A 144,179-nucleotide genomic window follows, 5' to 3' on the forward strand; every position below is an offset into this window, starting at 1 on the left:
ATTTGACGATCTATGTAAAAACTCAGGAATAGATCATAATTTCTCTGCTCCTAGAACACCTCAACAAAACGGAGTGGTAGAAAGAAAGAACCGAATTCTTGAAGACATGACAAGGACGATGCTGATTGCTAGTGGACTCCCCAAAAGTTTATGGGCTGAAGCTCTAAATACCGCATGCTACATACTTAATCGAGTACTAATTAGAGCCATCAAAAATAAAACCCCATATGAACTGTACAAAGGAAGAAAACCCTCAATAACACATCTAAGAACCTTTGGATGTAAATGTTTTGTCCACAACAATGGAAAGGATCAATTGGGAAAATTTGATGCACGAAGTGATGAAGCCATATTCCTAGGATATGCCACAAACAGCAAAGCATATCGAGTATTCAACAAGAGGACCATGTGCATGGAAGAAAGCATTCATATTATATTTCATGAAACTGACTCCCAAAACTTTGCTGCAGGTACAGCCACTGATGGAAACTTTGAACTAGGACTTACAAGAGAAACAGAAGACGAAGAAATAAGAAAAACTTCTCAAATAGAAGAACAAGCTCAGAATGATGAAACACCTAAAGGTGGCACAACTGAAGTGGAACAGATACAAGCTGATGATCATACAGAGCAAAATGGACAAGTGGAGCAGCCTACTGAAGAAGTCACTACACCATTCCAACCAAGACCTTGGAAACATCAAAGCTCACATCCACTTAACCAAATAATTAGTGATCTTGGACGAGGAACAACAACGAGATCACAACTTAAAAACTTTTGTGCTTTCTATGCCTACTTATCCATGATTGAACCTAAAAATTATAAAGAGGCACTAACTGACTCTGATTGGATCATTGCCATGCAGGAGGAACTCAATGAATTCGAAAGGAATAAGGTATGGCACCTTGAGCCCACACCTCTGAACAATCGAGTAATAGGATTAAAGTGGGTATTCCGAAACAAACAAGACGAACATGCAACTATAACCAAGAACAAAGCCAGATTGGTTGTCAAAGGGTACAATCAACAAGAAGGGATAGACTTCGAAGAAAATTTTGCTCCAGTAGCTAGAATGGAAGCAATACGCATACTCATAGCATTTGCCTCATACATGGGTTTCAAACTCTATCAAATGGATGTAAAGTGTGCGTTCCTAAACGGATATCTTAAAGAAGAAGTTTACGTGGAACAACCACTTGGATTTGAAGATCCAGAATATCCCTCACATGTGTATAAGTTAGACAAGGCATTGTATGGATTAAAACAAGCCCCAAGAGCCTGGTATGAACGTCTCTCTCATTTTCTATTAGACAATAAATTCAATCGAGGTAAGGTTGACAGAACCCTGTTTCTTAAATCAAGAGACACTGACATATTAATTGTACAAATGTATGTTGATGATATTATATTTGGTGCTACTAATGAGGATCTTTGCAAAGAATTTTCTGACTTAATGCAGCAAGAATTTCAAATGAGCATGATGGGAGAACTAAACTTCTTCCTAGGTCTTCAAATCAAGCAAACGGAACAAGGAATCATGATTCACCAACAGAAATATATCAAGGATCTCATAAAGAAATATGGAATGGAGTCAGCAAAAAGCAATCATACACCCATGGGAACAACCACAAGGCTAGATGAGGATCAAGAAGGTAAAAGCGTAGATCAAACGAGGTACAAAGGTATGATTGGTTCACTACTTTATCTTACAGCAAGCAGGCCAGATATTGCCTTCAGTGTAGGTGTTTGTGCTCGCTTTCAATCTAACCCTAAAGAATCTCATCTTACAGCAGTCAAAAGGATTCTAAGATACTTAAAAGGCACTGACGATTTATGTTTATGGTATCCTAATTATGATCATTTTGACCTCAAAGGGTACACAGATGCTGATTATGCAGGTGATCTAGTTAACAGGAAGAGCACATCAGGAATGGTCCAGTTCCTTGGAGCATGTGCAGTCTCATGGGCATCTAAGAAACAGAACACTGTTGCTCTATCTACAACAGAAGCCGAATATGTTGCAACTGCATCATGTTGTTCCCAAATGTTATGGATCAAGCAACAACTAAGGGACTTTGGCATGACACTAAAGTGTGTTCCCATATTATGTGACAACACAAGTGCCATCTGCATATCCAAAGATCCAGTCCATCAATCAAGAGTGAAACACATACACATCAGACATCATTTTCTCAAAGATTATGTTGAAAAGGAACTGGTAAAACTCGAATTCTGTCCTATTGAGGATCAAGTAGCTGATATCTTGACAAAACCCTTGAATAGGGGCAGACACGACAAACTAAGGTTAGAACTTGGTATGATTAAAATTAAGTGATACTCGAGCCAATTTCTTTTCTCTAAACTCACTTGGATGATCTTTTTGTTTACAACAACAAAAAAAAAAAAAAAAAAACATGTTTTATTCTCTTTACTATTTTAGTTTCTTATTTTTGAATGGACTAACAAATACAATCTTGTTGCAAAACCCAGCTGTGTATTACCACAGTCACGTCTGTGCATCACCAAGGTAATTTGCACTACTTACTAGACTTGTACTTATTTTGCATTTGTGTGGGAAAATCAAAAATGAATGGAAAGCATTTCTGATTCAATGAATCATATGAACCCGGTGCATGCATGACCCTTCACTTTGTTCACTTACACACGCATACCACACTCCAATTCCCAACTCAAAAACCCTTCATATTCCAAATCCTCACCTATAAAATCAATGGGCATCTGATCAAACTTCTCACACTTCCCGGAATTTTGAATTTCAAACCTCTCAGCCTTATCAAATCCCTATTTATTCGTCAACTACCTCCTATTTAATCATGACACTCTATCGTCTCACTTTTCCAAATCCCCAAAACCCTCATTCTCCCTCAATTCCGATTATCACCGCCGTCCCTCTTCAAACTTTACCACCACCACCCACCGACACCATGGCTCCCAAACCTCCAAACAAACAACCAGTTCCGAAATCTGCTACAAAGTTAACAACAAAAAGAAAGTTTCTGGTGAAGAAGGAGCAGCCAGCACCAGTTCAGGGGGAACTCCAATCGCCCATGGAAAAGAAAGTCAAACCTGACGAACCTAGGTATCATTTCTTTCCTAATGATCGCATGCTTCAGGGTTTAAGTGTCGATTTTGCTTGGTGTAAGGAGGTAGGGTTTGTCGAACTTTTGGAATGTCTAGAGTCACAGGGGTGGACTTTCTTGTTTGAGGTCTGTTCAAATACATGCATGTTTCCGGAAGCTATGGGGGAATTTTGTTCGAATTTTACTTATTCAAAGGGTGTCTGTCATTCTATGGTCAATGGGACAAAAATTAGGTTTACAGCTGAAAATTTGGGTTCTTGGTTTAAAGTTCCTGTTTTAGGAGAAGAAGTCTACTATAAGGGGAAGGGTCAAATTGAACTTGCTAATACCACAATGAAGGATGTCTATTCGTACTTTGGGGGACCAGGGAAAATACCAAAGGCGCTCAATCAATCCTCTCTCACTCCTTTTCAAAAGGTCCTGGTCAATGTGGTCCGTCGGGGTCTGGTTCCTCGCGCTGACAAAAGGGCCTTAGCTAGCAGACTTGACCTAATCTACATCTACCTCCTTAAAAATCAACATCAAATTAACTTTCCTGCCATTTTATCGCTCATCTCACCCACTGCATCTCTCAAAACAATTTCATTGGCTATGGGTCTTTATTGACCTTTATAATGCGAAAAGTGGGTGTTGATCTCACCTCTTACACCTCCGAGCCACTTAGCCAAGCCCATATTCTGTCTCGAGCCTATCTCAATGGGATTAGTCTCAAAGTCGTTGATGGTGTTGTGTGTGTGGGAAAGATGGGACCAGGTGACCAAGGTCCGCTAGATGATGATGAAGGTGATGAGATAGAGGACGAAGATGGTGTGTCTGAAGAGGGTGAGACTGCATTTCCCTGTATGGTCAAGGGAGGGACCTCTGAGGGTGGGGCTGTTGATTTGGGACCAAGAGAAAAATCCCCCCCTCTGGTTCCTGCAAAATCAAATTCACTTCAGCATTCTCCTGTTTCTCAACCACAAATCAGGCGCAGTCGCCGTATTGCTAGCTCCTCCAAGACTGTGCCTCCATCCGTCTGCATGGTTGATGAGTCGGAATCAGACCACGATGCGGAAACTCAGTCAGCTCCTTCCCAAGATGGTATCCTCACTAAGGTAATGGACAGGTTGGATCAGTTGCAGAAGGACAATATCGCCATACATGCCTCACTCCAGCCCCTGCAGGAGCTTATGGTTCAAGTGCAAATGGAAGAACGTCAATTCTTCAATGATCTGACTGAGCGTCTTGCTGACATGATTCAGGAGGTGGAGGTCCATACTGATGCGGATGCTGCAACCGGTCCTGTCTCCCCTCAAGCCTGATCCTGCCCAACCCTTGCTACAAATTATGAACCCCCCCCCCCTTCCTGTTCCTATAAACAATTTTCTGTTGGTTTTTGGTGTGTAAACATTGGTAACTTTGTGTTTTGACCTGCTGTGCTGGGTTTATCATGGCTAATCCTAATTAGCGCGCTTTTCCTACGTTCTGATGATTTGTTCCCACTAACTTGCAGGGTTGGTATTTGTCTTGTTTTTATGCTGCTATTGCCTAGTTTTGCTTGCAGGGGTGCGGTCAAACTCGTTGACCGACTTGAGCTGCGATGAGGTTCCCTGTTTGAGAGGGCAACATGAACCATACATTCCCTTTTGCATAATCGTTTTTCAAATTCCCTTTTTGATCATTCCAAAGGGGGAAGAGCTTATAGATTGGCAACTTGTTTCATTCTGTTTTACTCATACATGGTTCTATCTATGTTTTAATTATCTGACTCTATGATTGGAACTAACCATGTTTTTGCTTTTAAAAAGAATGCTGGATGTCATACAAGTTGAAAGGTTGTCATCATCAAAAAGGGGGAAATTGTTGGTCCATGAGTTTTGATGATGACAAGCTTATATGGTGCTTACGTTTTACATTCTAGAATTGGCAGATCAGAATAAGCTGATTGCCTTAAGCTAGTACAAATGCAAGTGAGGAAGCTTCGAAGGAAGGAATTCAAGTCAAACATCTCCTGGACGCAGCATCAAATAAATATAACAAGACAAGAAGATTCAAGTATGGAAGAAAGGTCCAAGCTTCTATGAAGGCTTAAGAAGTAGTTGATTAAATACGCAAAGGTATAAGACTATTATCTCGATCATACTGCTAAGTCTGGGAACAGTGGTTTTAAAGAGTCATCACCTAAGTTCTTAGAGTTAGCATAATACACTAGGTTTAAGACCAAATGATTATCCGTATTAAAAGGAGTTTTAATATGCTTAAATTAATTCGGTAATAATTAAAGATAATCTTTGGAAGAGTTCAAGGAGAAGTTAAAATCTTTAGGTATATGGTAAGTAGAATCCAAATAGGTGTAAAACTTTTTTAAAGATTAAATAGTTTCCTAACAGAAATCTATCTTTAAGAGAGTCCTAATTTGATTAGAATTGGAAGTCTAGGATTCTAGGGTAAATCACAGAATCACTATAAATATACCAAAAGATCTTCTCGTATTTTTTTATCAGACTCATAAGCATCAACCGGAGCTTTCAGGTATCACCTTTAAAGTCTTTATTTTTAAGAGTCTGTTCCTGTTCCCAGTTAGAGCAGTATTGGTTGGTAGGTCTTGTATCTTCGTATTTGCTTTAGTGTTATTTATTCTGTATTTTATTAAAGTTGAATTGATGTATGTTAAGCCTGAGTCAGGCTTACTAGAGCAAGAGTGAAGGATCTCAAGAGAGATCTGTGAGTTGGAACAATTGAGGGATTGTTTCATAGGGAGAAGGGAACAACGTGGGGTTGTTCCTAGTCATATGTAATCTGAGGTGATTTACAGATTGTGGCCCGAGTAGATTAGGCTTGTAAAGAAACTGAGTTGTTTTGCCTATTTAGTAGAAGTGTTTAAGTCCCCAAAGGGGCCGTGGTTTTTTCCTCTCTATTGGGCCTAGAGAGTTTTCCACGCTAAATTGTGCTTGCTCTATTTTGCTGTTTTTGTTCCTTATTGCGTATAATTTATAAAACTGCAAAAAATCAATTCACCCCCCCCCCCCCCTCTTGTGGAACTCCACGAAACTAACAATAGTATAAGGATTTTTAGCTATTGTCAAAAAAAAAAAAAAAACATAATTTTTACGTTTTTATTGTATTCCCGATTATTAAGTTTTTACGATAATTTTATTGAATACGTAGTAAGTAAGTCCTATATGTTTAGTTCCGACTTCCCTTAAAGTTTTTACGTTAATTTTATTGAATATACGTAGTATGTCCTACTCCTTATATGTTTATTTCTGACTGCCCTTAATACTATACGTTACACTTCTTATGGTACTTGGTATTTGACTAGCTACTGATCCACAATATTAAGGCTTTTCCTTACCTTTAACTTGCTATAATAACTTTGAATTTGAACTTCTTATCTCGATCCCAGTATTATTTGTCAAGATTTTGGGGCTCCGCCCTCAACTTTACCCGGACAAATTTGTTCTCGAAACTTATTTTCATGTTGAACATTTCTAAACGTAAAATTTGTCAAAATTTATTTAATGTTTAGTTTTATGCATGGAAGAGAAGACAAGTGAAAATGAATAATAAAACTAGTCAAAGTTGGTGAACAGTTTAGTAGATGTTACAAATATAGACAAAGTCCTTATTTAAGTACTGTAGATGTTACGAACATTCAGTTTGATGAAGTACATATACATTATATAAGGAAGACCTCTTGCCTCATTTTAATTACAACATTCGTTCAATTCCATACATTCTAAGATACAACACACAAGCTTTAATTTGTTCCCTAGCTTTCCGATACCTAGCTAGCTTTGTATATTTTAACGAAAACATGGCACCAACAGCAGCTAATTCTCTAAAACCAGTACAAGAATTAGTAGAAGATGGTGTTGTACCTGAAAAATACATCCAACAATTTGAAGATGACAGTCAAGTAGGCGACAGTCCCCTTCCTTTCATGGACGGTCCAACCATCGACTTTTCACTCCTTTTATCATCCAACCAGGAAGAGCTTGCCAAACTTCGTAACGCTCTGAGCTCTTGGGGTTGTTTCCAGGTATGTATATATGTTTTATTTATTACAAAATCATATATTGGCTTAATTTATACTCATGCAGAATATTTAATATAATTTCATTACTACGTACGTACGTCTAAGTGTCTAACTCTAACCTAATGCTATGGAATATATATACTCAGCTTGTGAATCATGGTATGACAATTGAATTGCTTGATGAGGTACGTGAAATGAGCAAGCAATTCTTCAAATTGCCACTTGATGAAAAGGAAAAATACTCTTCTGTAGGCGATAGCCTTGAAGGTTATGGCAATGACAATGTGATTCGACAAGGGAATTTCAATTGGAATGACAAACTCCATCTTCAGGTTTATCCAGAGCATAAGCGTCAGCTTCAATATTGGCCACACATACCTCAACATTTCAGGTACGTAATTAAACATCCATAACTTACGTAATTAACAATATGCATGCATGGATATATGATGCTAATCGAACAACGTAACGTAACTACATGATCGACACGAATATTGATTAATGATTATTGATTAATGATTATTGATTAATGATTATTGATTATTGATTATTGATTATTGATTATTGTGCGCAGTACAACTTTAGACGAATATTCAGTTAAGACTAAGGAAGTATCTGAGACACTCTTAAAGGCCATGTCCCGTTCACTGAATTTGGAAGAGAATCGGTTCTTTGAACTATGGGGAGATGACAAAGAAGACATAATACATGCAAGGTTTAACTTTTATCCTCGATGTCCAAGTGCAAAACAAGTTGTTGGTCTGAAAGCACATACAGATGGATCTGCCATCACCGTTCTTTTGCAAGACAAGGAGGTGGAAGGCCTTCAAGTCTTAAAAGATGCTCAATGGTTTAGGGTTCCTATCATCCCTCAAGCCCTTGTCATCCATGTTGCTGATCAATTGGAGGTAACCTACCTAGCTACTCTTTACAAGATATTTTACTACGTACATATATTTTTTTTTATATCCTAATAATTTGGTATGTTATAATTAATGTGATTTTAATTTGTATGGCAGATAGCAAGTAATGGAATATTCAAGAGTCCAGTTCACAAGGTGGTTATAAATCCACAATGTGACCGTATCTCAATAGCCATGCTTCCTATTCCAAACTCAGAGAAAGAGATAGGGCCACTTAAGGAGCTCATAACTAAGGAGAGGCCCCAACTCTTCAAGAGGCTCAACAATTATGGCCATGTTTACTTCAAATACATGGCTACTATGGAAAGGCAAATTGATGCTGTCAGAATTAATTACTAGTTATATTTAGAAATTATTTGTTCCATCTACTTGTGTTTAATTTGTATCCAATAAGTTATTACTCCCACTTATGGTTTCGTAAGCTATTGCTCGGCATCACCTGACGACTTACATGCATGCATGTATTCAAAATAAATTTTATGTTATGTGTGTTAAAAAAAGACCAAAGTTACCCATTTTAATCGATGGCTAAACATTATTTTGTTTTTATCATGTTATTGAATAATGTATCTCTGGCTCTATCCGCTTTGTAGTAAGTCTTTCAATGCAATACAACTCATCTCATTCTCACAATAAGGGGAACAGAATTGATGTTAATTTTCGAAAATGATAAAGGTCGCAACATGCAACATTTAAGCCGTGTCACAATGATAACATGTCATGTTTATGTGTCATGATTTAAATTGAAAACTAAAATATTTAACTTATACAACCTGTTATACATGTTACAAGAAAAATGTAGGAAAAACTTAATTTTCTAATTTATTTCCTTCTTTATATCGACTATCGATCTTATTTACATATTTTCATAGTAAAAATATTGCATTAAAAGTAAAAATATTCTGATGACGTATATCCTACGTGGTGCCTATATGTATCAATTAAACTCCGACACGTAAGATTGCGACAATTCGCAACTTGTGATCTTTATCATCACCCGTTAATTTTAACATCAGAACCAAATCCTTTTTACTGTGACATGATGCATATCGATCAATCACATACGTTTTCTTACAGATTTACTTACTTTCTTCACTCTGTCAAAAACTTACCTTTAGAGTTGATGTTCTGAAAAATCATCGGGTAAGTAGACATCAAACTAAATAATGGTATATCAATCAGAATAAAACTTGAAAGTTATGAAGAAAAAAAGACAGGTGTTAATATGTTATTAGCTAGCTAGCTAGTCGATCCGATGACGAATAGAATTATTATGGCAAGGACCAATCGAGTAACGAACCCAAGCGAAAAGGCCTTAATAAGGAGAGCAAGTCAGTCCAACTTGGCCAACTCAAGTTGACAACATTCTCTAAATGAAGATCATAATCATCATCATCATTATCATCAGCATTACGACCATAATTAGCACTTTGGAAATTATTTGTGGAATGTTGGTGTATTGGGAGGCGGTAACGACATACTGGACAAGTATTATTAATTTGAAGCCAAGACATGATGCAATGAGAATGGTAAAAATGATTGCATTCCAATTTCTGTATTTCTTGGTTAAGAAGAAAGTCTTGTTTGCAAATTGGACATGCTGAATCACTGGACATGCGCAATGTATCAGCTGTTACTCTGACTAGTTCCTGATTCGTGACATTCTCCTGTGAAGGAGATTCAGGGCTAGGTAGTGGTCGCGAAAGAGAATTATTGAATGCAAACTGTGGCCTGAGACTGGAACGATGATCATGAGGAGATAGATTGATGATCTGAGCCATTGTGTCTAATAACAGAGCAGCAGACGAAGAAGAAGTAGTAGTAGTAGTAGTAGTAGTAGTAGTAGTAGTAGTAGAGGAACTTGAAGGCCTTGAAATATATGTTAATTTCATGGCATACAAGATTATAACAAAGGGGGCATAAGAAATTGTGTGGGGGGTTAAGAGAAGCTGATGCAAGTCTAACAGTTCGATCACAATGACGACACCAGAAGAAACGATAGGTTCGTGTTCTTCGAACTCCATCAATCACAACCCGAGGCCTGTTTATTAAAGGCATATATATATATATATATATATAGTTGATTGATCTGGGTTGGATGATGAATTCAAACGGTTGAGATATATTGGTGGAAAAAGGCTATATATGGTGTTGAGGCAGGGGTAATGACTATATATTTATAGGTAATGTGAAAGGAATAAAGTTATGAAGAAGAAGAATACAAAGTTAGTTTTTGTATGCCTTGCATGTCAATCTTAGTGGTTTAAGCAAAGGATGAGTATTCTACAATAACACGTAACTATACCACATATATAAAAAATACGGAGTACTTCCATTTCATTTTCTACCTTTTTCTTTTTTATCAAATTATTCCTCTTGCTATTAATTAATGGGACTAGCTATGACTGGTAAGACTCCTCTAATCACAAAGTAAATCCATGCCAGTTGAAGGGTAACATATGATAGTATCAAGCTGGGTGGCCAAATTCAGAAACTCAAGTACGAAATCAACACTAGTACTAGTTTTACTTCCCTGAAACCATCATAGTCGATCAAACACCCTCAAACTTAGAAATGCCTTGCATTCTAACAATCTAACTCTAATACCAAGTACTCCGTATGTTTTAGTATTTTTACATAAACACCAAGTCTTCCCTTTTTCTTCCCTCAAATAAAATAAAATAATAATAATAATTCTTCATTTTTCCCTTGTAGAATAAAGATACTCCGTACTAGGAAACGATTGAGTAGCAGTAGTGCTCGAATATGCTAAAATTACTTGTTTCCAAAAAAACTTATAAATGATGCTCTTATGAATAACAACAATTTACTACCCGATTAGTTATATTCTTTAATAAAATAGTTACACATTATGATCAAATAGTTATAATCAATTATTATAATCAATCAAACAGTTGCACTTTTCCATTGTAATAGTGGAGTATATTTTTTCAAAAACTTTTGTGTGCCCCCGATCTACGGTATTTTACTGTACATCCAAATATAAAAGTGAACCAGACCAAAGATATAAGTGACCTTATTTGAGAACTAAAGTTACCTTACTCAAGTATAAATGTGACCCTAACCATTGAAAAGATGTGACTTCCTAACTAACTTTAAGATTGTTTTAAAAAGGTTTTTTTGCCAAAAAGGACCTTTTATAAACGTTTTTTTGCGAGAAAGGACCTTTTATGACGAAATTGGTGAAATGGGACCTAATACATAATTTTTTTTGTTGATTTGGACTTTTTACCGGTTTCTTGGAGTTGACCCAAGATTCCGGCAACGACTTTGACACGTGGCAACCGGAGAAGGCCACGTGTCCATTTAATGATTAAAAAAAAAAAAATCCCCCCCAAAAAAAAAATTATCGATTTTTTTTTTTTTTGCCCCAAATCGATTTTTTTTTTGCCCCAAATCGAAATTAATTTTTTTGCCCCAAATCGATTTTTTTTTTTGCCCCAAATCGATTTTTTTTGCTCCAATTCTCCCTCCAAAATCCCAATTGCCTTAAAGTTCGTCACTGAAATTGTCTACCACGAATTGTTATTCATAGCCACACGAATGAGGTTTGCTAGTTTTCCCCCTCAATTGTTCTAATTTTGCGTCGAAAAAATTAGGGTTCTTCGCAAAATTGGGGCATAAAAAAAGAAATTCGATTTGGGGCCACACAAAAAAAAAAAATCGATTTTTTTTTTTTAGGCTTTTTTTTTTGGGCAAATTTTTTTTTAATCATTAAATGGACACGTGGCACTCTCCGGTTGCCACGTGTCAAAGTCGTTGCCTGAATCTTGGGTCAACTCCAAAAAACCGGTAAAAGGTCCCAATCAACAAAAAAAATTATGTTTTAGGTCCCATTTCACCAATTTCGTCATAAAAGGTCCTTTCTCGCAAAAAACCGTTTATAAAAGGTCCTGTACGGGATCATATCCAGAGAGGACAGAACATCAATAACAGAGCAAACCCTGACACCCAGGGCACACCCAAGTCAAAGAAAGACTCTAAACCCCAAGCCAAGTATATGCAGCCCAGGCAGATCAAACCTCCCCAGATCACGTGTAAAGACACAGAGCAGAGCCAGGCAAAACTGCATCAGTCCAAGAAGGGACCTGCAGGCTAAACGACAACGACAAGGAATAAAGTACATCGCCGTCATACACGTGGCGGCATCTAAGTAGGCCAAAGTACAGAATAGTACGCCTATAAATAGCACCCACATCATTCATGATGGGATATATTCTTACACACGGTACTTGCTCCACCTTCTCTCTATATTCCCTCTCTAAAGACTTCTTATCTATTTGCTGACTTAGGCATCGGAGGGGGTTTCCTCGGTTAAACCCCCGAGGTTAGCTCACGTTTGCTCTGCTTGACAGGGCCAAGGCACTCCGGAACGTCCTCCCAGTTCCACACTCGGAACAAGTGGCGCTAGAAGGAGGGGACTTCCCAGACCTTGCCTCTAAAAGACCTACCCTCCCACAAAATGACTGAGTCAAGCGAACCGATAATCCAGCAGATAGAACCACCCACCTCTAGAAACAACCAGAGAATCACAAACGTACCTTTGTTCGGCATGCCTCAGAGTCTTGGTCCGCCAAGAGAGACACCACAACCCAGAGCTATGGCAACCCCCAGCCAGGGCCAGAGCATCCCAGTTCCAACCAGTGCCTCACTAGCACGGTTGGGGGCACAGTTCTCACCCGACCAGATGCGCACAGCCATAGAAGTCCTGACCTTCCTTACCCAGACAACACCGCAAGCCCAGGTCATGAGGACAGCCCCAGAGGTTGAGGTTGAGCAGAGGAGGAAACGTCCCAGACCCCAAAACAGTCCGAACGTCTGGAGGAGGAATCTGCAGCAGGAGATGGAAGGGGCTGACAGCCAAGAATATGAGGCAGAAAGTATCACGCCTAGCAGAGCTCAACCCAGAGCGAGAACCGAACAAGCACCCAGCCAGAGGCACCACTCCGGGTCAGGTATGCCAAATCCCACCCGAGCAATAGTTAAACCTGATAATTCCCCTTTCTGTGATGAGATACTCTCGGAAAAAATGGAAAAGATAAAAATGCCCACCTGCAAATATTCCGGAAAGTCAGACCCAACGAATCACCTCTCTGCCTTTGGAGGACACATGATGCTATATACCAACACAGACTCTATGTGGTGTAAGGTTTTCCCTTCCACTCTGGAGGGGATAGCACAGAGCTGGTTCGGTAAAATACCCAAGGGCACCATAACTTCTTTCCGGCAGTTAGCCATCTTGTTTCGCACCCAATATGTGGCAAACATTGCCAGAGAAAGGATGACAGGGGAGCTGATGTCAGTCATCCAAGGACCTCAGGAATCTCTGAGGGAGTACATATCCAGATTCAATATGGAGGCATCGAATATACCCAAGTTACAGCAAGAGGTAGTAGTCCTGGCTATGATGACTGGTCTGCGGGATGGAGAATTCAAGAGTTATCTGGGCAGAAAGTCATTCACAACCCTGGCAGAGGTACTGGGGAAGGCAAATGAATTCATAAAAAGTGAAGAGATTGGCAGAGCAACCTCACGACGATATGTAGCAAGTGAGAACAATTACGGTAGTCAGAGCAGAAAAGAGCCGTACAAAAAAGAATACCCAGACAAAAGGGAAAATCAGCAGCCCAGAAAAGATTGGCACGGGCAGGTCAGAGGAAGGGGTAGTGAGTTCAAAACTGAAAAGCGAGGCAAATTCAACGAATACACTCCTCTGGTTGCATCCAGAACCCAGATTTTTGCTATCAGCAAGGAGGATGAGAAATGGCAGAGACCACCGAAAATGTACAACAAATACAGGGACACGAAGAAGTACTGTGATTTTCACAAGGATCATGGTCATCTCACAGAGGAATGCACTCACCTGAAAGATAACATTGAGGACCTGATCCGAAGGGGGTACCTAACACAATTTAAGGCAAAGAGCTCATACAGCAGGACCTACGAAAACAGGGATGATGAGGGTCGATTTGATAACAGGAAGACAGAGCAAAAACAGAACCACCCAGCAGAGCAGAAGAGGTCGAATGATATACTGGTCATAACAGGAGGACCAGTCTACGCTGGTACTACAGCCAGCGGTGCTAAGGCCAGTGTGAACGAATTTAAACACCAGGTTAATTACCACAACTCAGGAAAATGGCCTGCCCCTCCAAAAATCCCACAGTGCACTTTTACAGAAGATGATTGTAAGGGCATAATTTATCCCCATGATGACCCAATGGTGTTAGCTCTGGATGTGGCTAACAGAAAAATCCATCGAATCCTGATAGACGGAGGAAGCTCTGCAAACATTCTATTCTGGCCAGCTTTCCAAGAGCTGCAGATCGAAGAGAAGCACGTAAAGCCAGTTAGCTACCCAGTAATTGGTTTCACAGGAGCAACGGTGATACCAGAAGGAATAGTTAGCTTACCTGTCCAAATTGGGCAGGGGAAAGATATCAAGGATGTCATGGTTGATTTCATGATAGTCAAGGTACCCGCAGCATACAATGCCATTCTGGGCAGACCATTTATTCATGATGCAGGAGCAGTGGTGTCTACTTATCACCTCACCATGATGTACACAACGAATGATAACAGATCAGCTAAGGTCAGGGGAAACCAAGAGCAGGCTAAGAGATGCTACCACACAGCCCTGAAACAGCCACCCAGACCCCCGCCCCTGGCAGAGGCAGACATTCCCTTGTCCAGAAAGAGAAAGAGAGCAGAGCGTAAAAAAGACGCACTACTGGACATGGAGAATTTTGAGCATCGTGAAGAAGTACTGTTAAAACCAGCCCCAGCAGAAGAAACAGAAGAGATAGAGTTGGAGGAAGGAGTAGAGGACAGAACAGTCCGAATTGGCACAGATATAGACCTTTCCCTGAGGGTAAATATCATCGATCTGTTGCGAGAGCACGCGGACATATTTGCCTTCTCTGCCGACGAAATGCCAGGGATTGATCCCAACGTCATGGTCCACAGGTTGAATGTTAACAGAGAAGTCAGACCGGTGAAACAGAAGAAGAGAGCTTTTTCGACAGAGAAGAATGTAGCCATCCAGGAAGAGATCAGCAAACTATTAGCAGCCAAATTCATAGAAGAGTGTGACTACCCGGAATGGTTGGCTAATGTTGTGATGGTAAAGAAAGCAAATGGTCAATGGAGGATGTGCGTAGACTTTACAGACCTAAACAGGGCTTGTCCGAAGGATTGCTACCCGCTACCCAGAATAGATCAACTGGTGGATTCCACCAGCGGGCATGCCCTGCTGAGTTTCATGGATGCCTTTTCGGGCTATCACCAGATCAGTTTGTTAGAATCAGACCGGAAAAAAGCCGCCTTCATCACAGACGCTGGAGTTTACAACTACAGGGCTATGCCATTTGGTCTAAAGAACGCAGGGGCCACATACCAGAAACTGGTAGACAAAATATTCGCAGAACAAAAAGGCCGAAACGTGGAGGTGTATGTAGATGATTCCATAGTCAAGAGCAAAAAGGAGGGTGATCACATTAAGGATCTGAAGGAAACTTTTGCAACATTGAGGCAATTTGGTATGAAATTAAACCCAAAAAAATGCGTGTTCGGTGTTAAGTCTGGAAAATTTTTGGGATTCCTGGTCAGTGAAAGAGGAATTGATGCCAACCCAGAAAAAGTAGAGGCCATACTCAACCTACCAGAACCAAGAAACATACGAGACATCCAGAGGTTGACTGGGAAAATGGCAGCACTCACCAGGTTCATCAGCAAGCCCGCGGACAAGTCTCTCCCCTTTTTCCAGGTGCTAAAGGGAAACAAAACATTTAAGTGGGGAGAGGAGCAAGAGAAAGCATTCAAGGAGGTGAAGAACCATTTGAAAAGCCTCCCAACCATAGCCAGACCAGAAGTGGGGGACATATTACAGCTATACATCTCTGCCTCCAAGAAAACTGTAGCAGCAGCTCTGGTAGTCGAGAAGGATAAAATCCAGCAGCCAGTCTACTTTGTCAGCCACATCCTCAACCCAGCAGAACAGAGGTACCCCCTGATTGAAAAAATGGCCTTCGCCATCATGATAGCTGCCAGGAAATTGAAACCATACTTTGACGCGCATAAAGTGCAAGTGTTGACTAATCAGCCTTTAGAGAAGTCATTGCAGAGGCTAGATACCTCTGGTAGACTCCTGAAATGGGCAGTGGAACTCTCAGAATATGACATCGAGTACAAACCCAGAACCGCCATAAAAGCACAGGCACTGGCAGATTTCATTGCAGAGGCATCATACGAGGAGGAGGAAGAACCATTGGGGACTTGGCAGATCTCAGTAGACGGCTCCGCCGCAGTCACAGGGTCGGGCGCAGGTATCATAATGGTGTCACCAGAAGGCAACATTTTCGAATATGCTATAAAATTTAAATTCAAAGCTTCAAATAACGAAGCAGAGTATGAGGCGGCAATCGCAGGAATCCAGATGTGCAAAGCAGCAGATGCTAAGAAAATAGTGCTCAAAACCGATTCACAGCTGGTGGCCAGCCAATATAGAGGTGAATATGAAGCCAGAGAACCGTCTATGCAGAGGTACTTGGCCTTGATGAAAGAAGCAGTAGCCCAGCTAGAAAGCTTTGAGATTCAACTGGTTCCCAGGGCAGAGAACAGTCAAGCAGACGCCCTATCCAAGTTAGCAAGTTCGACGCTACAGGACTTGGAAAGAACAGTGATGGTAGAGGTCCAGGAAGAAAAGAGCATTGACAAAAAGCCTGCAGTCAACTTCATTGACACTGAGCCACAGTGGTATGACAGTATAGTCTCATACAAGCTGGGAAGGGGCCTTCCCACAGCAGAGCAAGAGCAGAAAAAAGTAAAACGAAACGAGCATTGGTTCGTCATTTACCAGGGTAAACTGTACAAGAAATCATTTTCGTTGCCTCTGCTGAGATGCATATCAGCAGAGGAGTCACAACGAGTCATTGAGGAAATACACGAGGGAATATGTGGAAACCACATAGGCGGCAGGACATTAGCCTTGAAAGCTCTCAGAGCAGGATATTATTGGCCAACCATGGTAAGTGATTCTCAAGCATATGTTAAAAAGTGCGACAAGTGCCAGAAATTCGCCCTAGTGATCAACCAACCCTCTAATGACTTACAGCCAATCATCAACCCCATACCATTCGCCCAGTGGGGAATGGATATTCTGGGACCATTCACAGCAGCAAGCGGGGGAAGAAAATTTCTGATCGTGGCAGTTGACTATTTTACTAAGTGGATCGAGGCAGAGCCCACTAAAAGCATAACAGCCAAGCGGATGAAGGATTTCATCTGGAAGAACATTGTGACAAGGTTCGGCATCCCAGAAAGTTTGGTCTTCGATCATGGAACACAGTTCGACTGCACTCCTATAAAGGATTATTGCGCTGAACTAAGAATAAAATTCGCATACGCATCTGTGTGCCATCCCCAGAGCAATGGTCAGGCAGAGGCAGCAAATAAACAAATCCTGGGAGCACTGCGAAAGAAGGTAGAAGATTTTAAGGGTGCATGGGCCGACCTTATTCCAGAGATCTTATGGTCCAACAGGACCACTGAAAAAGAAGCAACAGGAGAAAGTCCTTACAAACTAGCTTTTGGGGCTGAGGCGGTCCTGCCTGTCGAAGTGGGTCTACCTAGCTTTAGAGTGCAGTACTATGAGGAAGGCACTAATGAGCAGCGTATGAGGGAAGCATTAGATCTCTTACCAGAAGTCAGGCTGCAAGCAGAACTCAAGTTGGCAGCAAACAAAGAAAAAATGAGCAGGGCATACAACAAGAGGGTAAAGCACAGACCTATGCAAGTGGGGGATCTGGTCCTCAGAAGAACAGCTGCCACTGGAAAGGGAAAGGCAGAAGGAAAATTCTCTGCCAATTGGGAAGGACCTTACCAGATCACAAAAGAGGTAGCCCCAGGCTCATACCATCTAATGACGATGGAAGGAAGAGAATTGAAGAATAGCTGGAATGCCAACATGCTAAAGAAATACTATGTATAGACACAAGAAGTTAATACTATAACAAGGCAATAGAAGCCAGAGTAGTTCTTCACTTTTGTAATTTTCCACGCTTACAAGCATAATAAAAATTGGCCCAGCTACCTTCGATAAGAAGAAAGTGCGTCAGGTCTCTTGGAAAAGTAAAAGGTGAACGGCTAAAACTCGTAAAAAAAAAAAAGGGGAAACGCTACCCACGAATAACTTGGTCTGATCAACCAAGTTATTGGGTAAGTTTTTTTCTCAACGAGATTTAAGCAAAAACGTTTCTCGAGCTTTGTCCCGGCCAAAGCCAGGACAATTCAATAATACGCAGCCAAAGTAGGCTGGAATAAATATGAAGATACTTTTTGAGCTTTGTCCTGGCCAAAGCCAGGACAATTCAATAATACGCAGCCAAAATAGGCTGGAATAAATATGAAGATACCTTTTGAGCTTTGTCCTGGCCAAAGCCAGGACAATTCAATCATACTCAGCCCAAAGTAGGCTGAAGTAAATACAAAAACACTTCTCGAGTTTTGTCCTGGCCAAAGCCAGGTCAATTCAATAAGGCACAGCCAAAATAGGCTGAAGCAAATGCGAAAACACTTCTCGGTTTTTGTCCTGGCCAAAGCCAGGATAACTCAACAATACACAGTCCAAAACAGGTCGAGGCGAATATAGAAATACTTTTTGAATTTTGCCCTGGCCAAAGCCAGGACAATCAAGCATGCAAAGTGGGTCAAATGGAAATATGGGGGAAACAAAACAATAAAAAAAAAAATAGCAAGCAAAAAGCAACAAGGTAAAAGACAGCATAAGCACGACGAGTTAACAAACAACGGGACCGGCGGCTATACCTCAAAAACTTATGCAATGTACAGCCCTACAAAAATGGCCACTGTTGATCAAAACTAAAAACGATAAATATTATCCCCAGAAACAAATTCTTACTCTCCACGCAGGGAGGACAAAAACAACCAGAAAAAATAAACTACGCATTGGCTGAGGTAGTGCAAGATGAACATGGGGACAGCCGCCTGTGCCATTATTGCCCAACATCATCTTCAGCATCAGACAGAGGCAATTCCCCAGGGTGAACATTTTCAACACAATGATCAGGCACCCCATCATCTTCTGGCACCGCACCGCCCGCAGCTAGAGACGCTTGCTCGGCCTCCCTCTTCTTTCTCAAAAGCTCAACATGGAGCCCAGCCAACCAAGCAGCTTCGATTGGAGACCAGTCAAGATCAGGATGCTTTTCTTGCACTATTAGCGAAGCAGCCTTCCACCCGCCATCATAGCTCTGAGTGCGCAGAGCATACTGCTCATCTAACCGACGGAAGTCGCGAACGGCAGCCGCAAGCTGATCTTCGATGGAGTTCTGCAGTTGGGCCATCTCATTGTCATGAGACTGCTCAACAGAGAGAAAGTCTTGCTGGAGAGCCTCAATTTTCTGCTGTCCGGTGACCAGATCAATTTGGGCCTGAGAAAAGCTAGCCTGCAGCTGATCACGCTCTTCAGTAACAAGCTTCAATTGATCATTAGCCGAAGTAAGACAGGTCAAAGATAACTCCAGATCAGCAGTGAGCTCCTCAATTCTCTTCTTTTGGGCCTCTATGTGAGCAACGTTGGCAGCAAGTCGTTTCTGGTAAACTATGAAGACTTCTGTCAACTCACGAACAGCGTTGCCACACTAAGAACATAGAAAAAGAGACAAGCATTATAAGTTGGTGCATAACAAAAGAAACGAACCAATGTACCAAAGGAGAAGAGAAGTAAACCAAGTATACCTCCATGACCTTCTGGCAGGCATTCGCCCCAGGAGTATACAAACGCTCTTTGGGCAGGTCGCTGGGCAACTGCAGACCTCTTAACATCCTCAGGACAAGCGTCCCGCCTTTCTCAGGGTAGTTCCCATATAAGCTTTCTGATTCGGACACATCCCAGCGCGGGACAAAAGTACGATCCGAAGCAGAAGGACCAGAGAAGATAGCAGCCAGCTCAGGGTCGGCCTGGGGACGAATGTCGAGAAATTCTTTCTCAACAAACTCCTTATGCCGACCCGTGATATGCAGGTCAAGATCATCAGCAGCCAGATCACTTCCTTGAAGCTCTTGCTCCAGAAACTGTCGAAGAGAGCTACCAGAAGTGTTGCTACGATGGGGATCAGCCGCAGAAGGGGAGGCTCGAAGTTGCTCAGCTCCACTATCAAGCCTAGGTTGTTTCCCAGGACTCTGAACAAAAGGCGGCTCCTCAGCTTCGATATCCACAGGTTCCGACGCAGAGCCCGAACAACCTGGCTGGTCACATACCTCACCAGCCACTTCCCCAAAATCATGGCCTGCATCCTCTGTCGGAGCTTCGAGCCCAGCCTCGAAATCGGCTCGGTCACGACGAGAGCCTGACAGAGCACCACGATGGGAAGCTCCGCGAGAGGTCTGCCCTCGACGAATAGGAGTGCTCGCAGAACCAGTGTTTGTAGAGGAGACCACTCGAGACACTCTGGGAACGATCCCAGAACCGCCACCCCGACCAGAACGGCGTGTAGAACTTCTCCTGCTGCCCTCTATTTGGTCAGCCAAAATTTGATACCCATTCGCAGCAGGATCGGGGGGAGCAGCGCAGATGAAAGAACCATCAGCCCGAACACCCAATTCCTCAAGATTCAAGAATCGACGACCTAAAAAAAAAAAACAAAACAAAAAAAAAAACAAAAAAAAAAACAAAAAAAAAAAAAAAAAAAAAACAACTCGCACAAAGAGAAAAGAAAACGTGAAGTGAGAAAGTAACACAGAACTAACCTTGAGGGTGAGTAGAACAAAGAAACATAGCGGACAGCACGTCATTCCGCAGAACATAACTTGAATGCGGAAGCCAAACACGAGGCAACCGCCCAACCTCTTTACCAGCAGCATTAAACTTGGGCTCAGATGAAAAATGCTCAAAAGCCCTCTCCTCCAAGACAGCACCATCCAAAATCTCGACTCCCTCTAGCCGAGTCCGAGGTCTAACAAAGCCCCGAGCAACAGGAAAGTCAGCAGGGACAGCGAGCCAGTAAAACCTATCCTTCCACTCCTTTTGGCCGGTAGGCATCCCATGGCAGGTCAATCTTCCACGATTGCAATAGATGGAAAACCAGCCAATCTTGTTCCCAGTACCGCTGTTGCGCAGATGATGGACTCGCTTACAGAGAGAAAGGGTCTCAGGAAACTCCAAAAACCGACAGACCCAAATTGTAACACCCCGACAATTCTCTCTTTTCTAAAATAACCTTTTTATAAAACGTAGAGAATTATCAAGGCATTATCGCCCGTGTGAAAACGTAACGGCTTATTCAGAATTTTGCAGCGGAAAACATAAAACTAACTTTAGGTTTATAAATAATCGATTACAGGTTTAATCCCAAAAACCAATAAAAGAAAATAAGGAAATATAAATAGTACGACAAGTTTAAAGTCCGATTAAACAAACCCAAGTCAACTTATCAAAACAAAACTAAATACAAGCTCTCTATTCCCGATCCCAATGATGCAACATCTTCAAACCTGCAGATGGACAATGCTTATTGATCCTTAGAGACTGCTCACCAAAGATTGGGTCATCACAGGATCAATAAGGCATAGCCATGATCAACATGCACAAGCAAAAGCACGTAATCAGCAAAGCTGAGTACTACATACTAAATCAATAATAGTCCTAACATGATTCTATATTAAATGAACAATCCTAACATGATACTAAATAAAACATAAGCAAGGATAATCAAAATATATTGACTTGAAAACTATATTTGACTGAACTAGACCTTTGTATCATTAACATTATTTTAATTGAATTAGTCAATGGACTGAGTTGTCTACTAGAAACTTCTTCTTCTTCACTAAGGAAGACGAGGTACGGGCGCGACTCCGTAAACCCCAATGACCTGCGATATCGAGGGACTTTTAAATAAAAATAGAACCGGTGATCAATCCGGCCCCAGAAAAAGCCATAGGCTACCCATGACCCCAACTCCTGATTGTCCGACACTTTAGACGTGCACAGTCTAAAGCTATTGCTACTCATGTTCACTTTACATGACTTAACTTTTAATACTTGGTTATGACTCATCAAACATAAATATTATATTCAACAAGTAAACACAACTTCTTTTATCTTTGAATTAAGCAAGTGATCACAGAGATGTCACACAAGACTTATTCCAATTAATTCAACCTTTCCTTTAATACTGATCAACCCCTCTATATGGGTATAAGGTTTCAACTTACTAAACAAGGTCCTCGGCCCTTATAAAGTAGTGAAAAGCTAAAAGGGAACAATAAACAATCGATCTGAATCAATATATATAAATAATAATCTAATGTTCCCAACCAACATGTTCGCATCAATCATCCATACCAACATGCTATAATTCTCATAACGAAATATATATGCTTAACATGTCCATCCAACAATATTAAACATGCACTTTCAACATAACCTAGTTCATCAACAATTTCAACATAACCAAGTTCCTTAATCATTTCGACATAACGAAGTTCATGAATCATTTCAATATGGTTTCAACAAATCACACTCATTCCAAGCACACAGGTATGTACGTACCTTGTGTAAACAAACTGATAGGCCACTTTAACACTTTCAAAAGTCGCCTAGAGAGAATTCTCCGCCTAAAACAACCAACAAATAATCCCAATCAATTTCTAATCATTGGCAACCATCATAAAGCATTCTAATTGCATCCTAAACATATTTAGAACCTTCCCCAATATCGAAACCTAAACATTTGATTTCCTAGCATCATAATTATTGAACTAGTGATTGAAATTCGTTGAAAACTTTTTGCAAGCATCGTACTTTAAATTTTCAGCAATATAATTCATTTAAAAACTTCACCAAGGCCAATCTATGTTCCTAGTACCTCGAAACAATAAATTTAATAATCCATACCCGTCCTACCATGATTTACAATCATAAAAACTTTGAATTTCATACTTTAAACAATCACAAATCAATATTTCAATGTAATTAGATAATCTGAAAATTAATAACTCAATTATGCAAACCTATAATTCTGAAATTCATAATTAAATCATAAAGCTTATTATTTAAATTCAAGAAACGTAATTTAAATTATTAAAACGTTATTAAATTCATCATTTAAACATATATGCAAATCTGAAAATTCTAATTAGATCATAAAAACATATAAATTAAATTCAAGAACATAATTTAAATTATTAAAAGTTAATTAAAACATAATTTAAATTATTTAATTCACGTAGGGGTTTCCAGGGATTAACCAAGAAGGAGAAGGGAAGAGGCTGGCCGGAGCACAGGCGCGGCAGCAGATCGGCGGCGAGTTGAGGCACGGCGGTGCACAGGCGGTTGTGTGTGGCTGCCGCATCCAACAAAAACGAGTGAGAGAGAAGCAAGAGGACAACGAATAAGGGAGGACGAAACACATCAAGAAGGGAAAGAGAACAAAGGAGAGAGGACTACCGTGCAAGGTCGGCGGTCCAGCGACGGTGAGGTTCGCGGCGGTTGCTGGCGGCGAGGAAACTCGCGGTGGTTGTGTGGCTGGGCAAACAACAACGATTAAAAGGAAAGAAAAGCAATACCGCAATGAAGGAGGAGGAAAGGACGAAGAAGAAGGGTGGGAGTTACCGGCGTCGACAAGATTCCGGTGACGTGCAGGAGTGTCTGGCGGTGTGAGCGGCGGCAGCAAGGAGAACGGCGTGAAGGAGAGCAAGGTCTTGAGAGTTCACGTGAAGGGGAAGCAAAGTTTGAGGGTTTAGGTGTTTTTGGTTTCACGTGAAATTGAAGCAAGGAGGGGAGAGTTGTTTATGTGAGATTAGAACATGGATTGGGGTATGGGTTTACTTATTTGGGCTTTGTCAACTTGGGCTAGGACTAGAATTGAGGTTAATCGAATCCAAAAAATAGTTAGGATTGTTTATCCAAATTCAATCGAACGCGTTTTTGTAATTCGAATTCTTTTCACGTAAAATTCTAAAATCATTTTTGATTGCACAAACCGTTAAAATATTTCGAACATATTTAAATAAAATTAAATATACATTAAATATATAAATATAATAAAGTTCAAAAATCGTTAAATATTTAGAACGTACTTAAAATAAAATGAATATACGTTAATTATATATTTATTACTAAAATTCATAAGTTCTATTTAAATATAAATAATATACGTTAAAAATATATTAATAAAATTTATAAATTTACGGGGGATTACAATCTACCCCTCTTAAAAGAAGTTTCGTCCCGAAACTTGACACGAAATTTCCCACATTTTCCCAAAAGCTTTTAACTTATTCTTACTAGAGAAATACTTGTGCCACCTATGTGCACTCTTTTGCCAACTCAAAGCTGTTTGTGTTACTAATGAACACATTTTCTTATGCGGAGAGTCTATTTGCTTTGCATCAACTTGTAAAATTTGCTAAAATAAGCACAGAAAATGCCACAAAATAGGTAAAAAGCGCGAATTTCTATCGCATTCTACCCCCTTAAAGAAAACGAGTTACGCCCTCGTAACTCACCTCAGGGAATAACTAACTAAAATTCTCTTTTGACGAATTCTATCCTCAAAATTCCTATATCATTAAAACTACTAACTTTAGACTTTTCACAACAGATGACGAAACAAAAGAACAAGTCACCACGAATTAAATAATGCTTAACTTGCGCGGAGTTAATAGAAAAGTACCAGAATCCATATCGGCAGATCGTTCATCCTCATTCTGATTCATCATGTACAACTTTCCTGGAGCCTTATTCGGGTTGTTGTTATCATTTGCAGGCTTATTATAGTTCTCTTGATTGTTTTGTGCCCCTCCAGGCTTTGAATTTTGACCTCCAGACTGGTTAAACCTCACTTGGTTTCCACCTCCATTACTATTTTGTTCCTTTCTGTGCTTAGTGAAGCACTCATACTCCCTATGTCCCCTTTTCTGACAATAGTTGCAGGTCACTAATTCTCCTTTGCAGTTCTTACCAGGGTGATTGTTACTGCACATCTTGCAATAATGCACTCTCTCAGATGGGTTCGAGTTGTTGTGGTGCCCCTGATTGTTTCCTCCTTGGAAATTTCCATTTCCATTCCCATTTCCGTTTCTATTCTTTTTAAAGTTTTCTTGGTTACCCCCAGCATTAAAATCTTTCCTCTTTTCCCCAATTACCACAGTTTTCTTTTCCCTTCTAGACTGCAGACCATAAATATGAGCAGCTCTTCCGTACACTATGTCTAAGGATGTAAAGGTTTCTCCACCTAATCCCAATTGAATTTCATCAGTCAGCCCTTGCTCAAACCTTTGAGCCTTTAGCTCCTCAGTAGCTACCACCTCAGGTGCAAACCTCGATAAAGTTATAAACTTGCTATAGTATTCAGCAATAGTCATATTCCCCATCCTAAGGTTGATAAACTCCTGCGCTTTCTGCTTTCTCATAAAAGGAGGATAAAACTTCCCCCTCAAGGCAACTATGAATGAATCCCAATTGAATCCCTCAGCAACACTTAGTCTAGTTCCATTTTCCTTCCACCAAAGGTCAGCCTCATCTTTCAGGTAAAGGACAGCTTGACTTACTCTCATACTCCCAGGGCAACTTACAGCCTCAAATAGTTTCTCAAACTCCCTAATCCAGTTTTCCAGGAAGGTTGGGTCGGCTTGCCCCTTGTAATACGGTGGCTTAACCTTAGAAAGTCTTTCAAACATTTCCCCTGCAGAGTCGGGGCGCTCAGTTCTCTCCTGGTTTAGCTTTTCCGCCAAGAGGCGAATTGCAGCAGCTAGATCATTGTTGTTGGCCATTCTAGAACGCGACCTGCAATTAGTATATTCTACTTTAGGTTTGAAACGTCACTTACGTTATCCCATACAATTTAATACTTGAATTGACCATAAAGATCGCCTCAACCAACAATGTTCACATAAATACACATCATTTATGAAGGCACGACAATCGTTTACAAAGGTGCAACAATCATCTACAAGATGCAATCATCATTGAGAAATAATCATACTCAATAATTCACGAAAGACGTTCTCATACTGCACATAAGGCATAACATTTTGAATCATATTGGTCATGAGGGTCTAGATTGGACCCCACTTCCTTTATGTACTCAAATCATTTAACATTATTGTGGCAATTAAATTGATCCACAATTCACATTGAGTATGCAAACAATTAATCCATGTCGTACTATCTAGAGGTTGGAGTATTATGGAATCCTCAAAATAGAATAAAGAAAAATTCCTTGGAAACTTTAACTTTTATTGCTAACTCCATAGAGGTTTATTACATCCTTGAAAATAATAAAGAACATTTCAAACTTCAATAAACTTAAACCTTAAATAGTTGTACCTTTGCTACTTATTCTTTAAAACATAAAAGAGCTAATTAACTATTTATGACTTCAAAATATTTGTGGCCTCTTGCCTATCCATTGCTCCTGAAACTTGCGGAGTGAAATTTAGATCTCAAGATCATCGAACTCTTCTTCAGGGTCTTCATCGGGGTCTTCCTCAGGGTTTGCATCTTCACCCATGTCTTCATCTTGATTAGGCTCACTTGCCATCTCCTGTTCACTTTCGAACTCTGCATCCGAATCACTAGAGATCTCAATGGTTGGCTCATGAGCCGCTGGGTTAGGATTCTCTGCCTCAACACCTACATTCTCATTTTCCACAGCTACATCATTTTCCTCTAGGTCATTATTTACACTAATTCCCATAGGTTCTTCTGTAACTGAATCCCCAACATGACTCCCTACGATTTTACCGTCTCTAAACCCACTTTCTGCCGCTTCAATAACGGTGGTCAGAATTTCTGAATCATATTTCCATCTACCATCCCAAGTTCCATACTTAGCCAAGTTTGGAGTTCCATTATCAGAATGCATGTCTTTAAACTTTTCCTTGAGTTCTAGGTATGGAAATTTGTTAGGTAAGCAATTAATGATAGTGGCTGCTATGATATCCTTTCTCATTAAGATAGGTTGCCCTTGAACCTTAGCATAATATTCACATCCAAACACAATTTTCTTCACATAAATATCTGGGGTTTCTATATCAAGTTTCTCGAAGGATCCTATATTGGTATACTTGGAAAGAAACATTTTATTCCTGAAATAAACAATTCAAGGTCTCACTAACGATTTTCCAGCCAAAACATAAACAAGGTTCAGTAATCGATAAGTTTGGTGGAATCAAACAATTCTTTATGCACTTGTAAATGTAACACTTAAACAATTAGCACACGCACGTACATAACAATCAATTTCTAATGCTAGCGTTGACTAGCCACTAATGCACATATAATTCTATCTTATATGCCCTTCTTATACTACCCATCTCTCATAAGCTAAAGCATTGAAATAATTTAAATAACAAGGTAAAAGGACGCTAATATAAGAAAATTATAACATAGAATAATAACATAAATAAAAATATAAAATAAATAAAGTAAAATAAATTAAGGAAATGCGTAGCGAATAAATTAGAAAATAAAGTTATTAATTCGAAAAAGATTTATATTTCCTAATTAACGAATTCTAAATCTTGAAACAACTTTAAAAATAAAATAAAAATTGAACTCCTTTTTAAAAAAAATGTATTCATATTATTTTTATTTATTTGTTTGAATAATAAATAATAAAAAAAATAAAAATGTCCAAAGTATCACTTTAACTTGGAAAAATAATTTGATTTCGAACGTAAATAAGGAATATCGTATACTTTCAAACAAGGTAAAATGAAATCGGCCCCCCAAAAAAAAAGTACCAATTTTTTTAACACTATAATACATAGAATCTCGATTTTTAAGAAATTTATTTTAAATAACTAGATAGTTAGGCGCCTAAAATTTTTTTTTTAAAGTAAAACCTTAGCTTCTAGATACCACTTTGTAACACCCCGACAATTCTCTCTTTTCTAAAATAACCTTTTTATAAAACGTAGAGAATTATCAAGGCATTATCGCCCGTGTGAAAACGTAACGGCTTATTCAGAATTTTGCAGCGGAAAACATAAAACTAACTTTAGGTTTATAAATAATCGATTACAGGTTTAATCCCAAAAACCAATAAAAGAAAATAAGGAAATATAAATAGTACGACAAGTTTAAAGTCCGATTAAACAAACCCAAGTCAACTTATCAAAACAAAACTAAATACAAGCTCTCTATTCCCGATCCCAATGATGCAACATCTTCAAACCTGCAGATGGACAATGCTTATTGATCCTTAGAGACTGCTCACCAAAGATTGGGTCATCACAGGATCAATAAGGCATAGCCATGATCAACATGCACAAGCAAAAGCACGTAATCAGCAAAGCTGAGTACTACATACTAAATCAATAATAGTCCTAACATGATTCTATATTAAATGAACAATCCTAACATGATACTAAATAAAACATAAGCAAGGATAATCAAAATATATTGACTTGAAAACTATATTTGACTGAACTAGACCTTTGTATCATTAACATTATTTTAATTGAATTAGTCAATGGACTGAGTTGTCTACTAGAAACTTCTTCTTCTTCACTAAGGAAGACGAGGTACGGGCGCGACTCCGTAAACCCCAATGACCTGCGATATCGAGGGACTTTTAAATAAAAATAGAACCGGTGATCAATCCGGCCCCAGAAAAAGCCATAGGCTACCCATGACCCCAACTCCTGATTGTCCGACACTTTAGACGTGCACAGTCTAAAGCTATTGCTACTCATGTTCACTTTACATGACTTAACTTTTAATACTTGGTTATGACTCATCAAACATAAATATTATATTCAACAAGTAAACACAACTTCTTTTATCTTTGAATTAAGCAAGTGATCACAGAGATGTCACACAAGACTTATTCCAATTAATTCAACCTTTCCTTTAATACTGATCAACCCCTCTATATGGGTATAAGGTTTCAACTTACTAAACAAGGTCCTCGGCCCTTATAAAGTAGTGAAAAGCTAAAAGGGAACAATAAACAATCGATCTGAATCAATATATATAAATAATAATCTAATGTTCCCAACCAACATGTTCGCATCAATCATCCATACCAACATGCTATAATTCTCATAACGAAATATATATGCTTAACATGTCCATCCAACAATATTAAACATGCACTTTCAACATAACCTAGTTCATCAACAATTTCAACATAACCAAGTTCCTTAATCATTTCGACATAACGAAGTTCATGAATCATTTCAATATGGTTTCAACAAATCACACTCATTCCAAGCACACAGGTATGTACGTACCTTGTGTAAACAAACTGATAGGCCACTTTAACACTTTCAAAAGTCGCCTAGAGAGAATTCTCCGCCTAAAACAACCAACAAATAATCCCAATCAATTTCTAATCATTGGCAACCATCATAAAGCATTCTAATTGCATCCTAAACATATTTAGAACCTTCCCCAATATCGAAACCTAAACATTTGATTTCCTAGCATCATAATTATTGAACTAGTGATTGAAATTCGTTGAAAACTTTTTGCAAGCATCGTACTTTAAATTTTCAGCAATATAATTCATTTAAAAACTTCACCAAGGCCAATCTATGTTCCTAGTACCTCGAAACAATAAATTTAATAATCCATACCCGTCCTACCATGATTTACAATCATAAAAACTTTGAATTTCATACTTTAAACAATCACAAATCAATATTTCAATGTAATTAGATAATCTGAAAATTAATAACTCAATTATGCAAACCTATAATTCTGAAATTCATAATTAAATCATAAAGCTTATTATTTAAATTCAAGAAACGTAATTTAAATTATTAAAACGTTATTAAATTCATCATTTAAACATATATGCAAATCTGAAAATTCTAATTAGATCATAAAAACATATAAATTAAATTCAAGAACATAATTTAAATTATTAAAAGTTAATTAAAACATAATTTAAATTATTTAATTCACGTAGGGGTTTCCAGGGATTAACCAAGAAGGAGAAGGGAAGAGGCTGGCCGGAGCACAGGCGCGGCAGCAGATCGGCGGCGAGTTGAGGCACGGCGGTGCACAGGCGGTTGTGTGTGGCTGCCGCATCCAACAAAAACGAGTGAGAGAGAAGCAAGAGGACAACGAATAAGGGAGGACGAAACACATCAAGAAGGGAAAGAGAACAAAGGAGAGAGGACTACCGTGCAAGGTCGGCGGTCCAGCGACGGTGAGGTTCGCGGCGGTTGCTGGCGGCGAGGAAACTCGCGGTGGTTGTGTGGCTGGGCAAACAACAACGATTAAAAGGAAAGAAAAGCAATACCGCAATGAAGGAGGAGGAAAGGACGAAGAAGAAGGGTGGGAGTTACCGGCGTCGACAAGATTCCGGTGACGTGCAGGAGTGTCTGGCGGTGTGAGCGGCGGCAGCAAGGAGAACGGCGTGAAGGAGAGCAAGGTCTTGAGAGTTCACGTGAAGGGGAAGCAAAGTTTGAGGGTTTAGGTGTTTTTGGTTTCACGTGAAATTGAAGCAAGGAGGGGAGAGTTGTTTATGTGAGATTAGAACATGGATTGGGGTATGGGTTTACTTATTTGGGCTTTGTCAACTTGGGCTAGGACTAGAATTGAGGTTAATCGAATCCAAAAAATAGTTAGGATTGTTTATCCAAATTCAATCGAACGCGTTTTTGTAATTCGAATTCTTTTCACGTAAAATTCTAAAATCATTTTTGATTGCACAAACCGTTAAAATATTTCGAACATATTTAAATAAAATTAAATATACATTAAATATATAAATATAATAAAGTTCAAAAATCGTTAAATATTTAGAACGTACTTAAAATAAAATGAATATACGTTAATTATATATTTATTACTAAAATTCATAAGTTCTATTTAAATATAAATAATATACGTTAAAAATATATTAATAAAATTTATAAATTTACGGGGGATTACACAAATATAGCTGATCAAAGTACGAACAGCGAAGGGATGGAGCTGAGCTAAGCAAACGTTGAAGGCACGAAGAATCTTCACCAGGGTAGGATCCAGAGGAAAGCGCAGACCAAAATCCAGACTATAGGCATAAACGCCTATGCACCCCTCTGGTGGATGAGTAATCCGAGCATCATCGTCTGGCACGATGAGTCGATAACCATCAGGCAGACCATAAAACTCTTTACCAACAACAGCGTGATTCTCTTTTCGCGCATCATCAGTCCACTTAGTGTTCAGCTTCGCCTGTAAGGGACCAAAAGCAGAGGCCTCAGAAAGGAAGGGCGTCGAATCCCCAGGAACGACATTCTCTTCCACGTAGTTTGGAAAAGGCCTCATCTCATTCACCTGGGCCAAAATATCCTCCCCACCAGCTTGCCCACCCACAGAAATAGTGACATGGTTGGCCATCATAGAACGAAAAATAGATTCCCGGCGTCTGTAAACACGCAAAGACAGTTCAGACTCATTAGCTCCAGCAAGCTGCTCAAAATCATCTAACCAGGCCTGTTCAGACAGAGGCTGAACATCAAGCCCTGGGGGGACATTGGACGGCGGATTTATCCTAACTATCCGCGACAGATAGTCATGGCGCATCTCCCTAAGAGTTTGACGTAAAGATGGGGACAGGTCGGCCGTAGAGTCAGGACTTCCAGAATCACCCGCATCTGGGGGGGGCGGCTCCTCCCCAGAGGATTCATCGTCAGAGGACAAAGGAATCACAGCAGGCACAGAGCGAGACAAAACATCATGCATTGATTTGGTTCTGTGCTCAGCAGAAGCCCGAGTCTCCTCATCAGAAGATAAAGAGACAGAGGAGGGAGAAGAGGTAACATAGGAAGCAGAGGAAACGCTTTTAGCGCCTGAGCTACTAAGGTTTTGGCTATCAGATGCATCAGACATTATGAACTGAAAGTCACAGGACAAGGGAAAAGGGCACAAAGGTAAATAACAAAAAAAAAAAAAAAGGGGAAAAGCTACTCAACAATGGCGGAAGTTCAAAAACGACTTAACAATGGCGAAAAATACCAGAAATTGAAACCCCAAAGACACTAAAATCAAGCGAACAACAAACAAAAGTCGTGCAAAAGAATCGAAAAAACAGCAAAAAATAGAAACTTACCGGAAAAAGAAGATAGAGTTATAATCAAAAGGAACACAGCAACGAAAACCTCCCTTCGCGAAATGGTAAACGAAAACACGAGGGGCAAATGACCACCACAAGCAACAAGAACACTAGCAATCGACCGGAAAAGTGACGGCAAACACAAAAATGTGCAAAAGATCGAATTTTGAGAAGAGTTTTGCAAATAACAAGCAACGGAAAATGAGAGCACTCGAGTGTTTTTTTCTCAGAAACGCCAAGGAGAGAGAAGGTAAGAAATGAAGATGAAGAAGGAAGGAAGTTACCTTTTCTTTTTAAAAGCCAAAGAAGAACGGCTAGGATGCGAGCAACGATACAGTTGCACAAGCAGGATGAAGGACACGTGTAGACCTCAATACAACCAAACTTAATCATGATAAAAGACGGTCCAGATTGAGCGACGATTCCGATTGACTCTTCGGATGGGCAACGCGTGGCACGAGGAAAAGCCGGTTAAAATCCCCAAAGATTTCTTACCATTCACCTCAAAGAAAGCCCGCCTAAAAAAAAAAAAAAAAAAAAAAAAAAAAAAAAAAAAAAAAAAAAATCTACTCTGGAGGGACTGGTAGCAAGAAAATACACAGCCAGAACAAAAGCAAGAAACCAACAAAACAAGCATTGCAACCCCAAAGAGTCCAGATCAAGGACAGAAGAGCAGACCTGACTTAAAAGGTCAGCTCTACTCTTGAGGGACTAGTTGTACGGGGTCATATCCAGATCAAGGACAGAAGAGCAGACCTGACTTAAAAGGTCAGCTCTACTCTTGAGGGACTAGTTGTACGGGGTCATATCCAGATCAAGGACAAAAGAGCAGACCTGACTTAAAAGGTCAGCTCTACTCTTGAGGGACTAGTTGTACGGGATCATATCCAGAGAGGACAGAACATCAATAACAGAGCAAACCCTGACACCCAGGGCACGCCCAAGTCAAAGAAAGACTCTAAACCCCAAGCCAAGTATATGCAGCCCAGGCAGATCAAACCTCCCCAGATCACGTGTAAAGACACAGAGCAGAGCCAGGCAAAACTGCATCAGTCCAAGAAGGGACCTGCAGGCTAAACGACAACGACAAGGAATAAAGTACATCGCCGTCATACACGTGGCGGCATCTAAGTAGGCCAAAGTACAGAATAGTACGCCTATAAATAGCACCCACATCATTCATGATGGGATATATTCTTACACACGGTACTTGCTCCACCTTCTCTCTATATTCCCTCTCTAAAGACTTCTTATCTATTTGCTGACTTAGGCATCGGAGGGGGTTTCCTCGGTTAAACCCCCGAGGTTAGCTCACGTTTGCTCTGCTTGACAGGGCCAAGGCAGTCCGGAACGTCCTCCCAGTTCCACACTCGGAACAGGTCCTTTTTGGCAAAAAATCCTTTTAAAAATAGTGGGATCATGCCAATTTTCTAAAATGATCTTCATACATATTAGTCAAAATGCTAACTCAAAATCCATATTAAGTCTAATTAATACTCGTAATTGTTTATTTTGCAAATACAGTAAGTCAAAAGTATTTTTTCTAACAAATAAACTAAGCCATAAAAGCCAACCAACCAACCCAAAACTGTCATTTAATGATTTTTGAAAATAAGGTAACTTATAACTACAATAAAGAGAACTTATAACATCAATAAGGGTAACTAAAAGAACAGAATAGGTGCGGATAACCTTCATCTTTTAAGCCGCCACACAATATATTATCGTAGATCGGCCTTTCTGAAAAGTTTGTGATATTTTTTTTAGTGATTGATGACATTGGCGGTTTTATTATGCGCATTGCAATCTCGTAGGAGTATTTTTGTTAATGATATTTCTTCTCCAAACACAAAAATAATGAGGAAGAAAAAATTATACTTAGCAAAACAATCACAGAGTATCCATTGCTATAAGAAAAGTAGAAATGATACAAGAGTTGATCATATCATGCATAAAACTTAACCTGCTGCAAATCCCCAATTAATGTACAAACTTTTCCCAAACACAAATAACTCACTCATTAACAAGTCTAAGCACCAATACATAAAAACAAAATTACCAATTACATGTAACATATACATTCCAAATTCGAAATTCCAAGTTCGAAATGAATTAGTGGCTCTTGAGAGCGACAGTAGAGAGAATAACCAGCAATATGAAGAAGACAGCGGTGACAAACGACGCAACCACAGCTCCACTAGACCTTTGACAAAAATTGTCAAATTGTTGGCAAATTGCTATCCAGTTTGTGTTTGTGTTTCCTTTGTGAGCCAAGGATACTATTGCAGCAGCCGCGGCAGCAGCAGATATGGTCAAAGTCAACGCAATCTACATATATATATATATATATAACTCTTTTAATTATATACTAATATAGAGAAGAAATAATATATAGAAGAAATAAAAAGGAGTTGAAGCTCACGGTATCAAAGATGACTAGGATAAGCCTTGGTGCCTTGGCAAGGGGTCTAACAATTGTGACAATAGAGAAAGGCATCGACAGCACCAAATATGCTGCTACGATAGCGTTAGCAACCACGAAATACCTGCAAATTAAACAAAAATGTTAAATGTATATGAAGGGAAAGTTAAGTAGTGATGGAGTTAAGAAATAGAAAAACTAACGTACGTGAAAGTAGGGAGATCATAATATCTAGCACGAAATTGGAAGAATTGGGTGAAGAATGGCAGAGTTTGATCAGTAGTTCCCATAATAATAGTAGCAGCAAGAGAAGCCGCAAGAGCCAACAACCTAACCACAAAATCAATAACACCAACCCCTCTCTTAACCCCGGCCCCACCTTCGCTTGAATGCCCAACACCTTTTCCTATCAACGGAGCTTCCATTATAGGAGACTTCCCCTTTGCTTCGCGTGCTCCACTGCTCTCACCTTCCACTTCCAAGGTCGAGTAATGCTCTCCGCTTTTCGTCATCTTAATTCTAGCTTCCAAGAAACTATTAAAAAAAACAATAATGGGAGAGGAAATTGCAAGAGAGAGATGGAATGATGATGATTAAGAGAGTTGTGAATAATGCTGGATGTTGGATCACACTTATATACCTTAGAATTGCATGGTGGAGTTGTTACGTATGCTAGCTAAAACAATTAATTGGTAATTCTTTTTAATCATTATTTGTAAGTATATATGGTTTTTAAGTGTTGGATTAGATGATTAATTGGTACTTTATAGTATAAAAGTTTAGGTGAATAATCAATTATCAATGGATTGGGTAATCTGATTTTATGCGCTTTGACAACCAATTATAAGTCATAGAGTCGGTTGACCTTTTATACTAGTTTATGTTTAGCACTGGTTTTCAAGTTGACCAATTTATAACAAAGAAATGGATGATGTAAAATAATGCTACTTCTTTCCTAATCCATCTAAGAACAATACTATATTTTGAGAAAAGTAATACATTCTCTGTCCCTTTTTTTTCTTTACATATTTTATTTTGGGTAAGTGTCTCATTTTGTTCCTTATAAACTCTCCGTCCCAGATTAGTTGTTACACTTTCCTTTTTCGTCCGTCCCAGATTAATTGTTACACTTCTAAATTAGGAATGACCCCACAATTATTATATTGTCTCTCTCTTCCACCTAAATTTTCTTTTGTCCCCACACTCTCTCATTCAATTAAAAAAAATACCCCACTAACTCCTATCACATCAATTTTTTCAATAAAATAACAATTGATAACCAAACAACAACTTATCACCTAAAACTTTGTGTAAAGGTAAGTGTAACAACTAATCTGGGACGGAGGAAGTAATTTTTTTTTTAATTATCACATAAATGTCTTAATATTCTATCAAAATTCGTAACCAAGGATTATTTTAACCAGTTATATTCATTGGGCATTTAATCTCTAACACTTCTCCAATGGGGCATTAAATCTTTCACATTTTCCCAATGTCAGATTTTTGATAAAGTAAAAATATTATAAATAAACGTATTTTAATTGCCTTGTTTAAATAAAAAAAATAGAGGAATCTCAATGCAAATTAATTAGTCATTAAATCGCGTGTATAATACCAAATGTAAAGGAAAAAAGGGGACGGTGGGAGTACTTCATTTAGAATTTTTTATTTTTATTTTTATTTTTATTTTTAACATAAGCTTGTGGAAGGAACAAACTAAAACAAACTAAGGAAAATATAAAATACAAAAGTAAAGTCGAAGCTGCAGTTGCCAGATCACGAGCCAGCTGCACTTGTTGGCGATCAACCTTGTTGACACAATACCAACTAAAAGTTTTCCAACTTCCTTGATATCCGCAATCGTCCTCATGACCTGCATATCTGACAAAACATCTCCTCTTAAAAGTTCTAGTAAACGGTGCTAGTCAGTTAAAATTATAACCCTTGTTATTGAAGATTGAGACGCCCGACATAAACCTAGAAGACAAGCTTTAGTCTTTGTTTGCAAAGCGGAATGGGAAGTTCTCGGCTGTTCCCCTCCCAAAATCCTCCATTTTGCAGTTGTTGACCTTCTAGTACTCAACCCACACATGCATTCCTAGTTATCTTATGCCATGAACCATCAACCAAAATTATAGTTGGAGTACCCGGAATTCAATACCCGAAATGATGGCCTTGAAAAAACCGGGGGAAAACCTAGTGTATCCTCCGGAGGCTGAAGAAACCTTAGATAAGGTTGGTCATGTCGGTGAAAAATTCCACAGGCATTCAATCCCTTGTGTGATAATTGCTTGAATAGTTGCTACAGTCGCAATCTCTCCTCTAAAAACACAGTTATTCCCAGTTGACGTACCATAGCCCCCAAAGTGTACTACTCCCTCCGTCCCGGAATACTCGCAACGGTTTGACTTTTTGCACTATTGACATAATTCACTTTGACCCTATTTTATTTATAGTATATGAAAATAAGTGTTAGCATATAATATATTGTTGGCTTCATCTTAATAAATATTTTCAAAATATTAATATTTTATAAGTTTTTATAATATGTAATTGAAGATATTGATGGTCAAAGTTGTGCATTGGCAATCGTGTCCAGTCAAACCGTTGCGAGTATTCCGGGGTGGAGGGAGTAATAAATTACACTATTCTCATACTGCTTCCCATTTTGGCGATGATATTGCCAGATATAAAACAGAAACCATTCTGAGAAGGATATGATTTCATTGAATTCTGAGTGGATAGCTAGATATCTACCCCTCCAAACCTATTTTGCAAGGTTACAAAAGCGAAAAGGTGTTGTGTATCTTCCTTGTCACAACCACATAAATCACAGGAGATTGAAACATAAATACCTTTCCTCCCAAGATTGACCTTAATTACAAAGCCATTATGCAAAAGTTTCCACAAAAATAATTTCCACTTAGGACGGATACCCAGAGACCAAAGCATCTTATAAATATTATTGACTGGAACATCTATAGTTTCAAACACTTCCTCAACTACCAGCATAGCATATGCAGTCTTAACTGTAAGTTTTCTCGACTTGTGAAAGTTCCAGGAAAGGAAATCTTCTGAATTCGTGGTTGGAAATTCAATGCCAACTATTCTACGAGCATCTATTTATAGAATTCAAAGGATGCACTGATCATGTAATGGTTCCAACCCGCACCTCATGTATTAATGAAATAATGATCTTTCCAATCTTTAGCTTGTTGTAACGTATAACGTTTGAACTAAAAACAAGCATCTCACCCCCTGAAACCATTTAGTACCCCCTGCTAATATTTTCTTTCCATTGCCAATTTTCCAACTACAACCTCTAAAAATATTATCGAAAGCTCTTCCCATACCATGCATACCCCAAAAAAGACCTCAGCCTACCAACGACGCTTGTACTCTAGTTTGCAAAGGCTTCAAGAACTTGTAGTCAACTGATATATGCATACTTTATAGTGTTTTTACCCTCGTCCCTTAGTACTTTTCTATCTTTAATGAGCTCTCCTGAGCCTTTTTTAAAACTAATACAGTATGTGTTATGTAGTGTGCCTTGAGTTTTCAGGTAGTTTAAAGTGAAATCAGTCTTTTAGGCTTATTTAATGATTTCACGGGCCACTACACGATCCCGAGCTAGTTCGGGATGATCTTTGTCAACTTTAAGGAGCCTAAGATGCTCATATTCGAGCCCTAAGAGTTACACTCGGTGATTAGAAGACGGAAAGGCGTCCCAAGGCCTATGTTGAAGGTCACCCGGCAATCTACGGCCGAAGGGAGACCAATTCGGTATTATGTCATTCAACATAGGCGTCCCAAGGCCTATGTTGAAGGTCCCTACGTTTTATTTCACTCCCAAACTTTTTTTAAACACATTTACCATTCAATTCAAGTTGCAAACTTTTCAGTTCCGATCCACGCTTTGTTCTTCAATTCGTTATTATCTCATTCCTTGATATTTTATTATTGAATTTTAAGTATGTTTTCATTAATGATGTTTGCTTGGTATAATTTAAATATGTTTGAGTAACCTATTTTCTATAGTTTAGGGGATCCATGAATGTGTGACTGGGATTGGATTGGATTTAATGCTTGATTATTGATTGTAATTTCTATAGCTTGTTTTAATTGTTCGTCAATTCTGTTCGGCATGACTATGTTGATTGAGTTTGATTAATCTTAGATTATGCGCCGAGAGGTATAAATCTGATGTTTATGATCTGTGGATATAGATATTTCTAGTAAATTGCGAGAGCCTGTTAGTTGTATTTCTTAAGGAATTCATAATACCCGAGAGATGCATGTTTTCCTAGTTATATTTGTGAATTGTTTATTATTGTCCATCGTTCAATCCTAGTCTGCGTTTGTGGTGAACTGTTACCCTAGATTCTTTTAATATTGTTATTATCGTATTTGATTATTGTCGTAGTTTTAATACTCGAACCAAACCAATTTTCTTGTTACCAATAGTCTAGACCTGTTAATTAGTAGTAGGAAGAACAATGTTTCCCTGTGGATTCGATCCTGACTTTCCTTGCTATTCGGTTAGTGAATTTAGGTTTATTTTTTATTAGGTGATACGACTTTAGTCTGTCATCAACCGTAGCACATAGTATAGAATGATAACTATTACATAAACGCCATAGATGCTTCACGAGAAACGATTTATTCAAGCATGATGAACCTCGAATGCCCATATCACCTAGGCCTTTAGGAAGTTGACGTTTTCTATTAACCCATTGAATTCCCTTATTTGAATTACCTGCCCAAAAGAAACAAGTTCTAATTGAATCAAGCTTGGTCAATATGGAGAGAGGAACTTGATGGGCATCATACTTCACCGAACATTGGTGTGATTAACACTTCATTGATCTCTTCTTGCTATTGAAAGTCTTACATAATTGGCTTTTTTTGGTGTAAAATTGTAATGTCTTGAAGACATAGGTATGATCGATTTTGTTTAATTTTGTAAACATGTGATATATAGTTGGTGGTATTTTGTATAAATCAAAGTTCTTGAAAGTTTATGTTGATTGATGATACTTTTGGTCACTGTATAAATGTGGTGTGAGTACAGGTTCCCACATATACGTGGCTCAATCGTTGTTTAATATACAAAATAAATTATTATTTTTTAAAAAATACACATTATTTGCGGAGTTTTAATTTGATTCATTTTACATTAATTTGAGGCGTTTTAGAGTTTGGTTTGAGGCGTTTTTGTGTATTCATATGAGGCGTATGTCACAATGATGCAACAAAACATTTATTAGCAGTGTTTTAAAACGTCACAAATGAATACCTATTCATTTGTGGCCCCTCTGTTAGCAGCTACGCCAAAAACGCAACAAATGAATGTAAAAGTGACGCATAAAATAAATAATTTTCTACTTGTGTCAAAACATGGGAACCCATGGTAATAAGAACAGAGTTGTTAAGGATCAACTTTTGAGGCTGCGTCTTTATTAGGTCAAAACTCAAAATATTATTTGTTACCTCAAACGCTACCCCGAACAGTCCTGTGTACGATATGTCTCTAGTTAGTCCAAAACGTTTTTTTAAAACCGGGCCTTCTAGTGCAACGTGCGTAGGGATGTTAGTGGGGCGGGTTTCGCAGGAGACCCGCCCCGCATCCGCCCCAAGTAGGCGGGGATGGAGGTAGGTTTGGCGGGTGATGGGGCGGGGATGGGTAAAAAAATCGTACCCGCCATGGGTGATGGGGCGGGTGTGGATTTTGTGTCGAACCCGCCCCATCCCCGCCCGCCCCGCCCCATCCCCACTCGCCCCGCTTCATACCCGCCGTGGGTGATGGGTTGAGTTTGGATTTATTTGCATGTTTAAGTGATAATATGAATTTAGGTGAGATTTTTTTTGTTATGACAGATTTCTTTTCAATTATATATGTTACTTTAGTCATACAGTATTTTTTTCGAAGGTTAACTTTCATTACTCCGTATATATGGAAAATGTTTGATAAATAAGAAAATTTTGGCGGGTATTGGCGCGGGTATGAGGCGGGGATAAGACGGGGATGGATACCCAATTGGGTGGTGGGGCGGGGATGGATTTTAGTTTATACCCGTTGGGGCGGGGATGGATGTTAGTTTATACCCGTTGGGGCGGGGATGGGGATGAATTTTGTACCCGCCATGGGTGATGGGGCGGGGATGGGGATGAAAATTTTAGGTGGGTATGGGGATGGAGGGACCTACATCCGCATCCGCCCCGCCCCATTGACATCCCTAAACGTGCGGATGGTGTAGGGGCCTGCACGTAGATCTACGTGCACCTGCACCAAAACGCAAAAAACAAAAAAAATACAAAAAGAACATAAGAAACTAAACAGAAAGAACATAATAGAGTAAACGAAAAGAACATTAACCAGAAGCTGAAAAGAACACTAATGTTAAAAAACTAAAGAAAATGTACAAAATTGAAAATACCATATTCTCTCTCCTGATAATAAAAAGAACAACTATTTTACAAAAAGAACATCATGTGCAAAATGCAACAGAAAAAGAAAAAAAAACATATTCTCGATAATATTATAAAAATTAAAAAAACAGTAAAAAGTTAAAAAGAACACAAAATAATTAAAAAAAGAACAACAACTTTTTTAGAAAACACAAAGAACAAAATCAAAAGAAAAATAAAATAACAAAAACTCAAAAAAATTTAAGAAAAAGACAAAAAAAAAAGAGCAAGAGAACAAAACACATGAAAAAGAACAACATTTTCATTTTCCTTATCGAACAAAAGAACAGAATGAAAGAGACGAAAAGAACAACAAATCTATGTTCTTTTATTAGTTGTATTTGTTCTTTTCAAACCACTTAGTGTTCTAATTAAAAAGACAAAAACGACGATATTTTGATGTACTTAAAACTAGATCTATATTTTTATTTAAATGTATTTTTGTTCTTATCCAACGCATCAGATCTATGTTCTTTTATTAAGTGTTATTATATTTGTTCTATTCAAACGATTTTATGTTCTAATTAAAAAAAGACGAAACGACGATTTTTTGATGCACTTAAAACTAAATCTATATTTTTTTTTAAAGTATTTTTGTTCTTTTACCACGAATCAGACTATGTTCTTTTTTAAGTGTCATTAGAGAAAAAATCCTTATAAGTGGCTAATCAAAAGTTGCCCTTATACAATAAGAGCAACCTTTGAGAAAAAAAAAGTTAATTTTTTTATTTTAAAAAGGCAAATTTGTCAAAAAGTACCTTGTTTTTGCCTCAATTTGTGAGCTAGTACCTTATATTTTTTATTTTGTCAAATAGTACCTTGAATTAAAAAATTATTTAAAAAATAGGACCTTACTCCAACATTCCGGGCAAAATTAACCTTTTCCGGCCAATTTTTCAATTTTCCCTCCAAACTATTGTGCGTGTGCAACAAACAAGCCACAAACTCACGCGCCTTTGCTTTCCTCTTATAAGAACAGCAACAACAACACCTAGACAACACTTTAAGATATACAACATTTTATTTTGGAGGGAAGCAGCAGGTTTATTGGGGGGAAACCAACTGAATTGAGCCAACAAACGAAATGGATGTCAGTTTTTGGACCACATTAAAGGACGAAGATGACAGCAGCAATTGGAATCAATGACAGCAACCAGAAAGATAAAAGTGATAAATGGTGTGGTTGAGTTTTTAATGTTGACTGAAAATGGTGGTTGAGGATTCAGTGTTGGAGCAGAGAATGGAGTAAATGAGAAGATGAAATGGCGTTGGATGTTTAAATGTGGTTTGATGTTAAAAGCGTGTGTGCACGCGTTAATTTCCCTCCCAAAATGAGCCAACAAACGGAATGGATGGCCGGAAAAGGTTAATTTTGCTCGGAATGTTGGAGTAAAGTCCCATTTTTAAAACAATTTTTTAATTCAAGGTACTATTTGACAAAATTAAAAATATAAGGTACTAGCTCACAAACTGAGTAAAAAGCAAGGTACTTTTTGACAATTTTGCCTTTTAAAAAACGAAAATTTGGAACTAAGTTTAACAAGAGCAGCCTTTAACATTAAACACAAACTCACGTAATCTTAACAAAAACTTCACCATTTTCTCTCTCCTAATTTTGATTTTTCTCACTCCATCTGTAGTTCTCTGCAACTCCGTCGTTTCCATTGTTCTCGAGAGCTTGAATTTCGGCGGTGAGTTGAAGTTTAGTACCCTAATTGGGCTAAAAATGCTCCAAAAACTGAATTTAAGGGGGAATAACTTCACTGTTAGATTAGTTCCACCCCATTGTCATCTCCCTGCTCTTTCTCGTACCGGCGAGCTCTCATCTCCCTCCTCATTCTCCACCGGCGAGCACGCCCACTTTCTTTACAACCTTGAATCAAACGATTTTTTATTCTTGAGTTTTTTCCCTAAATTTTAGGGTTCTTGAAGATTGTTCTTCGATTTCTTGCACCTGGTAATGGTAGAAAATCGATCTTTGGCTCATATTCTTGGAGTCAATGGAGGTTTTGGCCAAGCAACTGGACATTGTTCTTGAGATTTCCATAATTAAATTTCTACCGAATTCTGGTATAGTTCTCTTGTTCTTAATCCTTGTTTGGTGTGGATTGTTCTTCGGATGTTGCAATCTGGTATTTGTAGAAATTTGCATATGTAGAAATTCTGATATTGTTGCCATTTTTGTTGGTATTTGTTGGAGTTTGTTTTTGAATGGTTTAGTTCCAGTTTTTGGATCCAGTTGCTAGTGCTCATTTAAGTAAAAGGGATTACCTCTTTAGATCCAGTTTTTGGCGCAACAAAGAGGTTGGACTGGCTCTTAACGCTAGGGTTCATGCTTCCTCCTATAGCGTAAATTTCCCATCCTAGGTATAAGTTGTTAGCTACATGAGCATAACCATGACGAACTCTGCAGAAGCATAAAATGACATTATATTAAAAATTGCATCCCAAGATATTAATAGAAGAAAAGAAAAGAAAATGCAAGACCTCGGCATGCGTTGGTTGCAGTTGGGACCAAAACGGTAGTAGACAACAATGACCTTCATGTTCTTGTCGTCATTGTAATCATCATCGTGGCCCAGGAGCATGACCTTGTCATGGTCGCGGAACCAGTTGTTGGAGATGGTAATGTTGGTGGAGCCAAGGGTTACATCAATTAGACCATCCTCACTCCTGTAAAGGGTGTTGTGGTCTATCCACACCTTTGTTGAGCCTAACAACCTAATGGCATCCCCGTCCATTTGACTAATTGGCATCAACTTTGCGCCAGGTCTCATAACTGGGCCTGCTGGTTGGGTTCGACAATGGTGAATTAGCAACCCGTGGATTATCACATTAGTAACCTAACAATGCCATGGACATTTAAAATATGCGTCAAATTTGAATCATTAGATAGATTCCAAATGGAAAAAGAGTAGTATAAGTAGAAATAGAATACCTGGTAGAGCAAGAGGCATCCATTGGTAATATGAACAACAACACCTCGGCCATCAATAGTTGTATAGTTTCCAACAAGAAGAGTCCTTTCAAGTTTAATGTACATGTCTTTCTGGAAAGAGATCCATACTTTCCCAGGTATCATGGTCACTCCATATCTAAGAGTTCCCAGCTTAGGACTTGTGGGGTTATCAGTAGGATCAGTGACCACATATTTCTTTACGTCTTCCCAAATGTTGTTGATCTTCTTACCTGCAAAGCCTGCTGAGCATTTTGCAATCTCTTCCCTGTTGTTCAACCAATTAGGGTTCCTTCGCCAACAACCGTCTATGGAATTAATGCTGCCCGTCCTGGTCTCTTACCCAAACAAGACTCTGGTCCCATGGCTAGTAAAATTGACAAAATGGCTATATAAACCATTTTACTAGCCATGTTTTGTTTGGGTAAGATCCAGTATCAGAGGCTGTTTTGTTTATTATGTTGGGCGTTAAAGAATTATTATGAGATATCAGGTATTTATTAGATCAGGTAACCGGTGCTTAATAAAGTTTGTTAGTTTATTAGTTCTAAATAAGCTATTTTAAGTAAATAAACAGTTGAATACTAAACTATATTATAGGATAAACTGATTGCTATACTACGTAATCATTTTATTTTTGTGGTTGTATTGACAACTACCCAAAACTTACTAGCTACATTCTAGCACCTGTCTCGTCTAGGTATTATTATGTTAGGACCTAAAAGAAATTTATCAGTTAAATTTAGGTCGGATCTGACCGTGTTTAAAGAATTAGAGAAGACTTATCCATGTTTGCTTTCCGTGTATGAACCTTTTTACCTCAATTTATTAATTTTTATAATCAGACATTTATAAGTAGACTTCATGAACTAAAGTTATATTATGTCTTGAGCATTTTATGGTTCATCTAGCTTAGGATTCTCTTTGAATAATCTGGAAAGTTGCTTAGTTGGGCTTGAACTATAAGTTTGTTTAACATGTTCATTGTTTCTTTTAGAATCAGATTATGTAGTAGATTATGGCTGATATGTGTAGCCGGCTAAAATGGCTGATATGTGTAGATTATGACTGGTACTATTATTCTGACTAGGTTAGAGAATTTGTTTGACTGCCTGTGTTATTTAATTTTTTGTTAGGGTTTTGTTTTGTTTTTTTGACAGTTGATACAAACAGAGTAAAAATATTACAACCCATTCCTTATAGCCCCACAGGCCAGATCATGAGCTCTAGCTATCCTATTTGTATCACACTTGACATCACAACATTATTCATACAACTTGTTGTCTTAAATATGTCACTACATATAGAAGCTACTTCAAAGGAGCAATTAGGATATTAGCGTAGTTCTGTAACTAGATTAACACTATCAGTACACATAGTCACATCCATAAAGCCTCTTCGTTTAGCTTCTATAATTCCTTGCAGCATTGCTAGAGCTTCAGTAGCTAGAACATTACAGCTAAAAACTCGCGCAGCTCCTTCTTCAACTACTCTCCCATCAGCAACTATATTCCAGCCTATTGCCGCTTCAATACTTGCTTTCTTCTTAATCTTCTTCCATGCGCCATCTACTGTGACTATTACTGGGCAATTACTTGCCCTACCCTTGATGCACATGATGTTTTGCCCATTTGCTCTTGTTTTAGCCATATTATTGTTCTCTCCAATGTTTGCTAATCTTTTCCTGTCCTCCTTAGCTTTAAAAGCCACACATTTCAGCTCAACTATATTTTTCATAATATTGTCTAGATGTAGTGGAATGTGTTCCAAGTCTGGGTATATCTGGTGATTTCTGACTTTTGTGAATCCTCATAAAAAAGAGGAGCTATTGATAGTATTGTTGGGTTAGATTTTGCAAGAACTATATCTTGATGATTATGATACTTTAGATGCAATGATTGTTCTCCCTAAACATTAGTTTTCTTGTGATTGCACAGTAGTTTAGCAACAATGCCAGTCACAGCTTTGTCTCCTCCAGAAGGGAACACGACATTGTTGTGAGTATAATAAATCGGTGTAAGAATACCCTTGTTATCATCCATTTCCAGTTTTTTTACACCAGTTTATATTAACATATATGTAGGTTTTTATCAGAGATAGTATGCAACTTTTGTATTGTTATTCTGACTAAAATAGTTATATGTCATATTTGTATGAACAATCATTGACTAGTTTACTTTCTTGATGTTAGAACGATAGACCGGAGGAACAATCATTGACTGGTTTAATTTCTTGATGTCAGAATTTTCTTTCTCTTTCCTTCTATCATATTTTCTCTTCTCCCCTAAAATACTAAGCCTGCCTCTTCCAAAAGCCCTATAATTCAACTTCTGGTATCTGAATTCTAATGGTATTCTACCTTTATCAGAAGGAATTCTCTTACGTGTGCCACCTTAGTTACACAATAACATTACTCCATACATTATATTCCATATTAATAGAATCATTATAACAAATCAACTGAAAATATTTTCATACTTAACAAAGCTAAAAATGAGTAAGTTGATAAATTTCTTCCTAGGGTTTAGTATTTCCATAATTTAACCATTTACTATACGCGCTAGGAATATCAGTGTTCAATTTCTTTTGTAGATTTTTGGGGGAGGTATAGCTGCAAAGGGATTCAAGGCTTCAGGTAGTTATGGTGGATTGAGGGCCCAAGGACAGAAACCAGACCTTGCTCAGGTCACTTGTAATGTAAATGCTATATCAACATGTTTCTTTTCTTTCTTATGAGTCTGACATACCTATTTTTATTTTCTGATTAGTTTTGATTATATTTCAAAACACATGCTTCTTCTTATCCAGAATGTCTCGTCTCTCTTATGATTAATGTTGGGTTTTTTTTTGTTTCTTGTTTCTATGGTCTATTTTGACTTGGGATTTTTTTTGGGTGTGTCTTGTGTATTCTGATCTAGTTTTTTTTTTTTGGTGCCCTATGCTTTTCTGTTTCAGTTTCAGCTAGTTAACACTTGCAATCATTTGAGATATCAAATAATGAAAAGCTTTATGAATCGAATCTGATTTCGAAGAATGTGGTAAAGTCTGATTCTTTAAAGGGATCTAAGACCAAATATCTTTGTCTTTTGTTTGTGTATCAGTCAGCAAAATCTGTTTCAAAGACTGCAAATGTTAATGGTCATGTCTCTGAATCCTCTATGTATGTTGTAGCTACCTTATACCTTTGCTTGTTAAAATATGTCAACTGAAATATTTTTTATTGTTGTTCTTGCACTTACACAACCTAGGTTCTAATTAGCTTCTAAATAACTTCAGAGTTGTTGATGTATGTCCAAAGCCTGAAAAAGAAGTGTTTCCTGAGGTTGAGGACATGGCTGATTCCAAGGATTCAAATCAGTATTGTTCTTACCATGAAGAAAGCGATGATTCCACTGTTATTACAAGTGGTGTACTGTTTAACGTCTTCAGTTCAATATGAAAATTGAAGAGAAGATCCATGCCAAAGAGGAAGAAAAAAATAACTTGTAGCCCATGTCTAAGGTATTGATACTCAGCTTTCTGGACACATAGTTCATCTATATGGTTATAGGTTTCTTGGTTTTGTTTCTATATAAGTCAGTCCTGCTAATGGCTCACTGTTCTATCTTTTTTCGGTGCCAAACAGGAAGACTGTCAATGTTTTGGCGTTCTAGCAGGTGTAGCAAGTCAAGCACTTGACAGGACTGGATTTTACTTCAGTGGAAAAGCACCTACTGTGAAAAAGGGAGCTACTCAGTTACACAGAACTAGCACTCAAAGGTACAGATTCTATCTGTTCAACATCTGTTAAGGAACTTTTGCCAAAAAAAAAAAACATCTGTTAAGGAATTTGGCTAATGTGAGAACTTGGTTGTTTTTCTGTTACCTATGTGCATTATCGTTAATGGCGTCCTATATTTAAATTAGGTAGTTAATTTTCTACAGATATTATTAAGGTGTGGAATTACATTATTCGATTACAAATCATAGCTAGTTTTAGTTAAAGGTTTTGGTATGGAATCTTGTGTTTTGTATTAAGACATAAATTTTTAAACGATTGTTGTTTCTTCACCATTAAGGTGGCTATAATGAGTTGTGCCAACTCTTTTATCAACGGTGAATATTGTTGTTAAGGCCATTAGCCTGAAACAAATAATTTCTTTCATGGTTTGATAATATTTGTTAGGTTTCGAAAATGCCATTTTTGGCCATAAATGACCTATATCGACCCAAATGACCCATAGGGGTGCATAACGAACTCGAAATGAGTTTCATAAATATATAACTAATCATATGAATCATGAAAAAAGTTTAGAATGTGGATATAGGTTCGTTTGTTGGTAGTTGGGATCGAAAATTTCATTTTTGGCCATAAATGACCTATATCGACCCAAATGACCCATAGGCGTGCATAAAGAACTTAAAATGAGTCTTATAAACATATAACTAATCATATGAATCATGAAAAAGATTTAGAAAGTGGAAATCGGTTCGTTTGTTGGTAGTTGGGATCGAAAATGTCATATTTGACCATAAATGACCAATATCGACCCAAATGACCCTTAGGCATGCATAATGAACTTGAAATGAGTCTTATAAACATATAAATAATCATATTAATCATGAAAAAGGGTTATAATATGGAAAGAGGTTCGTTTGTTGGTAGTTGGGATCGAAAATTTCATTTTTGGCCATAAATGACCTATATCGACCCAAATGACCCATAGGCGTGCAATACGAACTTGAAATGAATCTTAGTACACTCAGAAAGTTGTTTTCGCGACCTATATAATTTCTGTTTTTGCATATAAAACTTAATTTAATTTATTGGTTTGCATGTACGTTGTTCTTTTAAAGGTTTTCAAAACTCCAAGGGAGGGGCCCTTCACCAAAGAGGAGTTGGTTGAAGTTCAAGACAAGTGGGCTACTTACTTCAACGATTGTGAATTACCCTCAGTGTAATAATTAGAGCAGGCTTGTAGTTATCCGTGACTCTTACATTATTTTGTTATTTATCGATTTAATTAATTACATTTGAATTAATTTGGAAATATTATTGGAAATTTGAAATTTATATCATTATTGAGGAATGTCAAGATGATGTTTGGTGAAACAGTATTCTATAAATTATAATGCAGAATTTTATATTGCAAAATATTAGGGATTATATTGCAGATTTTTTTTATTTTTTAAAAAAAAAAAACTCAAAAGTTGTCCTTGTTTGCAACAAGAGCAAATTATGTGAAACTTATAAGTTGCCCTTGTTTCAAACAAGAGCAACTTATGTGAAGCTTATAAGTTGCCCTTGTATGCAACAAGGGCAACTTATAAGTTTCACATAAGTTGCCCTTGTAGCAAACAAGGGCAACTTATAAGATTATAAGTTGCCCTTGTTAAGGGCAACCTTTGATAATTTCACAAAAGTGACCCCCCCATATGTTGCCCTTACAATTGGCAACTTATAAGCCTATTTTAAGGGCAACTTATGGTGTTTTTTCCTCTAGTGTGTTATGTGTTCTTTTCAAACCATTATATGTTCTTTTTTTAACAATCTATGTACGTTGATATAAAGAACAAACTATGTTGATTTAAAAGAACAAACTATCTTGATGTCACAGTAAAAGTAAAGTTGTGAAAAGAACATTACAATTTGAAAAGAACATTAGAGGAAAGAACAAGGAAACGTACCTTAAACACTTGATCAACATTTATCAGGAGCATTAATATCTTTTAATAAATCTTCAAAAACTGATCTCAATCCTCGGAAAATATCACGCTCTCCAGATATTCTCTTGCTTCAAAAACTAGCCAAATTGAACTAGTGTTTTTCTTAATTCACTCATTTTTCAACAAAGGAGAAACATTCAGAAGGAATTTTAGAGAGAGAATAAGGAGAAAATACATTTTTACTCCTTCACTCACCATCTCACTCCTTCTCTCTCAAAAAATCTCTCTTATGTTGAGAGAAAATAAATCCTCTCCTCTTTCTCTCTTTGAAATGTATTTATAAAATGACTAATGGTTATGATTCATAAGTACAATTATTATATATATAGTTGCTGAAAAATAGAAAATGAAAAAATAGGAAGTAGAATCAAAGAATAACAGAGAAGGAGAAAGGAAAAATTCTTAAAGAGTGCATAATGAGAACTATGCACGTGTTTTTATTTTGTTCTTTTAGCAGAATATTATAAAAAGAACAAATAAAAAGACTAAAAGAACAAATAGAGAGACTAAAAGAACAGGTCAAGTAGCTTGTCCAACAATAATATATGATTCGGAATCATCATTTTCATCATTTTCTTATGAATTATCAAGCACATTATTCAAAATATCTGAAAAAATAATAGGTTAACATGTATAAAACCAAGAAAAAGAACGCAACCAAAAGAACAAAGGATAAATAAAAAGTAAGAAGAAAAATAACACAATAAAATAAAAAGAACAAGTTATGAAACGCAAATGAAATTGAAAATAATAAAAAAGAAGAACACAATAGAATGAAAGAACAAATTATGAAACGCAAATGGTCTATTTTTCTACAATAATGAAACTGTTCTTTTAATACGAGCATAAAGAAACTGTTCTTTTAATACGAGCATATGTTCTTTTAATACGTAAAACTGTTCTTTTCTGGAAAAAAAAAATCGTAATTACATAATCCAAATCTTCAAAATTAGCGATTTCAACGAAATCAGCGTGTTGTTACATAATTTGATTCATTAAAATCATCAAAACCATCAAAACTCGATTATTACAAAAACAAAATCATCAAAATAATCAAAATCATCAAACACACGATTATTACAAAATCAAAATCATCAAAACCTAGAATTTATTATTTCAAAATTGAAAAATTACCTCCCAAAATCTGATTATCAGCTGCAGAATTCAGATTTGAAGAAGAAGAATCGATTTAATTTGATGTTCAAGCAGAAAAATCAACGAATTTTTGGGAATTTTCACTACTTTCTCTCTCTAAGAACCATTTTAGAAAACATAGTTCATACTTTCTCTCTCCTCTTCACAATTTGAGTTCAAAATATAAAATCTAGAAGAATATATATCGCAAGAAGAAAGCAAATCGAATAAAAAACGCGAATTACAGAGCTGAAAAGAACATAGCCTTTAATGTTCTTTTGTTCTAGGGTATTGTTCTTTTGTTCAAGGAAAATAATATTCTTTTGTCCCTGTGATTTAATGAAACATGTGCGTTTTATGTGTTTTTTATGTCGTTTTGTTTCCGGTGCACCTAGAGCACGGTGCACACGCCTGCACCATCAAATTTGCGCTTTTAGTGTAGCACTTCAATTCAAGAACACTACGAAGTACGGAGTACTAGGTTCAAAGCTGACGTCGTCAAAAGACTCAGAACTCAAAAGATTCCAACTCCTGTTTCCTTCTCTTTCATTTCCTTTGTAAGCTGAACAAACAAACCGCCGATGGGGGCAAGCGCCGATGGAGGGCCGCCGGAAGTGACGTTGCAGACCTCCATGGGTCCCTTCACTATTGAGGTCCTTCTCTCTCTCCTACTACTTAGCTTGCTACAATTTCATGTTAATTTTACTGGGTTTTGTTACAATTTTTTGGCAAATTGTTTTCTAAATCGAAATATTTTATGTTAATTAGCTGTACGACAAGCATGCCCCAAGAACATCCCGGAATTTTCTGGAGCTTTCTCGTCGAGGTTACTACGACAACGTCAAATTCCATCGCATCATCAAAGTACATAATTACCCTTTTTCTTTTTAGCAATGTTGTTAATTTGGGGGATTATTTAGTGGGTGAATTTGTAATTGCGATAATTTATGGTGCAGGAATTTATAGTTCAAGGAGGGGATCCTACTGGAACTGGAAGGGGTGGCGAATCCATTTATGGGTATTGCCTTTCGATTCCTGTAGTTGTGTTGTTTAATTCTTGAATTTATGGGTTTGAATTGGAAATTTGTTTGATGTTCTTCATAATGCAGCTTGTCTAGGGTATGTATTATTTATAAGAGTGGGCAGGATGAGGCAGTCACGGGGCAATTATATACTTATATGTGGGTTTCTTTTGGTGATTATGCTTTAAGATTTCTCTTGAGTTTTAGCCCTTTAGGTTGTAGCCCTTATTTAGGGTATGTAGTTTTAGCAAGAGTAGACTGAGATTTTTTTCGAAGTTGATACGACACCATATGCCACTGATGCTGCCCAGTAGTGAAATTGTAGGATGATTGATACACTTTTAGGAGCCTGTCATATGGGAGCTCACCAGTTACTATCTCTTTTGAGATTGTGATTTGGTGCCACTGGAGATTGAAATTGTGATTCAAGCAGAATGTCTTGCTAATACGATGATGCTCAAGTGTTTCTAGTTACAGTTGTATATAGGAAAATTGGGTAAGAAACCCTGTTAGATGAGATCAAAGAACATGGAAGTTATAATTACTAGTACAAGTAGGAATGTCATTAGTTATCTAACCTTGATTTAACTGCAAACTTGTATACAGTTATGTGGTAGTCATAATACCTCGTGTGTTATATGTAGTTTAGCCTTACAATCTGGTGTGTATCTTTTATTTGATCCTGATCTTATTGTCCTGCTTTAAGTTGGGTGCTTTTGCAATCTTGACCATTTTCTTGTACATCTATGTTACTCATAATCATTTTCTTGACCATTTTCTTGTACATCTATGTTATTCATAATCAGTTACACATGCACAACTACATGTGTTGGAGTGGCCCATTTCATGAAAAAATTCGATGGTTTTGGTCCAACGTGAAGTGTCAAATATCTATACGACATATTGGACCCAGATTTTTAGCTGGATACCTATGCACGTAGAGCTAGCTGCATTACTGCATATGAGCTAAAACAGCGACATGAATCAGTTAAAATTGAACATGATGACAAAACAAATTAACATGATGTACTGAGAGAATGAACAACGGAAATAAATATTCCTTTTCAAACTTATCTTCTGTGAAATAATAATTTGCACTTAAATAATATTAATTAATATATCAGAAACTCTAGTCCATACAAATTTCATCGCTGCGCTACATTTTGGGAGAAAATTTTCATTCCAAAAATAAACAAGTATAAAAATATGAACATTAATGAATCTTTTTCTTCTCAGTTTATTTATCTTTCTTCTCTGTTTATTCATATTTCCTCTCTGTTTGTTTCTTTCTCTCTCCTCTACAACTTCTTTCCATCTTAATAGTTCTAATGTGCTCATCCTCCTCTTCGGCAATTTTCTACCACACAATGCAAACAAATTGAATTCACCAACTTATCCTTTGCTTCTTCGACTTCATCTTTCTCTCCTCCTCGTTGAATTCTGAAAATTTTAAAATGAAAATTGAACTTTTTAAAATGAAAATTGAACTTTTGAATAGGATATCAAATAAGATATGAACATTGAACTTCTAAAACTGAACATTGAGTTTTTTAAATTGAACATAACCAAGAATGGTCAGTGATTTTTTTAGAAACTAGTTCTGTAAATATATTCAGAAAATAAACATGTATAAACACATTTTTATCACAATTGATTTAGAACAAATAAGTTTTAAGTATCTTTACAATAATTTTAAATTTACAAAACCAGAATCGATCATATATATCCTTATTTATTATTATGAACATTATGACTATTATCAATTTTCAAATTATGAAAATCAATTTATTATTCAATATCATATAATGAACATTTGTTTTTGAATTATGAACATAAACTATTTTATAGGGAACATATATCAAAACAACAGATTTCAATTTTGTTCAAGTTCTTTGGTAATTTCTTGTAAAAGTTTGAGGTCCACGACAATACTCTTACATTTCATTATTGCTGCCAAAAATTGATTCTAGTGATTTAAATTTAAAATTTAAATAACAAAAGTAGTGTTATTTTTGCCAAAAAATCAATTCTAGTGATTTATTACCTAATTCACTCTACAATTCTGAACATCAGACTTTGTAAACTAACATGGCGATAAATGTCAAATTGCGTTATAAAATTGATGTTCACAAAATGAAAAATTACATATATTAATCTGAATAATTCCTGCAAATCCATTTTCTAGGGTTTATGAAACTTGCAAATCACTTTTTTTTCCGTAGTATTTCGTTTTATAGTGCTTTAACAATGTTATCTTCAACCATCATCGCATACCTCTTCGATTGTACGCCTAATCCAACAAACTTGTCGTTCAAATCAAGCTCTGCGCTAATCGCCCGAGTGAAGTCTCCATTATCGTCGCTTAACAACAGAACTTCATCATTGATGTTTAGATTCTCTTTCCGGGCTTTCAACGAAAGCGTCGTCGACCGAAATGCAGGCTATGGTATCGACGTGATGGTAATGTATACCTAAGTAAAAATAGTCGTACTTGTGTGCAGGCTGCATTACCATTTCATACTACATCTCCACCAATGCAACAGTTGGGTAGTCATAAATTGAGACATGGATTATCACTTCTATGACCTTGGATGTGGTTGATATGAAAAAATGGAGAATATAGTCAGTTGGGATGTGGTCGTAGACTCGTAGTCCCCCAGAAAGGGGTGGGGTAGGAAGAGTTGAGTTGGAATACGAATTGTTTTGCAACTCCTTTTATATGAACTTAGGAAGTGGTGTGTGGGTGGGCAGCGCGTGGGTTTGAGGGGGGGGGGGGATGGTGCACATCAGACATTATAAAACTAAGGAATTTTTCTGGGTGGTCATTTCTGCAAGTTAAATTGGTATCTGGTAGTCACTTTTATGACTTTGGAATTGTTTTAAGTAACATGTTGGAGTAATATATGATGCCAACAGAGTTTTATCATAGTCTGTAGTTCTGTACTAGCTTTGGTTTTTTTGTTACCATCCAATTTCAGGTTCTGATTCTCATTGTGATGTTCTGCAGTAAATCCTTTGAAGATGAGATACATCCAGAACTGAAGCATACTGGTGCTGGCATTTTATCCATGGCAAATGCAGGTCCTAACACAAATGGAAGCCAGTTTTTTATTACCTTAGCTCCTACTCCCTCTCTCGATGGTAATGTAACATCCTATTTCTTTTCCAAAATACTTATCTTATGTGCTAGATGTCTTTGGCTAAATCCTGATATGAATTGAATTACGAGATAAGAACTCTTTTTAGTTTCTGTGATCTAAACTCGGTTTTTGGATGAAAGATCAAAACTTTAAACTAGTTTAATGCTCAAAATCACGAACTGATATTGAGGGTGGACGAAATGTTAATGGAGGACGGATAAATCGATGGATAGATCTCAATTATCTCAGTTAAGAGGTCTCTACCTTGTCGCAACTAGAAGATGTTCACATATTGCAAAAGGAAAGTTTAGGCAAACAACCAAATAAGCAATGCTCAATATAACTCAATTCAAATCTGATTTATTCATTACTAGACTGGGAGTCCTAACTAGCTTAGAAAACCTTAAAATACACGAAAACAAAACATCAAAGTAAGTCCTAATCATAATACAAGTAGGGAAACCAATCCTAGTACAAGTAGGAAACTAATCCTAGTACGGTTGGAAAACTAATCCTAGTGCAAGCAGAAAAACTTGTCCAACTTAAAATAGAAAAGCTAAAATCGAGTTCTATTAGGTTTAGGAAAACAACTCCTGTTCCTACTTGAATTAGGTAAGCTAACACACATCAAACTGAAAATTAGACTACGCCCAAAATGAGAAAGTCGTCCCCAAGTGACACCAAAAACTCATGAACAAAATCTAACTAACCAATAATGACAAGAAGAGTCTTGAAACATCATGTGCATACACATCAAATCCCTTCTTGTACTTAAAATTGAGGTTTGATATGATCATATTTCTTTCTCGATACTTTAAGATTGACCTTGATACTCTTTGGTGATTAAAGTCCCGCAACATCATACTTGGCAAGCTTTATTTTCAAGCTCATTTGAAAGAAGCTTCTAGATGTAAACTGTATATTTGAATAATCCCCCCTTGCATCTAAATTGAGTTTTGGGATGATCATATTTCTTCCTCCATACCATGGTTATCTAATTCGTGGTTCGCTTCGGTTCGTTTCCGGGTTCGCGATTCGCCGGTTGGCTGGGTTTAGGTTTGCAAGAGGGGTTTGATTTTTGAAATTTTCCCATTTTTCAAAAAAAATTGTTGAAAATATCATACTTCTATATCATTAAGATTTTATTTCGATACTCATAGTCAAATGACATGTATTTCCTTCTCAAATAAAAGCCCCAACATATTTATTTCTTCGCTCACTTCCCTGGCCTTCAATAACTAAAACTAGGGTTTTGGAATCGGCACGAAAACACCAGCGATTTTGTTTGCGAACCACATGAATTGGGTTGCTGGAGAACCCTATTCGGTACGGGCAAACCGATTTGAGCGGGGCATAACCCCGAATCTGGGAACGCTGCTCGATACTTTCTGTTTAACTTTTGATATGCTTTTGTGGGTGATTTTCCTCCACATCATACTTAGATAGGTTATATTTTCAAGCTCATTCAAAGTAAGTTTCTAGCGGTAAACTGTAGATTTCAATAAACCCTTCTTGTATCTAAATTAGATTTGAGATGATTATAATTCTATCTCAATACTCAGTTTGGCCTTTTGATATGCTTTACTGGATAATTTTCAGCCACATCATATTGTGATAGGTTTTATTTTCAATCCCAAACGAAATAAGTTCATAGCTTAAACTGTAGATTTCAATAACCCTCAGGCATAACTTATACGAGTAATTATTTTCATGTGTTGCATTGTCCTCATATGTATTTTCGTTACTTTACGTGGAGCAATTAGGACTTATATGTCTACCTTTTGCTTTTGCTTTAACAAAATTCTCGCTGGGTGTACATTTTGGAGAGAGTTTATTTTCTGTCTCCTGTAACTACATATGGAAAATTGTGCAGCTCCTTTGCTGTAAACACCTCGCACTCGTTTAAGAATTATAGTTCCATCTTATTTTTGATAGTGTTTTTGTAATGGTTTTTCCAGGAAAGCACACAATATTTGGAAGGGTTTGTAAGGGAATGGAGATCATTAAGAGGCTTGGCAGTGTCCAGACCGACAATACTGATAGGTAATGTCCTTTTTTATATGCTGTGTTTTTTTTGCTCTCTAGTTTCCTATTAGCTAAATTATGTTAAGTAATGAATCTTTGAAACTAATTACATGCATTGACTCAATAACATGACTTGGACTTGGTTGATTATCATGGTCAAAGACTTTACTATATGATTTAAAGTTGTGGAAGCATCAGTTTATGAGGAAGTCTGCACGTGAAACATGTTAGATCAAACAAATGGTTTTGAAAGAGATTGTGAGGAAAGACAAGAAGGCAGAGTAAGGGTGAAGAAGTGGAGGAGGGGTATATTGTAAGTGTTTAACCTTATAAGCTCCATGACCATCCTGTTATGTGAAATTTATAAAGGCTTCATGATCGTTGCTCTTTGTCCATCCGTCTGCCAACCTTGTATTACTCCTTGACGAACCGCATGTGATTGATTGAATTGCTTTGATGTGAATGATGTTGTCTATTTGTGAACTTCATGGTGCAACTTCAGTCACTAATGTTTGTTACTTTGCGCACCTATACTAGTTTTAATCCATATTATTTTCATAAGCGGCCACTTCTGCTTTGTTATGATGGCTCATCATGTATTGTTGCCATTGCAGACCTATTCATGATGTTAAGATACTGAAGACAGCCGTTAAAGATTGATCATAGAAGCTGTCAACAAGATGTGTCTCTGCTCGTTGTCTAAGATGCTGATGGCAACATATTCATAATGTCTAGCTACCTGTTGTAAGTCTATTGTACAAGCTGTCTTGGCAACATACTATCGTATTAGTCATCTGCAGGAAATAGCTTGGATAATGAAAAAACGCCTTCATCCTCCCAACCCTCTTATGCACGTGTTGTTAGTTTCCCATAGATGGCAAAATGATATAACAGGACATGGATAATTAGTGATGATCTGCCGATCTTTGATTAAAATATGAATATGATACAATAGTGCATTTTTGAGCAAACAATCTGAAAATGACAATCATCTGAACACATACACAAAAACACACGTTTACATGAATTTGATTAATTTCTTAGGAATACACGGAGTATGGTATATTCTGTGCATGATTCTATAACTTTTGCAAGATGATGGGAACACCGTATTGAGGTTGAAGGCTGGTAAGAAGGAATGGTGCATGAGAATAAGACGGTGACAGCTGAAACGAGTAACGTTGTAAGATGATTGCAAAGGCCATCTTCACTTCAAGCAGGGCAAAGTTCTGGCCAACGCAAACCCGTGGACCCCCACTGAAGGGGATGTAAATTACTTGGCCATTGGTTACCTTAGCTATACCTTGGGAAAATCTTTGTGGGTTGAACTTAGTGGCATCCTCACCCCATAATTCAGGATCTGTATGTAGTAGCATTGTCGGTACACATATTTGTACTCCTGGTGGCAGCAAAATATCCCCAACTTTGGTTGGTTTGTGGGTCATACGGTACATCAGAATCACAGGTGGGTATAACCTCAGCACTTCATACATTATCATTGTCATCTGTATACAAAATTGATCACTCAGTTAGAACTTAGAAGCAGCATATAGGAGTTGCTTAAGATATGTGTACAAAATTTATGCACAAATCTGAGAGATTAGTACTGAGAGATTACTACTTACAACTTTTAAGTTGTTCAAGCCATTAAAATCTGGTTTGTTATTGCCAAAAACGCGTAGAACCTCATCCCTAGCGCGAGCTTGCCAGTCCAAATGGTTGCCTAGCATAACCATCATCCACACAAGCAAGCAAGAGGTTGTATCGCGCCCTGCAAGATAAAAATCTTTACACTCTTCAACTACCTCATCAATGCTTAGTCCACCATTCATCTTGTTCCCATCTTCTTCAACTGCCTTCATACTAGATTCCAGCAAAATTCCCAGCAAGTCATCGTTGCAAGTTTCTCCCATCTTCATTTGATTTTCCCTTTTACTGATAACATTGTTCATTAAAACTCGCATTTCATTGTTGATTTCCTTCATCCTCTTATTTGTCTTTGTTGGCAAAAACCTACAAATTAAAAGCCCATGAATATGAGTATAAACATTTCCATGTTTTCGATCAGAAAAACCAAACAGTGTCATTTTGGTTTCTGTACACACTGCATATACCTCAGTCCAGGAATGTAAACTTGGTGCAGTACTTTCATGGCGATTGTAATTTGCTCTTTTTGCAGCTGGAATATCTTCTTCCCCTGTTTGTAGCTGCTACCAAATGCTGCCCTTGAGATGACATCACCAGACAAATTATCAAGATGGTGCCAAACATCTAGCTCACACGATCCACTGGATGACATCATTTCTTCCCATTTCCTGACCATTTCGTTACAGCTTATGTAGAATTCTCCTTGAAGGGCCTGCACCAATTATTTTATATATGTTGATCTGTTTATAACCGAAAAATAAGGTTGGAGATGTTTCAGTAAAAAGAAAAAACCTTGAGTTTCTCCAAATGAAAAGCAGGGTTGACAATTTTTCGGTGTTTAGCCCATCTCTGACCCTCTAAAGCAACAAGCCCTTTGACAATCATTTTAGCAAGAGGGTTTACATTTGGCTTCTGAAACTCCTCATATTTGATCATTACTTCCTTTATCAAATGAGGTTCCATGATATTGATGCATGGTACAGGTCCAAACCATACAAAAGATTTCTTTCCTGCAAAACCAGGCAGAACTCAACAGTCAGAAACAATGTAAATTTGTTTAAGTACAACTGTAGAGTTTTTAAAAGAAGAAATACCAAATTTGTTAACAGTTCGATGAGTATAGGGCTGAACACGAGGCACAATGTCATCAGAGATTTCAATTGGACTTGAAAATGCCTCCTTTGACATCTTTGAACTCTCTTTCATGTCTCCAAACAAGAGGCGGTAACGATTACCAGAAAAGCCTTGCTTCCTTAATTCCTTTTCCAGCTGCTTTGGCTTCAACCAAACCCAATTCAGTATCCTCCATGATGTTGAAACAACCAGCAAACCCAAACAAGTAGCCAGTAAAGCTAGTATACTACCCATCTATCTATCTTCAACTTGAACAAATTAACTTAGCTTATTGTTGTTTTGTGAGTTGCTTGAATTAAGAGTTCCTTTTTATACTACGCTATGTGCAAATCTTCCATCAGCGTATCTAGGCAAACAATGTAAGAACCGCGAAATTAAGAAATAATTACAAGAAAGATTCAGTACATAATATCATATCAATCATTTGAATATATGAGAGCACAAGATTTTATTTGTTGACATCACTTTGTGAATTATCAGATATTATTGTATCACCAAATCATCAAGAAATTTATGCATGAGCTCTTTATATTATTCCTAAAACACATACGGAGTATGCGAACTGACTTATCTAGATTTATATTATTCGTACAGGATTCAGGACATAAGCTCACAATCTGATCGCAAAAATGATATAGATCCGTCACTTTTGTACGAGGATATACAATACACATTCTCTTCTCGGTCCCGGGTTACTAGTTTAGCATCTACTTTTTCTAAATCAGTACAATTACTCCATATTAGTTTAGGCGGAATACAGATAAGTACTTCGTAAAACTAACTGTTATAAAACTTACTTTTTAAAGGAATATTATCAAAGGTTGGAACAAAGCGATAACGATTTTTCACATGAGAGTGGTAGGACGTACAGTATCTGCATAAAAATCATGTAAACGAAAGAATATTGTATACAAATAAAATATTCCTACTTTTTCTTAACTTGGTCAATTACCAAGTGATACATAATGATTTAAGCTAACCAACACAAGTTAGTGGGGGAACTTATCTATTAAATATTTGGGAGTTGCTCAAGCATAAACTTGTATGCATAGCTGAGTTGACTAATCTGTAATGGGTGAAGTTTCAGTAGGGTTTCATTTTCTTAACAATTAATTAATATAAAAAAAATTGATGATTTAAGCAACAAATGTATTGTATCTGTATACTATGTGTTGGTCAAGCTGGCGGGTAATAAGCCGATAATCTAATATTATGTGAATGCTCTGCGTATAATTTGACATTAATATAAAAGAAAACGTTGATGATTTAAGCAACAAATGTATTGTCAAATTATACGCAGAGCTTTCACATAATATTAGATTGATTCAAATTTGTGTAATTAATAAACGGCTTTGAACAAGTCTAAATATAACTAGTTGGTTCCAAAATATATACTGGTTGTATTACTGAATAAACTACGTATTGGATATTAGAGTAACTTCAGTGGTTGCAGGTAGGAACTTGTCAGCAATTTGTAAAGTTCTAAGCTACCAGCTTAATTTTTAGAGTGCTTTTGATGAATTATGTTGGCCAAGCAAATTTGCTTGGAAAAAAACTATACAATTGGGAGGTGAGTTGTAAATAAAATAAAAGTAAAGTTTATGTAAAAGTGGAACCAAATTATAAAAAAAATATGTATAAGTGGATCAATTAAATAGCAAGCAAATTTGGTAAATTTACTATTGGATTACAAATTAGCTAGAAAGTAAATTAGTTTAAAATTTTAGATTGACATGATAAGCTGAATTAACCATTAGTTCGCCATTAAAGTTACCCTTAGACTATAATTATAAAACCATGAATAACAAGTAGATTTAAATTCAACAATTTAAAGATTTATCGAAAACTAGAAATTTGTCGAAAACTAACTTACACTAATACGAATAATGTATTTAATGGAATTTTATACACTTGTGTAAACAATTATTAGAAAAATCTATAAATAACCTTGAAAACCATAAACTTGAGTTTTTGCTGCCTCGAGAAGTACACGTGGCACATGACAAAGCCTTTGAAAATTTTCATCAATGTTTTTATTTTCGTTGGGAGCAAGGTAAATTGCACCAAAAACTAATTACTCCCTCCCATTCATTTAACTTGTCGTCCCTTCTTAGCAAAAAAAATTGAGAATGGAGCAAGTAAAATGACTTGGAGTCGGTTTATTGTAAAGTTTAACTGCTGTTCATGCAGAAATGCAGGCCGAATATAATTACTACTTTAAAACTGGTAAAGATGTAGTTGGCAACCCTATTCGGGTCTCCGTTGAGGAAGCATTATGCAGATGAATCACCATTCCATGTTGAAACATTCATGTCAAGAATGTATCATAAAAATCAATATCAAACCAAGAGGTATCCAACGTTCAAGTGGATATCCCACAAGTAGCATCTCAATGAGAAAGCACTAAACTGATCTATGCCTATACATTCTGTTTTACATATAACCAACCACTCTCTTTCTCACTAGTCACTCACTATCCTCTAAAAACCTAATCACCACTTCACCAATCAATAATATCCTGCTTAAACAGGCACCCCCAAGACACACAATAAAGCCGGAAAGGCCAGAAGAGGGAAACGGGGAAGATAACAAATCATCAAAACACTCCTATTTACTTACTATCTGTCAACTACCAAACGAGTGATGCACCTAAATCACACCCTTGCCGCCAAAAGACCCTGATGCACAGTGCAGCCCCTTGTCTCCACCAATCCGTGATGCTACGATCCTTTTTGTTGTTGCATAACTCCCAAAATATCATTGCCCCATCCAAGGGGAGAGAAGACATTGAAAAATCCCCAATTTACGTGATTGTTCAACTAACAGCCCCACTTTCTTCGGAGGTGGCAAGACTCAATACTGGTGGTGGGACTGGGTTGAAACCATTTGTCTTGTCTTTTGAGGTAATGATTTTCAATGGCACAGCATTAGCTTCTGAAGAAACAGTTTCCTGCTGCTGCTGCTGTAACATTTCCAGGCGTTTTGAAGATGGAACATCACCTTTGCAGTACCTGCGCCAAATGTTTCGATATACTTGTTCCAAACCAAGAGTGAAATTTGCTCCATTACATACTGGTGACTTCACCATAAGATCCCGCAGAGTCATCCTTAGATTCGAGAGTGCTGTCACATCTGAAGCCAACTGAATTGCCAGCTCAACATACTGATCCTCAGTCTTGGCCACCAGATTATCTAACCCTGCATAAAAAATAAAGGAAACAATTCAGATTTCAATTACTAAGAGACAAATTTCCCTATTACCAATAGATTTATTCTTTGTTCCACAATAAGAATTAAATTCTTGTAGGAAGTGCAACAACTTTCGAATATTATTGAATTCCCTTGTACGCCCCAAGGTTAATGGCGTTAACATGTTTCACTGACACTACAGAACTTTTACTTCCTAGGAATACATGTTGGAAGTGTGACGTCAGGGAACAGAGGGGGGAGGGGGTCATTTTCAATTTGTTTGTTGTGGGAACTTCCTATGGTCAACACAACAACTCAAATAAGCACTTCCATGGAAGTTTGTTTAATGTTCGTTCTTATATGGGAAAGGTATCTATTACAACTTCGGCATCAGAATAGGATATTGACATTGGTACACTAAGTATGGACAGTTATGTTTTTCTCGTGGGGAAGGGGGGGTATGGCACCTGGAACAAACACATATAGTATAATTGTAGCCAATGATAAGATGCAGATTGCAAAAAGAACAAACATAAGGGTGCAAGATGGAATTGCTTACCAACTTTGCTAAGCAGACTAACACCAACATTATGAGCATGCACACTGCCAGCCATAGTAACACATGGAACTCCCATGTAGAGTGACTCACATGTTGTGGTTGTTCCGGCATATGGAAAAGTGTCCAGGCTACATAAACACCAGAGTAGCAAGTATTAAGAGACCAAAAAGTATTACAAAGGAATGAGGAAAAAACTCACATATTAAAAGAGAAAGACATTGAACACTTAGAAGAACAATTCTAGAACGCTTATGATCGGCACAGTATGGGAGGGGGTGAATGGTGAACAAAGGCAGTTCAACTGAGAATGTTTTGTTAGCAAACTTGACAAGTAAGAAACACGTTCAACAAAAAGAAAATCAGATAAGATTTGATGATGCTTTCAATGCTTCAAAAACGCACAAGTACAAGAGATCTAAAAGTGAACACAATGAGAAAATGGAGCAACGAGATCACTCTATTTCCTAGGATAGCTACCTCTTATAATATGAGTATCAGGTTGTTTAGAGTACAAAATATGTTCTAGAAATGATTTTAAAGGTTTATTGGCACTTAAGGTGTGCCTCGCCTACGAAAGGCGTGCACTTTCGCCTTGCGCTTAGACTCCAGGACCCTTGTTCTCTTCGGTGCGCTTCACGCTTTTAAAACTAAGGCGTAATGCGAATACATACTCGTTCCGTGCACCAAATCGTACAATGCATTAGGTAACCCATCTCCGTGGCTGATCCTCCAATTCATCTTTTTTCCAAGGGAAAGCTATGAGTGATGTGCAGGAGGCAGGACCTTGGGTGGAAATTGGATCAGGTTATGTCTCTCATTTGCACTTTGAGAAGATCTGGGTGAATCTAAACATGCTCTTGCTACTCTTCAGATGTTTATGTTTGTTATTCTGAGGCTTAAGACTAACTTCTACTATGTTTTTTGTAACTTTTAACATGTTTTGATAAACTTTCATATTATGAAAAAAAATTGATGCATAAACATTTTAAAGGTTTAAATGGTTACCTTTATACAGTATCTGTGATTTACTATGAATAATTTTTATTAAAATGAAAACTTTTATCACTAAAAAATAGATGGTCATTCAAAGTGCATAAAAGTATTTACTTAAGTTAAACATAACATTAAAAAAATATAGTCATTTGTGAAGGATATTAGTAATAACTTTTAACAATAAGATACTCCCTCCGTATTTAAATAGGAGATACACTTACCATTTCCGGCCGTATTTAAATAGGAGATACACTTGCCATTTTTAGTAACTTTTCAACCCCACCATCTAATTAAATAATACTCCAACCCCACTACCATATTAAACAATTAATTTCATAAACCCCACAGTCCCACACCCCTCCAAAATTTAATGGTCCCCACTTATTTTACTTGATTAAAATATTTACCCCAACCCCACTTGTTTTATTATTTTATTTCATTCAACTATTTTTCCTTAATACCCGTACCCGACCAAGTGTATCTCCTATTTAAATACGGAGTGAGTATTAACCATTGGGTTTAGAAATATAAACAGTGGGCTGTTGCTAACAAACCAAGGAATTGCATAAGGCTTTTTCATCTTCTCTCCTCTTCTCTCCTCTCCTTCCTCTCAACTACTTTAATTTTCCTTTGCTCTGTTCTGATCTTCCAAGAATTACAATTCAACTTACTAAAAGAAGCAAACAATATGAAAAAAATTGGCTGAAGAGATTTAATTAACGAGGTTAATTGAGATTTGGCAAGCCACCTTGAAGCAAGGTTAAGGAATTGTTGCATGTCTCCAGAAAATCTACGATGGTGTCCAGACCAGCCATGATGTATCTCCGACAAGAGTATTTTTCCGAAATTTTCTTGAGTTGCTTTCTCTCTCTCCTTTGTCTTGGTTGATTAAAAAAACCCACCCAAAGGCTTGCCCAGTCTTGCCGTCCATCTTAAGTTCTTAACCCACCCGAGATTGGTCGCTGAATGGGGGTGAGAGATTCATGGTACAGCTTTTGATTTTGGTTCTCAATTGTGCATCTCTAAAATGAACCAGAGATGAAGGACATGAAAGAATATAATATATTGTGTGCTTAGTTTTAAAAAAATGCGTCTTGGGTGCACCTAGGCACAAGGCACAGGTCTTGGCGCCTAGCCGCCTAGCCGTGACAAGCTCAAGCACCCTCCAAAAGGCGTGCGCTTTGCGCCTTTTTCCCAGGCTCAACGCGCAACGCCTTACCCGCCTTATGGTATAAAGCTCCGGTTGTTGACAAGTAATATTTTTTTAATAAAAAAGGCCAAAAACGCTTTTAGTGGTTCCCTAACTATTAGAATACTATATTGAAAAGAGGAGAGGAAACCCTAAGTTTTTCCATCTTTTCCTTGTCTCTTTCAACGACAGGTCATGCAAAATCCTCCATCTTCTATTTTAAACTGTTTTATGTAAGGTGTAGAGCACTTCTTTTGAGAATCTAAACGAATAGCGAGTGACTAAAAAGTTACTTGAACCTTCCTTAGTCCCTTTTTGTTTGGTTTTTTTCCTGAAAAAGGCTTTTGATTTTATTGTAATCCTACTTTACCCCTTGTGACAACAAGTATCACGGAGTACTATTTTGATTTTTTTTCAGAAAATAATTACCACAAAAAGTTTAAAAATTGTGCGCCTTGAGTGCGAAAGGCGCGCAACGTCGCCTTGCGCCTAGGCTCCAGGGGCGCCTCGCGCCTTTTAAAACTAAGATTGTGTGAGGGTATTTTTGACAAACAAAAAGCCCCATCAAGTATGAACCCCTGTTTGGCCTTATTTCTGTTTCTCATGCTCAGAAACAGTTCAAGAAACCTGGCCAAACATTATCTAAAGAAGAAACAAGAAAGAGCATTTCTCACATTTTAAGGCCCAAAATACCACTTAGACATGACCACTCTTAAGAAGTTGTAGCGAAAAGAAACAACACAATTTCCCAGAATAGAACTTAAGGTTGAGAGTTTTTGTGGGATAAAGTTTTTTTTCCGCTTCTTTATGATGTATTCTATGGATTTGTTCTTGGGCTTCAGAATTGACAAATATGTACAGCGATTGGCGTACTATTGTCCTCGTTAATACTTTTAGAGGATTTGTGGCCCTCCGTTGACATGTGTACCTTAATTTTCTATTATTCACTATAAAAAAAATTTGCTTACATTTTGAGAAACCACACCAACCAGGAAAGTAGGAAAAGTATCAATAAGGGTAGAGGATGGAATTATATATACATGAATAGGCATTCATATACCTATGGACATGAATACATGATAAATATAATCCTTACGGAACTTGTAATCCATCTCCAAGACCCTATTTTAATTTTAATATCAAAGCCATTTTGTGCAGATGCAGTCTCCAGAAGCAGCAGCATCGCTCAAAGCAAATGTTTAACCAATGGTCCATAAGAACATCCAACGATCCCACTTTCAAATCCCCCACAAGCTGAATAACCTCAGTATTACGAGCAAAAACAAAGGGGAGCAAGATAATAATAGCATAACTACCAAGAACACATAAACAACAGATGGCTAACTCCCTAATCAGTACCAGCAGACTGCATACAACATGTAGAGATAGGAGTAATTTGAATAGTAAAAAAGATGTTTCTCACTAATGGAGGATTAAATATTTAAATGTACACTTTGCACAGTTGCTGATTTGCACCCCAATGACAGAGAATATATTATGAAGAGGTTAGAAGGCGAGGGAAACACGCCAACATGCTCCATCATGTAAAAAATATGCAGGACAGAGTGAGGCCTTACCTGATGTCCATGAGAGCATATGCTTGCAAATGATCGTGATTCAGAAGAATTAAAGGCAATAGATCAACACGTACAGGATCCACTCCCAGCTGCTCTAATGTGGAAAGAAATTTATGCCTTATACTGTCGCAGCAAAAAGGTTTGCATTTCACCACTAGGCGTGAGTTTGCTACAGCACATAATATTCTTGCCCAAACTTGCAAAACTTTAGGTGTTATCTGAAAAAGACATAGGAAGACACATGATTCATAAATCAAAATTCACTTCAAGATAGATGGTAGACAAGTTCAGATAGCGAATGATGCACTCTTATTCTCCACAAATAAAAAAAGGCATACCTTTGCTAAATTGTTAAAGCTACCAAAAGTGACAAAGCCATTATTAAGAGCTGGAGCTGCAGAAACAGGGCCAGCTTCTGGAGAAGGTGTGTAACAAAGAAAAGAATCTGGTAACCGAACTAACTCCTCGACATGCCTGTCATCAACAGGTTGGTAAGTTACAATAACTTAATATCAGGGTTTGCCACTACAAAAGGGAAAGGTAACATGTACAAATGTACAATACAGCAAAAATACATCCAGACATACTTCTGTTTCGTATCTGGGGGATCAGCCAGTGTATCAGTAATTCTGTAGTCGATGGTTGGTAAGCCAGTGGTATTTGGGTAGCCAATCCAAGTCACCTGTAATCCAAAAGAAAAATGGGAATCTCTATCAAAACTCAAGCATTTTGTTTTATTGTAAAGTTTTCGCTTAAAGAATATCACAAAACATGTAGCAGCTAACTACTACCATAAAAGGATCCTATATGAACATGTAAACTAAGGTTTTTCTTTTGGAATTCAAGGCATAGTGGCATACCACAAAACTACATCAGTTCATCATCCAGTCTATTACATTCGTCCTGATACATGTTTGCATAAAATAAAGACAGTTCGGGTACAAATCTATTGAAGTTCACAAAGCTAAGTGATTAACTTCATATTTTGTCTCGAGGATTAACAAAAGAGTGGCCAAGTGATTTGAAAGATACTTCAACAGTGCAGGTATCGTGGATCTCATATAACATAAGAACATAAAAATAAAAACCATAACTGGGGGCAATTAGAGCATCTCTCTCTCAAACTTACCTGCAATGGAGCAGGTCGACAAGCCATTGTTCCCAATTTATTATTCGCTGTATGCCCAGTAAGTTCTACAAAAATATCAACCTTGTCTTCTCTGACCATTTGAGCAACCTTCTTCTCATCTATGCCATATATATCTCTCCAGATCCCACCCTTTTTAACAACTTTGTCCCGAAATCTCAAAGTTTTGGCGTCCGCCTGCAGAAACAGCATAAGCAAATATCTTAGGTAAAACAGCAAAATATGCAATTACCAGAATCATTGTCCTGAAATGCTTCACCGTTAATTCAAGAAAAAGAAAAACAGAACGTCAAACTACAAGCCAAAGACATACATAAATTCCAATCAAGCAACAGGAACATGAAAAACACTAAAAGAAAAGGATGACCACAATACAATCAGACACTACTAACCCAACAGAATGCAACTTTCTCTAAACTTTCATCACACTCAGAAGATTGTAATGAATTAACTTCAACTAGTGTCACGAAGTCAACAGTTTGGCATTGAAACAAGAAAATATATCGAGTGTTTGGAAACAAAACTAGATTTGCAACAGTTAAAGTAAGGCATACCTTCACTACTGCTGAATATATGATCACTTTGTAGCTCGTGTAGTCATGCTGTGCTAATGGTGCTTCTACGAAGTACGATACAGAGTGGGTGAAAAAATCAGGGGAAACATATCCAACAACAAGAGGTCTTTCAGGTTCCTTTGGGTTGTCCCATGATGTAAACTGTGGATACAGCCTCGTGAACCGCCTACCCCAGTCTCTGCAGAAGCATAGCTCAATTGAGAAGAAGCAGAACTGAAAGCTAAATCCTACTTATGATAATTCACTACCCTGTTAGGGTGTTGCCTTTCACTTTTAATTCCCTAACCTGTTTGGCTGTTGCCTTCCACTTTAAGAGAAAGTTTCATTTCAAAAATGGATAATCATAAGGGGCCTAGAAGTCAACAAAAGAAGAAATACAAAGGGTTTCCCCCCCCCCCCCCCCCCTTCACACACACATACACAAAGCTCCAACATTTTGTTTGATTAAGAGGCAAAGAGTTGAATTTGGTCTTTCAAATCATGATTTGTCCATATTGTAAAAATGTTGCGGCACTGTTGCTTGAGTATCATAAACAAAAAATTCGATCATCATAAAAAGAACGTTAAGTACAACAGATCAGCTCAAACCTGTGAGCTTCATATAGCTTGTCATCATCTCCTTCGTTGATGTAGTTCATAGCAAGTAAACGATTCTGGAAAAAAAAATCAGATAATATTTGAGATGTTGGGTACTTGAATCAAGAAACAGAGGACATATATCCCCGATAAATTTTCCAAGAACCTCCCTCCCCTATTTCATCTGCCTGTAATTTGGAAAATAGCAAACAAGTGGAAACTATGTGGCAGATAAGTTGAATGAGTTGCAGGAATCACACTCTTTCAAGAATCAATCTAGCAAACAAATCGAAACTACATGGCAGACGAGGTAGCAGAGACATGAAAAAAACACCCTGGATTTTCATACATTGACAAGCTCGTAGTTCATCACTAACTGAGAAACCCTCACCCCAAACAAAACATGAGGTTTCTAGTTAACAACCAACAAAAGTTAAGCTTTCAATAGATAACATGTCCGCAAAACATTAAAATAAACCTCTTAATACTCCCAGAATAAAACTTAAATACTTATTGACATACTTTTCTAGACAAAAGTGTTACATTTCCACGTTATACTCCATGTTTAGCCGTTCGGATATGAAACACATAGAAATGGAAGTCCCATCCCATTTTCTTGACCTCCTCTATAAATACATATGAGCAGGCTGCAGATCAATGATTGCATTTAGGGATGCTAATGAGCCGAGTCGAGCTCGAGTTTGGCTAAGCTCGACTCGAACTCGAAAACTCATAGTCAAACTCGACTCGACTCGAAAACTCGCGAGCTTAAAATTTTCAAACTCGACTCGAACTCGAAAATTAAACCCGAGCTCGAAGTCGACTCGAAATCGGCTCGAAATCAGCTCGAAAACCCAAGCTCGAGCTCAAAAACTAAACTCAAGCTCGAACTCGACTCGAAATGGGCTCGAAAACACAAGCACTCGAGCTAAAACTCGACTCGAGATCGCCTTGAAAACCCAAAATTGAGCTTAAATTCGACTTGAATCAAATACAAATCTTATAAAAAGTAAGTTTATACCCCAAATCAATATATCCATTAGCCCAAATGAAAGCCCAATGGAAGTGATCTGTACACTTTCACACTCAAAGAGTAATACTTATAACCCTTTCCCCCTTTCCTCCCTCACTTATTTACCAATGTGGGACAAAGTTAATATAACATTTTCTTCTTTCCTCCCTCACTTATTTAACCATGTGGGACAAAATGAATATACTTATTTCCTTCTTTCCTCCTTCATATATGTACCAACGTTGGAGTAATGGTAGAAGACATTTTGACTGCCAAATAGTGTAATCTAGATGGACGATTTAGATTTTCTTTTTTTGTCCTTAATAATTTATTCATCCATTTTAGGAAGAAAAAGAAATTATATTTTTTTTAAGGAATATAAAAACATAAAATGATGAATAAAAATGATAAAATAAAACATTTATATTTTTATAAAAGTTTATATTATGTATATATAATTCGAGCTTCTCGAGCTTTTCGAGTCGAGTATCAAGTTGCTCGACTCGACTCATTAAATTTTCGAGTCGATCTCGAGCTCGAGTCGAGCTGATTCGAGTCGAGTTTTGACCGAGCTTTGACCGAGTCGGGTTCGAGTAGCTCGCGAGTTCGGGGAGCTCATAAGCACCCTATTTGCATTAAACAGCATACTCAAGTTTCAACTGTAACTGGAGTAGTAAGACTTGAACTGCTAAGAATCAGCTTAGCTTCAGACAGACGTAACTGATAAAATGTGAGAATAAAAGGAAGAAGATGAAGTTTGATAGGTTAGTAACTGGAAAAGAGCAATAACAGTGGACAGTTACAAGCAAGCGAGAGAGTTTGCTCCCTCCAAAATGTAAAACAGCTAACACTAAACTCTAGTCTAAATGATTTTCAGCATGCCTTCTATCTCTCTGATTTGTCCCATTTATAGAGCGTCTGCCCTCCTTAACTAACTTCTTCAAGCTACGAACAACTTCAATATAATGCTACTCCCTAAAGTGCCCCTCCCCCTAAATATCGATGCTTAGCATGAACCTACTTCTTTCCCCCCATGCCCAACATTTAGCTCCCGGCCCAGACATTTAACAGTAGAGTTACATTGTCAACAACTGAAATTTGTACAAAGAAGTACCTGGCCTGCATTGCGTGAATCAGGATCTATCTTGAGACATTGCTCATAAGCTTCAATAGCACGAGAAATCTCGCCAGCATCTCTGTATAGAACTCCTACCAAATAGCAATGCAGAAGAATAAGTTATGTTCCAACAAAAGAACCAAGTACCAACATGCTACTGACAAAAAAACATAATGCTAGAACTGCCAATGTTAACACAATACCCCACCCCCCTATATCATTATCTGCCCACTCAAGCAACTTCTCTAGTCCATATTATCTGTCGTTCTACAATAGCAATATTAATTGCTAATAGCTACTTTCAAGTGCTGATAAAAATAGCTAATCAGTTTTTTTTTTTATTACCAATACTGTAACTAAAACTTTCCAAGTCGAGCTGCATAACCTTAAAAAGTTCTAACGAACTAACGGAGTACAGAGGAATGGAGAATTTGAGGTAGTAAAAAGCGCCCAGTTTTCTTTATCTACTTTACTATCAAGGTCAAACCAAAGCAACCACCAACATATGCAGTGAATTTTCCACGCAAAAACACTTATCCTCTCTTTTCCAACCTTGCCCCTAAGCCCAAGTTAATGCATTCCGAACTTAAGTTGCTAGAATATTATATGGTAGTTGGACTGCACACATGTTTTCCCACAACATCACCAATCTACTAACCTCGTCACACAACCCAGGAGAACTAGGGACTCATTAGCTGACTAGCTTCAAAAATCACAGACTACTCACAGAGTATTCAGTTGAACACTTGAACATTCATCATTGCATCACTTGTTGAAACCAAGTTCAATGGATAAGTCAGCAAAAGTATTGAAGTTCAACCGAAAGACCATATTAAACACCTAATACATTCAACATCCCCATTAAAACAAAAACCTCTGCAAGGTGCACGCACACTAAAGAACCACAAAGCTACCAATCTATCACAAGGGAATGGACCACCAAGAAAACTACAAGATATATTAACCTTTTCCTATAAGCTGCAATAATTAACAAGTTTATTCTTTGGAGCATCAAGCTTAGCCATAGCGGCAATACCATTAATAAGATCATAATGAAGACAAAATTCATCACTTTTTCAGGAAACAGGTGAAATATTGTCCTCTACCCAACCCCAACCTAAAGAAAGATAAAAGGATTGAGGATCTTGAACAATTGAATCATCATATAGATCACTGTTATAAATTTATGATTCACCAACAACTTAGTTACAAAAGTTTCTGGACTAAACTATGAACATAGAGGACTCCTTCAACCGCCTGTTTTCCTAAAATAATAGAGCCAGCAAAAGCGGTATCATACCAGGTGAGTTGATATCACTTGCTTTCAAGAAAAATATAAAAAGATAAATTTGAGAAAAGATTTTTAAAGATATCAAAGTCCCGGTTTTAGCATTCTCTAATGCAGTATTTTAAATGTACCATCAAAATCCAATCCGACAAAAACGAAATTAAAAATAATTTGTACTCAACATTTTCCTCAAGTTTAGAAGGTAAAACAGCATCCCAGCAAACTGTATCAAACCTCTTTTGGTTGTATTACTAAAAGAACACCATAACTCCTAGAGCAGCCAAACTTGATTTAAATTAAGCAATTTTCAGTAACATTTCAGCAGGGTCCAATGTCTGATTATCAGAACGACTTATATCAATAAAACAAACATAGGTACAGCTAAATGGGATACAAATTTGAGAGACCGTGAAAGGTACGCATGACTACTGATGACAGCATATACCTAAATTATTGTACGCTTCAGCATAAGTAGGATTTGCTATAATGGCTTTCTCGATCATGGTAGCAGCAGCATCCATTTTTCCCTGCATTACGAAAGAAGACTAAATACCAATTCTAAAGAGAAAAGTCTTCTATAGGAATAAAAGAAAAGAAAATATGAAAATATACCTGAACTGTATAAACAACACCAAGATTATTCAGAGACTGGGAGAAGTTCGGTTTAATTGACAGAGCCATCTGCAACGCCATAGAAATCAATCATATTTCATTTTAATGATATTGGTATTGAATTATTGATCAGTGGCATTACAGCAGTAATGAATTAAAAAAGAATTTTAAGTGATGCATAATATATTGGAATCACCTGGTAACACTCGACTGCCTTATCAAGATTTTCACGATCTTTGTAGATAACTCCTAAGTTATTGCATGCTTCTGCACATTGAGGATTGAAATGGAAAGCAAGTTCATAGAAGACGATTGCCTGCATGAAAGAAATAAAATATCATCTTCAATCAGGAGATCACAAAATCTCTACAGAAGGGAACTGGCCCTCCCAAGTCCCAATATTGCTAGCCGTCTTGGCATGCAGTTAATTGTCCCACAGCAATATCACTTCTTTTTTTATTACGATAAGGTACAAGCCATACAACTACATTAAAAAGATGGAAACAATTACGAATATTTTCGCAAAATAAATAATGATGAAAATATGAAATGAATAATCAATCACAGATGAACAGGAGAAAAGAACGATAACTGCAAAAATAGACATAGTATAAATGGAAATAATATATGCTTTGCGCATAGAAAATGACCCTTCTGAGAGAACTTACCATGTCAAACTTCAGCATTTCACCATATGCAACACCAAGGTTGTACATAGCATCAGCATAATGCCAATTGTAGTATAGAGCTTTTTTATAGTATGCTACACCTTGTTCAATGTCACCCTCTAGCTTAACCTGAATAAAGTATTAGTGTTTGTTAACAAGAGAGTAAAATAGAACAATAGAAGTGTTAAATATTGAATCTTTGAGAAAATAACCAGATAATAATAAAATTAACGAAATAAAATAAAACTCATAGAGGGGGAAACATTTCAAAATCTAATGGAATGAAAAATACAAGCAGCGGATCAATAGCCACAAAACAAATTAGCGAAGGCGCATCAATATCTTAGTAGACTAAAGATCACTACAGCTGAACAATAGAACTGAAAGGAATAGGTAAACAGGAGGTAGCAATATGATACAAAGGGGGTGCCACTCACAATCGAAAGAAGGGATACGGACAAAAAAAGGTCACACCCACAAGGCCACAAGCTATTGTGAAGCATATCAACCAAAAAATCAAGAACAGTCAATAATCCCAAAACTTGGCACTAGCGTAAGCCTCAAAAGTTGGAAGTTGAAACCTTGACAACGGAAGCTACTGTACAGGGAGGCAAATTTTTTCTTCTAAAAATAAAACTGCCTCTAAAGTTCACCATCTCCCTTTCACAAGTATACAAAAACAACCCCAACCACATATTATTACAGAAAAGGCCAAGTTTTCCTTCTTGTTGCAAGATATGTACCAGGGAAATTCAAGTAAATTATTTCGAAACCTTTCCCGAAAGTTCAAATCTAAGGAAAGCTTTGAAAGTGGCATTAAGTAGGGATGATGGCATACTATCCTACTAGCACATGATGCGTGCTTAACTGCTTACATTTTCAAAATTCTAGTTTTATATTCAAGAAATGTTCCAACACTTTATAAATGTTCTTAACAATTTAAATCTCAAGTAAGGGTATTATGGATATTTTACGTGGACATCAAAGTGATCAAGAGTTGGCTCATAGCCTTATACAATACAGATCAAGAAAAGTGACATTTCCTTTGGGACACAAGAAGTAGAATGTCAACATAAAATCCAAGACCAGGAATACAATAAGATCACTTTCCTTAGATGTTTAGAGCACCTTATGAACAACAACTGTTAAATGTAAGATAATGCCGAAGAAGTCAAATGTCATTTCTTACAAGAAATAAAAGCGGCGAAACTACTCCCTCCGTCCCTTGAAGATTGCCCCATCCCCAACTTTCACTTTGTTAAGAGTTGTATTGAGAAAGTTGATAGATTTATCATTTGGCATGTGGGGTAGTTAATAAAGTAGAGAGAAACTGTGGAGACCATGTTAACTAAAGTGGAAATGAGGCAATCTTTTAGGGGCGGCCCAGAGAGAAAGTGGAGCAATCTTTAAGGGACGGAGGGAGTATATAATAGGAGAAACAATTAACAGAAATTAAAGCACAAGCTAAATGATGAATCACTACTTACCTTTGTTCCCAAATCAGTCAAAGCTATTGCCATATTATTCTTAGCAATCTCAAAATTTGGAGACACTGCTAAACACCTGAGTCAAACAAAGCAGTACGGCAAATCAAAATTTACACACATTACATTAGCTAAAGTAAAAACATATACGAAGTTGTGCAAAGAGAATCATTCGTATAAGTTAATAACATTCCAAGTAAAAAATTTATGGAATGTGGGAAAGATGACCAGTTGCAATGCAACTCATAAGTGCATTTCCTATTACCAATGACACAAGCACGACTGATATGTATCCAGTGATTCCGGCCCTTGGGGAGACCAACAAGCATGCAACCTTACCCTAGATCAATAACTATTAGCAGACCTTGCCCAATATCAAGTACTACAAGCATAAAGGCTGTTTCTAAAGAACTTCTTAAATTACTAAATTTAGTAGAGAAGTCCTCATGAATTATCAAAGCCAAGCACAGACGGAAAAGCAAATTACCTCTCATAACATGCTATAGCAGAATCCAGATCCCCTCTATTCTTGTATATGACACCCATGTTGCAGAATGCTTCAGCATACATAGGCCTTTCCAGTGCTGCCTTCTCATAACATGTCAGTGCAGTGTCATATTGCATCATTTCGGAGTAGACAACACCAAGGTTATAGTATGCTGGCTGCACATATAACATATAAATGCTTAAACCAGTGACATTTAAAAATTACGCATGCTTCGAGACACTAAAGTAGGAATCCTTACAGCATAATGCGGATCTATTTTAAGAGCTTCATAATATTTCTGAATCCCTTCTTCAGTATTTCCAGCAAGCTTTAAGCTGGTCCCAATATCGGTCAGTACAATTGCTAAGCATTCTGCCGCTGGTTTATATGACGGTTCAGCTCTTAGCGCCTTTTGATAAGACTGTAAACGGCACAAAATTCACATTTTAACGACTAAATTAGAGCAAAGATAAATCCAACTTCATGGGAATCACGACAGTACCTGTTCTTAACATTTCCACTGTTTTCCATTCCCAGTTCACGCAGAACAGAAGAATAGTATGTATAGAAGATAACACCCCCCCCCCTCCAAAGAATCAGAAAGGATAGATTCCCAACCTCCATCATCATGTGACTCGACGCAAACACTTGTTCAAATGATTTCAAAATTAATTAAGTGGAGGTAACATACACTTCGAGTTGGCTGCTAGTTCTACGCTACTACGAAAACCACATAGACACCTTTTTGCCAAAATGAAACAATTCAGAAGTGATATTACCAGAAAAGAGGGAGAGTGGGGAGATTTTGCACTGCAGAAGGCCTCTAACATCTTTTACCAGCTCAACCCTTTTAGATTGTAGTTTCAAAAGAGAATCAACCAAAACTCCAAAAAGAAAACCAAAGCTCGTACAAGACTTTTAATGTCAAACGAAGTATAACTATGGGGTGTGTTCTGTTCCCTAGATTTTCACTTATGTGGATATCTAAACTTAACTGAACTTAATTTAGTTATAGATTGAACTAAGGTAGCCTTATTAACCCAAAACTTAACTTATGAGATCTGAAGTGAACTTATCTCAACTATTTTTTCCTAAAATAAGTGGAAAAGGTGAGCAGAACAGGGCAACACCACCAACAACCCCCTCCCCAAAAAAATGGAATGAAAATAGGAGTCGGCATAAAACCACTATACTGCTTCTTCTAGCTCCTTTGAAGGATGCTTTAGAATGATTCTTCTACCTCTCCTAGAATTTCTTCCCAGGTTTTTCCCTGTAATAGACTCCACGCTCCTACTTCGAAAATCTCACGAACAACAGACATTAGGAATATCTAAAGTATAAAATGCAGAAGACTATCTCACTTTTCCCTCATCTTATTCTCCACGTCTATGCTCAACAACTCCTCTAGCCCAACCCTTAAATTTTCAAAGTTGTCTTGGGAATTTTGTATCTGATAAACATAGTTTGACAACTTTAACCTGTTTGTGTCTTCTGGAGTTAGAATAGGAAAGACCAACATAAAGAAGGTTAACCAGCTTACACTCCTCATCCATAATAACAAATGCTGCAATTATTTGATCCTACACCTTAAATCCAAAATTCCTCGTGGTTCAATTACCCAAACACTACTTTTCTAATACTACTGATATTAGACAAAATGCCATTTCCATCCAACAATCTTGAATTATAAGATACGATGCATCATAATTCGTACATAACAGGTGTATTTCCACAAAGCTACTGAGATAGAGTACAAAATAAATTTTAAATTTCATGACTCCGTCTAACACAACTATATTTTTAATAGCTCGTCCTCAAGAAAGATCTCTAACTTTGTTTAAGACTTGGACAATTGGCTATATAAAAAGACACTGAACAAACAAGCCCAATACATGAGAATGATGCACTCACTATTCCATATTTATACAGTTTTCCAGAGTGTAGCCAAGCAACATGAGAATCATACCTCGGCAGCATCAACAAGCCGGCCATCATCCTTGTACAATATACCACAATGCGTAAGAGCGCATGCATTTTGAGGATCAAGTGTTATTGCTTCAGAGAAGCTCTCAAAAGCAAGCCTCCCCATGTTCTGCATCTGCAAGCATATCCCTTTTCCTATAAAAGCTTCGACATTTTCCTTGTCTTTCTCCAATATCCCCTCGTATATCGTTAGGGCCTCTGCGAACTTATTTCTGGTTCGAAGAATGTTTGCATAAGAAAGAGCGTCCTTCACATCAAGTTCCTTTTGCAAACTACCATTACAAACTAGAGACCCATTTTCCGTAGAAGGACAAGAAGCTTCCGGAAAACCATTTTCGCAAGGTGATTGCTTCTCCGGAATGTTAACAACCACCTTTTCCATCCAAATAAGCCCACTTTCTGATAAGAAATTAACAACATAAATTACAAGGAGAATCAAAACCCTACTTTCTGAACTAACAACAATTTTAAATAGAACCCCAAAACTCATCAATGGCAGAAACAAAAACCCCAAAAAGGGTTTTTTAATTTGTTTGAAGTATGAACTACAATTGAATTAAAATAAAGAAACAATCACATTTAGATAGGATTGGAAGACTTACATACAGGAAGAAATTACAAGGAGAAATTAGGGATTTGAAACCCACATTCGAAGCAATCCTGCAGGTGCAAGTAACGGTGATAGGAGAGAAAGGGGATGTAGAAATGGGGAAAAGGGGTGTGCCCACCTCTCGTAATTGGAAAGAAGCAGGGAAAAATGGCAAAAATGTCAGTTGAAGGGAGAGAAAAGGGCTCTAAAACGGCAAAGAAGCGTGTTAACTGTGCAACTGATATGTTGGTGGGAATGGTTTTGACCCCAAACCCAGTCAAAGTTTTTCTCTAAAATTTTCCTCTTATTTTTTTTGACATAGGCAAAAAAGACTATAAAATCGAGCGATTTCCTTCAATATTGTGTAAAGAACGTCAAATTCCCAAAATGCGCCACTTTTTAACTTAATTCCCACCATACCGTCCACGTCAGCATTAAAACCGGTCTTTTTTTTTTTCAACCAAGCGACACTAAACCGCTATCTCAGGTAGCGGTTGACTTAAGTAAACCGCTATCTGAGATAGCGGTTTATAATCACGTACTATTTATAAATGGTAAAAAAAAAAAAAAAAAACCGCATCAGCTAGGGGTCGAACCCACGACCTTCTGTTTAGGAAACAAACACACTATCCACTGAGCTACAAACACTAATGTTGATAAGTTAAATTTGGAAATGTTTATAATTAATATTAATAAATGGTTAAAAAGAAATAAACACATCAGGTAGGATTCGAACCCATGACCTCCTACATAGAAACAACCCACTCTATCCACTGAGCTACAGACACAATTGATGTCACAAGAGGTTACTTCTAAATTATATGTAATCCCCCGTAAATTTATAAATTTTATTAATATATATTAACGTACATTATTTATATTTAAATAGAATTTATGAATTTTAAGTAATAAATATATAATTAACGTATATTTATTTTATTTAATTACGTTCTAAATATTTAACGATTTGAGAACTTTATTATATATTTAATGTATATTTAATTTTATTTAAATATATCCTAAATATTTTAACGGTTTGCGCAATCAAGAATAATTTTAGAATTTTATGTTGAAAAGAATTTGAATTACGAAATACATTGGAATTTGGAAAATAATCATAACCGGTTTTGGAAGTTTAAATGCAAACTTAAATCTAATCCTAGCCCAAATTGGCAAAGCCCAATACAATGAACCCATAACCTTCCTATACTCCTATTCCACGTGAAAACAAAAGAAAAACAAACCCTTCCCTCTCAACCACCATTCACGTAAATTGCAAACCCTCCTCCTTTCTCACATTGCTTCCCCTTACTGCTACAACTCACGCCGCCAGCTGCCGGCCACCTACAACCGCCGGACCACCGCCAGCTTCCTCTTCCGTTCGGTAATTTCGTCTTCCTCCCTCTCCCTCTTCTTCTTGCTTCTCCTTCGTTCTTACTCTTCCCCTCTTTCTCACTTGCTGCTCTGTGTTCGAACCAGCAACCACCAGCCCAGCACCACCGCAGTCACCGTCGGCTCGTCGCTAACCTCTTTCCGCCACCCCTGCTCGCCGCCGCGCAACCCTATCGCCGACCAGCACGTTCTCTCTCCACTCTGTTTCGTCACTACTCCACGCGGGCCATCACCACCTTCGGCAACCAGCCCAACCGCAACCTCCACCGCGCCCAGCCGCGTCTCCTAGCTCGCCACCACTGCCGTGCCTGCACCACCGCCGGCCAGCACTCTCCTTCCTCTCCTTTTGGTTATTTCTTAAACCCTAAGTTATTTAAATATTTTAATTAAGTTTATTAATTTGAATTTATGTTCTTGAATTTAAATTATGTTCTTGAATCTAAATTATATGTTTTTATGATTTAACTAGAATTTTCAGATTTACATATTATGTTTAAATAATGAATTTAATAACGTTTTAATAATTTAAATTGCGTTTCTTGAATTTAAATTATAGGCTTTATGATTTAATTGTGGATTTCAGAATTTTAGGTTTGCATAATTAAATTATTAATTTTCAGATTAGGTAATTGAAATGAAATAATGATTTTAATTATTAAAGTGTGAATTTTTAAGGTTTTTAATGATTTAAATCATAATAGAATGGTTATATATTATTAAAGCTATTATTTTTATGATTTTAAGAACATTGATTATGCTTTAGAGTAGTTTGGAATTAGTTTATATTGCCGGAAATTAAAGTATGATGTTTGTAAAGAGTTTTCAACGAATTTCAATCACTAATTCAATAATTATGATGCTAGGAAATCAGATGTTCAAGTTTAACGTTAGGGAAGGTTCTGAATATGTTTAGGATGTATTTAGAATGCTTTATTATGGTTGCGAAAATTGATTGGGAATATGTGTTGGTTGTGTTAGGCGAAGAATTCTCTTTAGGCGACTTTTGAAAGTGTTAAAGTGGTCTATCAGTTTGTTTACACAAGGTACGTACATACCTGCGTGCTTGGAATGTGTGCTAATTGTTGAAATCATGTTGATATTATTGTTGAACTTGGTGATGTTGATATTATAGACAAACTTGGTTATATGGAATGTGCATGTTTAATACTGTTGGACAAACTTATTGAACTTATTTTGCACTATAAGAACTGTAACATGTTAGTATGGATGTTTGATACAAACATGTTGGTTGGGAACACTAGATTATTCTATATGATTGGGTTGGATCAATTGGTTGTTGTTCCCTTTCTATCTTTTCACTACTTTATAAGGGCGGAGGACCTTGTTTAGTAAGTTGAAACTTTATGCCCATATACAGGGTCGCTCATGGTTAAAGGAAAGGTTGGTTAAGTTGGAATGAGTCTTGATTGATGCTTTTATGATCACTTACTTAATTCCAAGATAAAAACAGTTGTGAACAAATGTGAATTGTCTGTCTTATGTAATGGTTGAGTCATAACGAAATCTCAATTTGTAAATCATGTAAAGTGAAACTGAATAGCAATAGCTTTAGACTGTGCACGTCTGAAGTGACGGACAAACAGGAGTTGGGGTTCATGGTGGTAGCCCATGGCCTTTTCTGGGACCGGATTGATCACCGTGTCCTATTTTTATTTAAACGTTCCTCGATATCGCAGGTCACTGAGGTTACGGAGTCGCGCCCGTACCTCGTCTTCCTTAGTGAAGACTTCTGGATGGTCAACTCGGTCCATTGTCTATTTCAACTAAAATAATATTATTGCTAAAAGTCTAGCCTAGTCTAGTCTGGTCAAGTATGGTCGTCAAACTATCATGTTTTGTCTGCCCTTGTTTGTGTTCATTAGTATCATGTTAGGGTTGTTCGTTTAATAGAATCATGTTAGGATTATTATTGATTCAGTATGTAGTACTCAGCTTTGCTGATTACGTGCTTTTGCTTGTGCATGTTGATCATGGCTATGCCTTATTGATCCTGTGATGACCCAACTTTGGTGAGCAGTCTCTAAGGATCAATAAGCGTTGCCCATCTACAGGTTTGAAGATGATGCATCATTGGGATCGGGATTAGAGAGCTCGTAGTTATATTTGTTTTATTAAGTGATTTGGGTTGTTAACTTATATTTGGAAGTTGTCGTACTATTCGTATTTCCTTATTTCCGTTAATTGGTTTTGGACTTAGTATGTAATCGATTATTTATGAACCTAAAAGTTAGTTTTATGTTTTCCGCTGCAAAATTCTGAATAAGCCGTACGTTTTCACACGGGCGATAATGCCTTGATAATTCTCTATAGTTATATTTATAAAAGGGTTGTTTTAGAAAAAGGGAATTGTCGGGGTGTTACAAAGTGGTATCTAGAAGCTAAGGTTTTACTTTAATAAATTTTTAGGCGCCTAACTATCTAGTTATTTAAAATAAATTTCTTAAAAATCGAGATTCTACGTATTATAGTGTTCAAAAATTGGTACTTTTTTTTTGGGGGGGAAGATCTCCTTTTATCTTGTTTGAAAGTATATAATATTTCTTATTTAAGTTCGAAATCAAATTATTTATTCGAATTAAATTGACTTTCGAAATTTTTATTCTTTTTCTTATTAATTATTATTCAAAAAAAAGGAGTACAATTTTTTTTTAGAAGTTCAATTTTTTTTTAAAATTGTTTCAAGAGTTAGAATTCGTTATTTAAAAAAAAAAAAAAAAAAAAAAAAAAAATATATATATATATATAAATCTTCTTCGAATTAATAACTTTATTTTCGAATTTATTCGCTACGCATTTCCTTAATTTATTTTACTTTATTTATTTTATATTTTTATTCTATGTTATAATTTAATTATATTATCGTCCTTTTAATTTGTTATTTAAACTATTTCAATGCTTTAGTTTATGAGAGATGGGTAGTATAAGAAAGGCATATAAGATAGAATTATATGTGCATTAGCAGCTAGTCAATGCTAGCATAAGAAATTGATTGTTATGTACGTGCGTATGCTAATTGTTTAATGTTACATTTAAATGTGCATAAAGAATTGTTTGCTTCCACCAAACTTATTGCATTATTGAACTTTGTTTATGATTTGGCTGGAAAATCGTTAGTGAGACTTTGAATTGTTTATTCCAGGAATAAAATGTTTCTTTCCAAGTATACTAACATAGGATCCTTCGAGAAACTTGATATAGAAACCCCTGATATTTACGTGAAGAAAATTGTGTTTGGATGTGAATATTATGCTAAAGTTCAAGGGCAACCTATCTTAATGAGAAAGGATATCATAGCAGCCACAATCATTAATTGCTTACCTAACAAATTTCCATACCTAGAACTCAAGGAAAAGTTTAAAGACATGCATTCTGATAATGGGACTCCAAACTTGACTAAGTATGGAACTTGGGATGGTAGATGGAAATATGATTCAGAAATTCTGACCACCATTATTGAAGCGGCAGAAAGTGGGTTTAGAGACGGTAAAATCGTAGGGAGTCATGTTGGGGATTCAGTTACAGAAGAACCTATGGGAATTAGTGTAAATAATGACCTAGAGGAAAATGATGTAGCTGTGGAGAATGAGAATGTAGGTGTTGAGGCAGAGTATCCTAACCCAGCGGCTCATGAGCCAACCATTGAGATCTCTAGTGATTTGGATGCAGAGCTCGAAAGTGAACAGGAGATGGCAAGTGAGCCTAATCAAGATGAAGACATGGGTGAAGATGCAAACCCTGAGGAAGACCCCGATGAAGACCCTGAAGAAGAGTTCGATAATCTTGAGATCTAAATTTCACTTCGCAAGTTTCAGGAGCAATGGATAGGCAAGAGGCCACAAATATTTTGAAGTCATAAATAGTTAATTTAACTCTTTTATGTTTTAGAGAATAAGTAGCGAAGCTACAATAGTTTAAAGTTAAAGTTTATTGAAGTTTGAAATGTTCTTTATTATTTTGAAGGATGTAATAAATATTTATGGAGTTAGCAATAAAAGTTAAAGTTTTCAAGGAATTGTTCTTTATTCTATTTTGAGGATTCCATAATACCCCAACCTTTAGGTAACACGTCATGGATTAATTTTCCATTGGTTGCATACTCAGTGTGAATTGTGGATCAATTTAATTGCCACAATAATATTAAATGATTTGAGTACATAAAGAAAGTGAGGGCCAATCTAGACCCTCATGACCAATATGATTCAAAAGGTTATGCCATATGTGCAGTGTGTGAATGTCTTTCGTGAATTATCGAGGATGATTATTTTTCAATGATTATTGCATCTTGTAGACGATCGTTGCACCTTCATAAACGATTGTCGTGCCTTCATAAATGATGTGTATTAATGTGAACATTGTTGGTTGAGGCGAACTTTATGGTCAATTCAAGTATTAAATTGTATGGGATAACGTATAGGTGATGTTTCAAACCTAAAGTAGAGTATACTAATTGCAGGCCGCGTTCTAGAATGGCCAACAATAATGACTTAGTTGTTGCTATTCGCCTCTTGGCGGAAAAGATGACCCCACCTTTTTAGAAAACCAGATTGGAGAGTTTGAGAAATTGTTTGGGGATTTGAATTGTCTTGAGAATATGAGAGTGGGTCAAGTTGTCATGTATTTGAAAGATGAAGCCGATTTACAGTGGAGAGAAAATGGGGTTAGACTTAGCGTTGTTGAGAGATTCAATTGGGATTCATTTGTTACCGTCTTAAGGAAAAAGTTTTATCCTCTTTTTATGAGAAAACAAAAGGCACAAGAATTCATAAACCTTAGGATGGGATTGGCTAAGTTTGTACAACGCTAAGATAGACGTACTGTGAAATTCAGAAAGTAAAATTAAGGAACCATATTGGAAGATTGACCTCATATAGATGTTTTGAGAAGACCAAGAACCTTTAGTTATTTCGGAAATGCAAGTGAGAAAATTGATGAATAGGGAGTGTGAACTATTTTTCCGTAGTGTGTTAGAGGTGAGTAAAGAAGTTGGAGTGAAAACCGAGGATGTTGCCATTATGAGCGGATTCATTGATGTGTTTCCGAGTGAAATTGCAAGTATGTTACCTGTTAGAGCCTTGAGTTCACTATAGACTTAGTTCCTGAAACGACGCCTATACCTAAAGCACCATGTAGAATGACACCTCCCGAAATGAGGGAATTAAGACACTATTGCAAGAGTTGTTTGGTCAAGGAATATATTTATTAAGTAGAAACATAAGAGTATGGAATTATGCATCGATTTTAGGGAACTAAACACCGTCAAGAATAAATATCATGTACCTAAGATAGATGACATATTGGATCAATTGAATTGGGCGAGTGTGTTCTCGAAAACTGATTTGTGTTTGAAGTACCACCCATTGAGAATAGCTGATAAGGGCCTAAGACCTCATTAGCATTCGTCATTGTCATTATGGGTTTAGAGTAATATATTTTGGGTTAACCCATGCACCTGCCATAAGTATGTATTTGATGGATAAGATTTTCCATGAATTCCGAATTAAGTTCATTATTATGTTATTGATGATATCCTGATTTATTCAAGGAATGAGAAAAATCATGACAAACACCTGAGGATTATTTGGAGACGCTTAGAAAGAATCTAGTTTTATTAAATGAAGTATACAAATCTTGAAGTCATATGTGTATAAGTGACACCGACAGAAAAGTGAAGGACTAAATTAATTGAGAACTATGTTACGTAAGGGAATAAATTTAAGAGAAGATTTGAGTGGTCCAGGATCGTTGGAAATCATTGTTGGCTGGAAAAGATGAAAAGAAATACATGAATTGGTGCAAGAGCTAAGAGTTAAGCCCAAAAGTTATACACCCATGAAAAGTGTAATGAGGTTCGGTATCAAGGAAAAGTTGAACAGAAGGAGTTTCTGTAGATCATGCTAAGATTCAAGCTGTGAGTGAGTGACCTACTCCAAAGAACGTGTCCGATACTTGAAGTTTTATAGGCCTAGATGACCATTATAGGAGGTTGTGAAAGACTTTTGGAAGAAAGCAAAACCAATGACCAACTTGTTGAAAAAGGAATCGAAATTCAAGTGAAGTGAGAAATGTGAGGAAACTTTCTAGATTTAGCTGTTGTCGCGTCAATTGAAACCTTATAAGGCTAATTACCAAACCCATGACCTAGAGTTAGCTGTTATGGTGTTATCTACGAATATTTGGAGACATTACCCTTATAGGGCAACATATAAGATCCTTACCGAGAACAAAAGTCTGAAATTTTGGCAATAAGGTCCAGGTGAATCTTGGGGACAACATTGAAAATGAATATTTCTTTCCGCCCTGCAACCAATAGACAGATTGAGATTACTAACGGAATTTATGTTGAAAACCTGTGTTATTGACTCTAAGGGTAATTGGGAAAGCCACCCAGGTTCGATTGAATTTTCGTGCATCAATAGTTACCATGCAAGCATTACGATGTCACCTGTTGAGGCATTGTGTGGAAAGAAGTGTAGAAATCCCACTTGCTATGATTTTAGTGGAAATATAGCTTTGGGGACATGATTCGTTGAAGTAGAAATATCCAAAGTCATTCCCTGGGGTGAGTTACGAGGGCGTAACTCGTTTTCTTTAAGGGGGTAGAATGCGATAGAAATTCGCGCTTTTTACCTATTTTTATGGTATTTTTATGCATTTTATGCTTATTTTTAGCAACCTTTACAAGTTGATGCAAAGCAAATAGATTCTCCGCATAAGAAAAGGTGTTCATGAGTAACACAAACAGCTTTGAGTTGGCAAAATAGTGCACTTAGGTGGCACAAATACTTCTTTAGTATGAATAAGTTGAAAACTTTTGAAAAAGGTGTGAATTTCCCTGTCAAGTTTCGGGACGAAACTTCTTTTAAGAGGGGTAGATTGTAATCCCCCGTAAATTTATAAATTTTATTAATATATATTAACGTACATTATTTATATTTAAATAGAATTTATGAATTTTAAGTAATAAATATATAATTAACGTATATTTATTTTATTTAATTACGTTCTAAATATTTAACGATTTGAGAACTTTATTATATATTTAATGTATATTTAATTTTATTTAAATATATCCTAAATATTTTAACGGTTTGCGCAATCAAGAATAATTTTAGAATTTTATGTTGAAAAGAATTTGAATTACGAAATACATTGGAATTTGGAAAATAATCATAACCGGTTTTGGAAGTTTAAATGCAAACTTAAATCTAATCCTAGCCCAAATTGGCAAAGCCCAATACAATGAACCCATAACCTTCCTATACTCCTATTCCACGTGAAAACAAAAGAAAAACAAACCCTTCCCTCTCAACCACCATTCACGTAAATTGCAAACCCTCCTCCTTTCTCACATTGCTTCCCCTTACTGCTACAACTCACGCCGCCAGCTGCCGGCCACCTACAACCGCCGGACCACCGCCAGCTTCCTCTTCCGTTCGGTAATTTCGTCTTCCTCCCTCTCCCTCTTCTTCTTGCTTCTCCTTCGTTCTTACTCTTCCCCTCTTTCTCACTTGCTGCTCTGTGTTCGAACCAGCAACCACCAGCCCAGCACCACCGCAGTCACCGTCGGCTCGTCGCTAACCTCTTTCCGCCACCCCTGCTCGCCGCCGCGCAACCCTATCGCCGACCAGCACGTTCTCTCTCCACTCTGTTTCGTCACTACTCCACGCGGGCCATCACCACCTTCGGCAACCAGCCCAACCGCAACCTCCACCGCGCCCAGCCGCGTCTCCTAGCTCGCCACCACTGCCGTGCCTGCACCACCGCCGGCCAGCACTCTCCTTCCTCTCCTTTTGGTTATTTCTTAAACCCTAAGTTATTTAAATATTTTAATTAAGTTTATTAATTTGAATTTATGTTCTTGAATTTAAATTATGTTCTTGAATCTAAATTATATGTTTTTATGATTTAACTAGAATTTTCAGATTTACATATTATGTTTAAATAATGAATTTAATAACGTTTTAATAATTTAAATTGCGTTTCTTGAATTTAAATTATAGGCTTTATGATTTAATTGTGGATTTCAGAATTTTAGGTTTGCATAATTAAATTATTAATTTTCAGATTAGGTAATTGAAATGAAATAATGATTTTAATTATTAAAGTGTGAATTTTTAAGGTTTTTAATGATTTAAATCATAATAGAATGGTTATATATTATTAAAGCTATTATTTTTATGATTTTAAGAACATTGATTATGCTTTAGAGTAGTTTGGAATTAGTTTATATTGCCGGAAATTAAAGTATGATGTTTGTAAAGAGTTTTCAACGAATTTCAATCACTAATTCAATAATTATGATGCTAGGAAATCAGATGTTCAAGTTTAACGTTAGGGAAGGTTCTGAATATGTTTAGGATGTATTTAGAATGCTTTATTATGGTTGCGAAAATTGATTGGGAATATGTGTTGGTTGTGTTAGGCGAAGAATTCTCTTTAGGCGACTTTTGAAAGTGTTAAAGTGGTCTATCAGTTTGTTTACACAAGGTACGTACATACCTGCGTGCTTGGAATGTGTGCTAATTGTTGAAATCATGTTGATATTATTGTTGAACTTGGTGATGTTGATATTATAGACAAACTTGGTTATATGGAATGTGCATGTTTAATACTGTTGGACAAACTTATTGAACTTATTTTGCACTATAAGAACTGTAACATGTTAGTATGGATGTTTGATACAAACATGTTGGTTGGGAACACTAGATTATTCTATATGATTGGGTTGGATCAATTGGTTGTTGTTCCCTTTCTATCTTTTCACTACTTTATAAGGGCGGAGGACCTTGTTTAGTAAGTTGAAACTTTATGCCCATATACAGGGTCGCTCATGGTTAAAGGAAAGGTTGGTTAAGTTGGAATGAGTCTTGATTGATGCTTTTATGATCACTTACTTAATTCCAAGATAAAAACAGTTGTGAACAAATGTGAATTGTCTGTCTTATGTAATGGTTGAGTCATAACGAAATCTCAATTTGTAAATCATGTAAAGTGAAACTGAATAGCAATAGCTTTAGACTGTGCACGTCTGAAGTGACGGACAAACAGGAGTTGGGGTTCATGGTGGTAGCCCATGGCCTTTTCTGGGACCGGATTGATCACCGTGTCCTATTTTTATTTAAACGTTCCTCGATATCGCAGGTCACTGAGGTTACGGAGTCGCGCCCGTACCTCGTCTTCCTTAGTGAAGACTTCTGGATGGTCAACTCGGTCCATTGTCTATTTCAACTAAAATAATATTATTGCTAAAAGTCTAGCCTAGTCTAGTCTGGTCAAGTATGGTCGTCAAACTATCATGTTTTGTCTGCCCTTGTTTGTGTTCATTAGTATCATGTTAGGGTTGTTCGTTTAATAGAATCATGTTAGGATTATTATTGATTCAGTATGTAGTACTCAGCTTTGCTGATTACGTGCTTTTGCTTGTGCATGTTGATCATGGCTATGCCTTATTGATCCTGTGATGACCCAACTTTGGTGAGCAGTCTCTAAGGATCAATAAGCGTTGCCCATCTACAGGTTTGAAGATGATGCATCATTGGGATCGGGATTAGAGAGCTCGTAGTTATATTTGTTTTATTAAGTGATTTGGGTTGTTAACTTATATTTGGAAGTTGTCGTACTATTCGTATTTCCTTATTTCCGTTAATTGGTTTTGGACTTAGTATGTAATCGATTATTTATGAACCTAAAAGTTAGTTTTATGTTTTCCGCTGCAAAATTCTGAATAAGCCGTACGTTTTCACACGGGCGATAATGCCTTGATAATTCTCTATAGTTATATTTATAAAAGGGTTGTTTTAGAAAAAGGGAATTGTCGGGGTGTTACATTATATTTCTGTTTAAACTGTAATTCATATTAAAAATAATTTACAATTAAGTAAACCGCCATCTGAGATAGCGGTTTTGTTTTAATGCAAACCGCTATATGGGATAGCGGTTTATAACATTGAACCGCCATCTGAGATGGCGGTTTGCTTTAAAACGAAACCGTTATCTCATATGGCGGTTCAATGCTGAACCGGAAAAAAAAATTACTTCTCTTTCTCCCTTGCTTACGTGGACGGTATGGTGGGAAATAACTTAAAAAGTAACGTATTTAGGGAATTATTGGATCTTTATGCAATATTGAAGGAAATCGCTCTATAAAATCTTGAGGTTAAATTTCTTTTGACGAAATTATTATTCGACTCTTCGAATAGGAATCCGTTTTCGGAAAGGTCATGGCTTTCTCCTCAATTTATACGGAGTAAGACTTTATTTTCAGGTATTATAAGTTCAGATAAATTAAATAAGGTCTATAAGTTTCATTGTTTCAATAGGGTCTATAAGTTCTAATAAGGTCGTATATGTTCTAATAACTCCTATGAATTCCAATAACGTCTTATAAGTTCTAATAAGGTCGTATATGTTCTAATAACTCCTATGAATTCCAATAACGTCTTATAAGTTCTGATGGTGTGTTCTCTCACTAATTCTTAAATGGACTTGATTCACACTAAATTTATTGTGAACCATGCCTACAAAAAATATTAACAAGTTGATTCTAAGACGTGTTTATTAGAATTGTTATGAAAAAAGTATCAAAATGGTGTGGTTAGTACGCTTTGTGCTTGAATAATGTGATTTTAAGTCACAAATTTCTTTAAAAAAGATAGGATTCTTTGATTAAAAAAACGGTTACTATATCTAAGAAAATTGGTATTTAATTTATTATAGTCACTATGTGAACCACAAAGGTTACTACGTAGGTAAAAGGGGTGTCAAAGTAAACTGTTGGTTTTGGGTCCACAATAATATTATTGTGGACCAAGTCCACGCAAGAACAATATGTGTTCTCTTCAACTTAGGCCCAGTTCTTTTGAACTTAAAATGCCTTATTTTCAGGATTTTTAATTTCAGTCTAGTTAATTGAATTTCAGTTCACGAGCATTCAGGAATTTTAATTTCAGTTCAATTAATTTAATTTCTGTTAATTTAATTTTAATTCAATGTAAAAATTAATAAAATAACTATTATTATAATTATTATTATTATTATTATAATAATAAAAATTATTAGAAAAATAATCATTGATTCATTATAATTTTTATTTTATTATTATTATTATTTTATTATTCTAATTATGATTTTTAATATAATAATTATTTTATTAATAGTAATAACAATAATATTAATTATAATCATTATTTGTATTTTTATTAAAATTATTATTATTATTAATAAAATGATTTATTATTATTTAAAATAATTATTTATTATTACTGTTTATATATTTTTTTAGTCTAGTTTAATTCAGTTGATTTAATATATTTTAGTTAATTTAATTTGATTTCAGTTCAGGAGCATTGGGGATTTTAATTTCAGTTCAGTTAATTTAGTTTCATTTCAGTTAATTTAATTTCAGTTAATTTAATTTCAGTTTAATTTAATTTCAAGATTTTTCAGCTAAAAAGAATTGAGCCTTATAAGGCATGTATTTATCTGGACTTGTCTGAACTTAACTTATCTGAACTTATCTTAACTTATAGGATTTTATAGGACCTTAGTTAACATATAAGACCTTATAGGACCTTATTTATTATTAGATTATTATTAAACTTTTAACCATTAGTTTATTGTGAATAGTTGATTGCAATATTAATAAATATTAATTAATAAAATATTTAGTATTTAGTTCTTATATTAATAATTATGTTATTATTAATAATATAAATTATTACTCTGTATTAATTATCCAAAATTATAAAATTCAAGTACGAATTCAACCAATTTATAAAAATATATTTGTGATTAACTCTTTAATAAACCACATTTCTGGATGTCACACTGCTTTTCTTCCATTTTTACTTCAAAAGATCTTCAAATTGCTTCACCTTTTGATGGAGATTGAATAAATGTAAATGGAAAGGAGAGAGAAAGCTCAAAAATTGCCCAAAAAATGATGGTTTGTGACATTTGTGGAGTAAGAAAATGGAGAGGAGAGATAAAATGTCAAAGTGAAGCTTTTTTATTTTCTTCATTTTCAATCTACTTATAAGTTATAGTTTTGACAGTTATGTTATGTTATTTTTTCCTTTCTTATGTTATTTTTTCATTTCGTATATTACTTTAATTTATATATTGCATTTCGAAACATAGAACTGCAATATTTCCTCGATCGATTGGTAACTAATTTGAGAGTAATTCTCAAAGGAAAGGAAATTGATAGCGTGTATTGGGACACATGGTTGTTGCTCTAGATAATGTCTTATAGGAAACCATCATTTTTTCAAAAAGGCAAGTGGGAGAAAATAAGACCTTGAAGTGACCTCAAAAGAACTTCGAGTCAAGCAACAATCAAATGCAGGATACTTAGGAGCCTTTGGAAGCGCTCCACACATGAAGTCTTTGGAAAAATTTCAAGAAGACTTTGGAAGGGCTTCAAGAGAATCATAATACTCAAAGGACTCGAGTCACGTCTTTATAGACACTAATGTTTGATGTTCAATACCTGGGTAAATCGTATAAGGAATAGAATTCAACCAAGATAGATATATAAATATCTTGAGGAATGAAACCTATGAAGACTTTGGAAAGAGCTTCAAGAAATACGACTTACAGGTAAGCTACGACGAATTAAAAATTTCCAAACATGGATTAAGGTTTGAGTCCATTAAATCCTAAAATGGTTTGAGGCCATTAAATATGAAATATCATAATTTTAAGAATCAGGTCTTTGATTTGATTGTTTTTGCATAAAGGGTTCACACCCATTGGTTGCAAACATGTTTTAAAGGACATACAAAGATGATATTGTATACACATACAAAGCAAGAGCTATATTGGTGCATGTTAAAGATTACAAACAACTTCATGGCGTTGATAATGTTGAAATCTTTTTCATCAAGTCAGAATACTTGAACTATTTTAGATAAATATAGCAATCATTGCATATGTCAATATATCAATTAAAAAATAAAACATCCTCCTCAATTGGACTTGTTGAAAGGAGTTGTGTACATTACACAATGTAAAAGTTTTGGATGCTAGATAAATAAGCAAGCTTAAGAAATATATTCATAGATTAATGCATGCAAGTGGGAATTGTACCATATGTTAGTTATGTGAAAATATGGATTATCTTATAGATAAGGAGTTTAGTGGGAGCTAAGCCAACTTTAATGGTTCTATATATGAGATACATATCTCTCTATTGGAAAGGATATTCAAATTTTAAATGGTTAGGATTTGAAAGTATTTGTTAATATTAGAACCGTGGAGAAACTTAGATCATATTGGGTCAAAGATCTATTGGATAGGATCTAAAGCATTATTTGAATTATGTAAAAGTAATTACTAATTCAAACACAAAAGAGAGACTCAAAAGAGACTCTCAACCTATATGAGTAAGTCTAAGTAATGAATGTTTTAACTAAATATTAAGCTAGGATAGTATTACTAAAGTTAAACATGAAGGACCTCGAAGAGGAACCTTCACCTTATATCACACGACAATGCCAAGATTTTAGCAAGATTCGGCATCTCGTGAAACAGAATGAGCTAAAAGTTATATGGATAGATTTTAAATTGCGAATGGTTTTTGAATTACAATCAAGCATGTGTGGTGTGATATATAGATCGCCAAGATAACTCGTGAGTGTTGGATCATGACAAGTTTATACCAATATCTCTTGATCTAAAATTAAAGATCATTAGAATAATATCAAGAACATCCAATACATTTGGACATGTAGGATGAGAACTTGATAAGAGGAAATGAAAATGAACTAAACTTTTGATGTTAATTATATGCATTGCCTAAGAAAAATTGGATCTGGTTGTTAAGCAAACCACAAACATACATGGGCAATTAAGCGTCGTGATTAAAAGGTGGTAACATAGGTTCAAAACCATATGTGATGCATTGGAAACTGAATCAATGATTAGTTTCTAAGTTCTTAGTCGAAAGATGAATCTCCCACATCTCTGTGAACTGGTTGCAGTATTCCAAAGGAAAGCATCATTTGCAATTCTACATTATTGAAATGAATTCATTATTGCCTAAGAAACAATAAAAGGGGATTGTTTATATGGGGAGTTCTTCAATGAACTCAGGTTGATTGCAAGTCTTCTATCTGGATGGTTTTCTATTTTAAATATGGGAATCATTCTAAAAGCAATGTAAGACTAGATCATCCAATAAACATGTTCAAAGATCTTTTCATCTTACATCGAAAGGCATTTGATAGAAAAGGTGTTGAGAATAGAAAAGTATGATAAACTAAACCTCTGCAACAAATGAGATACAATACTCATATACAGAAATGGAATCAAGTTTGAGTTTCATGAATGTTTTAAGTATTAGGTGAAAGACCTATATCTGCAAAACATTAAATGTTTTAATTTTGGGTTAGAGGCCCATAAATGGGAAAGCATTTGGTTTAAACATTTATCATTTATAAAATTACATTTCATATTTCATTTAATCATGGTTTAGTATTAAATGATGAAGTCCAAGTGATTCAAAAACATTCAAATGGGATATCAATGATGGATTCCTTGATAATGAAACTCCCATAAGTGAACTTGAATATTGCATCTTAAAAGGATCCCTAATCCAGGTCATTTAATGGTTGGACGAAAAATGACTAGTGAAGATTAGATTGCAAGTTGATTTATAGTCCAGTTTCTTGAACTAGATGGGATATGGATGTCAGAAATCATTTGCATAGATACTTATTGGAATTTGTATCGGATTGACCATGAGAACACTTTAAGAAGTTAAAGTCATGTCATAACTCGTTCTGATTAATGGTGATTGGAACCTATTCCTCAAAACATGAGTAGTTATGGCTGCTTGTTTGAGAATTAGTTCGCTTTGATGCTCGCTAAACGTAGCACCGTAAAAGGAGACTATGAAAGCAGTATTCGGGCTAGCTATGAGTCAAAGTAAGTTGTTCATAAGTTACAAGAAGGATTGTCCTCCTCTCTTTGATATGATATGGTGTTGTTGTAGTACAAGGCCTCTCGAAGAGTTAGATAATGTGAAAATGCATGGTTGTGCTCAGAATGGTTAAGGCTTAACATTCTGTAAAAGTTTAACAGTTGAACTCAGTAATTCGAGAAACACTTCTGGACCTAATAAGGATGGCTTTGATCTTACCTTATGTTCAATAAGTAACACTAAGAGACAGTGGTATTGGAATGCACACTTGTCTAAAGGACACGTGGGAGACTGAAGGAAATGTGTCCTTCACCCAATGTACATTAGTCAATACCAAGGTTCAAATTAATTACGAATAATTAATTCAGCAAGATCAAGTGATCAGAACAGCTAGCTGGAGAAATGTTTCCGATCAGTGAGTTCTAATCCTTATTAGGCTCACAGCTTACGCTTGACTGAACCTACAAGGTCACACCAATGACATAAAACATATTGTAGGATTAAATGAATAAGAAATTCATTTAATGGCTTTTCGACAAATTAGTTCGGAAAACATAATATACGATATGACGTTGGATCGGAAACGTATATCGTATTGCGTATATTCGTCAACTAGGAGAAACGAATAATCATATCGTACAAAGTTGGATCGTACCGTACTATACGATAAATAAATTATCGTAAGATAATTAAGTCGCAACACGAAAGCAACCCACTAGCCGGAGCGCACAAGCGCAAGGCCCATGGGCACATCGCGCAAGGCAACAACGTTGGCCCATAGCCTGCTGCTGTGGCGCGCATGGAAAAGCAACAAGGCAGCAACAACAGCGTTGGCCAGGGCGCGGCCACAGCCCAACGTGCTGCGTGCGTGATGTTGTGCCTTCGTGGGCTTGGTGGTCGGCCAAAGGCCATTGGCCTTGGTCGGTTGGCTTGTTTATGTTTATTAGGTTATTTTAATAACCTATACACATGTTTTCCATACTACACTCATTACACTAACCCTAGGAATCTAAGTGAGAACCCTAATTCTCTCCTTGCATCCAAGCTGTGTTCTTCCCTAAAAGTCAAAATACCTTGATCAAGATCTAAGCTATGAATCATCAAGGCAGATCTGCACTGTAGGTGAACCAAGTAAAGGAACTACAATTGGGGTTCTCGTTCGTGTTCGTAGAATATAAGGGATGAAACGCTACAAATGTATGTTATGCTTAATTTATACTTTTCCATGGATTGTGGGTTAGGGATTATTTCCTCTATGTGTTAATTAGATTAACTGTAAATCCTAATACCCGCAACCTTACGTTTAAACAATGGAGTTTTCACCATTGAGCTATAACATATTACATGCTATCGTTGTAAAAAAAAATACTAATAACTGTAATAAAAAGGGAATTGGTTAAATAACATTTTCAAATAAGAATAACGTAAATGTTACTAATGCAGTAACCCGGGGCGTAGCCCATGCCTAAAAATTAGTTATAACATCATATCCCGCAACTATTATCTATATATTATACTAAAGCAAAGTTTTTGTCCCCACCAAAATCTTTCATGTTCTTTTTCGTTTTTTTAATATTTTAATTTAATGCTATTTTAGAAATTAAGTAAATCCACTCATTCATATTTCTTGGAAACAATAATGATTGTAAAATATTACATGTATTGTAAATTACGAGGTGACTCCCTTTTATTTATAGTATCTAAATTCAACTCCTTCTTTTAGTTGTTGGCATTAAAAATTAAAACTATTTAATAATGTCCACTTAGCTAGAAATTCCTCATTGCCACTCGTATTAATACAACGTTTGAATAAACTAATTGTTAAAATTTTCAATGAAACCGTGCATTGCACGGGTGCTAACTAGTTATATATATAAGTTTAAGTTTCCGTATTAGGATAACTTGTATTATTAGGATAACTTGTATTATTATATTCATGTGGTATCAATAGACCAAGCATCCTTTAGATCCAAAAACCTAAAGTCTAATCTAAGAATCTTAATGTTTTTTATTTTTACGCTGAAGAATTATGATTTGGAGGTGAGTTTTGTTTTTTATACTATGAAGGAATACTTTTCATTCCTTCTCCACGCCGATTCATATGAATTGCATTGGATTTACTGTTTCCTCATTTGATTTAATTTGGTTGGCATTCACCTAATTGATCCAAATTTAAAACTCATACTTAATTTCTTGTTCATCCATGGAGTCCTTGCAAGCATAGGTATTTATGCCTCCGATGCAACACCGAGGTCTGCTCATTGCTTCGCCTTCCTCGCCTCTAGTTCGGACCCACTTCCTACCAAAGTGGAGAGCATCATCATGGGATTTCCAATAACGTCTTGATTTTAGACTATTTTCATGTTTTTTTAAGGGGGGGGGGGGGGGGGGAATCCAACTCCTAAAATTCTGAAACTCAAACATTATTTTGATTAACGTTTTAAAATCAGTCAATTTACCCACCTTAAATTTTATTTCAGCTTCCTACCAAACAATCATATCATTTAAAGTGACTTATATTATTAGCAACTACTCCTTCCGTCTCTTTTTGTTCTTTACGTTTTCCTTTTTTTTGGGTGTCCAAAATGTTATTTACATTTTCTTTTATATTATCACATAAATGCCTTAATGTTCTATCAAAAATTTGTGTCTAATGATTATTTTAACCAATTAAATTCATTGGGTCATTTAATCTCTCACACTTTTCCATTAGAACATTAAATCTTTCTCATTTTCCCAATATCAGAATTTTGATAAAAGAGAAAATATTATACCCGTAAAAATGTGTAATTTTGCCTTGTTTAAATAAAAAAATAGAGAATTTCAATGCACATTAATTAGTCGTTAAAACATTTGTACAGTACAAACGTAAAGAACAATAAGGTACAAAGGGAGTAATTTAAGGGGCCTGCAAATATTTTTCAAACATGCCTAATTTTTTTGAGTTGACTTTATTCTGATTAAGTTTTAAACATTTTGAGTTGAGTTTATTATGATTAGGAATAAGAATTTATGTTAAAAAAAAAAATGGAATTGTTCAGATGTTCACAAGTTTTCACTTTTCTCTAGAGTCGACTTGACTTTCCCTTTGTTTATTTATGATCATTTCACTCTGTCAGTCCACAAGAAACCCCAATTCAGAGTCTTTCAAAAGCAATCTGCTTTCCCCTTCTCCACGGTTGGAAATTTAGAATTTCAGGTTGCAAATTTGAATTTGGAATTATAATCTAATCCTCAAATCATGGCGATGACAGTAGAAGGTTCACTTGTTCCTTTTTCTTAATTTTTTTTTGTTTTCTTTCCCCTAAAAGTTCGTATTTGATCATGATTTCTATTTTTCTTTTTGCATAATTATTTCAATTTCTTTATCATATATCCGTTTCTTTTCTGAACTGCATCGTAGGCTAAATCATAATGTTGGAGTTGTAAATTCTTCATAATTTGATTTTAAACAAAGTTAGGGTTTTTGAGAAAATTTTCCTGAATTTTCTTGTTGGAATTGGTAAATTATTTCAATTCATCATTTTGATGATATCCCCACGAAATATTGTGTTTCCAAAATTATGATTTTGACTTATCTTGTTTGTTGTGCTGACTGTTGTTTGTTTGATGCATCGCGGGCTTGCTGTTAATCGATTATTGCTTTCTTCGGCAGTGTAAGCACCGAGAGAACTATTTTGTGTTCGATTTATTTTTATTTTTATTTTGCAAAAAAAGTGGAACTTGTAACTTAGTTTATATAATTTTGCAGGCTCTGTGGGCTTGCATTTACTTTTTCAGTCAGTATCATGTTGCAGATAATGGTATGTCTTCATGATTAGTTTCTCTTTAGATATGTTTCGGCTTTTGACATATAACTTGTGGACGCATTATTCACGACTGTATTTTCTGTCATAAGTGAAATCACTTACTGATTTTGCGTTACCGTTTACACCTAGTTGTGGCTTGTGTGTAATAACTTTTAAGTTTGATGAATACATTTCTGATGTTGTGGTTTCATTTACAATGTGAATTCTTAGCTATCCTAGTTGTGATAGAGAAATCTGATTTCCCCAATTGGGTGGGGAGGGGAGGGGCGAGCTATAACAGCTATTGTTTTCTGCGTTGCAGAACTACATGATTAGTTTCTACGGGGAATACAGATGTATCTAAACAATTATTTATTGTTTTTTCTTGCAACTCAATTGAAATAATGGAAAAGAATACAGAAAGAGAACAGTGTTTGCTACTAGGATTTGGAAGTTGGAGTTTGAGTTATGACACTACTTTTTGTGAGCAAAGGTGTCAAAGAGGGTTAAGTAGGCCACCCGGTGGCGGATCCAGAAGTTTTAACTTGTAGTGCATGTTAACATCAAACTGACAATGTTTCTACTTTTAGAAGTTGTCTCTGTTTTCTGGATATTTCTTTAATTTTGTAGTTCACTATTGAAAGAGAGTTTTTTGGCTTTGAATGCACACGGTTTTGATTAATTCTTGTAATAAATGGGGATGCAATTGCTTCTGATGTGTGTCATATTCGTCCTCCCTTAAGCAACCCTCTTTGTGCTAAAAGAGATTGTTGGTTGTGAGACAGTTACAACAAACAAAACATGGATACAAGAAATTAGAGATGGGGAAGTGTGCAAGGGATGGAGGGATGGAGGGAGGAACACTTTCAAATATGTTGGATGATTGAGAACAAATGAACTCTCGAGGAGGAAGCACAAGAAGAATGAAATTTGGGAACGTTAAGGAGATTGTAGGCATTATTAGCATTTTATTCCCAAGCAATTTCGATATTTAAGGATGGTTCTTGTTGACATATAAGAGAGGATTTGGGATTTGATCCAAGTCCTTTAGTTCAATACGGAAAAAGAGCGAGAGACACCAACAAGAGGTAACTAAGAATTTAAATTTGGAAACAGAAAAGAATGTCAACGATAATTTAGTTAAGTTAGTAAATGTTGAGATTTTATTAAGGAACACTGGAACAGAGTACTTGCTAAAGGAATTCGAGGAGATTTATGATTTCGAGGAGTTATCTGTTGTCCTAGGGAGATTGCTCTTTCAAGGCATGTTTCTGAGGTCTTTAGTTTACTAGTATTTAAAAGGTTTTCCAAATGTTACGTGGCTGGTTTTGGGGGATTTTATATCTTCTGTTCATGTTGGCTATACTGGAAGGAGGGTGATTTTCAGATAATTCTGTCATTGCAAATGAGTTTGTTGAATGTTTGTGATGAGACTCGTGAAAAGTGTGGGTGGGTTCTACTAGTGTTTCAAGCACGTCAAAGCACCGGGTGGACTCATAAATTGATTGTGTCTAGGCAGTTCAAGGTACTTAACGGCACAAGAGACGCTCTTCTTAATTTATTAATTTTTTGGTTCAGATTAAATAAATTGAATCACTATTTCTTAAAGTTGAAATTTGAATTATGATTGTGCACATAGTATTCATTATGCCGACTATTAAATTTCTAGTTGAAATTGAATATACCTTACTTCACCAAGGTGCATGTCGTTGCCGGGTTGGAATAGAATAATAGATAGTTTCATAGGGTTTAGAACCACCTTCTTTTAACCTATTATCAGTGGACACCGAATCTTTATTTGGTGCTATGTTACGAGGTTTTAGACAGAGCGACCCTCTTTTTTCTTTCTTTCTCACTCACCCTTTCTATCAAATCTTTTAGTTGAATCAAGACTTAAAATGTTTAAGGGGGTTTGGTGAAGTGTATTTTGGTTGGAACAACACACATATCGTGCCTTTCTGCCATAACTGTTCCGATGGGGTGAAGTTTTGTTTAGCATACTTGTCTAATTCTTCATGCTTTTGGTAAAGATTGTTTGGGAAGACTTTGGTATCAGGTTGAATATGGTTTGAAGTGGTACTGTTGGGATTATCCTTGGTTTTTGTCATGGATTGAGTGGCAAGCTTGTGGGTTGTGACTTGATCATTAATATTTAATTTCATCAAGAATGTTCTTCCAAATTTCAATTTGGGAAGGACTCTGGAGTTAAAATGAATATGCATCGGTGCGTGGCAGCTTCTGGGGTTCATCTTGACTTTCAAACAAGATTAACATATAACACCTTCTTCAAATAGATTGTTGGAAATTCTTTTTTCTATTTGTTTTCCGTAAGGGAGGTTCTTACCACTTCAATCTTGTCCTTGTCCACTTGAGGTGCTGATGGAATGCTAAAGAAGATTGCAAAGATTTTGAGGGATCTTCATTTAAGAAGTTGAACTTCAGACTTGAGAAGAGGTAACCAGGTGTGAGTGAAATTCGGATGCCTAAGTATGTCTGGAATAATGTATTAATGTGTATATAAATTTTCTTGGTAGGGATACGTCTCCGTGCTTTTCTTTGATAGTAGATTCATTTTGGCAGCTAGTGTCCAAAGTAAGTATCAACTAATCGGGTGGATTTCATACTAAAATGCGAATGCAACTTGCAAATGTGGGGAATTAGGGATCATCTATTTTGCATGTGCTTATTTCTCTCATGCGGGTTGGAATTTAGGTTGATATTTTATTTTATTTATTTTTTTGAGGGAAAAGATTTAGGTTGATATGATTAACCTTTTTGCGTTAGGGATTTGTCTTTTGTTAACATTAGTTTCTTACATATCAGTTTTATTTATTTTTTGTTAAGTGAATCTTCACTTCACAAGGTGCGTTTTTGATCGGTGAGTAATAGCAATGATTTATTGCCTATTGAAATAACCCCTTCACAAGGGTTGATAGGTCTTGACTCTTAGAGATCTTAGTTTTTAAAAATGCAAGGCCCAAGAAATACCCAAAAATCCAAGCAAATGCACATGTACAAAGTTGTTGTCAGTGAGAAGATCGACAAGGATAAGTTACAAGAATTAAATTTGTTGCGGGAAAATCCTAAAAGGGACGAGGGAGAGAGAAATGAGTATTAGGGGTTGATCTTGAATTTGAGACAATTGAGGTATATAGGGGATGGCTTATATAGGGTGGCTATGTTACCTAGACTCGTCTAGGAGTGTTGGGTATGGGTATAGATCCGAGGGTCCGATACGACAATTCCAAAAATTGGGGGCACGGGGACTATGTCCAAGATTTAGACACGGGTACGGGGACACGACAATTATTAAATATATTTAATTTATTTCTACTTATTAGAATGTTTTCCAGAAAATAAAAAGGAAAAGAAGAGAAAGAAATAAAAAGGAAAAAGAAAAGAAAAGAAAAGAAAAGAAAGAAAAAAGGAAAAAGAAAAGAAATAAAAAGGAAAAAGAAAAAAGAAAGAAAGAAGGGGGGAGCCATGTGACTACTCATCCTCAAGGAGGGCATATATCCTGTGAGTGTTAGGCCATATAGATACCCCCAGAGCCAAAAAGATGAGGTTGAAAAATTGGTGCACGATTTGTTAAAGGCAGGAATAATACAAGTAACAACCCGTTCTCAAGTCCCGTACTCTTGGTGAAAAAGAAAGACGGCTCATGGCGTTTTTGTGTTGATTACCGAGCGTTACACAAAGTAACCGTCCCTGACAAATACCTAGATGAGTTGTTGGACGAATCGAGTGGGGCTAAGTTGTTTACAAAGCTGGACCCCAAATCAGGATACCGCCAAGTGAGGGTCAGGAGTGAAGACGTTTCCAAAGCTGCCTTTCGAACACATGAGGGGCACTACGAATTTCTCGTGATGCCATTCGGACTTACCAATGCCTCTGCTACCTTTTAAGCATTGATGAGTGAAGTGTTTAGGCCACAGTGCTACACTTGCGAAGGTTTGTTCTGGTGTTTTTTGATGATATTCTGATTAACAGCGCTAATGAAGAATTACATAAGCAGCATTTACAGGAGGTCCTTAGCCTCATGAATGAAAATCAACTTTATGCCAATTTAAAGAAGTGTGAGTTTGGCAAAAGAAAAGTCGCGTATTTGGGGCATATTATCTCGGCTGAGGGTGTTTCCTTGGACGTCCATACTAGATTGGCCAGTTCTACAAAACATCAAGGAACTCAGGGGATTTCTGGGGCTCACTGTGTACTACCGTAGGTACGTTAAAGGCTATGCTGACATTGCTTTTGCCCTTACCGAGCAGCTAAGGAAGGATAATTTTGGGTGGGATGCAGAGGCCACAAATGCGTTCCAAGCCTTGAAAGTGGCCATGACCAGTGCCCCAGTTCTTGCAATTCTAGATTTTCCCAAAACTTTCGTGGTGGAAGCGAATGCTTCCGGCTTTGGGCTAGGAGCAGTTCTTGCTCAAGACAATCACCTCGTAGCTTTTTATAGCAAGGTTCTTCGTCTAAGGGCTAGACTCAAGTCCATATACGAAAAAGAGCTCATGGCTATAGTATTGGCCGTACAGAAAATGCCACACTCTTTGTTGGGCAGGAGGTTTACAATAAAAACAGATAAGCAGTGCCTAAATACCTCATGGATCAGAGGGAGGTGGATATCAAAAATGGCTTTGCAAAATAATGGGGTACGACTGTGAAATTCTTTACAAGCCCGGGAAATCCAATCAAGCAGCAGATGTGCTTTCTCGTGAGTACGTTGGTATGATAGAATTGTGCAGCATGATCAGCTTATGTGGGGTGTTGTGGGAGCAGGTACAACCTGAGGTTGATAATGATAAATTAATACAAGGGCTTAGGCAAGACTTCATTGGAGCATGGTATTCTGTGTTACAAAGGGAGGTTAGTAATACCAAAACAGTCTGTGATAGTGAAGCAGTTGCTACTGAGTATCATGACAGTCCTATGGGGGGACAATCTGGTGATTTCAAGACATATCAAAGGCTAGCGAGCGAATGGTTTTGGCAAGGCATGAGATGGGAGGTCGCAAAATATGTGCAGGCTTGCACTGTGTGTCAACAACAGAAAGCTTCGACTCTATCCCCAGGGGTTCCCTGCAGCCGCTTCCTATTCCTCAACAGGTATGGGAGGACATATCAATGTATTTTGTGGAAAAATTACCTAAGTCTTTGGGGTTTTATACCATTCTAGTAGTCGTGGACAAATTGTCTAAATATGGACATTTCATCACCTTTAAGCACCCTTTTACAGATTGATAGCTAAGGAATTCATAAAGTGGATAGTACGTTTACATGGATTTCCCGTATCCATTGTCTCTGACCGGGACAAGGTTTTTATGAGTCTAGTTTGGAAGGAGCTCTTCAAAACGCAAGGCACGAAACTCAAGAGAAGTACTGCATACCACCCTCAATCTGATGGACAGACAGAGGTGGTGAACAAGTGTGTGCAATCCTACCTCAGATGCTTCATTGGGGGACAACCAAAAACTTGGGCAACTTGGTTACCTTGGGCAGAGTATTGGTATAACACCTCATTCCATACTTCTACTTCGTGCACTCCTTTAAAGCGGTCTATGGTAGAGACCCACCTCACTTGATCAAATACAACCAAGGTGACACAATGGTGAGTTCTCTTAAGGAGCAACTGTTAGAAAGAGGATGACTTAAAGGCCAATTTAATCTTAGCTCAGCTCAGCAGCGAATGAAGGCTGTAGCAGACTCTAAAAGGAGAGACGTGGAGTTTCAGATTGGTGACTGGGATATGTCAAGTTGCAACCTTATAGGCAACGGTCTTTGCCACAAGATCCTCAGAGAAACTTTCTTCCAGGCTTTATGGACCATTTGAGGTAGCTCAACAGATTGGGAAGATAGCTTATAAGCTTGAGTTGCCACCTACTTCCGGAATACACCCAGTTTTTCATGTGTATCAGTTAAAGGCTGCTGTGGGGAATGTGCCCGTCTTTCCCACGATACCTACCAATTGACAACTGACTTGGTTCTGGAAGCCCAACCAGAGGTTGTACTTGGAGTGCGAATGAAGGAGACAACTAAACAGGTATTGATCAAATGGGTAAACTTACATGAGTTCGAGTCCACTTGGGAAGATTACTCTGCTATGGACATGTGTTTTCCCGAGTTCCACCTTGAGGACAAGGTGGCTGTTTGCGAGGGAGGTAATGCAAGGAATCAAGGCAAGCCCCTGATCATACACACTTACAACTGAGTTCTGGGTCTTTTTCTCCTAACCATAGTCCCCATATCGTGAATTATTTTAATTTCATGGGTCAGAACAGCACTTAGGTTGGGTCCTTGTTCTATATTCTGACAAAGACAGTTGTAGCATGTTTCTGACTCATTGTCATATATAAAGGCAGGCTATACTTATCAGCTGCTAGGCCTTATGTTACAAAGTGGCCTATGTTTGGTTCCATACATAAGAGTGGCTAAAAGCAACCCTTATAACCATCCTCTTAGACTAGCTACAAATCATGCAGTCTGGAAGTGTGACATTGATTAACCGAACTCCATAAGAAATCCTGTTTTCCTGTTTCACTTTCCAATCCTAGAAACTGGGAATTTGCAACTGTAAATCCTTGTAAGGTTCTTCAGTGCATAGCCTTACTTAGTCACCAACTTCTACCATCTTCAAGTGCAATTTAACTTGTGATGGCTTCAAAAGGTCGTTTTCTCAAGGAGAGGACATGGCTATCTCATCACGGCACTTTATCTCTTTCTCCCCCTTTTTCTTTTTCCATTTTTCTTGTACATAGTGTTGTAGCTGTTTGGAGATATTAAGGATTTCATGTAACCTCTTCTAGTCCTTGTCTCAAGCTTTTAGAAACTTGGACAGCCTATCTTTTACAGGTTTACCAGATGGAGGGGGCAGAGACTCAGAAGTGTAATAATTAGGGTATAGGGGCACCCTGTCTTTTCCTGTTGAATTTCCATGTCATTGTTGTGGAGCCTGGAGCTCTAATTTTATGTTCATGGATATCATAATACTAGATTAGATCCCGTGCACGCACGGATTTTGATAATTTTTTTCACAAAATATTTAACTGAATATCTCCCCAACTACTGCATAATTACAACATTTTTTAACATACTCATTTAAATTTATTCATCTAATACGCAAATTTAAAATGTTAATATGGTAATTTGTCCAAAATATTGAGTGATATATTTTCCATTATTAATATAGCGATTTGACTAAAATATTACCGATTAGAATTAATTATTATTACGTCGTATCTATTATTGCCATAATTTATAAACTAAATTTTGTTTCCATACATAAATAGTTTATAAAAAAAGATAGAAAATAAAAATAAAATAAAACAGATACACTTTTTTGGGAAAGTGGTTTTTGGCGGGAAAAAATCGCACCAGGAATTGACATGTGTCATTCCTGGTGTCTCTTTTAGTATATAGTAATAGATTTCTTACAACTTTAAGTTACTTCTATGCTTATTTTCTTTGTTTTAAAACTTATAATCACTTGAATAATTGTTTCTATTTCGAGAATAGATATAATTTGTTTTCCTTGTCTGAAATATTCAGCTAACATCCCGTCCGTCTGAATCGCAATGAAAGCGTTATTTTTTTAAGCCGTAGAGAGTATTTTACCATTTATGATTTTGGTATCATACTATCCTAGCCAAATACCATTTATTTGCATGGGGGCATGAAGGGGTGTGTGAAATATTTATATCCTCATATCCCCACAATGATTAGGACTGTATTTGAAGGTTACAAAAACAAACAACAAAACATTAGCCTTATTCCCAAAGAGATGGAGTCGGTTGTGTTAACCAAGAGTCTATCTTATGTGTTCATCCACGAAGATCCGCCTCCTCCTTTCACTTCTATCTAATGCTACATCATCTTGCAAGCCTTAAGTCCCTCCATCAAAGTCATCTTTGACCTTCATCGACTGCGCTTGAGATCCCCATTACCCCAATTCTCCACCTTCCTTAATGGTGCATCTTGTGGTTGACGTCTCACATGCCTAAACCATTGTGACAGATTCTCCCTTGTTTTATCCTCAATATCTGCAATTCCAAGTTTCCTTAGAAGATCTACGTTCCTAATTCTATCCCTCATCATGTTCCCCACAACCATCTCAATTTACTCATCTCTACTACACTCATCTTTTTAATATGCTCCTTTCTAAATGCCAACGTTCTGACCCATATTGTAAATGTTCTAATTACTGTCCTATAGAATTTTCTTTTTAACGTTCAAGGTACCCTATGGTCACACAATTAACCAGTAAATGCTCTCTCATTAATGGAATTAGTGGATAGTTTAGTGGGATGTTTTGGTTTGGGCCATTGTAATATTAGTGCTTGCTGAACAGTTGATCGTTCAGTTCCACTTGAAATAGTCATTAGCAATTATCTTTTCTTTTTGATAAGGCTACTTAATTTTTAACTCGATCTGGTTCTAATGGAATTAGTGGATAGTTTAGTGGGATGTTTTGGTTTGGGCCATTGTAATATTAGTGCTTGCTGAACAGTTGATCGTTCAGTTCCACTTGAAATAGTCATTAGCAATTATCTTTTCTTTTTGATAAGGCTACTTAATTTTTAACTCGATCTGGTTCTAATGGCTGGTTTCATATACAGGTTTCCGGATCTATTTTGGGCAATTATGTCTTTTTTCTGGTCTCTGTTTCATATCTTTGAATTCCCTCAATCTCTATTTGTTTGTTGCAGGCTTGTGCAATTTACAGTAACTGGTGGCCTTTGTTGTCAGGTGCGTTCTGACATCTGTACAGTAACAAAGAGAACATGATTGTAATTTTGGTTGCATTTTCATGACTTGGTTGCTATGTTTCTTGTAGCTCTAATGTATGTGGTAGTCCCCATGCCATGCATGTTCTTTGGAGGTGGATCCACACAATTCTTAGTAAGTCGAGATGGTGGAGGGTAAGACTTTTACTTTATTTTACTTCAAATCATCAATTGGCAATTTGCAGTATTTGCCTTGTCAAATAGTAGTGGTTTTGGATCTCTGTATATGTGTGAATGGTTAGATGCAAGAAGGGCTGTCAAAAAGTGACCCCACCCGAAAAACCGACCGTAACCAACCAACATCCGAACCGAATATATCCGAGAAATAGTGCGATCAAAACCAACCCGAACCGATCAGTTGTTGACCCAAAATCCGAATTAAACGTTAATTCAAGACCCGAACCTCTACCGACCCAGGAGAACCGTAACCCGATTTGCATCGATAAATTTTAATCGAACCGAACCCGCGTCTGATCCGATAGCAATTTGAAAACCGATTTTACCCGATAACAACCGCAATGAACCCTATCCGATAAAACCTGATATCCGATAAAACCTGATATCCGATTTAACCCGACCCGTGTCTATCAAATTCGGATTCAACCGAATTGTTGCTAATCCGACCCGATTAAGTTCGATATCCGAAAATATCCTAACTCTAGTTAATCCGATAAACGGAAGTCACCTGAGATTAAAAATAAAATAAAATTATACCCGATTTTACCCGAATTCTATTCAACTTACTTGTCGGATATCGAACTAACACAAGTTTTTTTTTTGGCAAGCAAGTAAGAGAATATATTACCATCAATCAACAGTTTTACAACCAAAAGCCAAGGGAGGAAGACAACCAAATAAGCTATCAACTCAGCCCTAAGGCAGACTAAACAGATTACAAACAGTGAGAGCAACAAAGCAACAGGTTACTCATAAAGAAAAAACCAGTTCCTGTCATTAAGGGCCCACCTGGATTTAGAGTATTTGTTAAGGGGGTAATGATTAGGCTGCAACAGTTACTTGGGTATTAATTTTGGGGGAAATATCTACTGGGCTTAAAAATTCCATGGGTTTGGTATGAGGGTATAAATGATGGGCTTAAAAAAATACTGGGTTTGAAATTATCCAAAGAACTTTAAAATCTCATATCTACCTCATTTTTTCTATTTATTGAAAGCCATTGTTAAATATGTAGCACCACCATTCATGGCGGCGGCGCTGCCTGGCCGCTACCACGTCGTCAGTGGCTTTGTTGGCTGATAGCTTCAACATGAATGAAATTTAACGTCAATATCAATGGAGCCAACTCTTTTGCCAATTTCTTCACCCAATTTTGTAGATCTTCAAAATAGAAATTAAGGAGAGAAAAATCTGACAAATATTTAGTGGTCTTCAAGAGATAGAGATTTGATGGCGATCGTGAATCAACGTTAAGAACATTGAGTGAATGAGATCTACGAAATGAAAGATACAAGGAAACAGATGAATTTTCCGGCAACTCCGGCGACTGGTGGTGATAATTGCTTTAAAAAGTACAAGCTAGGTGTTTTAGGTTTTGATGTTGGGAGAGATGAGTAATTGTTATGGGGGAGATAATTACCCTAGGGGGGGGCTAGAGTAATGTTTTACCCCTCATTTGAGGGGAGAACATTACTCCAACATCAATCTCCCTCAATCCAAGCGTTCAAAAATGGCTTGCAACTTTTACTCCCTTATTCATTCCCTTCCTTTACACCCAATCCAGGCGACCCCTAAGACTAACTTTATCACTGATAATGTTTTTGATCCTAAGCTTGACATCCTGCTGAACTTGAAGAACAGCATGGGCCACAGAAGGTACTTTGGATTCCCAAACAGCACAATTCCTGGCTTTCCAGACATGATATATGATGGCAGCAATAGCAGTGCAATAGACTTTCTTCTTAAAGTCACCTTTAGAGTATCTCTTGAACCATTTGGTATTCACATACATAGAGTTCCCAGTGTGTTTAATGTTCAGCCATTGTAGAAAACAAGGTCGTTAGTTTGCAGTCAGCACTGTACCTATAGTTGCAGAACAGGTGATGGGTAGTTTCTTCAGTGGTTCCTATCCAAGCAGAACCCAAATCAGCACAACCACTCTAGCTAGCCACAGGATAAACCTGGGCACAGATAGCCTATTCCTGACTTGGTTGTGCCAAGGGACTTTAGTGTGTTTATCACTGAGATTGGAGTACATCTCCTTGATAGAGTAGCTACTCTTATGTAACCAGGAGCAAGCCTGCAACTTTTCAGAACATATGTTCTTCACTTGACAGACAGCCCAACTAGCATAGTTAGAAGCTATGAACAGAGACCAGTCTCTGTTCTTCACATAGAGAGCATGGATCCACTTGACCCATAAATTGTCTTGCTTTTGAGCTACCGACCAAGCTTGTTTACCAATAGCAGCTTATATTCCTGAACCCTAACCCTCCACAATTTTTTGGGTGGCAAAGTTTATCCCAAGCCGCAGATCCAAGCCTCCTGTCATCAAAGTTCCCATACCAGAGAAAGCTCCTGCAAATGGCATTTATCTTCTTCATAATGGACTTAGGAAAGATAAAAATCCGAGACCAGTAAACACTGATACTCATGAGCACTGAGTTGAGCTCCAAACTTTTATTCTAGCCACCATTCTATCTATTAGAACATCACATTCACCCCCTTTTAGCTTCCAAGGACTGATTGGGACCCCTAAATATCTAAAAGGAAGGGAACCAATAGGGAAGATGGTGCTCTTCCTGTAGCATTATGTAAATTCAAATCGATAAATGAAAATTTACTTTAAGTTCTATTTATATAAATAATTTGGAGACAAAGTAATAGAAGTGTAAAAAATCTTTATTTGGCATGAAGTCATAGAATAATAAGGTGATCTGAATTTTATCGCGAACTCGAGAGTCATTGTTTACTCGTTTAGTAGAATACAAGATTACAAACTTAACTCAATAACCGCGAACCAAATCCTTATTATATTGACCCGAATCAGAGGTACTTCTTATCCGAACTTGACCCGATCGAGACTCGCCGATCCATACTTGACCCGAATCCGAGACTTAGCCGATCCGGACATGACACGTACTCGAAGTAAACGGGTCAAATTGTACACGAAATAAACCGGTCAAATTGTACCCCAAGTAAACCGGTCAAATTATACCTGAATCGGACATACACCCGTACCAAATCAAATCGATACAAAACCGTTTTAAACCCTCGGTTCCAACCAAATCCGAGATTGACCCAAACCGAAGTTAACTTAACCGAAAACGAGTTTAATCCGAAACAATTTATAATCCGATTTCACCAGAAGAGAAGTTAACCGAACCAATCCGAATTGACTCGAATAGAAATATTGACCCGACATTAACCGATTTCGACGTGACCCGATTGATATGATCGGATGACCTGATTTGACATCCCTAGGTGCAATTGTGCAAATATGTCGGAAAGGCTAGCGAGAATGTTTGGTGGATTGACTAAATCGAGCTCATGGAGCATATGAATTTGATTCATCAGATATTTTACAAGAGCCTTGTACCCTGTAGGCATTGGTGTGCAAGTTGACCTTGACCATGAACGTTTGGACGTTTACAGCTGCAATAAAAGAGTAGAAGACTCTTCTGTGTTTATATTGAGCTCTCTGTCTGTCTTTTCCAAATTTCAATAATAATGAAGTTTGTCTTTGTAAAGTGCTACTCCCTCCGTCCCGGAATACTCGACCCGGTTTGACCGGCACAGAGTTTAAGGGACTTGAATCGACTTATTTAATTTAATAGGTAGTAGTTGATAGTGGGGTATTATTTTAATGTAGTTAGTGGGAGGTGAGTTAAGAGGTGGGGTTGGGGAGAGTAGTGGTTGAATTTTTAATTATTTTTTGTATGGAGTAGGGGGTAGGTGGGTTAATAGGGGTGGAGTGAGAAATAATATAATATTGTTAGAATATTTCCATTTTTAGAAACAGGTCAAGTATTAAGGGACGGTCCGATAAGGAAAACAGGTCAAGTATTCCGGGACGGAGGGAGTACATGGTATACATTGCTGTTTACCAGTTAGATAGATCTTTCGCGAGCGTTGTAGAGACTTCATGGGTTGTCTATTTGAGTTTTACTGTTTTGGTTGTGATTTACTTGACACATATTGTTTCACTCTCTAAACTTCGATTTATTGTGTGTGAGTTTGTTTGCAGCTGGGTAGATGCTGCTAAGTTCTTGACGGGAGCTTCTGCAGTGGGAAGCATTGCCATTCCTATGATTCTTAAACATGCTCATCTGATAGAAACAGGAGCTATGCTCATTGAGTTAGCATCATTCTTCTTGTTTGTCTGTACTGTCTTGTGCTTTCACCGTGCTAGCCTTGATGACGAATGGTAGAATGTATTGAGTTATCCAGATTCCAGAGTTGATAGAAAATGATTGGTAACTGCTAGAAGAAAGCGGTGTAATATGATCTGATCTGTATACTGGTAGATAAGAGGCTGAGCAATTTAAATTCTTGTGTCCAGCAAATGTATATTTTGGGTTGTGAAGTAACAAACTGGTTCTTGTATAGAGACGTTTCCTGGATCTGTGGTTGACTTCATTTTGGAGCTAATGTATGAATATGTCAACTCAAGGTTCTACAATCGAAAAACACTTTTGCGGTGGCATATTTCTTTCATTACCAGGGTTGAACTTAGACCTAACCAAATGGCGAGACGGGTTCGGATCTGGTCGTGGCCTAGAATGAAACCCATTATGTCAGGCCGGGCCAAATTTTGGTCTTGTGTATCCAAAGCCTGCTATTTCAGGCCAAAAATAACGGGCTTTCGGGTTGGGTCAATCTATATATTATACTAAAAGAGAGGAAATCAATGTAGTGATAGACAAATGTCACTCATTGATTCGCCTCTCTTTTAATATAAATATAATATATTTTTCAAAAAATTTAAAAGTAGTATTCGTTTTATAGATTGTTTATCTTTGTTATAAAAATCAAAAGCTTTTGTGTCAGACGGACTAACCCTCACGCGCCTGTGAGACGGGACGTTTCCCCACGCGCGCGTGAAGTCATGCGCAGGTATAAAAAAAAAAACTCTCTCCTCCAATTTCATTCTCTCACTTCCCGTGAAACCCAGAAACCTTTGTGCGAACCCTAATCGCAATTCCTCTCTCCTCCTTCGTTGTCCGTCACCACCTCCACCGATTTCCTCCATCAACTCCGGCACCATGGAACAAAGATCATCCTTATACGGCGAAGACAATGATGTTTGGGTGTGTTGGTGTCTGGTGGTCGCGGGAAGCAGAGGCGGCGTTTTACCTAGCTGCGGCTTGGGGTCGCTGCTATTGTTAATGGTAGCGGAGGAGCAACTGTGCAGAGGGCGACTGGTGGTCGGTGGTGGCCATTGTGTCGCAACCTCCTATTGCTTGTGTTAATCGTTGTTATTATTGATAATGTTCAACGTTCCTCTTCAGTCTTCTCCCTCTTCTGATTTGATTTTGAAGTTGTTATTCATCAAATCTGGAATTTAAACTTTGATTTGGTTATTGCAAATGATAAGGGCATATACACGAGAAAGCAATGTGAATGAAATGAATCATTATCAAATCCATTTGCAATATTCTGATTTATACTTTTTTAGACTCTTTAGTTGAACAAATGTTGTATTTAGTTATGAAATTCTATGTTTTAGTTATATTTGCTTCATTTATATTAGTGTTGTTTTTAAGCCGTGAATTGAGGCTTTAGTTAAACTCATGTTGTATTTAGTTATGAAAAACGATGGTTTAGTTATATTTTCTTCATTTATGACAACGGTTGTTTTAGTGAATTTTTTTTGTTATAGTTAAGAATAATTTTGTTTTAGTTAAAAGTAATTAATTTAGTTATGATTAAAATTGTTTTAGTTAAGCAATGATTTCATTGTTTTAACTAACTGGTTTCATTACTTAACTAATTGAATTTCCGGCTTAACTAATTGAATTTCAGGCTTAACAGATAATGTCTTTATATCTGTGAACTTATTGGTTCCATTGTTTTACTAATTAGTTCCAGTGTTTAACTAGTTGGTTTTATTGTTTAACTAATTGGTTTCATTGCTTAACTTATTGAATTTCAGGCTTAACAAATAATTTCTTTATATTTGTAAACTTATTGGTTATATTTCTTAACTAATTAATTTCAGTGCTTAATTAATTGGTTCAATTGCTTAACTAATTGTTTTCATTGCTTAAATAATTGAATTTTATGCTTAATTAATTGATTTCATTACTTAACTAATTGGTTTTATTGCTTTAACTAATTCGTTCCATTGTTTAACTAATTGAATTTCTGACTTAACTAACTGATTCAATTGCTTAACTAATTGGTTCCACTGCTTAACTAAATCGTTTCGTTGTTTAACTAATTTGTTCCATTGCTTAACTAATTGAATGCCAGGGTTAACAAATACTTTATATCTTTAAACTTATTGGTTTCAATGCTTAACTAGTTGGTTTTAATTCTTAACTAATTGGTTACAGTGGTTAACTAAATGGTTCTATTGCTTAACTAATTGGTTATACTGATTAACTACTTGGTTTCAATGCTTAACTAATTGGTTTCATTGCTTAACTAATTACTCCCTCCGTCCCGGAATACTCGACCCGGTTTGACCGGCACAGAGTTTAAGGGACTTGAATTGACTTATTTAATTTAATAGGTAGTAGTTGATAGTGGGGTATTATTTTAATGTAGTTAGTGAGAGGTGGGTTAAGAGGTGGGGTTGGGGGAGAGTAGGGGTTGAATTTTTAATTAATTTTTGTATGGAGTAGGGGGTAGGTGGGTTAATAGGGGTGGAGTGAGAAATAATATAATATTGTTAGAATATTTCCATTTTTAGAAACAGGTCAAGTATTAAGGGACGGCCCGATAAGGAAAACAGGTCAAGTATTCCGAGACGGAGGGAGTAGTTCAATTACTTAACTAATTAAATTTCAGGCTTAACAAAAATTTCTTTATATATGTAAACTTATTAGTTTTATTATTTAACTTACTCGTCACAATGTTTAACTAATTGCTTTCATTATTTAACTAATTAGTTCCAATGCATAACTAATTGAATTTCACGCTCAACAAATATTTTCTTTATACTTGTAAACTTATTAGTTTCAGTGTTTAACTAATTAGTTTTATTGCTTAACTAATTGATTCCATTTATTAACTAATTGGTTCCATATCTTAATTAATTGGTTTCATTTTTGGATCTTAATTAAAGCTCTGAAATTCGTTGTCTGAAACTCGGAAATACGTAACTTAAACTCAAAATATCATAACTAAAATTCAGGCTTAACTAATTGGTTCAATAACTTTACTAATTGAATTTCAGACTTAACAAATACTTTCTTTATACCTGCAAACTTATTGGTTCCAATGCAAACTAATTAGTTCCAGTGGTTAACTAATTGGTTTCAATGATTAACTAATTGATCCAAATACTTAAATAATTGATTTTATTGATTAACTAATTGATTTCATTACTTGACTAATTAATTTCAATACTTAACTAATTGAATTTCAGACTTAACAAATACGTTCTTTATATATGTAAACTTATTATTTCCAGTGCTTAACTAATTAATTACATTTGTTAACTAAGTCATTATATTGCTTAACTAATTGATTTCATGCTTAAAAAAATGTACCTTAACTAAAACTCGTAAATACATAACTAAAAATAAAAAACTACTAACTAAAACCAAGAATCCTTATAAAAAAACTAAAATCAAGAAAATCGTAACTAAAATCAAAAGAATCTTTACTAAAACTCAGAAAATATTAAATAAACTAAAACACTCTTAACTAAAACAAATTAATTCTTAACTAAAACAAATTTATTCTTAACTAAATATAACAAAATCATAACTAAAATAAAATTTGACAAAAATACAAAAATATAACTAAACAATTTTATTTCTTAACTAAAATGGATTTTTTCTTAACTAAAACAAAATTCAACATAACTAACACGAAATTAACTAAATGGTAATTATTGTTAACTAAAACATAATTATTCTCAACTAAAAAAAACTAAGCAACAACGTAGAGTCAGGAGGCGGCGACAATAGGAGCAACGCCAATGACGACCACCAGCAACACCGAAGGAACAACCGCATAAGCAGAGCGGATCGGAGGAGCAGAGTACTTTAGAAGAAACCATCACCACATTTAATTCTGGCGTGGAACAACTTGATCTGCCAACATCGATCGGAAGTTGATGGCAACGACGGCGGCGGCGAGGAGTCGACGACTTCTTCCTCTCTTTCTTTCGCCGCTCCGCTCCCTGATTCTGTATGCTCCGGCCTCGCCGACATTATTTGGCTTCGGCTCGATCAGGCTACGAGATCTCAACAGATCGGTGGCTCTCAATCTTCACGCTTAGCGAACCTCCATTAATCTGTGATTTTCTTCGAATTCGGAGATCTCGCGACGGTGGCGGCATCATCTCTCCCGCTGCTCTTCTGCTTCTTCTTTCACTTCTCGCCGGCCACCAAAATCTTCGCCAACTCTGGTTAATCTAACCTAATCCTTCGCGAAACCATAATCTCTTACGACGACGAACGCCGCCACCTCCTTTTCTGTTACAAATCATCATGGAATTAGGGTTTTGCAAATAAAAATGAAGGAAAACGAAGAGTACCAAAGGTGATCGATCAGCGCACCGTCGCACCTCCGTCATGGCCAAGCAAAAACCACCGCCTTGCATGTGAGATCAGACAGATCGGAGAGAAGAACGTCGGCGATTTTGAGGGAAGGGAGGGGCGGAGACTTTGAGGGGATGGGGAGAGAGAGCGCTATTTTTCTTATGAGAGAGAAATAAAATGAAAAAGTAATGAAAAATACGATATATATATTTTCAGAAAATATGCTGACATTGCGACCACGTCAGCAAACGCGTGGAATATTGATTGACAACAAAGCGGTCTTTCCTGTAAGACCGTCTTTTCCAAAAGTTTGTATATAAAAATACTAAAGTATAATATGTTTATAATATAAATCACGTTTACCGCTACTTACCACTAATCGTAAAACTTTCAATAGCTATTGATGCATTTCAACCGTTTAAATTTAAAGACCAATATAGTCAATTACTTTGTACGACTATAAGTTTTAATAGATAATTAAATGACAAAAAAAACCAGAACATTAAGGATTTTCCAATCAATATAATACAGACGGTACAGTACATGTTTAGTTATTACCACTCACCACCCCACCCCACCAAAAAAGCATTGTCTTCCATTCTTTAATTTCTTCCAAGATCCGACTAACAATTAAATGTTATCTTAATCATTTTTCTTCCACCCATTTCTTTTTTTATTACTATATATATCCATGACTTAAAAACCATTGATGACCTTGCAAGGTTGAAGAACAACTCCGATGAAGAAAGATAAAGAAACGGATGATTTCAATTAATTAATTAGGGCTAAAATAAGTAAAGTGAATTGCAAATTTGGGAACTCTTAAAATTCAACTATCAATAACATCTATGGAGGGAGAGAAAGTATACTTGATAAAAATAAGAGGGAGGTTAATGAAGTAAATATCCGTGAGTGATTCTCATTAGTTTGATCTGTAATTTAAAATGTTACTAAGATATAATTTAGGCTGCTGTTATGGGAACTAACTAACTAAGGATATACTAGATATTTACAAGCTAAATTTAAAATATACATAAATTACTTAATTTACATAATCTAATTTACATCTCTATTATATAAGCCAAGAGGGGAGGGTTAAATAGGTAAATACATTTTTCGTGTCCACCTTCGAAAATACTAAATTACCCTCAGTCCTCACCAACCCCCGTGTTTCTCCTTCCTTTACGCCTCTTCTCTCACCAAACCAGAGAAATCGAAAGAGGAGAGAGAAAACGGAAAAAACCTAATTCAATTCATTTTCTCTCTCCCTAGATATCAACAACTACTGAAATGCGAGATTATCAGGTTTGAACCCTATCCGTTGAAGAAGATGATGATGATTTCATTCCGAGTCTCTCACGACTTGACGACGGCCGCGGAATTCTGGTAAAAGAAAAACAAAACCCGGAATCAAATTTTATGATTTTGTATGTGGAATTTTATGTATTGAAGATTTACCTTAGAACTCTTTTGTTTGTTTTTGTTAATTTGAGCCTTTGCTGATACTTTGTGAATGACATACGGCATCAAAATTCGAGGATTTGATGTCGCTTGGGTTTAGGGGTGAGGCTTTGACAAACATGGATAATGTGGTTCATGTGGAAATTGCATGAATTTAGTTAAATTGGTTGGAATTATTTTTGAGCACCAAGTGTTTGATGAAATGTCTCTCAGAGAGATAATGTCGTGGTTTGGTAATAAATTATAATGAAGTTTTGTTGTTTGTTTTAATTGTTTCAGGGTGTATTATTAAGATGGTGTTATGGAGATTTGGAGAATGAACCTAAGCCTTCTGCTGCTGTGGAAGGGACACAGCCCCAGGATATCGGGTTGGTTTATTTTGAGAAACTAATATGTTATTTTGATGTTTTGGTTTGGTTCATATTACTGCTGTTTCTGCGGATTTGGGCACTCATAGCTCACTGTTACTGCTATTATTTATGGTACAGGATCAGCGGGTTCAGCATTAAGTTCAAGAAATGGTTGGGATGAGGTCTTTTGGATGCTGGTAATTGGAGCCCTAATTGTTGCCCTTCTATTTTCACGCCTGGTAAATAACATAAATCAGTGGCATTCTCAAGAGGAAGCAATCTCATAATGCACAACATACACAGGGTATCTTTCTTGCTCTTAAATTACTGTAATATTTTTAACTGAGTAAAGTTTGATTACTTTGTCTGATTTTCTTGGTATATAGAACCAAATAACACATTTATTTTTTGTTGGTTCTCAACACTAGGCCTGGTTATCGGGCGGGGCGGGTCAGGGTCGGTGCGGGTCAAAAGAGGGTCGGGTATTGAAAGGGTTATTTTTAGAGGGTCGATAATGGGCGGGTCAAAAGCGGGTCGCGGGTCAATAGCGGTCATTATTGGGCGGGTCAATAAACGAGCAATGAAAAATGAAAAACAAAAGAGCCATGTGCAAGTACAAGTAAATACGAAGCTATGCATGTAATTTTTTGTATCATTACTATTTTTATTTTCAAACTAATTGTAGTATAAGTTTGACCCTATAATGACCCTATCCAATAAAGGCCCTGTCCAATAAGAGCCCTGCCCAATAAAAGCCCTATTAACTTGACCCTAACCCTATATCCATTGGACTACCCTGTCCAATAACCAGGTCTACTCAACACATTACTTTAAAAGTAGGACTTAACGCACAGTATTCAAATGTTATTTCAACAAAATATATGCGGCTAAACACCATCAAAATCGGGACTTTGTTTATTTAGACAAAGTACTCTCACCTACTAAAATAAAATAGTTTCTTTAAACTCGGGAGAATATGGAGTAACAATGGTGCAAACACTAATACTAAGTGTCCTCTGTGAGTCTATACGAAGTCTGAACCAATTTATTTTCTTGATTGTCGAAATATGCGAATCAAGGGGAATTTCCGTAAATTTAACACTATATAAGCAAATTTACCACGGAGTATCTGAATATTTTCTCTTTTTTCCAAATATCAATTGAACTGTAAATATCGTTTTAGATCGTATATTATTTCATTATATTTGTAACAATGGCACTTGATGCCTTGATGGGTATAGTTCGCCGATCAAAGAGATTCTTTAGCAAATTATCGAGTATATGCACTTCATGCAACTTGAACTATTTGGTTCTCATTTGGGGTTAATACATTAAGGAGTGCTTATTTGGAGCTATCTAAATGAAAGACCGATAAGTAAACAGCTATGGGTTTCCTGTTAGGCCGTATCTCTACATGAACCCGAATCTGCCTGAGTGCATAATAGTCGAGGTCTTGAGGAATACCATAAATGCAATACACTGGATGTCAACAGAAATATAACAAGTCTGATGTTCTCCATAAGTTCAAATATCCACATCAATTTGAGGTTGTGACTAAAACCATTTATTCAATTAACTCTGTGACACAATTTAGAAAAATGCAGCACCATCTTATCTTCCAATGTGATCAATAAGGTTAATAAAATTCAGTCTCATCTTGCTTATTTATTATTAAAATAAGCACTCCTTTGCAATTTATGTTGACATTCAATGTCTTCCAATGATTCATCACAACTTAAACAGTTACAGCTACAATCAAAGGGGGACAGGTTAGTGCATATTTAGGAGTAGCTAATACATTTTTGGAACCTGTTAATCCTAGATGTATCATGAGCTTTATATCCATGTTCATTTGTGATTCGTGTTTTTGGTCAGGCATAACTCCTTTCACACAAAGTACCGATGCGGACATTAGGCAATTATTTGGTTCAACAGGCTGAATTGGGTTGTTATTTGATCATCCAGGGGTAATGATTTGATTATCCATGTGAGAAGAGTAAGAATTAGGGAATTATTTAACTGTATTTCTCGAATCGACTTTAGACATAGACCAAGATTGCACCCTCCCTCTGTTTGAAATTGTGTGTTTGGTTTCTGAATTGTATGCGCCACTGATTTTGTTGATGGCATACTGATTTTTGAATCTGCTTCAATTGATATTGTGTTTGGTTTCTGAATTGTATGCTCAAATGAGTTGTCTATGCAATTGACAATTGAAGATATAATCTGTTAAATCATGCAACGGATCAGACTGTATAACTGCTCCTACTAACGTTCATCAAATTTGTTTGAGTATATTTTGGAGTCACATTGGCCTGATTTGGATCTTTTCACATGCGAATCTGTGTCAATGAGTTTTTTATGATAAAATAGTTGTTATTAGACACGTTGATTGTGGTCAGTTTGGGTCAATTCGGATAAAGTGAAAGAGTTTGGGTTTCAGATCAGGTATTTGATACAAGTCAATTGTGTCAGGTTTGAGTTTGTGTTGAAGCTCAACACATACTCTGCTACCAAGGAGGGAGTATGCATTCGATGCGGGCTTCCTTAGCATTGAAGTGGAATCAGATGGTCTCAAAGTGATAAACATGATGGGAAATGCTCAAAAAGGAAAGAACTTAAACCGGTTGTGGTGGATGATATATTAGCTTTAAAAATGTAACTTTGATATTCTATTGTATCATAAAATAGAGTTTTACCGTAAAATAAAAGGAACAACTTTGATGTACTTCTTTTGTAACATTTTTTATAAGTTGTTTGAATTGGTTTCTGATAAACTTCCAGGTGACATTTTACATTATGTTTGCTTAAGGGGATTAATTTACTTTTTTATATTCGCACGCATCGCGTGCATATAAGACTAGTATATATATAAGTCATCAACGGGCTACGGTTAAATTAACAGTTTATTTTCCAAATTATATACTTTTAATTTTTTTTATTCAAGCTTCTAATAAGAATCATATACATGTACGTATATAATATATTAAAAGAATCTTCATTTTTTGAGCAACCAAATTTAAAACAAAAATTAATCCAATAGTTAACATGTGCTTAAAAAGAATACTCCTACATTTTTCCATAAACGAAATAATTTCTTGATTTGTTCCATGGACCATCACTAATTATTTGGTAGAAAATCCTTTGGACCATCATCGGATTGCATGATCATTAACAAATTTTCGTGACTTTTTAAACAATAACTCATCATATAATTTGTGTGCATATAAATTAGAGTTGATTGTATATATGGTGTATAAAGGGGTGGTGTGGTTGAGCAATGCAGTAGATGGTAGAGTTGATTATGTGGTGTATTTTTGTACTAGCGTTTTATTAACTGACTAATATTAAAACTATTAAATGTGGTATTCTATTATATAGTATATTGAATAATTTATACGTAGCTTCCAAGAAGAAGAAAAAACGAGTATGCTCATTTTTTACGTTTTTTTATTACTAACCTACATATTATAATGTTTTGTTTATTTACTCGATGACTCTAATCAGACAACCGAATTGTTGAATAGAGTTTTAACATTCAACATGCTTTCTAAATTTCGGGTCTAAGGCTACATTTGAGGCATGTGTGGATACACGGGCAAGAGATGGAGCGGGGATAAATTATATTTTGCATATCGTATCTATCGTGGTGGCGGGGATGGAGATGGTTTTAGGCGGATACATGCATGGAGGGACTATCCTCCACTGTAACGCCCCGACCTCTAATTCAAGTATTAAAGCATACTTAGCAGCGGAATTAACCTAATTCAGTCGGGTCGCTACACGCCGTAAATCCCTCTTGGGAATCACAAGGCAACAATCAATCATATTCCATTAGAACTCCCAAAATAATATAATAGTCCTCAAAATAAAAGTACATAACTTACTAAAAGTCTTTAATTAAACTATTACAATATTAAGCATACACTAAGTGAACATTATTATAGTAAATTCCTCGCCACTAATCGTTTCCATCGTTCCCCGCGGTACCTAAAACAGAAAACAAAACGGTGAGCCGAAGACTCAGTAACGACTATCCTAGCAGCGTAAATTCATTTCAATTCATTTTATTTAATAACACAGGGAGAATAGAATATAGTAAAACATTTTATAAAGTCCTTTATTTAATTCATTTATAGATTTAGGGTGCACATGCTAGCCGTGGCAAGTATGACATGGTGGAACGTCTTCCACGATGGACCGCTGTCCATAAACATGGGGCCTTGGCCCGAAAAACATGAGAGCCTTGGCTCAATGGGCGGATGCCCCATGGGTACATGCATGACCGAGAATCGTAACATGTGAACATATACTGCCAAACGGGCTAGGTATTTCACTTTCATTTATCATGTTTCGTTTAATTTTACATTTTAGCCTTTTTACTTTATTTGAAACAACATAATTCATAAGGCATCATTTCTTTCATGGTTTCTTATAAATACTATTTTATAAGAAATTCGATCAATCATGATATCATTTTATAATCAATCATAAAATAAGGAATAATTCCTTCAAATTATATAATAAATTATTCAATCAAATCATATTATAATAAATAATTCAATCAAATCATATTTCATTTCCCGCAATTCAATAAAACATGATAAAGCATTCAGTTCAAACATTTTGTCATGATTTCATAAATACATTTAGAAGGAAATTGCGAGTACTAGCAATAGTCGTTACCTTGATTCCGCGACTTTGCTAAGGGATTTTCGTTGGTTCGTTCGTCCTGAGCTCCGAGTCCAATTTCTTTCAAAATATTAAATAATTGAATTAGTACTAGATCGATAAATAATTTAAAATCAATAGTTTATAAAATCATAGGTTTATAATTAATAAATTTTATAAATAAAGAGTTTTAATAAAATATACTTTCGGAATTTAATGAAAACAATCTTAATCAAATTTTCAATCAAAATATATATGTATATATATATTTATTTCATAAATCGTTTGTCATGAATTTTAATTCCATTTTTGTTAAATAAGTTTAATAATTTCCTTTATTAAAATCGATAATTAAACCTGAAAAATAATAAATAATTTTATTAGTAAATATTTATATCATTAAAACATGAAACTAATAAATTAGGGAAATCTGAAATCATAAGTGGGTTTCTTACCCAAAAGCCCAAATCAATTTGGCCCAATTTCAATTGTGGGTTTTAAAGGAGAATAAAACCAACCAAAAACCAAAAATTGGTTTTTGGTTTTCTGGGAGCAGGACGGGAACAGGGGGGAAAGAACACGAAGAGGAGGAGAGGAGAGGAGGGAGGTGGCTGGGTGGCTGGGTGGTTTGGCGCGGCGCCGGAGGTGAGGCGGCGATGGTGGTGGTTTATTGGTGGTGGCAGAACGGCGAGGGAGACAGAGAAAGGGCACGAGAGGGGCGAACAAGCAAGGGAGTTTTGGTGGGTTTTTCGATCGGTTTTTGGGAAGGGAGATGGCGGTTCGCCGGAGCTTTAGAGGCGGAGTGTGGTCGGCGAGAGGATGAAGGTGGTTGGGGTGGTGGTGCGTGGTGTGCTGTTGGTACGGTGAGGCGGGGGAAGAGGGAGAAACAGGGGAGTGTGTCGAGAGGAGGGAGAGGGAAGGTGTTAGGTTATGATACATATGACAATTCATAAATCATGCGGAAAAACCATAAAGCCAGGAAAACATATTATTTACATATAATCATTTAGCATAGTTTAGATGCATACTCTTTGTTGCGTGCCCTCCCTAGCTGCGCCCGAACCGAACAAGAACAAGTCTTTAGGACTCCAAGTGTCGTCCCTCCGTAGATAGTCCACAGCACGTCCGGATCCGCCTTAAGATTGACCAACTAGAATCTCCCTTAAGGTACTTAGAATTTTCGGCACTTTATAGGCAATTGTATGACTGAATTTTGCTCTCAAAAACTCACTTTGAATACTTGAATGCTCGATGTAAATATGTGACCCTAGGCACCTATTTATAGAGTTATGGAAAAGGATTTGGAATCCTATTAGGATACTAATTTATTTAATTATAATCCTACTAGGACTCTAATTAAATAAACTAAATCTTTTAGGATTAGATTTAATCATATGACAAATCCCGGTAGCTTTAGGATTCGAGTAGCACACAAACACACACGCACGCACAGCAGCCCACGAGGGGCGCCATGTGCGCGCGCGCAGCTGACAAGTTAAATCGCACTCCTATCAAAGATAAACCTAACATTCACCAACTAAAAATATAGCAAGGGAAGCAGGGATCGTATCCACAGGGAAACAATGTTCTTTCTACTATTAATTAACTAATCTAGACTACTGGTAACAAAGAATTGGATTGGTTTGTATATTAAGCTAAGGCAAATAATCAAACTGGAATATAACAATATTAAGGGAATCTAGGGCAGCGGTTCACCACAAATGCAGACCGGGATTGGACAACGGACAATAACAATTAATTAACAATCATAACTAGGAAAACATGCATCTCTCGAATCTTATGAATTCCTTAGGATAGAACAACTAGCGGGCTCTCGCTACGTACTAGAAATAATTCCTATCTAATAGCCACAGACCAAAAACATCAGATTTATACCTCTCGGCGCATAATCTAAGGTTAATCAAACTCAAATCAAAATAGTCCGGCCGAACAGAATTGACGAGCAATAATAATAAGCTATAGAAATTATAATCAATCAATCAAATAATCAAATCCACATATAATCCCAATCATGCATTCATGGATCCCCTAAACCCTAGAAATTAAACTACTCACTCATGATAACTAATAACAAAGCGATTAACATAATGGAAAACATGATCAAAGCAATAGAATAAATTAAAGTAAGAAACAATACCTAATTCTCCAACAATGGAAATTGAAAGCTTGTGTTTTTATATCAATCGAACTAAGTGTTTGAATTAATGTAGAGAGGAAATAAAACTTAGAAAAATAAACTAAGGGTTTAGTGCTGGAAAATAAGATGATCCTAAAAAAATAAAACAAGTTTGCTTATATAGTTTTGCCAAAATAAGGCCTAAAAACGGAATTAAAAACGCGAAAAACTGCTGGAGGTTGGCGTCGCCCGATCGGGCGACGCTTCGCCCGATCGGGCGAATCACTCGATAATCGGCCCGATCCATAAAGCCTCCAGATTGACCGCCCGATCCGGATCGGGCGAGCTGCGCCCGATCGGGCGCGCGTTGATGAACTTGGCTTGCTTATACTTCCGCCCGATGGTTGCATTTCGCCCTCAGCTTCCAGGGCGATTTGCAATCTTCAAGGTATGTCGCCCGTATCACCAAGTCTAACTCCCGGGGCTCAACCATAAGAATCTAAGGCTCCCGAAAGTCGACGATGGAGGTCCCGAACTTCTCGGACTCATATAGTGGCCTTGATCAACAATGAAACGGGTCTAAAACAACCAATTTCTCATAATCAAACCTGAAACTCAAGGCACACTCAATAACACACATTAGTACTAGAAACGGCTCCTAAGAGCACGTTTGATACATAAAATTACTAAGGGACGGGGGTAAAAAACTCTATATAAAACGCATATATCAAACTCCCCCAAGCTAGATCTTTGCTTGCCCCTAAGCAAAGAAATCATCGATGAATACATAAATCAACTTCACCCCAAACACATCTTAAAACAATGGATACGATTCAAGGCAAAATCCAACAAGCATGCATCAATGTCAACCAATCAAATCCATCCAACCGCTAATCCGCCTTAACAATCGTCACGCAAAGCGAACCAAAAATGCACATTGGAATTCAAGACTAGTGCTCACATACTCGTCACTCATTTATGTGGCGGATAAAAGATGTACCCGTTCGCTCTCCTCCCAACATATAAGTGAACTCCCAAACTCACAACACTCGTGTGTCTAGAAAAACATACACTCAACCTAATAGTCGACTCGAAATGTGTCATGTCATAACTTGCATTGATAAACAACTACTTTCACATTAATACAACTCTATGCACAAAGGTCGGAAGGTCTTTCAAGCTTGTAATGTTAGGCTTAGGTAAGGGTGCGGTAAATTTGGGTAAAATGTGAGCTTAAAGCCTTGGCTTTGGGGAGCATAAATCCTAGCAAAACCATGGTCAACCACAAATGATGACCGCAACCACAACTTCCCACTCAACACATGATGAAACAACAAACAAACCACACTATACTTTCTTGCCTTTCTTTCACAATTAAAATCAATCACTCATAAAGATAAGAAATTACAATACTTGAGTGAAACAATGCTTTGAATTTTCTTGAGAATAACGATTTTTCCTTCTTATATTTTTTTTTTCTTGCTCAATCTCTTCTTTTTTTTTTTTTTTTTTTTTTTTTTTTTTTTTGAACCTTCACACGTTTTTTTTTTTTCTTTTATTCTCCTCATCTCATTCATTCTTTCATTTCATTTTTTTCAACAACAATCATGATAAGAAGAATTTCCCTTTTCAATACTCAATATGCTCAAAATGTACCACACTGCAACTCCCTCACCTCACTACTATTAGCTCCCCCAAGCTAGGCTTGGGACTAGTAACCAATGGGGAATTTACGGGCTTGTAATGTGGTTAGTCACCGAATAAATGGCACAGGCACAACATGGGTAGAAAAAGAGGGAACAAACGTATCTAATTTCATCTGAAGGCTACCTAAATAGAAAAATGCCTTCGTCCTCCACAATGTGCATGTATATGAGTCATAAAACATTACTAATAGTTGCAAACCAATACTCAAAATCAATGGCACACCAGGAAGCTATCACACATCCTAACCAAGTCAACTAGTCAAGCACCAAGTCCACAAGTAGTTGGTCAGAGTTGACTCATGTCAAGGCATCAAAGTAATCGGATCTCAAATCATGGTTAACAAATCAACAATGCTCGTCATCAAAAACCAAGAATCAAAACAGTTTACAATCAAGGGGCACAGGGAAGCATGGTTTTGTATTCATCGGAACATATTTTGTATTTTTTTTTTCAAAGCAATAAACTAATCTAGAAAGCATTAAACACACCAAAATAAACACACCAAAATAAAGAAATACAATAATAAAAGAAAGACATACCTACAATGTACAAGTAGTGTGAACCCCCCCCCCCCCAAACCAAATCAGACAATGTCCTCATTGGCTCAAGGGTATCGAACCTCATCATCAACATCATCTCGGCATCACTGATGGCCTTGGCCATCATCACCATCATCATCACCATCATCTCGGCCAGCATGCCCACTAGGACCCGCTCCCCACCCTCCGTACTGGGTGGGCGTGAAGGTGCCCATAGAACCTGGAGCTCCATATCCCTCCGCGGGATAGGTAAACCAGGTAGGGTGCTCGTAATCTGGGGCAATATAGCCCTGCCTGGCATACTGATCATAAAATGGGAACATGGTCCTCTGGTGATCAGCTGCGAACTCCCGGAACTCGAGCTCAAGTCTGCTCAACCTCTCATCAATGGACCCCTGATCCTCATGAACTACCGGGCCACTCTGGGGCCTCCCCGTGTCTCGACGCCCCCTCCTGAAGTAGGTGCGAGGCTCTGGCTGGTACTGATGGGGCTCTGGCTGAGGGTCAGGCTGAGGCTCTTGCTCAAATCCAACAAATAGATAATGAGCCTGACCGGGTCTGAAACTAGTGCGGCCCTGAGGGTCGGGCAAGGTGAAAAGCCTGTTTCCCTCGAACATCCAGTACATGGCTCCCGGCCTAAATAACCCATGCTCCCCCTGTAGCCTACGGAGTCCAGCAAAATAAGCCAAATCAAGCAAGTTGCTACCCAGAACTGGAATCTGGTTAGCCTCAGTAAAATTGGCCGTGGCCATGGCTATGTGGGTGATCAACCCACCAATGGTAATCTTGGTAGTATGTGTGGATGTGGCTATGGAGTAAAATTGAGAGGCCATGTGATGTGCAAGGTTCATTTTGTAGCTCTCCTCTCCTTCGGAAACGTAGCCACCTAAGATCTCTAGCTCCGTACTCCTAATATTCTGGGTCTCATCCCTACCAAAGATCGTAAAACCAAGAAACCTGTAGAAGACAATGGGTACCGGGTGTTGAATCTTGGAAGCATGCAAATGTTGCATACTCCCGGGATTCGCATTGCCCGTAAGCTTTCCCCACATGGTGCAGTTATTGTGAGTCTCCTTGGGTTTCCTACTATATGTGGTAGATAATCCAAAAATCCTACCAAAATCAGATAAGCTCATGGTGTAGGTCCGGTTCATCACACGAAATTGAACCGATGACACGGTTCGATAACCATCCCTACGAACATTAAAACTACTCAAGAATTCTAGAGTCAACCGCCTAAATGTGAGACGGAGCATACCATACATGCTACTCATACCAACACCAACAAAAACACGTTTTACATCACGCTCAATTCCCATATCATGCAATGATTTTTGACATATAAAGCGAGTAGGGATTACCTCCCTCAATTTGAGGTGCATGAATCGTGCTCGTTGCTCCTCCGTAATAAAGATGACATCCGGAAAATCCGTGTCGGGCTCGAATTGCGGTGGTGGAGGTGGTGGTGTCGGTTCTCGAGCTCGGCTTGTGGAAGCCTCATGTTGATTTCTTAGTACCCTCGTGCATTTTCTTTGTGGTCTATTTGCCATTGATGAAAAATCTGAATTTTTGAGTTTTTTGAGCTTTTTGGGTGAATCTGGGGATTTTGTGGGGATGAGAGAAAACTTAAATCGGTTAGGTGTAGGTTGTAGAGGATGATGAGAGGATGATTTTGATGAAAGAATTGTTGAATTTGGTGGAGATTTGAGGGAGATATGGTGGTTTGAAGTTTTTGGAAGTTGGGGTTTAATGGAGGAGTGAGAGAAAGTTAGGTTGAAGATGAAGAGGAAGTGAAGAAAGATTGGGGAAACCGTGAGTTTATCGCTGAAATCGCGTCTCGCCCGATCGGGCGACTTTCCGCCCGATCGGGCGGGATGCGATCCTTTTCTTTGCATGCGTGCGCGCCCGATCGGGCGCACCTCGCCCGATCCGGATCGGGCGTTTTGCGAAAGCTCATTTTCTTGACTTTTTCCTGCCCAGAATCATCCTTGACTTTTCCACGAAAATTTTCATCAACCGCCCGATCGGGCAAAATAATTTCGCCCGATCGGGCCTTCCACTCGTCTTTTGCGCTCGATCGGGCAAACAAACGCCCGACTCGGGCGTTCCACTCGCCAAAGCGCCCGATCGGGCAAAATTATTTCGCCCGATCGAGCATTCCACTCGCTGGACCGCCCGATCGGGCAAGCTGCACCCGATCGGGCGGAAATAAACTGCAAGAAACTCATCCGTGCGCGCCCGATCGGGCGCACCTCGCCCGATTCGGATCGGGCGGTTTGCAGCGTGCTTGGCCTTGTGCGTAATTTCACTTTCTCGAACTTGGAGCTTTAGGCATGTACATTATTAAGCACCCAAACAGCGTAATGCCCTCTTCTCGCCTCACTAACACCAAAAACAATACTTAAACACGCTTAGGTATGGAAATACTAACTAAACACACAAAAATAGAATGAAAAATGCAAAAAAAATCAAACTTATACTACTTAAAGCGATAAAATACGGGTTGCCTCCCGCAAAGCGCTGGTTTATTTCTAGGTCCCGCTCGACCTTGTTACCTTGAATATGCAGTTTATGAGGCGGAGGGATTGAGGTGATGGACCTCAACCACTCCTACAGTAGCCCCATCATGGTACAACTTCAGACGTTGCCCGTTGACCTTGAATCGTGAAGGAAATAATGCCCTTGGTCCAAGTATGCATTCTATGTTAAGTCTAATAAATGCGGTTCAGTATTAATTAACAAGTTAATAATTCAGTGAGATCAAGTGAGCTGAATGCCTAGCTAGAGGCCGCTTCAGTTCAAGTGGAATTAATGATATTAATCCACAGCTTACTCTTGACTGAACCCGTAGGGTCACACAAATAGTACGTAAACGGATCAAGTATTTAATGGCATTAAATACTCCATCTATGAATATTCGGAACCGACGGATCTTGGTTTCAGTGGGAGCTAAGATCGTCACAGGCAAGAAATGAATACTCCGGAAACGATGATATTGCCGGAAACGGAAATATGGATCGTATCGGAAATATGAATATTATCCAAGTCGTAGATGTTGCCGGAAACGGAAACATGGTACGTATCGGAAAATATTATTGGAAATGGAAATATTACCAGAATCGGAAATATTGCCGGAAACGGAAATATTGTCAGAATCGGAAATATTGCCGGAATCGGAAAATAATTCCGGAAACGGAAATATTAAATATTTGTTCGAAACGGAAATTAATTCCGGAATCGGAAATATTAAATATTGTTCGTATCGGAAATAGATTCCGGAAATGGAAATTTAATCGGAAGCGTATCGTACGAATTAGCATCGGACGAGGCCTGCCGGACGAAGGCCCAGCACGAAGCCGGGGCCATCGCCCAGCAAGCATGCGCGCCACAAGCCCAGCCAAGGCAGCGGCCAGGCCTACCGCAAGGCAGGCCCAGCGCGCGCCAAGGGCCACGGCTGCGTGGGCCGTGCTGCGCGGGCTGCTGCTCGCACGCGCATGGGCAGCCCTTGTGGCTGCCGTGTGTGTGTGAGTTTGTGCTCATGCGTGATTCCTGAATCTGCAAGAGTCAGTGTATGATTAAATGTCTATTCCTAATTGGATAAATTAATTAAATAAAATTCATGTAGGATTCTAATTCCAATTAATTCGCATCCTACTAGGATTACGATTCCTTTTCCATAACTCTATAAATAAAGGCCTAGGGGTCATAATTTATACACAAGTTTCAAAGTATTCAAAAAGTGAGTTTTTGAGAGAAAATCAAACACACATCTTGCTCAAAAGTGCCGAAATTTTCTAGTACCTTAAGGGCGATTCTAGTTGGTCAATCTTAAGGCGGATCCGGACGTGCTGTGGACTATCTACGGAGGGACGACACTTGGAGTCCTAAAAGACTTGTTCTTGTTCGGTTCGGGCGCAGCTAGGGAGGGCACGCAACAAAGAGTATGCATCTAAATTATGCTATATGATTATGTGTAAATAATATGTTGTCCTGGGTTAATGGTTGTTTCCGCATGATCTATGTAATGTCATATGTATCATAACCTAACAAATCGTTCACCATTCCCATTCTCTATTCAACAGACCCAAACTTGCTTACCATAGTCACAGTGAACGGCCCAGACCACCTAGATTTAAGTTTTCCAGGAAATAACTTAAGCCTAGAGTTAAAAAGTAGAACCTTGTCGCCCACCGCGAACTCTCTATGCAAAATGTGATTGTCGTGCCACTTCTTGGTCTTTTCCTTGTAAATCCGGGCACTATCATAGGCTTGTAGTCGGAATTCATCGAGCTCACCTAATTGAAGTAACCGCTTCTCACCGGCTAGCTTTGCATCCATGTTGAGCTGTTTGATTGCCCAATAAGCCTTGTACTCCATTTCTACTGGTAAGTGACACGCCATGCCATACACCAACCGATACGGGGAGGTACCAATAGGTGTCTTAAAGGCGGTTCTGTATGCCCATAGAGTATCATCTAGCTTATCGCTCCAATCCTTCCTAGACTTTGCCACCACTTTCTCAAGGATAGATTTGATCTCTCGGTTGGAGACCTCAACTTGACCACTCGTCTGAGGGTGGTAGGCTAGTCCAGTGCGGTGATAAACTCCATACTTGCGCAGGAGCGCATCCAGATGCTTCTCATGGACGTGTGACCCTCCATCACTGATCAAAGCGCGCGGAACCCCAAATCTAGGAAAAATGATCTTCTTGAACAGGGAGATGACTGTCTTAGCATCGTTAGTAGGTGAGGCAACGGCTTCCACCCACTTTGACACATAATCTACAGTAACAAGGATATACAAGTTACCCTTGGACGATGGGAATGGTCCCATATAATCAATTCCCCACACATCGAAAATCTCAACCTCAAGGATCCCGTTCTGTGGCATCTCATACCTCCTCGAAATAGTGCCGGCCCTCTGGCACGCATCACAAGCCATAATAAAAGCCTGTGCATCTTTGAACATAGTAGGCCAGTAAAAACCACATTGTGACAGCTTAGCATTTGTTTTCGACGGTCCATGGTGGCCACCATAAGGTGAAGAATGACACCTACTGATAACACCTTGAACTTCCCATTCTGGAATACAACGCTTGTATAACACTTCAGCAGTCTCACGAAACAAATAAGGATCGTCCCAAAAGTAGAACCGGACATCATGTAGGAATTTCTTCTTCTGTTGATATGAAAGATCGGCCGAAAGAATTCTACCTACAATGTAGTTAGCAAAATCTGCGAACCATGGTGACTGACTGGCAAGTGCAAGTAAATGATCATCCGGAAATGAATCATCAATCGGTGTAGATCCCTTACCATCGTCATACCTCAATCTAGACAAGTGATCTGCAACCACATTCTCAGCCCCTTTCTTATCGCGAATCTCTAGATCGAACTCCTGTAGCAGTAGTATCCATCGAATAAGCCCAGGCTTGGCTTCCTTCTTAGAGAGCAGATACTTAAGGGCCGCATGGTCAGTATAGACTATCACCTTGGATCCAATCAGATAAGTGCGGAATTTATCCAAAGCATAGACTATAGCTAGAAGCTCCTTCTCAGTAGTTGCATAATTAACTTGAGCTTCATCCAAGGTCTTACTTGCATAATAGATGGCATGTAAAACCTTCTCCTTTCTCTGACCCAGCACTGCCCCAACTGCATAATCATTTGCATCACACATTATCTCAAACGGAATATCCCATTCGGGAGAACGGATGATGGGAGCCGAAATCAGTGCCTGTTTAATCCTGTCAAAGGCTTCAAGACAAGCATCAGTAAACACAAACGGGGCATCCTTGAGAAGGAGCTGGGTAAGTGGTTTAACAATTTTAGAGAAATCCTTGATAAAGCGGCGATAAAACCCCGCATGACCAAGAAAACTTCTAACACCCTTCACATTAACTGGAGGGGGTAATTGTTCAATCACTTGGACCTTAGCTCGATCCACCTGAATGCCCTTATCAGATATCAAATGTCCCAAAACCACCCCTTCAGTAACCATGAAATGACACTTTTCCCAGTTCAAGACTAAATTGCACTCTTCACATCTTTTCAAAACTTTAGTCAGATTTAGCAAGCAAGAATCAAAAGAAGTACCATAGACGCTAAAATCATCCATAAACACTTCCATGATAGACTCAATAAAATCAGAAAAGATACTCATCATGCAACGTTGGAAAGTAGCAGGCGCATTACACAGACCAAAAGGCATCCTACGATATGCAAAGGTACCATAGGGGCAGGTGAAGGTGGTCTTTTCCTGGTCGTCTGGATGTATGGGAATTTGAAAGAAACCAGAATAACCATCCAGATAACAGAAAAACTTGTGACAGGCTAGCCTTTCTAACATTTTATCAATGAAGGGAAGGGGAAAATGGTCCTTTTTAGTAGCAACATTAAGACGCCTATAATCAATGCACATGCGCCAACCTGTGACTACCCTAGTTGGTATCAACTCATTTTTTTCATTTCTCACCACAGTTGTCCCCCCTTTCTTAGGCACTACCTGAACGGGACTCACCCACTTAGAATCAGACACAGCATACACTATACCCGCATCAAGCAATTTCATAACTTCAGCTTTTACAACATCTTGCATGACAGGGTTCAAACGACGCTGGGGTTGAATGCATGGTTTATGATTTTCATCTAGATGTATCCTATGCATACAAAAGTCAGGGCTAATACCCTTTAAATCATCAATACTGTACCCAATGGCCTTTTTGTGCCTTTTCAACACAATAAGAAGTTGGGATAACTGGCCTGCATCAAGTGCAGTACTGACGATCACAGGGAAAAGTTGTTCGTTATCTAAAAACGCATACTTAAGGTTAGCAGGAAGAGGTTTAAGTTCGGGTTTCTTTACCTCTTTAACAGAACAAACCGGCCGAACTAACCTCTTCAATTTGGTGCTCTCCGGCTCAGATTCTCCACCATTAAGAGCCAACTCCAGAGCATCCACTTCAGCACTCCAAGAACTGCTATCACCTGCAGAAGACTCACAACAAAGCACTGCCTCCAAAGGGTCTCTTTCGAGAACTTGGGAGACGTTATCACGAGTAATAAAATCGACTACATCTATGCGATAGCATTGTTCCTCCTCTAGCATGGGACTTTTTAAGGCACTATTCAGATTAAAAGTCACCTTATCATCCCCAACAGACAATGTCAATTTCCCACTTTTAACATCAATTACCGCCCCCGCCGTATGAAGGAAGGGTCTACCTAAGATTATGGGAATTTGAGAATCCTCCTGCATGTCTAATACTACAAAGTCCACAGGTATATAGAATTTACCTACTCTAACAGGGACGTCCTCTAAAACACCTAAGGGGTATTTGACAGAACGGTCGGCCATTTGTAGAGTGATATTGGTAACCTTAAGCTCACCCATATTCAGTTTAGTACAGACAGACAAAGGCATGACAGACACACTAGCACCTAGATCACATAAAGCTTTATCAATAAATACGGTGCCAATGTTACATGGGATGGAAAAACTCCCGGGGTCCTTAAGTTTAGGTGGAGACTTGTTTTGCAAATAAGCACTACATTCCTCAGTGAAAGCTACAGTCTCTACCTCACAAAAAGCACGTTTTCTGGTCAAAATATCCTTCATGAATTTAGCATAAGCAGGAACTTGTAAAATTAATTCAGTAAAAGGAACCGTTACCTGCAAATTTTTGACCACTTCCAAGAATCTGCCAAACTGCTTGTCTAGCTTATTCTTGAGTTGTCGGTTTGGGAAGGGGAGTGCAATAGGTGGTACTTGTATATCCGCTCCCTTCTTAACCGCAGTTGTAGCCTCATTCTCATTGACTATCTTTTCAGCTGGTTCCTTTTCACCCATAACTATCTTCGGGATTTCCTCACTGATCAGATCACTAGCAGACACCCCGGAATCAACCTCAACCGGCATAGAAGGACCATCATAATCCCTACCACTCCTCAATGTAATTGCATTAGCAGACTCCCTATTTTCGGGCTGTGAAGGAAGTTGGCCCGGTGGCCTCCCTGCAATAGTAGTAGCCATCTGTGCCAACTGTGTATCAATGATCTTGTTATGAGCAGTAAGAGCATCGATTTTTGCATCCTTTTCACTTAGAGATTTTTGCATTTGTAGCATCATGTTTCTCATCTCTACTAGCATAGGGTCAGGCTGTGTGGCTTGAGGTTGTGGTTGTGGGGGTGATGTGTGTTGTCTAGAGAACCCAGGTGGCCCACTAGACTGTTGGTTGTAGTTGTTTCGGGGTTGGTAAGATTGTTGGTGTGGGGGTTGATATGGTTGTGGTGGTGGATGTTGAACTTGGTGAGGGTTTTGGATGTTGTTGCTCCTGTAGGAAAGCAGAGGGTTATTTTTGTAGCCCTCATTGTAAGAGTTGGAGAATGGGTTGTTTTGTTTGTAGGATTGAAAAGCATTACATTGTTCAATAGAGCTTCTACATTCCTGTGCATAATGACCAGACATTCCACAACTTTCACAAATAGTAGTAGGTTGGGCACTCATAGCAGCTACACTAACAGGTTGGGCAGATTGAGCATTGGCCGCTTGCATATTATCGAATTTATAATGTAAAGCAGTCAATTGGGCAGTTAATTGTTCAATAGAATTTAAATCATGCTTACCACCCCTGTTAGATAGACCTCTAGGATTTCCATACTGGGCATTGTGAATGGCTATCTCCTCAATCACTTCCATAGCTCTAGGCACCTCAAGTTGCATGAACCTCCCACTGGCAGCTGAATCCAACAAACATCTAGACTCATTGCCCAGACCATTATAAAACTGCTGAATCAAGAACCAATCTTCCAAACCATGGTGCGGGCGAGCGATGTCGCGCACCAGCGAGCGATGTCGCGCACCAGCGAGCGATGGCTCGCGCCAGCGAGCGATGGCTCGCGCGCGCAGCGCGCGATGTCACTCGCCCCAGCGAGCGATGGCTCGCGCCCCAGCGAGCGATGGCTCGCGCGCACAGCGAGCGAGCCAGCGCGCCCAGCGAGCGATCTCGCGCGCGCGCACTGCGAGCGATAGCTCGCGTGCGATGGGGCGCTGTGCGGAGGCTTGCGATAGGGAAGCAGCAGCTATGCGACGAGCGCATGGGCTGCGCGCACATGGCCAGCAATGGTTGTGTGCGTACGGCCCATGGGCGTGCAACGCGTAGGGTGTTTGCGTTACGATTAGATCGTTTTGAATGTTTAATTTGAAAATTTCAGTTCACGTAATTTTAATTAATTTTAAAATTAATAATTTGAATTAATTTCTTGGATTTTAATTTTGAATATTATAATTATAATAAATGGAATTTATTCTAATTATTTTACTAAAATTAAAATCATGAATTAATTTAAATGCGACTGAAATTAAATTAAATTAAATTTTTGGATTCAATTATAAATTTATATGAGCTTTAAATTTTAATTAAATTTGTATGTTTCCGGTTAGACTAGAAATACAATTTTATGTTTAAAATTAGTAAAGCATATGAATTTATTGGTTTAAGTGGGAGCGCCTTTTAGTCATAAACTCTTGATTAGGTCTACAAATCCTTAAGGTTAAAACAACTCGATTAGAATTAATAAGGACTGAATAATTGGTAGATTATTGGTGCCCTTGATTAATTGCTGCAAATGTTTACGTGATGCATAATGTGTTTTACTAACCAGCTATGTGGGCCATTCATGATAATGAATGGGTGAATGGTATATATTGTATATGTACTGTTTTGCAGGTTATGAAGTGACTAGTATGGCCCAAATAGGATAGAAAATATGGTCTGCGTACCATTAATTTGAATGTAATTGGTCTAAAGTACCAAAGTTATTTTTCAATTCAAATATGGTCTGCGAACCATCAAATAGTTGTAATTAGTTATAGCTTATCCTATTTGAAGAAAATGGTGCCTCCCACGGAGATTTTCAAGACGGACTTTGAAGTCAAAGCTTCAAGATGAAGTCGGGCCATACTAGATCACAAATATCTTATGCATGTTTTAAGTTATTTATTGCTTTAAATATGTCTTAAAATGCATGAGATCATAAGCTTGATTATGTTGCATGATTAAGGATTTTAGTTCACTTAAAATCTAACCAACATAGTAAGAGCCTTAAGTTCCAAACTTAAAAAATTGAGTTAAAAGGTGCCATGCCAAAATATACACTTGCTTGGATATCCTTTACATCAATCTAGTAATAGTTTTCGCTCAGCGAGGTATTACTTATTGGTCCTAAAGGGGCAAGGTACACAAATAATTGTGAGTACATGTTAGTTTTGGTGAAACTCAACGATATAAGTAAGGAGTCCTTTTATGTCGTGGCAAATTCGATAGGTTTACCTAATAAGTTCTTAGACGTACCTATCAACCAAGAATAGTTTCTAGACTATTAGCAAAAGGCTTTTGCTTACCTAAGATGTTCTAGGATTAAGTCGACAAACTGTGCTTAGTTCTTCAATGATTTTAGGATCTTGGAATCATTTTATTCACACCTGCCGGAACACATAACTTGAATAAAATGCTTAATAAACATTGAATTATGCATGTATGCTAGAATTTAAGTTTATTAAGAGAAACTGTGAATGGTTATTTATTTGTTTATTCTTTTCAATTGTAGTTTTTAATATGGCAAACAACAATTCATTCAACATTCGATCAATTCTCGAAAAGGAGAAGTTGAACGGGAAAAACTTCCTTGACTGGCAAAGGAACTTGCAAATAGTTCTTATGCAGGAAGAAAAGGAGTATGTCCTAGATGAGGCGATGCCCGAAGCTCCAGGCGACGGGGTCACTCAGGCTGCCCTCAATCGTTGGATTGATGCCAACAAGGATGTGAAATGTCTAATGCTCGCCACCATGAGTGCAGATCTGCAGAAAACGTTCATCAACTCAGATGCTTTCACAATCATCAGTGAGTTGAAGAACATGTTCCAAGATCTGGCTCGAGTCGAAAGATTCGAGACTCATAGGCAAATTCTTGAGACCAAGCTTAAGAAAGGCGAGCCCGTAAGTCCACATGTTCTCAAAATGATTGGACTCATTGAGAATATGAGTCGGCTGGATCAGCAATTTTCTCAGGAAATGGCTATAGACACCATCCTCCATTCTCTTCATAGCGGGTATGATCAGTTCAAACTGAACTACAGTATGAATAGTCTGGACAAAACGCTCACTGAGCTTCACGGTATGCTGAAGACCGCTGAAAAGACGCTCAAAAGTGATAAGCAGGATGTGCTTATGGTGCGTGGGGGCAAGTTCAAGAAATCTGGAAAGAAGAGGAATGCTAAGAAAGGTGGCAACAAGGCCAGCCCAACTAAGCAAACTGGCGCCAAATCTGCAAAGAGGAAGGTCAGTCAACCCACTTCTGAATCCGAATGCTTCTACTGCAAGAAGAAGGGGCATTGGAAGAGAGATTGCTTGAAGCTAAAGGAAGATCAGAAGAACGGAACAGTCGTTCCATCTTCAGGTATTTTCGTTATAGACTGTATACTTGCTAATTCAACTTCTTGGGTATTAGATACAGGTTGTGGCTCACACTTATGTTCCAATCCACAGGGACTAAGAAGAAGTAGAAAGTTAAGCAAGGGTGAAGTCGACCTACGAGTGGGAAATGGAGCACGGATTGCTGCATTAGCCGTAGGAACTTACTATTTGTCGTTGCCCTCCGGGCTAGTTTTGGAACTGGAAGAATGTTTCCATGTTCCAAGTCTTACTAAAAACATCATTTCAGTTTCTTGCTTAGATGCTAAGGGATTTTCCTTTATAATAAAAGACAATAGTTGTTCGTTTTATTTTAAAGAGATGTTTTATGGATCTGCTAGATTAGTCAATGGACTTTATTTATTAGATCACGACAAACAAGTATATAACATAAATACCAAAAAGGCCAAAAAGGATGATTCAGATCTCACCTATCTGTGGCATTGTCGATTAGGCCATATAAACTTGAAACGCTTAGAAAGACTTCAAAGGGAAGGAATTCTAGAACCATTTGACTTAGAGGATTATGGTAAATGCGAATCATGTTTACTTGGCAAAATGACAAAGCAACCTTTCTCTAAAGTTGGAGAAAGAGCAAATGAACTATTGGGTTTAATCCATACAGATGTATGTGGACCAATGAGTACAAATGCTAGAGGTGGTTTCAGCTACTTTATCACTTTCACTGATGACTTCAGTAGGTATGGTTATGTCTACCTAATGAAGCATAAGTCTGAATCCTTTGACAAATTCAAGGAATTTCAGAGTGAAGTAGAGAATCAATTAGGCAAGAAGATTAAGGCACTGCGGTCTGATAGAGGCGGTGAATATCTGAGCTATGAATTTGATGACCATCTGAAAGAATGTGGAATTCTATCAGAATTGACTCCTCCTGGAACACCACAATGGAACGGTGTGTCAGAACGGAGGAACAGAACCTTGCTAGACATGGTCAGGTCAATGATGGGTCAGGCCGAACTTCCATTAGAATTTTGGGGACATGCACTAAATACAGCTGCACTCACTATAAATAGAGCTCCGTCTAAAGCTGTCGAAAAGACTCCATACGAATTATGGTTTGGAAAACCTCCAAATGTGTCTTTTCTTAAGATTTGGGGATGTGAAGTATACGTCAAACGATTAATTTCAGACAAACTTCATCCAAAATCTGACAAATGTATCCTTGTGGGCTATCCAAAGGAAACAAAGGGGTATTACTTCTACAATACATCTGAGAACAAAGTGTTTGTTGCTCGAGATGGTGTCTTTTTGGAGAAGGATCACATTTCCAAAATGACAAGTGGGAGAAAAGTAGACCTCGAAGAAATTCGAGTCGAACAACAAACTCTAGAGAATGCTCAAGATGACATTCAGGATGAAACTCAGAGATCTTTAGAAGAATCTGGTGAGAATCATGGTCAATCTAGAAATGTTACCCCGCGTAGATCGCAAAGATATAGATCTCAACCGGAGAGGTACTTAGGTATTTTGACGAACGAGAGCTATGACGTTCTATTACTTGAAAGTGATGAACCTGCGACTTACAAGCAAGCTATGACGAGCCCTAGCTCCAAGCAATGGCAAGAAGCCATGCAATCTGAATTAGACTCCATGTCTGAAAACCAAGTATGGGATTTGGTCGATTTGCCAGATGGCTACCAAGCCATTGGAAGCAAATGGGTTTTCAAACTGAAAAAGGACAAGGATGGGAAACTTGAAGTTTTCAAAGCTAGATTGGTTGCAAAAGGTTACAGGCAAGTCCACGGTGTGGATTACGATGAAACCTTTTCACCAGTTGCAATGCTAAAGTCTATTCGAATAATGTTAGCAATCGCTGCATATTACGATTACGAAATATGGCAGATGGATGTCAAAACTGCTTTCTTAAACGGCGTTTTAACATAAACTGTGTTTATGACACAGCCTGAAGGTTTTGAGGATCCAAAGAATGCTAAAAAGGTATGCAAGCTAAAGAAGTCAATCTACGGATTAAAGCAGGCATCCAGGAGCTGGAATATACGTTTTGATGAAGCAGTCAGTGACTTTGGTTTCATCAAGAACGCGGACGAATCTTGTGTATACAAGAAGGTCAGTGGGAGCAAAATTGCTTTCCTAGTATTATATGTCGACGACATATTGCTTATCGGAAATGACATTCCTATGTTGAGCTCTGTCAAGATTTGGCTTGGGAAATGTTTTTCGATGAAGGATCTAGGAGAAGCACAGTACATATTGGGCATCAAGATTTACAGAGATAGATCTAAAAAGATGATTGGACTTAGTCAAAGCACTTATATCAATAAGGTGCTTGATAGGTTCAAGATGGCGGACTCCAAGCGAGGCTACCTACCCATGTCTCATGGAATGACTCTAAGCAAGACTCAGTGCCCAAAAACACTTGATGAGCGTAGACGAATGAATGGGATTCCATATGCATCATTGATTGGTTCAATAATGTATGCTATGATATGTACACGCCCGGATGTTGCGTACGCACTCAGTGCTACGAGCAGATACCAGTCAGACCCAGGTGAGGCGCATTGGACTGCTGCCAAGAACATTCTGAAGTACCTGAAAAGGCACAAAGATGACTTCCTGGTCTATGGTGGAGATGATGAATTAATTGTTAAAGGCTATACGGACGCAAGTTTCCAAACCGACAAAGATGATTTTAGATCACAGTCTGGGTTTGTCTTCTGCCTCAACGGAGGAGCAGTAAGCTGGAAAAGTGCTAAGCAAAGCACCATTGCGGATTCTACAACTGAAGCGGAGTACATTGCTGCACATGAAGCAGCAAAGGAAGCTATATGGCTAAGGAAGTTCATAGGAGAACTTGGTGTAGTCCCCTCCATTAAAGGACCAATAGCCCTGTATTGTGATAATAACGGAGCTATTGCACAGGCAAAAGAGCCTAGACACCACCAGAGAGTCAAGCATGTACTTCGTAGATTTCACCTTCTACGAGAGTTCGTTGAAAGAAAAGAAGTCGAGATAAGCAAAATTGGAACTGATGACAACATATCAGATCCATTAACTAAACCTCTGCCGCAAGCGAAGCACAACTCGCACACTGCAGCTATGGGAATCAAGCATATTGGAGAATGGCTTTGATGTCTCTGTTTAATGTTTTAAAGTTTTAGAGTTTAAATCTTTGTAAAACATTATTGGTTAATCATTCACAATAAATGAAAGAAATTCATTTTTCCATTTAATTTGTGGTTTATTAAATGATGAGTCCCTTCAATTTGACGATATATTCAAGATAGACTGTCAGGACCAGTCCTGTGACTAAGAAATGTCTATCAAGTGAACTTGAATGTCAAAGGTTGAAAAATGGTCCCTAATCGGAGTTTTCTATAAAATTGGACGCATAGAAAACGTTAGACGATTAGAGTGCAAGATGACTAGTAGTTCTGTTTCTTGAACTATGTGGACATGGCAATGTCATAATCATTTGCATAGATACTTACTTTGGGAAGACTAGTATCGGACAAGACCTATGAAACTTTACTGTAAGAGATGAAAGTCTGTCATAAGTAAATTTCATTAAATTATTAGACACTAAATCCTCAATACCTGAGTGATTTGAGATTACTTGTTTGAGAACTGGTTGCTTTGACGTTGACCAACCGTCGCACCGTAAAAGGAGGCTATAAAGGCAACGCTCAGGTAATCACCTATCAAACGAAGTCTAATCTCAAGATCGCAAGATTGGGATTGTCCTCCCATAAATCGGGATGAGATGCTTAAAAGTTGTACAAGGCCACTCGGAGAGCTAGAAACTGTGAAATGCATGGCCGTGCTCGGATGAATCATAGGCTATGATTATCTGTTTATTTGATCAGTTGAACTCTGAAACCGAGAAACACCTCTGGACATAATAAGGATGACAACTCTTACCTTATGTTCAAGAGCAAGCATCGAGCGACAAAGGAATTAGGAAATGCACACTTGTCCCTAAGGACAAGTGGGAGACTGAAGGAAATAATGCCCTTGGTCCAAGTATGCATTCTATGTTAAGTCTAATAAATGCGGTTCAGTATTAATTAACAAGTTAATAATTCAGTGAGATCAAGTGAGCTGAATGCCTAGCTAGAGGCCGCTTCAGTTCAAGTGGAATTAATGATATTAATCCACAGCTTACTCTTGACTGAACCCGTAGGGTCACACAAATAGTACGTAAACGGATCAAGTATTTAATGGCATTAAATACTCCATCTATGAATATTCGGAACCGACGGATCTTGGTTTCAGTGGGAGCTAAGATCGTCACAGGCAAGAAATGAATACTCCGGAAACGATGATATTGCCGGAAACGGAAATATGGATCGTATCGGAAATATGAATATTATCCAAGTCGTAGATGTTGCCGGAAACGGAAACATGGTACGTATCGGAAAATATTATTGGAAATGGAAATATTACCAGAATCGGAAATATTGCCGGAAACGGAAATATTGTCAGAATCGGAAATATTGCCGGAATCGGAAAATAATTCCGGAAACGGAAATATTAAATATTTGTTCGAAACGGAAATTAATTCCGGAATCGGAAATATTAAATATTGTTCGTATCGGAAATAGATTCCGGAAATGGAAATTTAATCGGAAGCGTATCGTACGAATTAGCATCGGACGAGGCCTGCCGGACGAAGGCCCAGCACGAAGCCGGGGCCATCGCCCAGCAAGCATGCGCGCCACAAGCCCAGCCAAGGCAGCGGCCAGGCCTACCGCAAGGCAGGCCCAGCGCGCGCCAAGGGCCACGGCTGCGTGGGCCGTGCTGCGCGGGCTGCTGCTCGCACGCGCATGGGCAGCCCTTGTGGCTGCCGTGTGTGTGTGAGTTTGTGCTCATGCGTGATTCCTGAATCTGCAAGAGTCAGTGTATGATTAAATGTCTATTCCTAATTGGATAAATTAATTAAATAGAATTCATGTAGGATTCTAATTCCAATTAATTCGCATCCTACTAGGATTACGATTCCTTTTCCATAACTCTATAAATAAAGGCCTAGGGGTCATAATTTATACACAAGTTTCAAAGTATTCAAAAAGTGAGTTTTTGAGAGAAAATCAAACACACATCTTGCTCAAAAGTGCCGAAATTTTCTAGTACCTTAAGGGCGATTCTAGTTGGTCAATCTTAAGGCGGATCCGGACGTGCTGTGGACTATCTACGGAGGGACGACACTTGGAGTCCTAAAAGACTTGTTCTTGTTCGGTTCGGGCGCAGCTAGGGAGGGCACGCAACAAAGAGTATGCATCTAAATTATGCTATATGATTATGTGTAAATAATATGTTGTCCTGGGTTAATGGTTGTTTCCGCATGATCTATGTAATGTCATATGTATCATAACCTAACAAATCGTTCACCATTCCCATTCTCTATTCAACAGACCCAAACTTGCTTACCATAGTCACAGTGAA

At 37.4% G+C, this 144,179-nt stretch overlaps 9 protein-coding genes, 3 long non-coding RNA genes and 1 pseudogene across 19 annotated transcripts; 6 read left to right on the forward strand and 7 right to left on the reverse strand.

The window, feature by feature from the left end:
- Positions 1-6,783: 6,783 nt before the first annotated feature.
- LOC110797521 (protein SRG1-like) lies at positions 6,784-8,975 on the forward strand. Its single transcript, XM_022002636.2, has 4 exons — positions 6,784-7,122; positions 7,266-7,510; positions 7,694-8,027; positions 8,139-8,975. Exons 1-4 carry the CDS (start codon positions 6,898-6,900, stop codon positions 8,379-8,381), a joined length of 1,047 nt encoding a protein of 348 aa, XP_021858328.1. The 5' UTR covers positions 6,784-6,897; the 3' UTR covers positions 8,382-8,975.
- Positions 8,976-9,120: 145 nt separating this feature from the next.
- LOC110797513 (RING-H2 finger protein ATL79-like) lies at positions 9,121-10,169 on the reverse strand. Its single transcript, XM_022002628.2, has one exon. It carries the CDS (start codon positions 10,064-10,066, stop codon positions 9,314-9,316), a length of 753 nt encoding a protein of 250 aa, XP_021858320.2. The 5' UTR covers positions 10,067-10,169; the 3' UTR covers positions 9,121-9,313.
- Positions 10,170-21,385: 11,216 nt separating this feature from the next.
- LOC130467986 (uncharacterized) lies at positions 21,386-25,878 on the reverse strand. 3 transcript variants are annotated; one of them, XR_008928195.1, is made up of 5 exons: positions 23,698-23,827; positions 23,533-23,610; positions 23,334-23,428; positions 22,636-22,700; positions 21,386-21,609 (listed from the first exon to the last, which is right to left on the reverse strand). XR_008928195.1 is itself a non-coding variant. In XM_056837232.1 (3 exons), exons 1-2 carry the CDS (start codon positions 25,857-25,859, stop codon positions 22,672-22,674), a joined length of 1,128 nt encoding a protein of 375 aa, XP_056693210.1. In that variant the 5' UTR covers positions 25,860-25,878; the 3' UTR covers positions 21,386-21,609; positions 22,636-22,671. The 3 variants fall into 3 exon arrangements, 1 of the variants encoding a protein (XP_056693210.1); XR_008928194.1 differs by having other exon boundaries at positions 23,533-23,832; XM_056837232.1 differs by lacking the exons at positions 23,334-23,428; positions 23,533-23,610; positions 23,698-23,827 and adding an exon at positions 24,761-25,878.
- Positions 25,879-28,077: 2,199 nt separating this feature from the next.
- On the reverse strand, positions 28,078-30,524 carry LOC110781498 (uncharacterized). 2 transcript variants are annotated; one of them, XR_008928198.1, is made up of 5 exons: positions 30,390-30,519; positions 30,225-30,302; positions 30,026-30,120; positions 29,328-29,392; positions 28,078-28,301 (listed from the first exon to the last, which is right to left on the reverse strand). It is a non-coding gene; the product is annotated as an uncharacterized lncRNA (long non-coding RNA). The 2 variants fall into 2 exon arrangements; XR_008928197.1 differs by having other exon boundaries at positions 30,225-30,524.
- A 3,495-nt stretch (positions 30,525-34,019) lies between these two features.
- LOC110797520 (casparian strip membrane protein 2-like) lies at positions 34,020-35,176 on the reverse strand. Its single transcript, XM_022002634.2, has 3 exons — positions 34,773-35,176; positions 34,566-34,689; positions 34,020-34,471 (listed from the first exon to the last, which is right to left on the reverse strand). Exons 1-3 carry the CDS (start codon positions 35,075-35,077, stop codon positions 34,256-34,258), a joined length of 645 nt encoding a protein of 214 aa, XP_021858326.1. The 5' UTR covers positions 35,078-35,176; the 3' UTR covers positions 34,020-34,255.
- Positions 35,177-43,120: 7,944 nt separating this feature from the next.
- Positions 43,121-44,402, reverse strand: LOC110793969 (probable pectate lyase 4; annotated as a pseudogene).
- Positions 44,403-45,190: 788 nt separating this feature from the next.
- LOC130467987 (uncharacterized) lies at positions 45,191-49,045 on the forward strand. Of its 2 annotated transcripts, XR_008928200.1 has the most exons (4): positions 45,191-46,686; positions 47,266-47,490; positions 47,615-47,748; positions 48,826-49,045. It is a non-coding gene; the product is annotated as an uncharacterized lncRNA (long non-coding RNA). The 2 variants fall into 2 exon arrangements; XR_008928199.1 differs by having other exon boundaries at positions 45,191-47,490.
- A 2,255-nt stretch (positions 49,046-51,300) lies between these two features.
- Positions 51,301-57,973, forward strand: LOC110797524 (peptidyl-prolyl cis-trans isomerase CYP18-2). 2 transcript variants are annotated; one of them, XM_056837235.1, is made up of 6 exons: positions 51,301-51,482; positions 51,598-51,693; positions 51,786-51,847; positions 54,859-54,992; positions 56,950-57,034; positions 57,179-57,305. In XM_056837235.1, exons 1-6 carry the CDS (start codon positions 51,411-51,413, stop codon positions 57,195-57,197), a joined length of 468 nt encoding a protein of 155 aa, XP_056693213.1. In that variant the 5' UTR covers positions 51,301-51,410; the 3' UTR covers positions 57,198-57,305. The 2 variants fall into 2 exon arrangements, with proteins under 2 accessions (XP_056693213.1, XP_021858335.1); XM_022002643.2 differs by lacking the exon at positions 57,179-57,305 and adding an exon at positions 57,631-57,973 and having other exon boundaries at positions 51,302-51,482.
- Positions 57,974-58,080: 107 nt separating this feature from the next.
- On the reverse strand, positions 58,081-60,058 carry LOC110797529 (cytochrome P450 CYP72A219). Its single transcript, XM_022002648.2, has 5 exons — positions 59,758-60,058; positions 59,456-59,673; positions 59,131-59,375; positions 58,642-59,029; positions 58,081-58,521 (listed from the first exon to the last, which is right to left on the reverse strand). Exons 1-5 carry the CDS (start codon positions 60,029-60,031, stop codon positions 58,096-58,098), a joined length of 1,551 nt encoding a protein of 516 aa, XP_021858340.2. The 5' UTR covers positions 60,032-60,058; the 3' UTR covers positions 58,081-58,095.
- Positions 60,059-62,110: 2,052 nt separating this feature from the next.
- Positions 62,111-79,099, reverse strand: LOC110797523 (probable UDP-N-acetylglucosamine--peptide N-acetylglucosaminyltransferase SPINDLY). Of its 2 annotated transcripts, none has more exons than XM_022002641.2 (18): positions 78,860-79,099; positions 78,237-78,652; positions 76,530-76,691; positions 76,271-76,446; positions 75,787-75,862; positions 74,300-74,428; positions 73,828-73,947; positions 73,632-73,700; positions 73,465-73,546; positions 71,729-71,823; positions 69,615-69,679; positions 69,006-69,204; positions 68,434-68,628; positions 67,892-67,986; positions 67,643-67,778; positions 67,305-67,522; positions 63,546-63,673; positions 62,111-62,995 (listed from the first exon to the last, which is right to left on the reverse strand). In XM_022002641.2, exons 2-18 carry the CDS (start codon positions 78,633-78,635, stop codon positions 62,613-62,615), a joined length of 2,727 nt encoding a protein of 908 aa, XP_021858333.1. In that variant the 5' UTR covers positions 78,636-78,652; positions 78,860-79,099; the 3' UTR covers positions 62,111-62,612. The 2 variants fall into 2 exon arrangements, with proteins under 2 accessions (XP_021858333.1, XP_021858332.1); XM_022002640.2 differs by having other exon boundaries at positions 78,856-79,099.
- Positions 79,100-79,707: 608 nt separating this feature from the next.
- Positions 79,708-84,896, forward strand: LOC110803874 (uncharacterized). 2 transcript variants are annotated; one of them, XM_056837234.1, is made up of 4 exons: positions 79,708-80,226; positions 80,322-80,583; positions 81,213-81,277; positions 83,395-84,896. In XM_056837234.1, the coding sequence occupies exon 4, from the start codon at positions 83,402-83,404 to the stop codon at positions 84,044-84,046; it is 645 nt and encodes a 214-aa protein (XP_056693212.1). In that variant the 5' UTR covers positions 79,708-80,226; positions 80,322-80,583; positions 81,213-81,277; positions 83,395-83,401; the 3' UTR covers positions 84,047-84,896. The 2 variants fall into 2 exon arrangements, 1 of the variants encoding a protein (XP_056693212.1); XR_008928196.1 differs by lacking the exon at positions 83,395-84,896 and adding an exon at positions 82,273-82,508 and having other exon boundaries at positions 79,767-80,226.
- Positions 84,897-98,198: 13,302 nt separating this feature from the next.
- On the forward strand, positions 98,199-112,419 carry LOC110797522 (vacuolar protein sorting-associated protein 55 homolog). The gene is made up of 5 exons (XM_022002637.2): positions 98,199-98,834; positions 98,930-98,981; positions 107,668-107,707; positions 107,796-107,880; positions 111,950-112,419. Exons 1-5 carry the CDS (start codon positions 98,788-98,790, stop codon positions 112,131-112,133), a joined length of 408 nt encoding a protein of 135 aa, XP_021858329.1. The 5' UTR covers positions 98,199-98,787; the 3' UTR covers positions 112,134-112,419.
- A 5,109-nt stretch (positions 112,420-117,528) lies between these two features.
- LOC110797512 (uncharacterized) lies at positions 117,529-120,668 on the forward strand. Its single transcript, XR_008927224.1, has 4 exons — positions 117,529-117,806; positions 118,161-118,249; positions 118,370-118,535; positions 120,107-120,668. It is a non-coding gene; the product is annotated as an uncharacterized lncRNA (long non-coding RNA).
- The last annotated feature ends 23,511 nt before the right edge of the window (positions 120,669-144,179 follow it).

The sequence above is a fragment of the Spinacia oleracea genome, chromosome 2, assembly GCF_020520425.1.
Source record: "Spinacia oleracea cultivar Varoflay chromosome 2, BTI_SOV_V1, whole genome shotgun sequence".
Classification (NCBI taxonomy): Eukaryota; Viridiplantae; Streptophyta; class Magnoliopsida; order Caryophyllales; family Amaranthaceae; genus Spinacia; species Spinacia oleracea.

Coding starts and splice junctions, on each gene's coding strand:
- LOC110797521 (XM_022002636.2), top strand. CDS start 6,898: ATGGCACCAACAGCAGCTAATTCTCTAAAACCAGTACAAGAATTAGTA. Junction 7,123..7,265: donor GCTCTTGGGGTTGTTTCCAG/GTATGTATATAT, acceptor ATATATACTCAG/CTTGTGAATCATGGTATGAC. Junction 7,511..7,693: donor CACATACCTCAACATTTCAG/GTACGTAATTAA, acceptor TATTGTGCGCAG/TACAACTTTAGACGAATATT.
- LOC110797513 (XM_022002628.2), bottom strand. CDS start 10,066: ATGGAGTTCGAAGAACACGAACCTATCGTTTCTTCTGGTGTCGTCATT.
- LOC130467986 (XM_056837232.1), bottom strand. CDS start 25,859: ATGGCCAACAACAATGATCTAGCTGCTGCAATTCGCCTCTTGGCGGAA. Junction 22,701..24,760: donor ATCTGCCGATATGGATTCTG/GTACTTTTCTAT, acceptor TGGTTGTTTTAG/GCGGAGAATTCTCTCTAGGC.
- LOC110797520 (XM_022002634.2), bottom strand. CDS start 35,077: ATGACGAAAAGCGGAGAGCATTACTCGACCTTGGAAGTGGAAGGTGAG. Junction 34,690..34,772: donor TATGATCTCCCTACTTTCAC/GTACGTTAGTTT, acceptor TTTAATTTGCAG/GTATTTCGTGGTTGCTAACG. Junction 34,472..34,565: donor TCCTAGTCATCTTTGATACC/GTGAGCTTCAAC, acceptor ATATATATGTAG/ATTGCGTTGACTTTGACCAT.
- LOC110797524 (XM_022002643.2), top strand. CDS start 51,411: ATGGGGGCAAGCGCCGATGGAGGGCCGCCGGAAGTGACGTTGCAGACC. Junction 51,483..51,597: donor TGGGTCCCTTCACTATTGAG/GTCCTTCTCTCT, acceptor TATGTTAATTAG/CTGTACGACAAGCATGCCCC. Junction 54,993..56,949: donor TCCTACTCCCTCTCTCGATG/GTAATGTAACAT, acceptor TGGTTTTTCCAG/GAAAGCACACAATATTTGGA.
- LOC110797529 (XM_022002648.2), bottom strand. CDS start 60,031: ATGGGTAGTATACTAGCTTTACTGGCTACTTGTTTGGGTTTGCTGGTT. Junction 59,376..59,455: donor TTCATTTGGAGAAACTCAAG/GTTTTTTCTTTT, acceptor TAATTGGTGCAG/GCCCTTCAAGGAGAATTCTA. Junction 59,030..59,130: donor GTTTACATTCCTGGACTGAG/GTATATGCAGTG, acceptor TTTAATTTGTAG/GTTTTTGCCAACAAAGACAA.
- LOC110797523 (XM_022002641.2), bottom strand. CDS start 78,635: ATGGAAAAGGTGGTTGTTAACATTCCGGAGAAGCAATCACCTTGCGAA. Junction 73,948..74,299: donor AAATGCTGAAGTTTGACATG/GTAAGTTCTCTC, acceptor TCTTTCATGCAG/GCAATCGTCTTCTATGAACT. Junction 67,779..67,891: donor CCCCCAGATACGAAACAGAA/GTATGTCTGGAT, acceptor TGTTGATGACAG/GCATGTCGAGGAGTTAGTTC.
- LOC110803874 (XM_056837234.1), top strand. CDS start 83,402: ATGTTTCTTTCCAAGTATACTAACATAGGATCCTTCGAGAAACTTGAT.
- LOC110797522 (XM_022002637.2), top strand. CDS start 98,788: ATGCATCGCGGGCTTGCTGTTAATCGATTATTGCTTTCTTCGGCAGT. Junction 98,835..98,929: donor TTATTGCTTTCTTCGGCAGT/GTAAGCACCGAG, acceptor ATAATTTTGCAG/GCTCTGTGGGCTTGCATTTA. Junction 107,708..107,795: donor CTGGTGGCCTTTGTTGTCAG/GTGCGTTCTGAC, acceptor TGTTTCTTGTAG/CTCTAATGTATGTGGTAGTC.